Source organism: Tauraco erythrolophus, chromosome 13 (assembly GCF_009769465.1).
Source record: "Tauraco erythrolophus isolate bTauEry1 chromosome 13, bTauEry1.pri, whole genome shotgun sequence".
NCBI classification, from domain to species: domain Eukaryota; kingdom Metazoa; phylum Chordata; class Aves; order Musophagiformes; family Musophagidae; genus Tauraco; species Tauraco erythrolophus.
This window is the reverse complement of record NC_141477.1, coordinates 251193-377831: the sequence shown is the minus strand read 5'-3', so window position 1 is coordinate 377831 and position 126639 is coordinate 251193. Positions and strand designations below refer to the sequence as shown.

The following is a 126639-nucleotide window of genomic DNA, read 5'->3' as shown; positions in this document are numbered from 1 at the left end:
GGAAAACCTCAGGTGGGGTTTGAAGTTGTTTAAATCTCACATCAGCTTTCTCTTTTTTGTTCTCACCTAAGTCCATTTTTCCTCTGAGTTTCACAGAAGGCTGGGCTCTTGGTGCTTTCATCCTCTACTTCAAAACACCCAGTTCTTTTCTGTTGAAACGTAAAGGCAGAGCCATTTAGGAGATCATTTTTTAAGAGCACAGGTAGCTTTCGTCTGCATCTAACCCCAACAATTATCCTAAAGCGATTCAGAACCTGGAATTCACAACAGAAGTCAACATTAGCCTACTGCGTATTTTCTCCTTCAAACAACAACTGAATTCTGCTTCCAGTGCTTCAGTTTCAGTGAGAAAATGGTCTTTCCTGCAAAAGGCCAGGCTTAGGTGTGGAGGCATGTAACTCACCGAGGAGCCGCTTACGCCGGATACAAACAAACCAACGCACAGCGCTGGGTGCACAAGAGCCGTTCCCCAGAGACACAAGTCTCTGCTTCCTCACTTTCACCAATATCCATCTTTAGCCATTTCTGCTGATTTTAGATTGCATTATCGATTGATGTTAGGTGGAACCTATTAACTATGCACCCTGGTGTTTCCAGATACACTCCACAGGGGAGGAGAAAGTCATTTAGAAGCTCTGGTTGGTTTGTTTGGTACGTGCCAAGCCTCGTGGCTGCGAGCACAAATCGATGGACCTCACAGGGTGGGAGGGAATAACGAGCAGAGCTGTCCGAGCTCCCAGAGCCCCCCTGACACCCTGGCACGGAGCAGACCGCAGGCGACCCAGGGTGGCCAGCTAGCTGCACGGCAGGCGGTGGCCCGAAGCAGATGTCCAGCAGACCCCAACCCACACACCGCTCCGTCACGGTGGCCTCGGCTGCGAGCACCACCAGGAGTCAGAGATCAGCTCTTTTCTGACGTGCAGGGAACCGAGTGTGCTTGTACCCACGCGTTCCCACAACACAACCTGCTTTGGCTTGTCTGCTGACACAACACCTCTCAAACGCAGGCGAATGTTAAAGCAACTCGGTGGGTGGAAGGAGGGAGGAATTGTCGGGAGATGGAGAGAAGAACAAATCTCAGGAATAGGCAATGGCTGTTTCCTGGGCAAACTTAGAAGGGAAGGGAGCCTGGGTAGGACAGAGCATGACAAATGCTCATGGATTCTGCTAGAGCAAAGCAGCTGTGACACAGCAGGCAGAAAATCACTGCCTCCACTCCTGGCCCCAGTGTCCTCCATTCCAGCTCCTTGTTGTCCTCCCAGTGCTGACGGGATTGGGAATATCAGGTCCAGCCCTAGATCAGGTCCCAGTCTGACTCTTTCACAAGACAAGAACCTGGGGAGCTGCCATGAAACTGGGGATAGGGATCGTTCACTTTGTTTGAAGGAGATGGTTGTTGGCCCACGGGACTCATTGCAGCAAAACATCTGAGACCAGGAATTCGGCACGAGTCAGGAAGGACTCAGTGCTCACACTGGTAATGAGAGAATCCAGAACTACATCCCTCTGGGCTTCCGGGGTGGGAGAGCAGAGGGGCACTGAGGGCCTTAAGAGACCTGCAAGGTTTACCCCATGCCTGGGTAAGGTGTCGGGACTCCACACCTCCTCACTGTCCACTGTGGCACACGCTGAGGACGTTGTTCTCTATGGTGCACAGCAGCTCTCAGGGCAGTGCCACGCTGAGCTGTAAGGGTAACACAGCACATGTGTAACAAAGAAATACGATTTTAGTCAGCTCCAGCTGAACCACTTCTATCTTTGAAGGAGCACAGCTGGGATATTCATGCTACACTGAGATTGCGAGAGGATGCTGTGGTGTGACAAACGAAACCACCTGTTGCCTTCCCTGCATCGATTTGCATTTGGTTCTCTAGTGGAAACTTGTCTCAGCTGCCCTGAGATGGGGCCGGGCGTCAAGACGCATGGCTCAAATCAGATTAGCAGTCCGTATGCTTCAGAGTGCTGGACACCAAGAAGAAACCTCGTACAGGTTATTCGATTTTAAAACACCAAACAGGTTTTCTCAAGCCCCCATGTGTTTGAGAAGCCCGTTTCTCAAGGACTACTGGTAGGACCTGCACTCTTGAGTAGCTCACAGTGATCGGGGAACCATGGCCTTAAATGTGGATGATGAATGGGAATGTCTCCTTCTTCCTTTCTACATAGAGCCATTCCTCTTGTGCCTACGTCCAGATCCCAGCATGATCAAATCAAAAAGCTGATCCATCTGAAAATTAAATAAACAGTGTTTCCAGCTGGGTCAGCTCAGGAAGCTGAAGGTTGTTCATTCCAGGGAAGGCACCAGGAACAAATCATAGAATGCCTTGAGTTGGAAGGGCCCCGTAAGAACCATCGAGTCCAACTCCCTGCTCCTCACAGGACTAACTAATGCTAAACCATACGACTAAGAGCGTGGCCCAGGTGCTCCTTGACAGCCTTGGTGCCGCGACCGCTTCCCTGTGGAGCTCAAGGAGAATGGAAGAGCTTAAGGTGATGGAGACGTAACTTGACTTTCAACACGGAATTTCTCCTCAGATCTTTCTGTACCCAGTAAAACACCACGTTCGGTACCTGCCAGAGCTCTCGACACTGGCTGCTGCCTTGGACAAAAGGGCTTTCCTGTTTTTCCGAGGAAGGGTGTGTTTAAATGCAGGTTATCCTCAAGTCAAAGTACTGCGGTTTCATGCAATAGAATCCACCTTTCAGGTCTTATAACTCCGTATAATCCAAAGGACCCGAGAGGAACCGTACGACCCCTCCCAGCAATCCCAGCACCTGGCTCCCGCAGGCTGGGAACACTCCTACCTGCTTCAGCAACCCCTTCTTCCTGACGGACAAACGCCAGCCCTCCACTCCGGCAAGTTCAGAGACGTCGCCAACGGCAGCCTGCCGCGCGGCTCGAATTCTCAACAGAAACCGCCGTTCCGCTCACCGAACCGGGCGCAGCCCTGCAGTCCGCCCACCGCAAGCACGAGCCACGCGCCGCTTCCCAACGAAAAACAAGGAAAAGAAACCCCGTCCCTTCGCTCACCGCCCGCCGCCATCCGGCAGCCCGCAGCCCCCGGCTGTCCCGGTCCCGGTCCCGGTCCCGGTCCCGGTCCCGGTCCCGGTCCGCTCGCCCCCCGCCCACGCCGCCGCCCCGCGCCTCCTCCCGCCGCCCTCACCGCCCCGCCGCGCACGTGCAGCCGGGCGGGCGCGGAGCCGCCAATCCGGGCGCGGGGCGGGGCTCGCGCGGGGCGGGGCGGGCGCCACTGCTCCATTCACAAAAAGAGAAAGTGAATTTTTCCCGCGGGAAAGCACCGGGGCAGGGGGGGGGGGGCGGCGGCGGCTGCCGGGCGGGGCCCCGCCCCGGCGGAACACCCCGGGGAGACGCTCCCGCTCGGGGCGCGTGGCCGGGGCCGTCCCGCGCGTGGCGCCCCGTCCCGTCCCCCCGGGGGACCCCGGCCTGGCGCGCGGAGCTCCCGCCGCGGGAGGGGCCCTGGCGCAGCCGCGGGGAGGCGGCGGTGGCGGCTTGGGGCAGGCGGAGCGGCTCCGCGCTCGCCCCGGCGGGCCCGAGGGGCCCTTAAACTCCGTCCGCTCGGTTCCGCGGCTCCTAAAGCTCTGCTGGCCCAGGCAGCGCCCCCCGCCCCCCCCGGCCCGCAGTGCGGGGCTCCCGGATCGATGCGAGCTCCGAGCAACGCGGGTTCCCGCCAGGCGCGTACGCGTGCGGCGTTACTGCTTTTCCCAGTACGGGTATCTGTTTACCACGAAGCAGACAGAGCATCCCAGCGCGCACCGTATCAGTCGGGGGCTTTTTGAGAAACCAGTGAGGATTTTCCCAGTAAATAGGAGAAAAAAGAGAGCCCAGATAGAGACAGGAATTCCTTCTGCAGGAGGAAGGATATGTACATTTGATGTGTGCGTTTCTAGGGAACGAGTTCTTTGCTCAGAATTTTGTATTTATTGCTTCCCGGGGTCTCAGAGCTGCTCCAGTTCAAGGCTGCGGCACAACTCCCGTTGCTTTTAGCTGAAGCAGAATGAAGTCTTGTACTTACTATATGGAGATTCTTCCCTGAGGGCTGCAGAAAGGGCATGCTGTACATTTATTATCATTACAATAAGATGGTCTGGTAGGCTTCTGCTTTTTTTTTTTTTCCCACCTCAAGTCATTCTCATCATGACTGTGTGATTCCCATGAATCTGAAGCATCATTTCATTATCCTCTCATATTTTTCTTGCCTGGCACATATTATTACTGGATTTATAACTGCAAGTATGTTCAAAGAGGCAAGCTATGAGTTTAGTCTAATCGAATTTCCAGCAAAATCCCAAGCATGTTATCTTTCTCCAGGTGCAAATTATTTAATTACGAATACGTGCTAGAACCTCTTGAAGCACGCTAGCACTCACTGGTGGAAAAATTAAGACTTAATTCATTACAATTGCTGCATCTGGCCTTCCTTTGTACAACAATAATCCTTATTAACCCTCCTGACTGGAGAGAAGGACTCTTCCCTGTGCAGTTGGCCAAACGATTTCCCACCTATGCCTTACTGCTTGCTTGGTTTCTAGACTAATGATAGACAAGAAGCTGGATGCCCACTTCTCATCCTGGCTTTTCCTCTTGCCCTGGGTTACTCCCCCTCTGCTTGGTGAAGGGGGAAGAGGAAGGATTGACCAGGAGCCACTCACCTTCTCCACCCGCTCTCCCAGTACAGCTGCCTGGTGGCTGACACTGACCCTCTGTGCTTGGCTGGCTGGCCTACAGCCTCCAGCCCATCCCCGCTCCCAGTCGCTTGTCAAGGTGATTCAGCAGATCATCATCCATGGGCGCCAGTGCCACGGCAGTTTGGTGTTCTGCTGCAGTCGTTGTTCATGCCTGTGCCTAAGCGTCTTGATGGACTGAGCGTCTCAGATAGTTTGCAACCTGAAATCCAAGCAGAGACTAAAATCACTGTCAGCTGTGTTCCCAAAGGCACAGGTCAAAGCACTGGGTTGAAATCAAGCTATTTTAAAGGGACTGATAGCAATGACACGGGTCTTCCTTTGCTTTAAGGCTCCCATGACGTTAATGCTTTGGCTGGCGTTGGCACTGCTCGCTCTTGCCTTTGCTCCACTCCAGCCACCTCGGGTCCCACGGATGCTCGACGGAGCTGCCAGTCCATGGTTTTCCATGTCAGTAGACACGTGTCTAATTGACACTTATCTGCTTTTCTACCTATCAGAAAACATTTTAGGAGCAGAAGCAGCTGTGTTATGGAGTAAAATTGCTTAGAGTTTTCTGCCTGTTTTTCTCGAGCAAAATTCAAATAACCTGCCTGTCTCTGCGGAGACTTTGCAGGCTGGAGATTTTAAAGACATTCAGTATCTTTCCTTCTTGTGTCTTACTGTTAAATGTCAGAAGGTCTTTTTGTCTTGTGGAGGGCCAGATGCCCTCTAGACAAATGAATTAATAATACTGCAGATACACAGGCGCCAGAGTCATTGTCACTCATGAGCTGCAAGAACTCCACTTTTTGCTCTTAAATACTGATGTCTACTCTATTATCACCACCAGATTTTGAGGCATAAAAGGTAGAGCCCCTGAAATATTTATTACCAAGCCTTACAGCTGCGTGCGCTGTTTAATGCGCACAGACGGGCGATGTGCCGGTCGCTCACCCCTTCTCGCTCCCGAGACACACGTTTAAAGCACCAGCTCGGCTTTGCCCACGGTGGCGGCAGCAGAGCCAGGGCTTGAATTAACAACTTCTGAACTGCAGGGCGAGATCTTCCACACCACACCGCTTCCCTTCCTCTTACTGTTCCACCGGAGCTCGGCTCACTGAGCGTGGACTACCAGCCTCCCTCCCCCCGGAGCCGCTGGGCAGCAGCCGCACGGAGCCTTTCCTAACCTGGCATACACACACTAGGTCTCTAAACAATTGACAGTTCACGTTTAGAACAGAAACTACAGCCAAATTTTAAATTAATCTGCTATCCTAGGTCAAATCAAAATTCAGGTGGCAGGAACTGGGAAGAGCAAACTAATGTTCCAGGGATATTCAGGCACAACTTCCCCAGGGTCAGAGTATGATCTGGCATTAGCTGCCCAGTAAATGGGAACAGCACTTTCAAACGTGTTATTTCAGATTAAAGTCTGCCATTAGCATGTATTTTAAATAGCACTTGTATTCATGGCAGGCGAGTGGGTGGAGGGGTAAGTTTTACAAAATGGGCTTCAATAGGAGAAATAAGGAGAGCAACAATGTGATAGCAATTGCATTTGATTTTCTGTGGACAGTTACAATTTAGACTTTGTTATTCAAAATACAAATGGCAAGTATGTAATAGCTAATAATAATGGAACTTCAGAGCAGTTGGGAAAGAAAGGCTTTAAAATGGGTTTGATAGTCCTTGAATTTTCAGCTGAAAGGCTTGGGTGACAGAACAAAGAAAACTAATATGACATTGTAAATCTGCCCTCTCTCTGAGCTGATGGGTATTGTCTAGTGGCTCCACTCAGGTCCGGATCTTCAGCCTGGATTTTTTATCTTTTTTTTCCCTTTTTTTCTCCTTGAAATCATACAGAATGCCACTGGCAGCATGTTCAGTCTCTGCCTGACAGCTGGCCACACGGTTTCCATCGTGGTATGAAAAACCAGGCAATAACACTGGCAGACAGCCAGTTCCTACCTGTGTGTCCGAGTGCTCCAGCCTGGCTCGTCGCACGGCTCAGCAAGCTTCTGGCCTTCAGATCAGAACAGCCCATATGTGTGGGAAGACCAACACCTCCGACGTTCTCTGAAGAACGCATCTTCCTTTGCTGTGGTAGGCTCTTGGCTCCAGAAGCCTCCGAGCCTTTAACACTCCTTAGGAGGTTCTTTTGTTCTTCTCCACCCTGTGTAGGAGTACAGGACAGAAAAACAAACAAACCAACCAACCGACCGTGTTTTCCATAACAGAAAACTCATTGCTAACAGAAGTGGCTTGGCAAGGAGCGGACAGGGTAAATCATTGTTCGTGTGATGTACATGGGGCTGCTACTGCGCATGTTTGTTTCTCCATCCCTGACTGTGGCTCACTCTTTGGTGCACCAGCCAGAGCACATTGCTTTTCGCCTGCCTGTGAAGATACAGCAGAAGTACAGACACTTCTGAGCTCAGGGGAGACTGTGCAAGAAGGACCTTCAGGACCAGCCCTCGCTGAGCTCACGAGGAGCCTCGCTGCCTTTGACGGAAAGCTCAAAACTCGCTCACCTTTCGCAGGCTTGAAAAGAAGCCTGTCTACGAGCACGCTGCTGGTGTGAGGCCAGAGAGCTGAAACGCCGCAGGCAAGAGCTTGCAACAGAAACGCTGCCACTCTGAACCCTTTTGAAAGCGTTTGAGACCGGGAGGCAAGAGTGCTGGCAGGCACCGCGGGGACCCCTCATTTGCACCTCACCTGTCATGAGCTAAGGAGGCAAAGCCTGAGATTTGGATACATTTGACAAGGTGAGGAAAACTTAGGTAGCACCTTAGCACTTGCTGTTCATTTTCTTGGCTTTTAAATAATGGCATCCTGTACTGGCTCATCATCTCTGTTCCTTTTAAAGGCCTGGTTAATTTTAAGGCATGATAGGTTTGCTGAGATGACTCACGTACTGAAGGAAAGGTGCAATGAAGGAAGATGATACTCAAAAAGTAGTGGTAAAATATACATTTACTTCAAAACTCTGTCCCTTTGTGCAGCTCTGACCAAAGCAATAGGCGACAAAGCCAGAAGTTCTGTCAGCAGCCAAGGATGGTCATGCAGAGAAGCTGGCAGATGCTGCAGCGTCCTTCCAAGCTCTAAGTGGGTCCAAGTCACCCCCGGGGCCCCTGATTTGGGTACCTTACGTGGTGGCAAACGTGCCTGTGAGCAGCTGTTAACTGATACGTCAGGTCAGAAAACCTCTGAGCTGTGGACCTCTGGTGAAAGCTCACCCGGTCATCTGGGAAGGATCTCCATGTGTTTTCCCCATCTCCTGGATGGGAGAGAAAAGGTAGCTAAGCACCAGCGACGGATGTCCTCCTGCATGGCCCCTCGGTCTGCCAGCATTTGCCTTCACCCTTTTCCCGTCCCACACGCGCAGAGGCTCGCCCTTGGCCGTGGGCACAGCTCCGGCCATCAGCCTGGGGCACCCGGGCTGGGGCACCAGCAGAGGCAGAGGATGAGGACAGAGGGTGCTGAGGCTCCAGCGGGTTTCTGCACAGCACAATAGCCAAGCGAGTCAGCAGCGTGCCCGTGGGCAGAGCGGGGGGGCAAAGGCTTTTGCAGAGCTGAGATTCAGGGGGTGGTGGGAGGGCTTCGAGCCGTACATCGCTCTGTACTTGCAAACAAACGGCACAGAAGCAAAAACAATCAGGAGAGGAGGGGGCTTTTGACAGTCACTCACTCCAAAGCGTTTAATATTTAGTTTTCAGCTAATTCAGTCAAAAGAGGTTATGAAATAATCGTGACATCTGAAGAGCATACTCCAAATGGCCCTTCCCCAGGAGGTCTAAAGAGCTCAAATACAAAATTACTGATTATAAGTTAAACCTGCCTCACCACCAAGGGAATAGAAAACGGCAAATGTGGCATCTTTTCTAAAATGGGCAATCCTTTACATCCTGCTTCCCTTCCAAGCAGCCTGAAGAACAGGATTCATACACACATGGAGAAACATGATGGACTGGAGGAAAAGCCCAGACACCTTGGTTTCACAGAATCACAGAACAGTCAGGGTTGGAGGGGTTTCAGAGAAAAGGTCTCCTTGCTCAAAGGAGGTGGTGTGGACAAGGATGCCCTGCGCGTGGCCACTGCGGGTCCTCAGGAGAGTTTCAGCAGGGTTTCCCCCCAAAGGCTTTTGGAGAATCTGAGCTGTTGCAGGACCATGGGCACGGGGTGGCCCAACCAGCCCAGGAATGGGCAAACCTGGCAGCGGGCAATTGGCCGCGTGCTGTGCTTGTCCCGGGACAGCGTCAGTCCCCCTGCGTAGGACACACGGACAAGGGCAGCAGGACCGTAGGCTCAGAGAAACTCTTCAGGGGAAACACTGCAGTGAAAGAGGGATGACATAACTGCTCTGAAATGAAGAGGGGCATTTCTCAAGGTTATGCAAAGCCCCGAGTTTGCCCAGCGGTGCCGGGACTTTCCTGAAGGTCTTCAGGTGCTGGAAAAATACCGCAGTTTTAGGCACGTAGTTATGCAGCACCACACTCGCACCTCTGCACCTTCGAGCAAACAAACAGTTCAGGGCTGTAGTGTCTTATCAAAATGCAGCGCTTGAGAAAGCTGGAGCCTTGAATTCTCAGGTCTAAGGAGCTAAATGAGAGCACTGGGAGTGATCTCTGGACCTGGCATCAAACAATACAGAAAGATTTCCAGAGCCGCTTGGAGACGTTTCTGTGATGATTGTGGGCAAGGTAGTAATTTTCCATTTCTCCCATTACTGGTGCAGAATCCTACACAATCCAGGCAAGGAATAAGCGCTCAAGCCACCCAGCTAGCACACAGCTGCAGAGTACAGCCATCCTCTGCGAAGGCTGCTCCTCGCTTCAGTTACTGGGCGAAACGTGTTCCATGTGCAACCTTTGGCTCTCTGATCTGCAACGTTTTGTACAACTTAAGGCAAACGGGAACAGTCGCACGGTGCAAATTTAAGCGCTATCAACATGCATTTCGCTGCTGGGTAAAGTTGGGGCAGATTTTTGTCCTCTACATGATGATATTAGCTCTCCGTGCCATTGCGTTCAAATGGGGCTTCCAAATATTTTTGAAACTCCCGGGATTTAGGGGAGCTGTGTTCAGCTGCTTGGTACCTGCTGGAACAGATGAGTGGCTGTCAGCCCCCTCCGAGGCTCAGGTACCCCCAGTGCAGGGAGAGATTTCAGGAACGCTGATTTCTTGCTCCTGTTCGACTTTCTCGCACAAGGAACTGATCCAAATCCCAGTCCTGTGGGGTTCCTCCCTTTCCAGATGCAAGAGGAAAAAATTACAAAACGCTTTCCTGCTTTTGTCACGTTTTGCTGTCGAGAGGAGGCACCAACTGCCCGACGGGTCCGCTGCTGCTTGCGACACAGCACAGCTGCTCCAGCCAACCACCTGGGACAGGGGCGAAGGGGCAGGTTTTGGGGAGAGGGGGCTCACGGGGGGCTGCCCGACCCCTCCCCAGCACATGCCCAAAACCCTGAAACGTGCAACGCGAAGCGTTCCAGGTCAAAGAGGAGGAGAAACGCCCGTCGCGGGGGTCTCCCACTGAGCGAAGCGCTGCTGCCGAAGGCTTTTCCCAGGAGGAAACGCGGAGAGGGATTTCAAAGCCTTTGGTCAGCTTAAAGCCATCCTCCTCGGCGCCAGGACCTCTGGAGAGCCTGCCCAAATTCCTGCTCATCAGCCTCCCGCTGCTCATGGCAGCGATGCTTAATTACACTGGGTGACGGATTAATTTGTGTATTTGGGCCTTATCCAATCTGGAACTCGGGTCCTATCCATTTTTTCTCCTGTTCTAGCTGATACCTCAGTCAGGAACTTTGAACTGAAAGTGTCCTCTGCTGCTCCCTCCCCAGATAAGCACTTACTGTCAAGTGGCCCTGGGGATCAGGTGGAGAAATCTCTCAAACATTTTTTCTTTTTTCTGTGATTGCAGTGCCCAGGATCTAAATGCACGTTAATGCTCTGTGTTTTCTGTCTCGCTGATTAGCTTGGCAAGCACAACAGCCAAACCTTTCCCAGAGGCAAATGAATGGCTGCAGAGGAGGAATACCAGGAACCTCTGTTAGCTTAAGAATATGAACACTTCAAAGTGAAGAGACAGGCATTTCCTTTTCGTCCAGAGAATCTCTTGCCAAGTGCTGAGCTTGGGGAGCAATTTTCCTCTTTCTATTCAGTTCGTTTGTGCTAATTGACAGGGCATAATCTAAGCGAAAAAAGGCAGTGCAGGTCAGTGAGCTCGGTCACTGCTGCGGCTGCGGGGATGGAGGGATGGCTTCGACCAGCCGACGCGGATTTGTGGACCTGAACCCTGAAATCCTTCAGCGATGAAAAAAGTCATCTGTTGTCAACGTTGGAGACCTCGCATGAGAGCAGAGACATACCGCAGGGCTGGTGCCATCCACTGGTTTTTGCGGTCTAAGCCCTCCCGTTCCGGTTCAGCAAACAGCGGTTCTTCACCCCAGAAGAGGAGCAGAGACAGAAGCGGCTGTTACGGTTGCACGGGAGCTGTGAACGAAGACGGGCCACGCTCTGCTTTGCTGGCAGTTCGAGTGACAACAAACTGACAGCTCCCCCGTCTGTGGGAAGCCCGTTGTCAGAAAGGATTTGCTAAAGGCAGGGGTAGTTCTCGAGGCAGCTGTATCTCCACGTCTCCTAATCACACCAGGCAGCATTTTCTGCTCCAGTCAATCAGGACTGTAGTGACGCGATGGAAGCAACTTGCGGAGCCACCTGAGCACCTTCATTGCCGCAGCGAGGAGGATGAAGGCCTTAAGCAGTGAGATTCCTCTGCCAGGCTGCTCAGCAAGTCATTGTCTCTCTCCCTCCTCTCCTTAGTGTATGATTGGGATCATAAATGCCGACAACGAAATTGAAAGAAAGGTTTCAAAAGGAAAGGAAGAGAGTGTTGTGTGTGTGCGTGTGGAAATAGGAACAGCAAAATAATAGCATCCTATAGCTTGAGCCATGCCACGGATCTTCTGGTGGCTTCTGCTCCGCAGAACCAGCTGTGCTCCAGCAGTGGCTGTTTGTCAGCAGCTGGGTTAGCGGCAGCTTCCTGCAGCAAAGCGCCGCAGCTTCAGAGCACAGCGTCCTCCCCGGGCGCGCCGTTATTTCAGACTCATCTGCAACTGCAGCCACGGGAAGGTGCCCCGGCAGAGCCCCTGCTAAGGCTGCAAAGCCAAAGACGCAGCAATTGGCATCTGCCAGAGTGAAGATTTTCTTGTGCAACACGAATCCTTGCTGGTCACATGTCTGGTTTATGATGGTCTTCGTTTATGCAGCCCAGTACTATTTCTCCATCAGTATGTCTGTTCCTTCTCCACCAGGACTGGATAATGTTTATGTAATGAGTGCTTTATCAATACGCAGTTTGTTACTGGAGATGAGCTGCCAGGGCACGACGGAGCCCTTCTGTTGGATGACATTCAAATTTCTTACATAGGCATTTCCATTCAACAGTGTCTAGTTTTCTAATAAAAGCTTTGAACCAATCTGTAGCTCTCGGTACTGGGTGCCATCCTGGAGACGCTGGGGTGGTCTGGAGATACACAATGAATGTTCAAAACTTCAAATCTAGATTAAACAATGGTTTTTCTCCATGTTAGCTCGTGCCTCCTTTCTAGAAGTCAATGCATTGAAGTGAAAAGGCGTTAACAGTACGTCAAAGAACTTTAAAACCATCAAGAAAATGACAACCCCAGTCCTTGGCAGGCATTCACCAGCCCCCCCATACTGGGGGCTGAGCAGCTCAGGCTCCCTGGTCCGGAGGGGTCCCTCCCTGCCCTCCGTCCTGCCGCTGGAGCTGCCCATGGGCACCCACCGAGCCCGGCGGGGTGAGCTGCGTGGCTCCTGGAGCTCAGGAACGCTCAGTGGTTTTGTATTCTCCTCCAGAAACGTGACTGTCTTGTGACATCTGCTTCCTCTGCCAAATGCTGCACGTTGTGGCAGAAGAATATAAGTTGGCTTTGATGCTGTTATCTGTGTTTGTTTGCCAGTTTCTCAAATGCTTTGAAATGCGCGAGAACTCCTTTTGCAGAGTGAGTCTAAACACTCCCTTTTCTACCTGGCTCAGCAATTAACACTAATCTAAACTCTCTGACAAGTATCCAACATGAAAAGGAACCAGAAGACGCAGGGCAGCTCTTCACAGGCTGTGAAAGTGCTTTGGGAGTTGCTGCAAGTGAAGTCTTCTACCAAAGCTACCTAAGCATCCAGGAAAAGTGATTTCCTGGGAACGTAACCAGATAGCCTGAGGATTTGTTTCACTAAGATGCCACAAAAACACCATCCCTGTTCTTACACTCTCCTGCCTTGAGCTGTATAGAAGGCTGTCCGTTTCCTCCCAAGCCAGGAAACAAACAAACAAGTTTTCTTGAAAAAATTATAAAAACATATGAGAAGTTTGCCATGAACGGGCATTGTTAGTGATGCTGAGCTCCTGAACGGACGGGATGTAGGAAGGGAGGAGGAACCGCCACCGGCGGTGGGGTGTGCTGCTCCTTCGGTCCCTTCCTTCAAGCTCGGCACCATTTGCATTGTGCCCTTTAACACGACCCAGTCCCTGTGTTTTCACTTTCCCATATCTGAGGACACCCTTTGCTTTTAATACTCTCTTAGCATTAAAAACTGCACATAGACATCGATGACCATGACCTCAAAAACCAAAAGTGAACGTAACTGCAGATGAGCTCATCTGTGTATTCATCAAGATGCCCTTTGAGATTGCAGACCATGTATCGTTTCCTTTAAAGGACACTAGAAAGCAGGAAATTTTCTGAGAATTTAATTGTCTTTTAGGGCTGTAGGCAATGGATGGCAACAAATTGTTAAATTTGTACCTCTCTTTCCAGGCTACTTCACTACTGAAGTGAGATCATGGCAGAAACAGGAAAAAAAATACCAACATGGAATCATATTGAATTTTTTTGGAACACAGATTAACACCTTTAATGCTGGATTACTCGATTAGACGGCAGATGTCTTTCATTTTGCTCTTTTCGTGATGTCTACATTCCTCTCCTTTCCAATAGTTCTCTGTGCCCTGCCCTGTGTTATCTCCCATCGTCTGACCGAGCCACGACGTTCTGCTGTCCTCCACTCAAAATAGCACGGTCCTGACATGGGACAGAACAGGAAACGGATGATCTAACAGTGCATCACCGCGCTCCCAGCCACACAGCAGCTCGGGGAAAGAACGACAAGCACAGATAAAGGGAAAAAATATATTTTGGAGCTGTTAAGCAGAGAAGCAAATTAGAATCTCCTTAATTCTCAGAGACAGTAAAATTGTTTGCTCTTTAGAGAACCTTTTGTATTTTCCTCCTGAAGCAAACAGACTTGTCTGGGGTGCTGCTGTTCAAAGCCCAAGGGTTCGGACGCGCCGAGTGGGTGCCAAAGCCAGAGGATCCCTCACCACTCGGGCAGCCGGGGCTGGTTCGGGAAGGGCTGAGTTTTCCCAAGTTCCGAGTCGGCATTTCCAAGCATTGCAAAGTAGCACCTTTCTGGGCTTTGCAGATCGCTTATGTGGGCAACTGGCAAGGCCAGCAGAGGCAAAGGGGGCAGTTTCAGCACCTGCGGGATGATCCAGTGGCACTGAATTCCCCCAGCGCTGCAGCCGCGCTCGGGGATGCGCGTTGTGAAATGGCCTCAGCGACAGCGGGGCAGAGAGGTGTCACGGGAGGGAGAAACCACTCCATGGCTTCCAACAGCAGACAAGAGCAGGCAATTATACTTCTCCAGGGAGCAAACAAGGCTTTTAGTTGCAAAGCAAAGACTAAACTCCTACTGAAACTCTCAAGCGCTTCAAGATGCTGGGATTGAAACTGTGGCTGCGTCTCTGAGCAGAGCAGGGCGGCTGGAAGTGAGGGCACAGGCCTGCAGGAAGCCAGAAACGGGCGTCAAGCACAACCAGACACCCAACAGCTCATGCACGGAGCCCGGCATCGCCGACACGGCAGGGAGACCACAGGGGTCTGCTTCCCTTCGGGTACCATCTCCCAGTGATGTAAATGAGACCCCACTGAGCTCCAGGCTGCTTTATTTGAGCTCCTCCCAGTATGAAAGATTGCTAAAGACGAGCATTAATCTCTTTATTCTGCACCATATCGTGCAGCATAAACCTTCTCACAGATTTTAAGGCTGTGAAGGAATTATCAGACACCCGGGAAATGCTGGATAATCTGTACCTATTCTCATTTTCTACGCCCCTCTGGCAAATGGCCCTGCAGTTTCCTGCTGGTACGGTGCTAAAATAGAAGGGAAATTGTTTCCTCATGAATCAGCACAACCAGTATCTTTTGCTTGTTTTATCTGGCTGAGTAATTTGTTCTTGGGAGGGAGAAAATCGTGCCCACGATCCCATGAAACATCCACAGTCAAACACCCACAGACCCAAGGGAAGGCAAGTGACCCTGAACTTGGGAGCCAAACACAGAGACAAATTTCTAATTGCTCTTTCCATCCACCAGCTTTTGATTAGACCCCGCGGGCGCTGCTGAGGGTTCCCGGCAGCATCTCCCACAGTCTTAGTGGGGAGCAAGGCACGGAGGAACGCCCGACATCACCGTGTCCTGTCCTGCACTGTGGTTCCATATGCTCCCGTGGCTGGAAGGAGCCCTCCGGGTGCTGCCGTGACACAGCCGGACGGCAGCAGAGTTAATTTATTGCAGAGACACCGTTGCTGCGCTGCTCTGCGTGTTTGGAAAGTTCAGAGTTGCTGCGGAGGCATAAAGAGCAGGATGTGACATGACAACTCCTCTCCCTGTGACCTTAGAAAAGAATTATTTTTATAACCAGAGAACAAACGCAGAAAAATATCGCTTTCCTGCGGGCAGCCATCTGTATGGCTTTGCCAGTGTCGCATGCCAGGCTCTGCCCAGCTCCCTGGGAAGCAGGAAGGGAAGGTGATGGACAAACCTCTGCAGGGGTCACAGCTTCATGCCGGGGTAGGAGGCACAAAAGCTCTCACCTCCTTCGCCTGCCAGGGCTGCCTGGAGGCTGAAGGAGCTGCCACGGGCAGGGAGCCCCAAGGGAGACATCTCCTCCGAGGGGCCCAAGTGCCCTCCTGCGTGCCCCGGGGAGTCCTGCTGCAGCAGCTGGGTCTAAGGCACAACTAAGCTTCCCCAAAAAAAGGCATCGGGACAGCGTACGAAGAAGGATCCCATGGATCTCTGCTCAGGGCAAAGGTGGGGCTTTTCCTCTCTGCCTCTGCAGAGGATCTCAGTGACTGGATGAAGGATGCTGTGTGCATTATATTTACGATGGAGTGCCAGTAAGGGCTGTCCTACAGCAGAAGGGATGTGGTCAGCAGCCCAGGTGGTTAACCAGCCAGAGATCTTGTTCCCGGTCTGCCGCAGCCCCAACAGCAGAGCTCAGCGCATGGCTCAGAGCTGCGGGAGCTGCTTCCCACACGGTGCTGGGCAGGGGGCACGGTAAAGCCCCCAGCACACACCACTCCCATCTCCTAGGGTGGTGATAACAGGCATGGAGCAAAACCAAGGGTAAAGGAGAGATACAAGATCGAGATAAATGCAGCCGAGGGTTGAGCTTCGGTTTCATCTTCACCCACCGAGGAGCAGGTAATTCTGCGCTCCCTACAGCCTGAGCCATGCATCACTCTGGTTTGTTCTGACTTCGGTGAAAGTCTGGCTCCTGAGCCAAAATTAGGAAGAAACCCATACTGACAGTGGTAGCACTCCCATCAAGCATGTCTCCTGCCTTGGCTTCTGCTACTTGTTCCTGGACACGGGGACAGCCCGCCTGGCCACAGCCACTTCACCGCGGCGGTGCTGGAGAGGGACGCACCGAGCAGCCGGTGCGAGCGCCCAGCGAGCGGCAGAGCAGTCCCACCCCTGGAGCCGGGGACGAGCGCTCCGAAGTCACAGACCAGCCACACATCACAAACTGCGAAGCTCAGCAGCATGGGATGATCCTTTCCTTTGGGAAGACCCCAGGGGACACAGACCCCTCTGAAGGGCAGTGCTGCTGTTCCCAGCCCCTCGTGCCCCTTAGATGCCAGTGTCCCTGTGGGACATCCCCAGTTTCTCCCCTCTATTAAAAACCAGCCGTGCTGAGCTGCCCTGTTACCCTCACCTGGATCACTGGGATCCCATCCACATGAGCTCAGTCTCTGCTCTGCTTGTTTGAAAGGTCAGGATCTGACTCATGACTCTAGTATGGCGATATTTTTGGCTCTGTTTTAATCATTTTCTCCTGTATGTCTCACGCACCGCCTGCCAGAACTCCTTGTCCTTCCAATTATGGTGAAAATAGATTATTAGTAATAGACTAATTGAGTAACCACTTTGGAATTATTGACGAACACAGAATCTAGTCCAACAACACGAATTCCTCATTTGTCTTCCTCACTGCAGTGCTGGTGCGGGGACACATGTTGGGCCAGGCTTTCCCTGTCAGCTGAAGGGTAAAAAGCAAGGGAGAACACTTTGGTCTGCTGCTACGAATGTTTATCTTAAAATCCTGATGTTTAATGTTAACTTGCCAATGCAAAAAGGAAGACAAAAAACCATCACTAGGATCCTTGCCATTAACTTGGGGTCTCCTTTCCATTTTCAGTGACAGAATTAACACTTTTCTGTACTCTGCAGAAAACCAGTGCTCTGCTCCTCAAACCCCATGATCTCACTGCGTCAGCCATAGGCATTCCAGTCCAGGTCACATGAACTCCCAACTCTTTTTGACGTTAATTCATATTCCTCAGTCTAGACCCATCATGCCCAGCTATTTCACTCCTGAGATCCCAACAATTTTAAAACTGCATTTCCTCTGCAGCAATTTTATTCCACATTAATATCCTTTTACGTCTCAGATTTTTTGGCAAATGTTAATTCATACCCAGCCCTCCTGCGAAGCACAGAAATTGCTATCATTAACCTCATTTTATGGAAAGTAGAGAGTAGAGAAATTAAGTGATTTGCTGAGGGCAAAGAGGTAGAATCAGTGTTACCGCGGGAGTAAGAGCTCAAAGGTCCTGTCTCTGAACCATCCCTCTCCTCAGCATCCCGAGTGCCAGGCGTCCTTTTTTGGATGGCCAACAGAGACCTACATGGCACTTTGCTGACATCTTCTCTCCTATTTTATTCCACGTAACCTTTTTAATAAACACCGGGGCTGCCCAGGCATTAGAACAAGGAACACCTGCCTTCCCTTCCTCTTCCATCCCACAGACTGGCAGCGACGTGCCTTCGAGGTCCCTGCGCTTGGTGCCCCTTTTCTTCAGCCTGAAGACCCCGCCGTGCCCCTTTGCAGCAAGAGCACCCTCCGTCCATCGCCTGGACCAGCTGCAGGTCTTTGCAGCGGGACGGGGGCCGCGCTGCGCTGCCCCAGCGCTGCCACCACGGGCACCGCACAGCTCTGCCTCCGGCGGGGGTTTGCCACATCCATGGGAGCACGCCGGTGCCAACCCCGCGCATCGCGCCCAGGTGAAACGGTAACGTCAGTGCCCAGCGCAGTCACGGCTCCGACACGCGGCGACGGTATCTCTGGTTTCCCAGAGGGCAGAGCTTCCTCAGCCGTTTTTATTTTTGCCGAGTGACACGTCCGACACGCGGGAGCGGCGAGCCGGTCCCCAGCTGTCACAGGGCTGAGCCGCGGCGAACGTGCTGGAACAAAACCAGCGCTCTCCTCCGCGGTCCCGGGCACCCTTCGTCAGTGCTACACGCGCTGGAAACCCCTGTCTCGGCCGACAGAAGCCTGGATTGCCAAAAACTACATCCCAGCTTGGGGAGGTGTCAGGAAAGATATTCTTGAAGTTCTGGACAAGCTCAGTCAGTGAAGTGCAATTACCATGAAAAGCTGTTTGTGCAGAAAACTGATTTTGTCGCACGCACACAGGATGCTGCGCCCCTCACATACAGCCAAAAGCCAGAGCAGAGCAATTCAGGGGACATTTTCCTGGTACTCAAGCCTCGTAGATAGTTCTTCAGACTTGAGAGAGTGGAAAATCGTCACACTGTACAACCAAGACACTCAGTTTTCCTTTTCTGTTCCTCTCTCATTTTATTTTGGAGGGGATTTTATTTCTCTCCTGTATTTTTCCTGATCTTTTGGGTATGTCTTTAGTTTTCCAAGAGACATGTCCATTAGCAGAGCTTTCCTGTAGCCTGAGGTATGACTTTACCACCAAAAGAAACTTCTACCATAAAAATCATGCTGGTTAGTTAAGGGATCGCTGAAGGCTGAGCACAATTAATGAGACTTCTCCACGATTTAGGACACATGCATGACTAGGGCAAGGGGAAGTATTTAAGACATGAAATGCTTTTTCCACATGAAGAGATGAAAGTTAAACCAGCATTAGTAGCAGAGAACTGGGTTGCAGCAGGCTTCCATTCCCAGGCCATCAAGAAACCCAAACGTATAATTCATAGCCACTTGGTGTCATTTTCAAATGATTTACTTTTTTGTTAAGCAATTTGCAGAAAATTGAGTAAGACTCCAAGAAAAAAAAGGCTTTTCTGATCCTTTAACTGCTTTAATACAGTTTGTTCATGTTTGAACAGCGGTGCTCACCTGGACCGCCACCCCCCCAGCTGCCAGTGGTGCCGCGGGGGTCCCAGGGACACAGCCAGCAGCACAGCAGGGTCCCACAGCCGGAACACCAGCGCAGGGCTGTGCCAGCACACAAGGGTCCTGCCTGGAAACCTCCTTCTTTCCATCTGTCTGTCCTGCAGTCGGCTGTGCCCAAAGACATCAAAGACTGGAAGCTGGACGCAGGCAGAGTTCAGGGTCCCATTTTATCAGACAACAGGGATGCTTATCGCTGCTGAACTTGCCAGGTCTCTCCCTTCCTGGATAATTGTTCAGCCACCAAGCTGGGACAACCAGAATGGGGATTCTGGAACTGAGTTTAGAAAAGCAAGCAAGTTTTTGAACAAGTTTTTATCCTTGCCACGGTCCCAGGGATGTGGCACCATGCACACTCCTGTGCAAGATCCTGCGTTTGTCACTGCTCCCTGTGTCCCTCAGGGAGCGGTGATGATGGGCTGCCTCCAACAGGGATGCTCATGGGGCCATCAACCTCTGCTCAGCCCCACCAGCTCACAGCTGATGCACCTCTTCCTGCTTAGGTAATCGTGGTGAAAAAGGAGTTGGTTAGTTCTCTATCAGTCTGCAGAGCAGCTAGGTCTTTTTTTCAATAATTTTCCATTTCCACATGGCTATGAAGTAGAACAGCTTTCCAGAGGAAGGCCCGTGTTTCAAACACAGTCCTTCCATGTGGGCACCTGCTGGAGGCAAAGGTGTTCTCCAGGGAGGGAAGGTACATGGGCCAAGGTCCCCTCCAGCTCAGGGGGAGCTTTTCCCACCAAGGAGGGAGCTTTTCCCCCTTGCTGGGCAACTGATTTAATTGCCCAGTTTTGGTGCAAGTGTAGGTGTTTGGGTCACTCCAGTTCTGCCTGCGAGTAACTGGTGTGCCTTGTAAGAGCTTGCCTGACCAAGCCCCTCACCCCACACTGGTGGAAAGAACCTCTTTTCTGTGTCCTATACAAAGAACCAGCATCCTGAGCATACTGCCTCTTTCTAAAGCACGTGTCTTTCATGGGAAAACAGAGGGAATTGGGGTTATTAGGAGCAACCGGAGAGGCACCTTCGATGGCTGGAGGTTCTGACGGAGCTCCAGCTGCTGCAGCATTCCCTCAAGGCAGATGGTGACACATGCATGAGGGTGTCAGCCAGTTGTGCTCCTGGCCCTTTAAGCCTTGATCCGAAATGTAATACTTCAGGAATATGATGGTTTAAACAATTTTAGTCAGTGAGTCAGTTCCGGATTATCAGCCTACAGTGGGAGGGCAGTGACTCTCCCTCATAAATTAGCAACCAACAAGCTCTTCCCTTTGATGAATGTTATTTTAAAGATTCATCTCACTCGTTAGCTCCAAGTACACTGCCCCTTAATCACTGCAAAGAACGTTGCGCCCTCCTCCCCCGACGGCTTTATTCCTGGGATGACTAGTTCTGAAAAGAGGGAGAAGGAAACAGAAGAGACATGGTCCCATCAGACGCAGGGGGAAGCAGGTGCCATAGGGAAAGGTCACCTCAAGTGATGGGAGGGATGGGAAGTAGCTTGCAAGGCTTCCAGACCTAATATTAGAAACCAGCTAAATCTATGTCTGTCAAAGTTTTGCCTGCCTTGGGAAAAAGAAGCAGGGAAGGTCCCGTGCCAAAAGGTGAGCGGTCAGAGCCTGGGTAGAGCAGGCTCTGGTTCCCTCACCCGACAGCATCTAACCCATTGCCACACACCCTCTGAGTTTTTATAAGAGCTGTGCTTATTTCCATTGACTGTTGCTGTCTCACCAGTATTTAACTCTTTCAGTACTTAAAGGAGCTCCTCAGTTTGGCCAAGAGTCTGTACCTCTGCTGTTCTCCACAAGCTGCGATTCACCGAGGAGGAATATCCATAAACAGATTGTGACAGTAGATGAAGCTGCTGAGAAGCAAATTCCTTACATGTGGCTTGGATTTCTTACCTCAGTTTCTAGAAACTGAAAGAATCTGTGATAGTCCCTGTTGGGGAGGGAGAAGTAAGCTTGGTGATGCCAGTGAAGAGCCCCTGGGTCTGACCAAGCAGAAAAACACGTCCCAGAAGTATCAGTTCAGTGAATATTTATCCTAATTCGCAAGGCATCATGGAAGGGTGGTGACTGCACCCAGTGCCAAGATGTGATCCAATCTCCTAAGATCTCAGACCAATTTTATTTGTGGTCTAATTCCACTAGTTTCTGTGAAGACATAAAAGGTCTGCCCTTCACATTCAGTATCCTCACAGGGGATGAGGATATGTCCAAAGGGGCTGGTACATTTCTGTACACACACACAGGTATGTCTATAGACACACACACTTGAAAGGCGAAGGGAGCCACGCTCTCCGCCGCTGCGGAACCAGAGACTGATGCTGCCTCGTGCTGGGTTCGGAGCAGGGCAAGGGATTCTCCTCGGCACGAAGGGCTCACGGAGCGATGGGTTCTGCCCGGTCTGGCAGGTGCGAGGCCTTTTCAGGACCGACGCTGCCCAGATGCTCCGTGCCCGTTATGATGCGGTGGCAGAGGAATGCTGACGGCGTGTGCTGACTGCGCTCACAGCATCGTTGCTATTTATTCCTCCCAGGCTGTATGCTGCCCTGACGTGGGCTCAGCTCAGACAAGCTAAAGCATATGCTTTTCTGGAACAGTGTTTTAAACTCTTAACTCTTCCAGGTGAAATCCATCTTTCTGGAAACCCCTTTTTCTGCCTTCCCAGGAGTCTCTCCAAATGTCTCGAACCCATTACTCCTCTACAGAGACCCCCTCCTGTGCTGGAATCTTGTTTGAATATTGGTCGTTTGAGGAGCTGGGCAAGATTTAACAGAGTCACAGTCAGTGCTGGTCTCAAACCTGCCCATTCGCTCAGAAGTTTGAGGACCCCATGGGCAGCACTGCTCCTGGTACTGCTTATTGTTGCCTCAAACCATTAGGATATTTCAAGTTGCTGCTGGAAAATATTTTTCACCTAAGATTTTTTTACTTTAAGAGTGATAGTACTAGTTTGTATTTTAAGCTAAAAAAAAAGATTTTTTTTCATGGCAATTGGCAACTCTGTTTACTGGCCAGATCTGCTGTGAAACTGGTCTTTCTCATAAAACATTTTGAAAGTCTTGTGTGGCTGACAGCTGTCACACTGGCTTCACATACTCTTCTATCCCTTTTATTGCCTTCCTTAACTCACTGTGCCTGAATTATCCCAGGGACTTTCGCAAAACTGGCAAAAAGCCTCCAGCAGAGGAGTGGCAGAAGTACACAGAACAAAAATTGAGCTTTTTGCATCTTAAACACCAGATTTTAAACTGCCCAGCAGCTCAGGGTGCGATGTGCCAGCTGGACATCAGCGACAGCCCGGGTGGAAGAGGGAGCGGGAGGATGATCACAGGGGATCAGGACAAGCTCCTCCTGCGACCGGACCTCTGGCAAAGGTACCAGCTGGTCTGGGGGTTCAGATTGCACCCCCCTCATCTCCAGCCCTGGGCAGGGTAAAGCTACGTTTATTTAGCTGCACAACACCAGTAAGAGCAGCCCAGCAGCACAACGGTTTGAGGATTCTGGGCAAGCAGTGCATACAAGGAGCCTGACACGAACGTGACGGGGCTGGACAGGGAAACGGGGCTCTGCTGCTACGCAGAACCGTGGTGGAAAGGCCAGACAGACACCAGGGTGCTTATCACTTCAGGCAGACACAGACATATCATGGTAATGAAGACAAAAAGTGTTTTAATAGACAGATAGTTGTTATCTTAGGAAAGAACAAGATGATGCAGTTCATCTAAAAAGCTCAGACTACAAAGAAAATTGAACTGACATTTTTACTCACTCACACTAATTACCAGGGTCTTTAGCACATGATGTGAGCTTCCTAGACTGAAAACATCACAAACTGCATGTCATTAGGTACGTCGCTTTGGGAGCTGCTGCCTGAAAGCCCAGTCAGCTTCAGCAAATCAAAGAAAGGCAAAATCATGTTTAATCACAGGGGTGACCAAGTTCACAGTCAGGATTCAGAACAGAAAATGCTAAAATATACACTGAAAAAAGTCTTCCAGGAGAGAAGAGACATTCAGGAGCAATACTTTACTGTTTTTTTTCTGCTCAAAACAAAATTACCACATCAACTTTCAGCCTTAGCAGCAAGCCCCAGGGTGGAAGCCAGCTCTTCTTAGCAGAGAGACCAAGAAGCCAAAGCACACCTCTAATGCCAAGAAGAGGTCCCCCAGAACACACCAGAAACTCCATTCTTGGAGACACAGGGGAAGACAAACAGTCTTTGAATTTCTGTTAGTTGTACCTGGACTTAACACTTCACAGTGCCTGGCTCTAAATCAAGGATGTTTCTGCAAAATACCTTTTGGTACATATTGTGACAAAAGAGACACAGAGGAATTTAGCTTAATAGCTATTCTCTTCAGCTTCTTAAGGCAAACTCATTGTTATCTGTCCTGCCGGGCAGGAGACCAACTCAGGAAATTGGAGAAGAGACATGAAAAAAAAAAAAAAAACCAAAACACAGAATAAACCACATTGTAGCAATGAGCTCACCCTTCTCCAGGAGCTGGATGACAACAGATCTGGCCATCTACTGGGAGGCAAGCAGGGTGCTAAGGAACCAGAGCCGAAGGAGCTGTGGGGAGCCGGCTCCTAGAAATACAGCCTGGGTGATACGGTGATGAGCTGCAGCTTGCTCGGGGGATGCACACAGCCGACACCTGGTGGGGATCACCACCACCGCACCTGGCAGGGTCTGGCAGCCTCCCAGCACCAGCCTCCAGCCACCCCAGACCCCAGCAGTGCTCTCCCGAAGGGTGTCTGCCCGGCTGGTGCTGTGCAGCAGGGACAAGGAGGGGAGGGGGACCCTCTGCCACGTGTCCCATGGACCACAGCACGGTCTGATTCCCCCTGGGAGCATCGCACCTCTTGCTGGCATTAGAGATGCCAAAAGGCAATGGCCAGCCTTGGCCTCGCAGCACCAGTGTTTAATTTTCCTCCATTATCCACAGAAGCTGCTCACCCGGTGCCTCCTCTCCACGAAGACCAGTAAAAACAGGCTCTACCGCTGCTGTTTCACACCCCCCAGCACAGAACGGGCCCCCAGCACAGAACGGGCCAGCAGCGCGTTTTGCAGCACGATCATGGTTGTACATCCCCTCTCCCGTGCCCATCAGCATCCCAGCTGTGGGTGCAAAAGCAGCATCACTGCCCCATACCCGCCACACGGGAGGGTGCTGTGCCCCTCACCCGGGCCGCAGCCCGGGGGCTTTGTTCTCGCTGCCGCACGGGTCCGGCTGAGCCCCGGGGGGACCCTCCTCAGCAGCAGCCCAGCACAGCGGCAGAGCTGCAGCGAAGACACTTATGGCTCCTGCGAGGACAGGGAGACGGGCAGTAAATCCAGGGATCTGGCACGGTCCGAGCCGTGGAAGTGTAGGAAAGAAGCGTTTTCCTAAGAGATGATGTGACGATAGCTGCAGCCAGACAGAAGGCTGCTGGACTGCAGCCCAGGACCAGCCACGATACCACGGGCAGAAAGGGTCCGTGACCACTTTCGTTGCTGTTACATCTCCTGTCTCAGCACCATTCATTCACTCCTATGACAAGGAGGAACATTACTCTACTTTTTTATTGCTCCATAGACTTTTTAAGTTGTCACTTTTTAAATTATTCTCACCAGACTAAGCCAACACCTCCTTTTCTGATTCTTTCTGCATAGCACTACGATCTTAACATCCTTCATTCTGTCAGCTGATGGAAACGAACCTTGCATACATCACCCTTTCCATATAAAAAATACCAAGTCTTGTGATTTTGAGACAAATGTAGAGGACCCAGGAGAAGAGCAGACAAAAGACAGGATGCCCACTCATGAAAAGAAATGGAGAAAAAAGATGGCACATTGTTCAAAAAAGCCTTCAGAGTGGTGACCAAACTCTGGAAGACATGTTAACAAACGGAGAAAAATCTGTGGGATTAATCTGTTTGTTCTAACTTCCCCAGGGAAAGTGTTCTCCAGTCGTGGGCTTCTGTGTGTATTTAGGTGCAGTATTATTGCTAACAAATCATAAGCTGGAAAGGACAGAGGTTATGTCAGAAGAGAAAAACTGACACTGTCGACATTTGGTTCAATGTCACCACAAATTTGTCACCTACTTTGTCCTTTTTGGAAGTGCCCAAAGTTTCAAGTTCAGTGTATCAGTGGTACTTGGCGACTCGGCGCTTTGGCTGACTATTGCAATTTAGCCATCAAGACCTATTTTTAGTGGTATGAATAACCGAGAACTTTTGGAGTGGATCCTGAAATGTCCTGAGACTCAACAAGAATGTGCTAGTGGCACTCAGCGGAGCTCACTTGCAAGTGCTTTATTTGTTCATTTGCACAGTGCCTTTTTATCCCAGTGTTTGTAGTGAGTCACATTTCCTCTGCCCACGGCTTCCTTGTAAAAAGTAGTATAATAATGAGGTACTCTTTTGCTAACTTAGTATTCAGCGTAGGTCCAGGAAGTTAAGCTTTTCTATTGATTGTTTTCTATGGTTGTGAGCACAAAAGCCTCTGCCAAAGCCCTCTCTGACGGGCTGGCTGGTTAAGATCTGTCAGTGAAGTGTTTTGAACACAATTGCTCCACTTCCTTTGCCAACCTGTGCTATCGCTTCTGGGAACTCAGGGCTCAGCGCAGTTATCCAGCTGGGCTGCGTTAGGAGCTCGGGGCCGGGCTACCTTATCTTATGTATTTTAATGTGCTCTCCTAGCTTAGATACAGAGCTCCTCAGCCGTGTGTTATGTCTGAGGCCCAAGAGATCTCTGCCAAGGCAGCCGGCAAAGCTTCAGAACTACAGCACTGGCACCAGCAACGAGTGATTTAAACTGAGGCACATCCCTCAAAAAGGATGGTTGTGGGTTTATCAGGACCTTGAGTTTGTTGAATTGCAGGTGGACTTCCAGGAACATGCACCTGCACGCACAAATAATCGTGTATCAATAACCTCATCTCCTGTCATAGATGCCTAAAATGCTCCTAATAGGTGCCCAAGTTCCTATTGCATTTCTCGAGTCTCAAATTAGATTTTGATATGATTTGTCAAGTTCTCCGAGAAATCCCTCTTCGCTGACACCGCTACAGCACTACCGAGACCCGCGGTGTAACGAGGGCCGCCCGTGCGGTGCCCTCCTCGCCCTTCCAGGCGAGAACTCATCCAAGTTGCCCACAGCAGCCCGAGAACTCACCCAGTTGCCCATCTCGGGTCACGAGTGGGCGGACGGGCCCGTTCCCAGCGCCCGGCGGCTGTTTCGGCTTCTGCGAACCTCGCGCCGCCGCTTGGCCCGGCCCGTGTCGGACCGCGCCGCAGCCGCAGCGCCCCCTGGCGCCCCCGGCGGGGCAGCAGCGGGCCGGGCCCGGGGGGGGGCCCGTCCCGCGGGCTGCGGAGCTCTGGGGAGCTTGGGGGGCTTCGTCCGCCGTTCTGCAGCAGCACACCGGCCCCGCAGCAGCAGCACACCGGCCCCGCAGCAGCAGCACACCGGCCCCGCAGCAGCAGCACACCGGCCCTGCAGCCCCAGCACACCGGCCCCTGCAACAGCAGCACACCGGCCCCGCAGCAGCAGCACACCGGCCTGCAGCAGCAGCACACCGGCCCTGCAGCAGCAGCACACCGGCCCCTGCAGCAGCAGCACACCGGCCCCTGCAGCAGCAGCACACCGGCCCCTGCAGCAGCAGCACACCGCCCTGCAGCAGCAGCACACCGGCCCCGCAGCAGCAGCACACCGGCCCTGCAGCCCCAGCACACCGGCCCCTGCAGCAGCAGCACACCGCCCTGCAGCAGCAGCACACCGGCCCCGCAGCAGCAGCACACCGGCCCCTGCAGCAGCAGCACACGGTAAAGTGCAGCTGTAGAAGTAAAATAAGTGCAATTTGGTAATGCTGAACTTACAAAGAATTACAAGACCTTCAGTAACATCAGGACTTTAGTGGGACACATTCCAGCTGAAAAATAGACTCCGATCTTCCAGGGCTTTGGATTTACAGTGGATGAGAGGCGAGGCATAACGTGGCACATGTTGAGGGCCACCCTCTGCTCTCAGACCTTCCAGGAGTTGGCAGCAGCTCCATCCCCTCCGGGCTCTCCGTCCTGCCCCTCCTCGCGGTGTCTCCGGTTTGATGCTTTCGCATCTTTCACTGCGGTGGCACCCCCAGGAACAGCACCTCCTGGTAAGGGCGGCGGGGTTTGAAGCCATCAGTGGGACAGCTCTACACCAGATTTCTATGAGATGAATGTCAACACAAGTCCCGTTTACTCTTGTCCACTTCTTGTCAGGGCAATATTAAAACCGAAAATGAATTAGGGACAAGGGCCAGCACAGATGCCGCAGATGAGGATTTCCCACTTGCTGAAGCTGAGAATTTTGTTCTCCTAAGCAAAAAAAGAATGACTTCTCCTTTTGTCATGTAAAATATCGAGTCCACTCTTCCTCACCTTACCAGGCACCAATCTGTGTGCAAATAATGGCATGGTGAGAGTTAATGCATTTCTTGTAAAGAAAAAATCATTGACAAGGAGCAATTCTTGAATCTGAGTCAGTGACGAAAAATTCAAAAAACGGACAAAGTCCACAGCAGAAGTAAAGTTGCTATTAGTTTTACCAGCTTAATAATTACACAATTAGCTAATAAATGCTCCACTTGAAAGCTTATCTCCTGCACAATGAGCGCTGGATTATTTAGCAATAGCAATAGTCCTAAACTGAGTCTAAATTTAGGTTACCAGTCTGACGTGTATAGTGACGTGTTTGGGAGGTAGAGCGCCTTACAAGCGACCCTTCGGATCGCTTCTTGTCACAGTGAAAGACAAAATGAGAGGGACCCTCTATAGATGGATGTGTTTCCCCATCCCTCTCACTTACATATACCTCTCTCTCTACGTCTCCCTGTTTTCCAAAATAAAGGCGTTTTGCCCTGATCAGGAGAGCACTGCGATGCTTTGTGCTTTAGTGGCACCGTGAAGTGAACCCGATTAACTGGTGCAGAACTGGTAGCTCAGGATGTGGCTGACCCCCCCCAGCCTGTGCCGCTGCGTCCTGCAGAACGCGAGGACGGCCGCTCCGGCGTTCCCGGCGGTGCCGGGGACAAGACACCGAGCAGACGCCCTGGCTGCGGTGCCAGGTGCTCCGTGCAGATCTGCCTGAAACCAGGGAGGGCTTTCCCTTTGAACTGCAGGATCTTCGAGTCAGGTTACGGAGGAAGGAAAATAAACAGGTTTTGCTGCTTTTAGCTTTTGCTAGAGGAGGAAAGAACATCCATGTGAAGCAATGTCATTTTTAGACTTCTGGGTTTTTTTCAAGTATTATATAGCAAAGAAATAAGGTTGTTTCTGCAGCATTGTGTGGTATGGCACAGACTATTTGCACATAAAAAAGTAAGTTCCATGTTAAAATAAGTTACTTAGAGCCAAACTTGCTTTACGTTTGTCGCACAGAATGATGGGTGTTTTTGTTGTGCTGCATTACAGTATCATTCTTTAGAGACTTATGCTCCTAAAAGTGTATCTTTTAGTTCCAAGTGAAAGAAAAATCATTTTCATGGAACCTCTTAATGCTTTGAACACTAACGGGCTATTTTAATGTAGAATCATAGAATCATAGAATGGTTAGGGTTGGAAGGGACCTCAAAGATCATCTGGTTCCAACCCCCCTGTAGATGTAGGGTGCTCTATATTTGGCATGTTGATTTTTGCAGTAGGTGTGGAGCTGGGAATCAGTGTAGCAACTTCAGTAACCAGACTGCCTGCCTGAGACTTTGGTATTGTACATCCAGCTTTGCTCAAAGAGATCAGGTCTTGCACCATCACACTGCGTGTGTTGTTACCACGCAGCTCCTCCCAAGTAAATATGACTTCATTAAACAGTTTCAGAGAAGTGTGACGGAGACGCAGCGCGTCGGGGAGCACATTTCCTACCCTCTTGCTTGGTGGCAGGTGGGGGAGAGAGCGAGGTCCCCACCGAGGGGAAGGGGACCCGTGAGATGGCTGAGGATCCTGGTAGGAGCACTTGGGAGAAACACACAAGAAATCAGGCTCTGCTTCCGCTCATTTATTGAGGAATAAGGGTCAAACTCAGGTTAGATGTGCCCGTGCTCCTGCTCGGATTGAGGCACCCGGGCGAAGAGCAGTGCTGCCCAGACCAAGGGTTGGCCGCATGGAGCTGCAATGAAACGCACGGGAACGAACGGGCGTTTGCAGTCAGCACACGTCCACGGCGGGCTCCTCATCTGGGTAATCACAGCTCTGCTTTTTACAAAGGGCTTTTCACGCCCAAAGATCTCAAAACACACGCAGGCATAAGTTCTGGTCATGGTTTTGAGACTGTCAGGAGCAGCAGTCTATGCTTTCTTGTTAATCCTCTTGTAAGAGGGAACATCTCCGTTTCAAAACCTAAAAGGTACACAAAACCCACAGGAGAGAGAGGGTCCTAAACCAGATATTTTATTTGGCTGCTATCAGCCCCCAAAAAACATTGGTGAATCAAATCTTGTTGTGTTACAACCACACAGAAATTTTAACAGAGCTCATATTAAAGCAGGAGCATCCAGCGGAAGGTTGCATGTAATGATGATGCAGTTTGCCAGACTTTTATGAAAACGTGAGCTTTTGACAATCACCTCAAGGAAACAATATTTTTTTAAGGCAGCTCAACACTGCCAGACTGCAGATCCTTACTGGAGCAAGCGCTGTAGTGCAAGGGCTAGCACGGGATGTGCAGTCAGGAAAAGAACGGCAGTTTTCCATCAGGGAGCAAACTGTCCCTTAGAGGAGCTTTGCCGGGCAAGGGATGTCCCTGCACGGGCAGAGGGGGTCTGACCGCGGTGGGCACCGCGCACCCCTCGGTGCCCAGGCCGAGGGCAGCCAGCCCCAGCTTGCTGTCTGGCTAAAAGGGTGAGTAGTAAGAACAGACCGTTTGTTTTATTTGTTCCAGAGTAACGAGTTCTATCAGTTCTCAGGAGTGTGTTGGGATATACATACAAACTGCGTTGTTCAATTTCGTTGTATTTTTCCAGTGTAAAAAGAACATTTGAATGAGAAGCCCTTTCATTAAATCACTCATCTTAACAATGTTGTGTTTGGGTTTGCGGTTTGTTTGTTTTTTAACAAGAGACATCTTGTTTATAGAAACCCTCCAGACAGTTACATTATGGAAATGCCATTGGCAGTGGCATGAATTCCAAGTTTTCCAGATAGTAAAAAACCCAACTCAGTAGTAGTATCAGGTTTATGCTGTTATTTACTTGTAACATCAAATGAAAGACACGATGTCTGCCTCCACGGTGCTCCGTTTCCCTGGAGCGATAGCGCCGGCAATGCCGGGGGGCTTCGCAGCATCTCCAGCCAGGGGAGGTCCCTGGTCCCTGTCTGGGGGCTCTGCCCTCTCCCCCTCCCACCGCGGTCTCAGGAAGCAGCACGGCTGTGTCACACTTCTCTTTCCACAGCTTCGCTCTTTCTTTCTTAGATGCAAATGCAGTCTCAGGTCACACGTCCACGTTTTTGTACCTATCAAAGCGTCTTGATTCCCAAATTTAAATAGTCTTCCGCTCAGATTTGCAGCTGCAGCAAACTGCCAGCCCTCAGTGGAAACGCCAAGCTATGGAAGGGCAATTAGTGGCATTTTGCATAGGAAGGATGAAACTCATTTTTCTTTCACTGCCTTTGGAGGCTAAATCCTCCGCAGTCACAAAGGCCGAGCCAGCACGGAACGGACACAAGTAAGGAAATGGGTTATTCTTTCTGAGGAGGGGAAAAATGTCACTTTGGTGGATTTTCACAGCTGCTAATTTGAAGCTGGCTGCATGCTCCCTCCCGGTATCTCTCACTGCTGATCCAGACCCAGCTCTGCGATGCCGGGGCTGGCTCCCACCGTGACCCGCCGGAGCAGCAGCTGCCCCGCCGGCTGTCCAGGCACCACGCGCCCACGCGCCCAGGAATCTCAGCTATGTCGTGTGTGCCGTGACGGGTGGGGAGCCGCTGCCCCACACGGGCCCAATGCTGCAGAAAGCGCTCCGTCACCAGCAGCGGGAACACCCGTGTCCGGATTGGAGGCCGTTGCTGGAGTGCGCTGTCAGATGCCCGGTTTTATGGAGCGAGAGAGCGGGCAAAGCTTCACAGATGAGCTCTCTGATCTAGTGCCAGCTTTTCCTTCTCCTGCCTTTTGGCTTTACCGCAGGTCTGTTCCTGGCACTTGGGGTTACCACGCGGGCTCCTCCGCGGGCGACGCGGGGTACCTGGCGCAGCAGCTGCCGGGCAGTTGTCGCTGCTGCCCGGCGGGTGAACCCCAGGACAGACGGACAGACTGACGCGCCGCAAAGGACACAGTTCTTGAGGGCTGGTAAAAAATAAAATATGACTGAAACTGAAAATAATTTAGAGTTTACTCTAAAGAGATGCCAATTAACAATGTCAAAACATGGCAATATACAGTTTTCTTAGGAAACAGAATGATGCGAGACATTCTTGAGCGAAAGCCCAGAGACTATAATGAAGACCTACATATATCAGACTTTCTTGAAAGTCGTTTTACAGCGACTACCGGCAACCCTCACGGAACAAAACAAGCCGCTGAGAAGCACGCTTGCCAAAACGGAGCGAGCTTTGGCCAGGCTGCGTCCGAGCTGCATCCCGCTGTGGCTTTTGAGACGTTTCTCCCTCGGCCGGCGGCGCGGCCGTCTGCGGTGTGGGAACGCGCCCGGGTGGCAGCGAGGCAGTGGGCAGAGCCGCGGGGCTCGAACAGCAGAGCAGGAGGCTGAGATGTGCTGGGTGTGAGCATGAGCGTGGCTAGAAACATTATCCATCTTGGATAAATTACAGATAAATAAAAAGAAGGAATATGTACAGTGTTTCTATATACATAAACGGCATCCACTTCAAAACAGCGCGCATCAGTCGGGGTGCGTGTAAGGAATGCAGGTTCCCTTATTTGTTCAGGCCATGACAAATTTCGTGTGCTCTTAAAGAAATCTCTTAACTTTTGCAGATCGTTCCAATGAAAAATTCCCTCGATGCCCCTCATTCTAGAGCCGACGTGGGCAGTCCATCCCAGGAGATCTGTGAAACTCTGACTGGACAAGGTCCTGAACAACCCAATCCAACGTGAAATTTAGACTGCTTTGGGCAGAAGGCTGGACTAGATGGTCTCCATCAGTCCTTTCCAACTCCATTTTTCCCGTGATTCTGCAATTACAACACGATGCTGCCTGGCCATCCGATGAAGGGTTTAGCTTTCTGCCACGATGGGCTGCACGCCGGATATGTCTGTCTTTGCAGAGTTCCTCTGGGAGGACGCTCTTGCCTTCTGGCAGGCGCTGCCTCTTTTACAGTGGCAGTTCTCAACCCAGGCGTGCCTGAACGGGGGGGAGATGGACTGCAGAGCGTGACCCTGGGCTGCGCTCCGCCGCCGGCACACGCACAGCAAGGACTTCAACTCGGACCTGAAGCTCTCGTTCAGCCAACAGTAGATGAAGGGGTTGTAGCAAGTGCTGCTCATGGCGAACCAGTGAAAAGCAAAGTACAGAGCATTGCTGCTGTGGATGGCCCTGCAGGAGATCAGCACCACGTAGCAGTTCAGGGGGAACCAGCATACTGCAAACACAATCACCACCACCATCAGCATCTTCAATGTCATCTTCTTTTTGCGTTGATGGGCATAGTATTGCTCCATGGTGAGGTCCCCGATGGCGTTTCTCAGCCAGAGCTTCTTGGCCACCATGGTGTACGTGATGGAGATCACAAGCAAGGGCAGGACGTACAAGAGAACAAAAGTAGTCAAGTCCAAATACTTCCAGAAAAGATCAGCAGGAGGAGGGAAGCTGGGGAGGCAGACCATTCGTATTGTTCTGTTCCTGCAGATCACAGAGAGAAAGAACTGTCAGTTCCACTACCAGATGCACACAACACCTGGAGGACATCTCAGACGTCCTTACAAGTTTTGCTGAAGTTACAAATAGCAGAACTCATTCAGTAATGTGGGCAAGTGCCACTTTCAATGGAAAATTTTGCTTTAAGTTTGACCTTTGGCCCCAGTGAAGGTATTTTAAACACATCTCCAGGAAAAGAAATAAATAATCCGTATTGACAACTGTCCCTCTAATGACAAAGAGCACTTCTCTTCTGTGCCTGCCTCAAATTACAGGGCTGAAAATCTGAGCCAGAATCAACTAACAAACAAGCCTGAAAGCAATTCCATTGATTTGCGTTGTCCTTCCGCGAGAAACACACTGCCTAGTCAAAGAGAAGGAAGACTTGTCTGCTTTGCCATACTTTCTTTTCTAATAACACAGACGGAGAGATGTGTGCCTTAGAATCTAGGGGCTTTGGTTAAGGTGCATATGTCATATAAAAAAAAGACTGTGTAAACGTCTTACCCGATATAAAATCTTGTCAAGGTCTGATAAATGGCGTGAGGCAGTGAGAAGCAGCTGGCCATAACCCAGATGATAATGACGCAAATCCCTCCTTTCACCATGGACATGCGTGGCTTGAGAGGGTGCATGATAACCTGCAGAGAACAACCGTTCCTGAGAATTTACAGCATCTCCGATGGATAAAAACAAGCTGCAAGCTTTAGGAAAAAAGAATGCATCTTTGCTTTATCCATGTCCAGCAGCAAGCGTTGCACGCTGGTCACTGAGCGAGAAGCAAACAGCGCGCGTGCTTTCCGGGACAGCAAGGAATGCCCAGCATGGACATTGAGCGTGGCACAAGTTAAAGGCCAAGAGGCTGTTCTGGCTTCTACTACAGGGAGTGCAAAAAGTCTCCTAATTACTACAGACAAGGCCTCCAATACAGACGGCAGCCACGGTGCTCACAACCTGCGGCATTTGGTGGACTTGCCAGACCGAGTGACAAGATGCTTGAGAACCACAGCTGAATGCCATCTGTGGCCAACGTAGCCCTAACGAGCTGGAAGGCTGGTCTCTGTTGTATTCACAGCCTGCCCCTTGCAGTCCTGGCTGCAGCACGGTGTAGCCCAGGTGTGTTTGCTGCTAAGGAGGGCTACTTCATCCGACAACATCTCGGTCACTCTTTGAGCCTCACGTTGCGGTTCAAAGCCCTGCCGCAGCTCTGCATCTCCCCAGTGTTAAATGGCAGAAAGGAGAGGCTCCTTTTACAGCACTTCGGAGAGTGTAAGGGCTGGAAAAGGCAAGTTGTGCAAGCATTAAATGTCACTGCTGGCCCAGCACCCTGAGCAGAGAAGCGTGCTCAGTGTCACCCATCAGCTTGACTGCAGAGACCGCGATGGGTACGTATCTGCCGAGCTACATGCCCGGTGGATGATTATATTAGGCAATGAAACAATAATTAAAAATAGACCTGTCATGTCATCCAAACGATCTCTTGGCTGATGAAGTCTTTGGTATTTTATGCATGTCTTTTCTAGTCTCATTATAAATACCTACTTAATCAAGCTTCTGCAACTCCCCTGGAGCATCTGTCTGCTCTGGTACCTCTCGGACTAGCAATATTTTTAGAGGCAAGCTTGCTCAGTGACACCTCCTTACTTCTATCTTTATCTCCTTGGGCCATGCTGGCTAATTCCAGCTCTGAGGAACCTACTCCACTGAATTTAAAGGCAGGTATTATGTTTGCCCTTAATTAGACAAACACTTCTTGATACCTAGCCATGCCTTGCAATCAGCCCAGAATCTGCCGATTAAAAGGATTCATTAGCAAAACACTTTGCTTTCAGGAGCTGCAACGCTGCACAGAGAACGGGCAGGCTACCAAACTTTTTGTGTGAAACAGACAGAAACGGATGATCTGTACTCTGGCAGTCACTGTAATTTTCTGACACCAGATGGAGCACATCCCAGATGATCCGAGTGGAATCTGTTATCTTTTTGAGCTTCATCTAGCCGTGTCATTTATCAGGCGAAATTGCTTTTCAGTAACAACTGCTCCTGTGGCTCCAGCATGGCGAGAAGGTCTGCCTGGGAGCACACCTGCCCCGATCTGCTCTCCGGTGCACAGCATTTATCAGCTTAAGCAAAAATTGCAAACTGCATTACAGTTCAAGGAAACCCTTTGGTCTGCACTCTTTGCTTCACCTGTCAGGCTTTCCTGGTTGATATTCGCCAAAAAAGCACCAGGGTGGAGGGAGGAGAGGAGAATTTCTCACCTTGAACTGAACGTGCCAAGACATTTCGCACTACTTCCAGTCTTAGGCATCCCCCCAAAAAATAGGGCCAGCCTGAAAACGGTAAGACTCTTCGTAAGTACGTGCTGAGAGAACACATTGGCTTGCTGGTGTTTGAACTGCAGAATGCATCCCTGCCGTGCTTTAGGGCTGTGCTGCGCAGAACGGCTGAGGTGGGCAGGGACCCCCCGAGACCCTCTGCTCCAGCTCCCCGTGCACAGCAGGGCTGGCTCCAGCGGGCTGCCCCGGGCCGTTCCTGGTTGGGTTTTGAATATCTCCAAGGACAGAGACTCAGCAACCTGTTCCAGTGTTCCATCACCCTCACTGTAAAAAAAAAAACGTGTTTTTTTTTTTTTCCACTGCCACGAAAGCTGGAGTTCTCCCTTCTACTCCTTGATTCCCAAGATGATGCAGTTTCCAGCTACTGGGATTTGAAGGGGGAAAAGCCAGCTATTTAGCACCTTATTTTCTAGCGAGCATAGGGGTGGTGTATATGGCATACCTGGTGCCGATCCAGAGCGATGGCAGCGAGGGTCAGCACGGACACGTGAACGGAGCAGTACTGAACAAACCGGCTTACGTGACACATCAGCTTCCCGAAAACCCACGTGCTGCTGACAAACCGCACCTGAAGAACAGACAAAATTGGACTAAAACAGTGTGCATTATCCAAAGGGTCGCAAATAGGGCTTCCCAGGAATATGGTAATGAAGAAATGCTTTAATATAATTTCCTTATGCTTTGTAGGTGCATTATGCCCAGTTTTTCTGGGGAATCAGTACTATGCAAGAGGCTCTGAAACAAGTGACAGTTATTATACTGTGCAAACAAATCCTCTTGCGTACTGCTCCACGTACGCGCGTCCGCGTGTGCACACGTAACACGGTCCTTCTGGAAAACATAGCGCAATCTTAGCTCAACTCCTTGAGGCTCTGCAGGGAAAAAACAGTAGTTTCCCTCCTTAAAGAGAGTTACATGTTTTGAGTTTGTGGATGCTGAAAGTTGCATGGGTTCAAAACTTAGTGAGATAAATTAATGGAAGAAAAAAATCATTGAGGGCATTGAAGTAGGGAAACAAGACCTGTGAGTCAGGGTCTGCCTGTCTGTGGAGCATCCCTGCCTGCCTGCCCTGCGTCCGTGCTCCTCCTGGGCTCTGCAGCCACCAGCCACGCTCAGAAACCGGACAGGGAGCTGATGGCAGGGTCTTGCAGGGGCATTTACTGCCTCCTTGGGACGGCAGTGCCACAGCAGCATGGCATTCCTTACGAGTTCCCGGAGAGGTGTTGCTTGTTGCAGCTTTTCTGCAGCAGAGGTTATTGCGAGTAACAGCTGCCGTCCCCCTCCCTCGTTATTCCTGACGGCGCAATATTTGTTTCAAATTAATGTAACTCACTCTGGGAGCAGATTAAGCTCATTTGAAATAAAGCACATTTACTACAACACATCTGTCCACGCAGAGAATTAGTCAAGACTAGCTAATCAGTTTTCAATTAATCTAATTAATTGCCCTATAGAGACAACTCGAGCACTAACGAGACTGTCAACAAAAGCGTAGCAATGTGCTGTTTCTTTGAAGTTGATGTAAAGCTGTTTCCTAAGAGGGATTAGTTATTTAATTACTCGTGCCTAACACGTGACTGCAGTCGTGCAAACACACGAGCGGGCACTATCCTTCCCCTGAACAGATGATGGGGTGCAAACCCCACCAGCTCGAGGCAGAGAAATCCCACCACAGAAACAGAATTTAAGAAAAGATAAATTCAAACTGGCAATTCGGGAACTGCTTTTGGAAGGCAGAAGAACGCTTTGGACAGTGCACGGCTGCAGCGCGTCCAGGAGGCAAAAGCAGAGCGGGGAGAGCCGAAAAGAAGCGCTGGCCCGTTCGGTACACGCGTACCCGGCTCTGACAGGCACACGCAGGCACTGGCAAACCCAGACAAGGCAGATGCTCACCAGCGTGAAGGGAGTGTTGAGAATGGTGATCATCACGTCGGCAACGGCCAGGTTGACGATGAAGAGGCTGGTGGCTGAGTGCATCCTCTTGTTCTTGATCACCACGTGGCACACCAGGGTGTTGCCAAAGAGCGAGATGCAGATGATCACGGAGTAGGCTACTATCAGCAGCGCCTTCACCGTCCGGCTCTGCGACTCGCCCTCGTACTTGGTCCCACTGTCAAAGTCCCCCAGGTCCTCCAGATCCAAATCGCTGTGGAAGAAGGATTGGTTCGGGAAGCCGTACAGCGCAGAGAAGAAGTTAGTCGTGTTGTGATTCTCTACTCTCCAGAAGGGCTTGGAGATGTACTGCAAAGGGAACCAGGCGTGCCTGCGCATGGCTCGGGGAGCGCAGCTCCCGCGCTGCCGTGTCCCGGGGCAGGCTGCGCGTCCCTCCCGGCAGGTCAGGTGCTGCCTGCGGCGGCTGCAGGAGGGAACATGCACATTTGCATTTTAAAAATCTGCCCCGTGGTCACAAACTACATAAAAGAGTTGATAAACGGGTCCTTCCTCCCATGCTGATCACGCGTGAGCTTTGCTCCAGGGACTCTCCAGCTGCTGTTCCATTTCAGTCCCGTACATCCCATACACAGAAGCTGATTCAGGCGCTGAAATACCAGAGATCCCCAAACGCTGCCTCTCTGCACCCAGGAAGAAATCGTAATGAATATTTCCTTTTGGGCACTGTTCTACTTCTCTCCCATTTTCTCCTCGGAAACATGCTTTACTGGTTTTCCACACGGTCCCTCATTCGTCAGGTCTCTGATTCCCAAGAGTTTTCAGAGCCTGTCAGCATCAAAAAAGCAAGGGCTGCCTCCCCCTTCTCCTCCCATCCTCAAAGCCTCTCCGAGCCGCCCGCCAGAGCAGCTGTGCTCGGAGGCTGAGCGGTCTCTGCCTTCCCCGCTGCATCCCGCCTGCGGACGACACGCCGCCCGCGCAGCAGCCAATAGTCTGGCTCTGCCGACTCCATCCCGAGGGGTACCGCGAGCCCACGCGCAGGCAGTGGGAGAGTCTGACGCGCAGATGGAGCAGAGAGAGAGTAGATGTGCCCTGGCGTTCCCTGCTGCCCTCGTCTCCTCCTCCTCTCGGTACTTGGCACAACGGCCACCTGGGGGGAAGCATCTCTCCCAGTCTGTAGCATCCTTCTTTCTCCCTCGTGGAGTTTGTGCAGGCAGAGAACAGCTGAGCATCTCTGCCTCCAGCGAGCTCCTGGCTTTGTGCCTGGACCCATCCCCTTCCCGCTCTGCCGTGGTGCGGATAACAGTGTCAAAAGTGAAACGCAACCTGAAAAGGAGAGCAGAAGTTTGAGGGTGCTGCTGGGCGCCCAGGGACACCGCTGCCGCAGCTCAGCCCTCCATGCACTGAGCAGAAGGTGGGGGAGAGCAGGAGCGAAGGGCAACACGGGGGGAAATCCCTTCTCTTCCTCTCCCCTTCCTTTGCGGACACGGCCATTTGCAGAGCACCTGGCTCCAAGCTCGGAACCCCCCAGGCAGGAGCCTTCCAGACCCGCCTGCCCGCAGTGGTGCGCACCCGTGGTGGGGTGGGGGGCAGCAGGGGCTGGTGGGGGGCAGCGGGGAACGAATCGACTCGGTCAGGATTTGTTACGGAGACCGGTAAATCATGGACACATCGCTTACAGCCGCCCAGGTGTCGGGCCGTGGCGCACACAGGAGCAAAAGCAAAGCCCTCGCTGCCGAAGGAGGAACGGCAGCCGTTCCCTGCACGCATCCTCTGGAGACACAGGCTATGAGGAATCGCTGCTGATGACGGCTCGGTGGTGGATGTCACCATATGTACGTATATCTGTATATACGTACACACGTAGGCGCGCACCGTCTGACACGTGTGGCGGGTGCCGGTGCGGCGGAGAGCCCACGCTGACCATCCCCGGGGTGGGCGAGGACCCACGAGTGTGCCAGCAGTGGCGTCGCAGAGGCGGCGGAGACGCGCAGGGCTCCATCCCGCAGCTCCCGCGCCGCGCGGCGGCGACGGACACGCTCGTTTGCCGGCGTTCCCTCGCGCTGCGTCGGGCGGTGAAGGACGACGGCAGAAGCGCTGAGCCGCTCACGCACAAACGCGATGGCAGCGAGACGCCCCGTGTGCCTGAGGCACCTCTTCTCGTGCCACCGTGTTCTTTGCAGAGCCAATTTATTCTGCCAGAGGTTCGCACACTTCAGCGATCACACGCTGTTTTTCTGCGGTTATTATCCACTTACAAACACTCCGAGCTCGGCGAGCAGAATTCAGTGCTCGTCGCGCATCATACCTGCACGTTCGCACCGGCTTCCCTGAGTCAGGCGGAGAACGGGAGGGAGAAATGGGCTTTTCAAACGCATCCGTTCGAATTGCACAGAGCCAACCTTGGCCTCTGTAGAAGATTTTTGGCTTTCTTGTTTTGATACTACTTGAGTCACAAATTTTTGGAACTATTCATGAGATTACTTAGCATTTTCATTTTTGGTGCTTTAAATGTCAAATTGCTGAAATTTTGACTGAGGTGAAAATTCATTTTCTGAGTAGGTTTAATGTAGAATAAGTGTTGCTGAGGGCCACAGAAATCAGCGCTGTACCATAAAAATTCAGATCCTTTTTGGTCAGTAGTCTAGCCAATCTAAATACCAAAGCATCAAAGCACTTTGAAATATCAAAGACATACACTTGATTGGAGTTTGACAGGTAAAATAAGGAAAGGTCTGCCCTTCTCAGTTAAATTTTCCCAGCACGATCACCAGACACTGGTCGCACGACTCACATCGTGAGCACGTGGAACCTGACTCAATTCTTATCCCTGAATTGTAAATCCACCTGGGAGTTGACATGAGCTTTTTTTTTAATACAAACTCACCTCTCACCAGCACAGCAGACTGGTCTGGCGGGAGAGCCGCTGGGTCTGGATCTGTCAGCTCTGAGCGATCTCCTCCCGCTTGGGAACACTAAATCACCAGATCCCGAACATCCTCAGGTCATTGCTGCGGTGCGTTTTCAGGCAGCGTTCCTCTTGCTCTTCACCTGTCCCACTCGGGGGAGTCTCTCACGACCTGAGACACGGGACAGCGCGATTCATCGGACAGAAGCACGGACTCGTGGCCTTTGCTCAGGGAGGCCGAGGCGGCTGGTCGGGATGAGCGGCTGGACTTTGTGGCTTCACGGTGCCCACTCGTCTGCAGGGACTTTTTCCTGTCTGACAAAGATAAGGCAGATAATTCAGCAGTCAGCTTCATCGTACAGTGTGTAAAAGTGTCCGGGGCCAAGGCTGCTCACTCTTGCACATTAATTTAAGCTACTTTTAAAGAAATGACTTCTAAAGACATGATTCAAATTCATCACTGGACAGTACTTAACGATGAGCCCAATCGTAATAGTAATGGAGTCTTTCTTCCCAGGCTGTTACTAATCTTCGTAGGAATACATATGAAAATGCTCGTCCCTGCCTGCTCCTGTGAAGACGGGAAGAAAATGCTTTCATTACTGGAGCATTCAGCTTGCAAAGCCGAATAAAATTGTCCCTGCAGATTATTATATTTCATATTTATGAGGTATGTAAAGACCTCAGAAGAGGGCATAAGAGAAATACTGAGAATACGAGGCCATTACATTAAACATTTTCCTAATGCAAAAGTTCCCATCACGCTCCGAAGGTGCATTTTTTGGCTTCTTGTCTGCGTCTCTGTCCGTCCTCCCCCGAGCCCCATTGCTGGTGCCGGGCGCAGGGCTTCCGCGCCAGCGGGGAAAGGTCACCAGAGCTGCTCGAGAACCAGTGCTGCTCTGAAGCTGCTCCCACCTTTGAGCCTTTTCTGCGTCAGAACACGCGAAGGAGACAAGGGAGCAGCAAAACGGTGGTGCCCCTGCCAGCATCCTCTCTCCTCCCGGCCAGGACCGGGGCACTGTGCCACGGGAAGGAGGGAGGGAGCACACAGACTATGGCAAAACACAAAACGAGGTCTTCTGGTGCAGTAATGAGATTTCTGGCTTGAAAAAGAAAATGTCTTTGCTTTGCCATTCAGAACTGAAAGCAGCTGGAGTAGATGGGAAGTTTCAGTGTTTGAGCCGTGTCCAGAGGGAGGAAATTCAACAGCTAAAATTCCCAAGTCTAAATGAGAAAAAATTAATTCAATGCGCCTGTTGCATCAGGCAGCTTTTTGAAAGATTCCTTTTCACCAGAGAGGCTAACAGTTCACACTGTTCTGTTTTAAATACAGTCTTGCTAAATAAGAGGAACAATGAGAGCTACATATCAACCCCGAGATCTTTCCCTTTCACTCCAAGGGTGAGTCACAAGTGAGAGTTTGGACAGGCCTTGAAAATGATGATCTGGGAACTTTTTCTTTTTTTAGCTTTGCTGTAATGCCCTGAGGACACCGTGTTCCTCTCCACGTGCGATGGCCGGTGCTGCTTTTCTGACTTGGAAAACGTGGGACCAACAGGCACAGAAGTCTCACGGAACGTTCCATGGAGTTGGCAGTAAGACTCCATCGACAAGCCATGTTTAGCCATAACGGAGGGAACACCCAGTAATGAATTACATAAAGCGGCTCTAATTCAAGCAGATGCCAACAGCTCAAAGTCATGGATACATCCAATCCTGGGGCTGTTTGCTGCGCCGAACAGCGCAACGTCCCCACAACAGCACAGCCCGGGGCAGACTGCGTTGGCAGACGGGGAACGGCAGGTGAGAGCAGCCAAGTCGCGGCGTCCCCGGGCAGTGCCCGGTGTCCCACCGAGAGCCGCACCGTCTCACCTGCCCTTGCCCGGAGCAGCCCCGCCAGCGTGGCAGCAACCACAACTTTTCCATGCAGTACAGCACGGTTTGGCTGCCGGGAGGAAAAGATCCGCTCAGCACGTGGCACCACCAGCGTTACCAGAGCGTTCCTTCACCCCCACCATTCCCCTCTCAGTATGTGAGAGTCACTGCGGGTATAATGCAGCTTTTACAAAATGTTTTAATTTACTGACACCAGGCTTTTAGGTAAAATCATAAAATTTGCCACTCTGAAATAATAACAGCTGCTGACATTTGCATTAGAAACATTCCCTGACAACTAATTCCTTCTATATCTGCTTGATGGCAATAAAACTGATGGGTGTTTGTACAGATGCAGGTTTAGGGAGTCTAGTAAGTCCACAGCTTGATCGTTGCATTGCGCACACTTAAATGATTCGGTGCAGCCCAAAAACGGGAGCCCCTTCTACTAAACACAGCATCTCTCTTGTCAAAGTGATTCATTCCAGACCCAAACAGGATCCCTCCAGGTCTGACCTGCAAATGATTGCACGTCCTACCTGACATCTGCCCATCTGTCTCAGTGTCCAATTAATGCCGCGTTTAACGATGCGGACACTGAGCTAAAGCTCTTCAATCATTTTGCATCAGCCCAGGGAGCTGCTGGCAGCGTCTCTGGCTGTCAGGGCTGCCCGGGGCGGTCTGGAGCGGGATGCTGTGCAGGAGATGGGCTCCAACCCGCAGAGCCCACCCTTGCCAGGAAAAGGAACCCGCTCGGACAAGGGCAGCCTAAGTAGTAACGTCAGAAAACCTGCGGAGAGGGGCTCTCAAGGAGGGGAAGGGAGCTGAGAGAGAGTTGGAGCTTCGGGGCTGCAGTTGCCGGTGGTAACGTACCGTCACCCGCTGCAGCATCACAGCCGACACCGCCGAGCATCAAACAAGTGTCGCAGAGCGAGCGGCTTTGCTCCGCGACCTCAGCAACCCGCAGGAAATAACCCCCCACGCACCGGGACGGCAGCGCCTGACAGTATTTCTTCTCTGTTTCAGATCCTTTCGGCCCCCACTCTCAGAGCAAAAGGTGTAAGTCGTTTTTACTAATTCTCCCTTAATTACACTGAAATAAACGACTGTGGTTCTGTCCTCCCACTTCCCTTCCTGTGTGCTCAGGGTCACTCCGCCACCTCCAGCACAACCTGGCACAACACGAGGAGCTCAGACGCAGGGACAGTCCTTGGGCATTGGCACAACTCAAGGTTTGGGTCTCTGCAAAATCAAGGAAAATTATTTAAAACTGTTGAGCCGTTTGAGCCTCCGTGCACTTAGTCATTCCAGAGAAAACCACACTAATTACTTTCAGGTCCTCCTTGAAGTGCAGTGATTTCTTTTTGGTGGAATGGATTGCCCTGAGGAAAACAGGCACTATATAGTTTCAATAGCTTTTTCTTTTTTCTCTCCACAGATAAAAAAATTCCTCTTTGTGCAGAAAAACATGAAAGAAAGGTGCTGGGCAGCCTGTCTATCTGCCAAGGTACTTAATTAAATCTCCCTGAAATAGTACTTTTATTCTCACAGCTTTCCTGGGAGGCAGTGAAATACAATTCCCATTTTGCAGACAGAGGAAAGGGACGGATGATGAGACAACTTGGGCGACATCACCCAGGACGCTGACGCTCAAGTTAGGAGCTGAAAACGACAGCTCTGGGCACGCTGGACTGGCCTTCCCATGGCGAACACTGACACGTGAGCATCCTGTGAAAACACTCACGGTGAGTGGCGAGGAACTACGTGACCTCGTGATCCAAATGCCGTGTTATTGTGGGCCAGGTTTTGCAAACGTAACTAAAAGGAGCCACGCACAGCACCCTGTGTGTTTGTCCTGAAACATCCAGTTCCACAGCCTGGAACTGGTGCAAATCTTTCTAACATTTTGTGCTGAGAGCATTTGAGTACGTTTGCTGCTTTCTTTTTGCAACAGCAATTCAATTCAGCACAATCCTTCATCTTTTAAGAGGAGCATGACCCTTTGCCACCCAAGCCTCTCTGCGAGCGGGTTCCCTGCGGGCCATCGGAGCTGGACCACGGCTGCTCTCCCTCCTCCAAGCGAGACAGGACCCACCAGCCACCGTCCATCTCGGCTGCTTCCAGCCTTCCTCATCTCAGCAGGACTGTACGTGACAAAGTCTCTCCGTTGTTCACACCAGCTCACTCATTCCAGGGTCTCCGGAGAAGGCGATGTGTCTAAGTTATCACGTTTTATTGCCAAAGCAGCACTTCTGCACCAGATGTGCAGCACCATTTCTGAGAGGGGACTCGGCTCCGAGGGAGCCCCTTCTGCTCCTTTCCTAGAGAGCGACCTCGATCGGACGCAGGGCCCTTGCCAGGAGAGGGACAACTTCCCAAATTAAGAGCAGGAGTCAGCTCCGGCCAGTCACCTTTAGAAAGCTTGGTACAAATGTACCTGACAGCTTTTCCGTGACTTCTCCAACGTATCTGCAATTATTTCTAATTCGGTGTGCCTGACACACAGCAGAGACCCGCTGTAGCACATCCAGGTCATCCACAGCAACACGCTCAAGTGGATTGTAGTCACATAATTCTAAGCAGTGAGAAAGTACAAAATCACACTCTAAAATTTCATGTTATTTCCCCTTCCCTGTGACTATCAAATGGCTGTAAAGTAAAAACAAGGCAGAGTAACCAGGATATGCTATCAGTTCAGGATACGAAATTTGACTTACCCTAACCCCGAAGATTTGCTCTTGACAAGGAAGATTTGACCAATATAGTGGAGACGAGACATCCTGAGGAGGCAATCATCAGCAATGCTGATTGTAGTCCATCAGGAGGTGGAAATGAGCACTGCCAGGTTCAGGTAATGTGTTTTTTTTCCCTTTGCAGAGGATTCAATACCAGGAGAAAAAGCCAGTGGGGCTGTTTTGGAGCCAAGTCCCATTGGCAGACGTGGGGGAGTTGCTGTGGAAGCTTCTGTTGTGCCTTTTTTTTTTTTCCTCTCCTTAGTTTGAAAAAAAACCCAAAAAACTCCTCTGGGAGGATGGGAAGATGCACTAGTCCAAAAACTGCTCTGAAGTTTCTGAAATATAACAAAAAACCACGCTAGTCTGATTTTACTAGCAGCTACAAATGTTCAAAAGAGAACCGAGAGCCCTGTTCCTTTCATAAGTGATGCAGAAGATGAAATATTATTTGAAAGGAAAAGTGAAATAAGAAGCCTTGAAACATTTCTGAAGACTCCCTGGAGGCAGGAACGACATGAGCCTTGAAATATACAGTTGCAAAACCCATCTGTGAAAAACAGCTTTCTTTTTCAGAAAGTGTCTGGAGAATAGGTGGTGTTCTGCGGGTTACATCTGCATTCTGAAAGTGCTGGTTTTCCACTGAAAGCCTGAATGGAAAGCCAGGACAAATATAATCAATGCCAACCTGAAATTTTAGCTATGGACAATAAATTTTACCCCATTCAGCTGAAGAGATAATTAAAAAAAATAAATCTTGTTTTCTTTAGGAAGCCAACGTTTCTCTACAAACCCACAATTTTCAACTTCAGTCTCTCAAGCCAGAACACAGTAACGGAGCTTGGCTGCTGCTGACACACAAGGATCTTGCTGAGGAACTGGAGGAGGCAAACGACTTTGGAGGACACAGCCCTGCGCAGGGAGCGCGTCTGGCGGGGAGGAAAGTCGTGGCATAGCAGTGAGAAGCAGAGAACAGCCTCGTCTGAGGGATGTGAGTGGGCTCTGGAAGATGCTCCCCCTGAGATGCACCCACCTACTCCACAACCTCCTTTTACATCCCTTTCCAGCCCAGGCATCTCCCACTGCATCCATTTTTTTTTTTTTTAACATTCCTCCAAACATCTCCGTGTTTTAGGGGCTACGCTTTTGAAACACTGATGACTATCCCAGCTTGGGTTAGCTTTCACTGCTATTATGAAAAACATTTCTTGCATTCAGTTCCTTCTCTCTTTTCAACTACAGTTCATTCAACTCGACTCCAAGAAAAGTGGAATTAGCCAAGGCTTTATTTTCTCTCCTTAACATGATTGCCACATCCCCAGCTGCGCTCACAAAAATTCCTGGCTTTCAAGAAAAAAAATTCCACATCTACTATTTCCTTTAAAGGCTAGATGCTGCATTCACGTTCCTGAGTGATCTACGGACCCCCGCATCTCTTTTCAACATCCGAAAATTCAGGGACAGACACACCACGCACTGCAGCATGCAAAACTCTTTTGCAAACTGACATAGGGGCACAAGGGCACTGGTGGTGGGAAGAGCCCTTTCCCAAGAGCCATCTCCAACTCCCCGTGCTTCAAAGAGCCCGTTGATGAGCCGCAGGCTTTATGTCAGTGGTTTTAGTGGTTTTGGCTTTGGTGCTCAAAAACTGAGCACCAAAAAAGGGCCTGTCAGCTGCAGAAAGAGTTGGCAGGATGTCTCCACAACCACCCTCCTGCCCCTGCAGGGGCTGCCAGGGGGGGCAGATGGTTTTAAGGGGTTGTTGACCATCTCCCAGCTCAATTTTATCACCTTATCCCTGTGCCTAGACATCTCCTTACGGAGATGTAAACCAACTGCAGGATTCAGAATGAGACCCACAGCTTCATTTCCGCACCTGATTTATGGTTTACACCCATTTATGGTTTTTAACAACCCATTTCTCACACTGACCCATTTCAGAGGGCAGCCCAACCCCAGCCACATCAGCTGTGCAAAAAAAAGATGTTACTATGGTACAAGAATGAGCTGAAACCTTCCAAAACTGCTTTGTTATGTAAAAGTACACAGCTGCTACCTTCTCTCTGCAATATCCGAGCTTTCCTCTTCACTGCTCCCAGAGTTTGCTGCCTCTTTTTCACCACTCTGGGCTGAAGCCAGGCAGGTTGCATTAGCTCAGAGAAACAAAAGAGTTTGGAAAAGATAAAACGCAGAGCCTAAAATGCATTTACTTGGTTTTGGCCTTCAGTAGCGTGGTAGGGTGCGTTTTCAGAGCAGCTCTCCCCGGGTGAGAGCAGGGAGGGGGTCCCTCCCCATGTCTCGGCAGACAGGAGCCTGCAGCCCCCCTGCCCGGGCACAAGGCTGGTCCCACAGCTCCATCCTGAACGGCCCGGGCATCCCTGCAGTGATGACCCAGCCTGGGAGCTGCTGCCGGCTCCTCGCCACGTGCGGCACAGCGTGGGGGGCTCCAGGTGAAATGCAGATTTGAAAGAAAATTGGGGAAAAAGCAGCAGAGAGCACGTCCAGGAAAGAATGTTTGACTTAGCTAGTCCTAAAGATCAAAAAGTGTTAGAAAAACCACAAAACCTCTCAAAGTATAGTTTTTTTGTTCTCAGTCTTCAGGTCAGCCCCGCTGGCACCCCCACCCTGCCCACCGGGGCACGGGAAGGCAGAGCCGGAGTCGAGCGGGTGTCGGGGCGGTGCTGAGCCGAGGCAGCACTTACAACCAGGAATGTTTCCGGAGCACACAGAGAGCAGCGCAGCCTTTCGCCCGAGCCCCGGTCCCCTGCGCCCAGTTCCTTCCGCAGAAGTGACCTCCGCCAGCATCTCTCCCGACGGAGACTTTCTCAGCTGCGTTCCCTGCTCTGTAACGGGCAAGGGATTCCAGCAGCCTTCCTCGCTCCCTCATCCCCAGAGTCAGCTCACAGGGGGGACAAACCAGACCCTGTGCTGGTCCTCTCCGGTCCACCGTCCCCTCTCCCCGTGCCGGGGGACACACCATCCCCAGAAAGCGGAAACAGCGTTACCCTCATGGCACAATGAGCCACACCAGGGGAATCTTCATTTGGGTCCAGAAGCCGCAGGGGCACATGGAGGATCCCAAAGCATGGCTGGGAGGAGGAGGGGGGTCTCTGGAGGGAGCCAGCACAGGGCTCAGCTGTGCCCGCTGCAATGCACACAGCCCTGTGCCCGCCACAGCCCCAGGCAGCTCCAAGCATCTGGGGGAGCTCAGGACACCCCGGGCAGAATTCTCCACCCACCGCCCGGTGCGTTCAATGGACTGTAGGCACCAAGATTCCTTCAAGGAATGGGGCTTACCTGACCCATCCTGTAGCACAGGGGAAGCCTGACCACAAAAATCAGTGCCCTGTCCCCGTGCTGCTCCTCCCAAGCATCGCTCCCACCTTCAGCACTGCCCTGCCTTTGGTTTCCGGCCCTAGGTCAGTGGCAGCACCAGGCACTTCTGCAGACCCTCCACCACCGCCTCCATCTATCTCAAACTTTTCCCCAGAAAATCACTTTTCCCTTTAACGCTTCTCTTGAACCTCTTTTTTAATTCCAAGTAACTGGGATTTTAAAGTTCTTGGCAATACTGTAAATTACCAGTGATCAGCAGAACAAAAATGATTCAGCCTTGTTTTTCTCCCCAGCAGGCAAGTATTCAAGATGAGTTACTTGGAAGCGAGTGAAGGAGTAGCAGGTAAGCCTCTGTGCTGAGCTATTTCTGTGCAATGTGATCTACACGAGCGAGTGAAAAATAGTCGAATCAAAGAGGCTTCCTTGTACCTTGTCCAGCTAAAATAAGTAAGGGATGAGAAGAACATTTTCATGTTCTGTTCCCTATGAACCAGAAGGAAGACAGCTCAGCAAGACCTGTTAGCAAGCTCTGAACTATTCACTGTCCTGGAAGTAACTATTGTAATGATAAAGGGAAAAGTGTTCTGAAAAGCAGATAAAGTCATTCTTTTTCTTTATTGGGCTGTTTTAAAAGAGTAAGGATTGAGTCACTGAAAATGAGTCCATTGGTGCAGGGAAGCACACATTAGGGAAAGAAAAAAAGGACTGAGTCGAACTATCCTAAAGGTTTTGCTTTATGATGCAGTCTGACAAGACCTCATCTGCCTCCAGAAAACATTTTTTAAGAAAGTGTCATTCATTTCTTTAATACTGGTGAATTTCAAACAGGAGTGATGCCACCAGAGCAGCAGCCATCATCATAACTAATTTCCTAGCAAGACTACAATTGTGTCTAGGAATTTAGGAGGCTCTCAGCTTGGAAGAAATGCTTGAAAGGAGGGAACTGCAGAAGAGAAAGAAATAAAGTTTGAGATAGTATTCCCTCCTTCCTTACAGTCAGAATTTGAAAAGAAATACAAAAAACTATGGGACAGTTCCTATGTGGAAAGTTTCCAACGCAGACTACAACTTCCTACATTTTTTCTTTCCTGCTGCTGGTTACCCAAATTACAGAGCTTCTCTTCAGGCATTAAACAAACACAGGCAGCTTCTCTGATGCTTTAGGTTTCCTTTGTTCATCAATAGATCACACAGCAATTGCAGCCACCCTGAAGTCAGCGATGGGGGCAGGTTGGGGGAGCCAAACAACCTAAATTGGAGATGCTTCTCCCCATTTAGTTATTTGGTTTAACTCACTACAACTTTTCAGGTCTGTAGTGACCTCAGAATCAGTATATGAGGGGAGTAAAGGAGGAAGAAGTGCAGAGCTGACCAAAGCCATGAGCCACTCACCTTCTAGAGAATCTCCCAGGCTCCAAGCTCACAGAAGAGAGAAGAATTTGCTTTCAAACAAACAGGAACCATGTGATTTTTACCCTGAAAGAGCCCTCCTGCAGCCTGAGCACTTGAGGAACCACTTGCCATCAAGCAAGGCTTCTTTTATAAAATTGAGAGTTAATTATTCATCTCCATAAAATGAGCACCTGGGACTCTGTTTAACGTCTTAAACCAAGAACAGCTGTGCCTACTTTAGCGATAGCACAAGTGGCAGCCCTGGCAACAAGAAGGTGGGCTTTGAAAAGCACCATACTCTGCCCTCAGCTTTAGAGCTGCTTGTCTGACTGGCAACTGCGCTGTTGGGGTGTGTGGGGCTGTTGGGGTGTGCTGCTTCAATGCTCCACTGTCCCTGGCACCAAGGAGATGGTGAATAGAAGCAGGAGGATCAGCTGGAGGAAGGTCATTTATGTATTTGCTGTCCTGTATTGCTTTCTTTTAGCTCAGCTGAGTTGAAGACATTGTTTGGAAGCACAACTCTGTCCCAGCAGCTCAGAAGGTGCTGACCAAAGATTAAGCCAAAATACAGAGAGATACACCTAATTTCACAACAGTAGCTTAGAGGTGAAAACTGCTATTCTTGTCTTTAGTGCTAATCCTGATCCCTCCAAAATGAATGACGTTCTTATTGTCTGTGTTTTCCTAAAATTTCCCAGAATTTAGTCCCATGAAAGACTAAAACTAATAAACTGGTTGGGAACAGGATGTCTCGTTTCATACGCTCAAAACAACAGCACCTCTAACACTGGCCGAAAAAGGTTTTATGTGGCTGGCCACCAGGCTGCAACTGATTTGCACATCAATCTTACCTCCAGAAGGTATTATGAATTTTTAATTATACAGGATCTGAAGCAAAGCACCCCTGGCTTACATCCAAACTTCTCCCAGGCTGGGCAGAGGGTTCTGCACCTGACTGGTTTTTTAAACCCCTTCAGCCAACTTAATAGGATAATGCTCAAACAACCTTGAGAGTCTTGAATGGAAATGGCTCTTAGTGCAAAGTTATTATTATCAGCAACAGCATCTTAAGTTGCTGAACCTCAGATGCTGGTACAGAATGTCTCTGTAATTAAATATCGGCTCTTTCTGAGTCATGTTGGAACATTTGCTGTGAGTCAACCCGAAGCAAAACAACAAGCCCTGCAAACAAAGGACGCCTTTTCATCCCATGATCCGTGGTTGTGCCTCGACGTGTTGGGCAGTGTGCTTCTGGAGCAAATTCTGAGCAGCGAGAACTGCTGAAAGGTAAAGCAGCAAAAATCATAAGCAGCTGGCCAGATTTTCAAGAACACTGAAAAGATCCCTATGCATGTGGAAAAAAAAAAAAGAGAGTTCTTCTGCATAAACATTTGGTTAAGGATTTTTTATTTGTTCTAGTGCCTTTTTGCTATCGAAAGAGCAAGCCAAGTGAAGACAAAACCAGCCCTGAATTTCTAGTCTCCACCTTGGTCAGTCTGTTGCTAATTAGCATCTCGGACAATAACGAGGGGTTTTTTTCTGTTTTCTATGCAGTCAGCTTCTCAGTGCTGAGACACAGGACTCGGGAAGCGTGCTGGTGTCTGGGCCAGATGCTTTGACAGTGATGAAAAACATGTCTGGGAGGGTTAGTGAGGAATATCAGTGCAAACACAGATGTTTTGACAGGGCATTGGAAATGCCCAGAGAAGGGTTACCCAGGGCTGGTACCCACAGCACCAGACTGACCTGATCTGCCACAAACTTCAGACAAACAGTGAGGGGGTTACTGCTTCCAGGCCAGCAGATGTGGGCGCAGGATGCAGAAAGCCAGGAGTGAGAAGCCTTGGGAGAGCTTCTGTGGCGAAGCTGTGCCAGGGCGGTGGCTCTGCCAGGTCAGAACAGATTCTACCTGCCAGAGCTGCGACACGGACCAGAGGCACCGTGACAGTGCCTTTGGATGGCTGTCCTTAAGTGTCATTGGGAGGGTTAGTGATGACTTGTGCTCTCCAGCTGAAGGTCTGGGGTGAACTGCAACCTGCTTCTCCCTTCTGGCTGCTTGAGCAAAACAATGGATATGATATTTATGTACTTAGGAAGCAAAACCTGCATTAAAAGAAAACTGCATAGCTCTTAGCAAAAGGAATTATTTTTGACGTGCTCGTTTGCAGAGTCACCCGTGGGCTGAAACGGCTGAAAACAAACCGCCAGCTCCCAGGCTTCTCCCAACGTTTATAAATGACACCGGTTCCTGCATAAAGTGAAAGTAATCTAAAAGCAAGTGTCAGAATAAATATGTGTGGCTTCCAGGTGAGCCAACGAACTCGCATTGTGTTTGTAAAGCAGTGAGGAACACGTAAGAAAAACACCTGATTATTCATGCCGTGCTGTGGGACAGAGATAAAAAATGGGTAAGTGAATGAACCTGGGGCTTCATCAGTCCAATCTAGATTTAAAACTTTCAGTTTGAGTGACAGCTAGATAAGGTCTGAGAGCTCGGCCATCAAGAGGCAACAAATTGCCTCCTTTTCAGACACGGGAGAGAGAATCCGTATCACCAGTTGTTTCAGAGCTGTTAGTCATGCAGGCAGAAAGTGGTTCTTTTTTACAGAATTTACTTGGTTCCTCAAGAGCTGGGCAATATTCACGGCATAAATCACTAACCCTGGTTTCTCTGAACACGTGCTTTAATAACTCACTGGACACGGGCAATGCCCTGTTCCACCAGAATCATCATCCGCTCCACTGACTCCAGACCCTCCGTTACAGGACGGTTACCAACAGGCACCTAACGTGTAATTGGGGGGATTCTCATTTTCCCCTGATTAACAATAAACACTTCCTAAATAGTTACAAGATCCAGATGTGGCATTGTCATGGCAACACACTTTTAAAATAAATACACTCTTTTTCTAAGATTCACAATTTAAAGAGAAGGGGCAGGAAAGGCTGAGGTTACAAACGACCCAAAGAGCCAGTTCGACGGGAGCATGCGGAGCATCGGCAGACCCTGGGACGGATTGTGGTGGGCACGCAGGGATGGAGCCCATAAAGCTGTCACTGTCACGATGTGGAACGGAGGCAGGGAGGTTACAGAGTCAGTTAAATAAAGCAGCAGAAAGCAGCCAAGGAGAAGAGGGTTAACAGGAAAGGGGTAACGGACCACGTATCACAGACCAACCGCAGCGGTTGCGGGGTAGGCAGGTATTGGATGCTTACTGAATTGTTGTTTGCAAGACTGATTGAATATAGGCAAAATCTGGAAAGGTGTTTGGTTTGATCAGGTTTTATTTGGGCAAAATGAACAAGAATTTTAAATCTTGGTTTCATTTCACCTGACTGTTCAAAATCCACCAAATTACAACACGGTTTTTCTAATCAGCAATACCGATATACCCCTGGGTGAGAATGAAATTGCTGTGTGTAACACAGCGTGAAATGCCAACATCGCCTATTCCTATTTAAATTCTTCGAAAATAAAGCAGCTAGTGGCAATTTATTCCTGAAGCCTCGTGTAAACTCTCAAGATGCCAGCTGCTTCCTTACAGTCCCTTAGGTTATAGCATGTAGGCATTAACCATTATTTTAACTTAACTGGTGTCCCTGGGCATTTCCACCTGCTGCTTTATCACGGCTGAGCTGAATGATTGAAGATTCCTTTCCCAACAACCCCTCCGCTCCTCTCGCGAGCCTTATGACCAGTCCTCAGGCTTTTAACACAACTGAACACGGTGCCTTACCCTGACGGTGATTTATCTGAGTTTCTCAAAGAGGTAAAAGATGTGGCCTTGTCTCACATCCCGAGTCGCTGCTGACAGTGATTGGATGCTATGACGGATGATCAGCCTTTTGGGAATTTGCTGGCTAATGAAACACTGCAATCAGCCCCATCAAACCTTTGTACAGCTTCACCCAAGGGAAATCACATAACTCAGCCATTGACACCAGCAGCAGATTTCCCAGAAGGTTCCTTATAAAGCAACAGTAAAACCTGGTATTTATTGCATCTACAATTTGCAGTTGCACAGTGAACCCTCCAGCCTGTGGGTCCCGTTCATTCCGGGAAGAGAACAGCAACCATGAGGCGGCCGTTTCCGAGCGATGCGTCTGGAACATCAACAGAGGCAAAGAGTCGTGACAACGATACCCAGAGGTGGTTCATCACACGTTGGGCTTCTCAAGCTGCCCATTAGCAACGCCAAGGGATCCTGGCTGGTTCTTCCAGCCTTATTCATGGAACACCTCCAAGCTGAGGATCTCTAAAGGCTGCAGAGAACAAAACCAAGAGCCACGAGCTGTTCTGACACAGGACTTGCAGCCAAACCTTTAGACGGAGCGTAGATGGGCAGGGAGGTGGTGGGGGAGCGTGGGCTCGCGAAGAGGGGGCAGCCGCTGTGCTCGGATGCGGCTTCACTTCCAGCTGTTCCCTGGCACTTCCCAGCAGGTGCCATGGTTGTGTGCCCGCGGCTGCAGAAAGGGACAAACTCAAAATCAAGTCACCGTAGGCTGTAGTCTCAGCCTAAGTGGTGTACTACCTCCTCTTTGACCTTGAGCAAGTCAGGGACCTGTTCCTTAGGCAACGTTCAGGTACGGAAACAGACAACTATTTCTTCTGCCTCGCGGTTGAGTAGCCAGCCAGCATTTGCACTAGCAGGTACGCTCACTCGCTAACATTCAGATGACAGGAGGGATCGGGTGAAACTCCTGAAAAGCAAAACAGTAAGACCCAGTGGGAAGAACTTGTGTCAAGACTTTATTGATATCTCCTTTTTTGAACAGCTTCAGTTTCAGTCATACCTTGTAAAGAAATCAAACGAAACATTCCCGTAGCATCAAAACAGCTTTATAAACTGAAGGGATAATTTCCATTTTCCATTGTGAACACCTTTTGGAAGAGAGTTCCTAGTTTTGACATAAATCTCCCTCAGATTTTTAGAAATCAGAGCTGGAATGCCTGTTTCAATTTTATTGAACCTGAACCTTTCAGTCAGGAAAGTTGCATTGGCTTTTTTGTGAAACAAAAAGAGATTACAACTGAAACACACGACATGCCGTGAGGAACGGAAACGGGTCACGGCTGCTCCGCTCCACACGGAGCTGCACGGCGAGACCTTCGCGCAGGACAGGAGATTCCCCAGCGGCCCCGGGGCTGGCAGAGGACGACACGGACCCCCCTGGGTGGCCACGCAACCGTTCTAATACGATGTTGTGCATTGGGAGAGCACAAAAACGTGCATGTGACCATCAGCATCTGCACACAGATCTACCGATGTGATGTTGAACATCTCGGCCGAAGTGCAGATTAAATGAAACAGCTCCCTGCCTGAGAACAATGATTTCTTTTGCACTGAAAAAAGGAAGCAGAAAGGAAGTTTTCTGGGGCCACGTGCCAGCTGTAACCTACTGAATTGTATATTCTCAAGGTATTGACAACAGAAGGTTGAAGAATATTCCAGCTCAACGCGCCAGTAACGAGTGCCTCCAGATGAGCCAGAGCACTCCAGTGCTTCTCGGGAAACGCAATCCGGCTGACGAGCCACCTGCTTTAAAACCCACGTTGCTGTTACCCTTGGGGGTCTTTGATGTTTACCAAACTGAGAGTCTGTCATTGGACCAGTCACAATCCTTACGCCCTGTCGTTCAACAGGTCAGGTTTGCAGAGCCCACCCAACCCTCACGCAGCCCACTGCCTCCCGCCACAGTGCCCGCGGAACCCGCAGAACGGCTGGCAAACCCAGAGCAGCTGCAGCTCTGGGAAGGGCACACACCAGCAGCCTCTTCCGCGGGTTAGGTTTGACTTAAGGACCTTTCTGTATTTCACACTGACAAGTGGCAAGAAACTTCCCCACCGACGCTGTGAAGCTCCTTCCCATGTCATGGCACACACCACTGCGGACACAGCCGCCGGCAAGAGCAGCCCGCGGGCAGGCAGGGACGTGCCATGCTCTCCTGGCACCCTGAGCTTTGTCGTCTGCTTGTTTGTCTCTCACCAAGCAAGTCAGCCCGACCGAAAGCAGACGGCTGTTCTTTGCTTACCTCCAAAGTGAAAGCTTTCATTGGAAGAAAACAACCCCCAAATATGAAAAACAAGGGTCTGATAGGAACGTCCTACGGGCAGGGTTTTCTGTAAGCTCCTTACAGGGACAGATTCCAAAGCTTCCCACTACATCAACATCCTTCTGTGCACAGATAAGACATAATTTCTGTATTATTCTTGATGACACTGAACAACAGAGAGCTTTTCTCTCCTGCACCCATCAGACACGCTGCCGCAGCAGATTTCTGCCCGTGCCTTCTCCCAACGGAATGAACCACCCCCTTACTCTTCCTCTAGGTCTCACTGGGGATAGGTGACTATTCTACCTCTCCCGTCCTTCCCGTGGTTTAAGAACACAGAACGAAACCTGTCTCTCAAGAACACCAAAGGGCACGAGGTTTATAATGAACACCTGCTAAGTAATAGATTTACTTTCCCCAAAATAGGAGCAAATTAACAAACAAATTGATTTCCAGGACAGACTTTGAGTTTTAACATCAAAAATACTAATTTGCAGTAATAGCTGTTTCATCCATCGCATGCCCAGTCCTGCTGTTCTCACATCACCAGAATAGTCTGTGACAAAATTAATCCATTGTTTCTGAGACTAAGGCTTTGGCGAGCTCGGTACCTCGTGGACACATAATGCCTTACTCCTGTGTTCCATATAGCAATGAGCTGCAGAGCAGCTTTTACTTCTGCTCAGATCCGTCCTCTGACTGTGACCTGGCAGATCACCTTGCTTTGGCAGCCGCCGTGCTCGAATTCCTCTCCCCAGGCAGTACGTATGCACGTAGCTCCAGACTTACAATCACTCCCATATTTTGCTGTGCCAACAAAATTCTAACTGCTGTAAACAGTCCACAGGGTGATGATGCATCACAAAGCAAGCTGCACGTTAAGCCACACATTGAATTCAGACCAAAGACTGCATTACACCTGAAAGACTCTCAAATCCTTTTGCTGCCAATTACCACTGTTAGTCTTTTCTACGGTGTGCTTCAGGTTAATTTGACATTTACTTTGGTGTTTTGAGAAAAAAAAAAAATCAAGATAGCTTTTTATACTTCCACAGGCACACCCAAAAGGCACCCTGCTTTTGACTCGTGCATCTCACACCCGTAGCACACATGGGATTATCCAGGAACGCCAGCTGAACGCTGGCACTGCCATGGGGCAAGGACACGACTGTGTGCTGGCTAAAGTAACATCGTGGTGACTGTGCCCATGACCGAGCAAGAGGACAGCACTAATAAAGGGATTTTCATCTCAGCCCTGCTGCAAACACCCAGCTGCCACCATGTAAATGAGTAACTCAGTTTTGCAGCCACCTAAGACAGCCTGCAAGAGTGCGGGGAGCGATCATCTAGGGAAACTTCTCACCAGATTATCACATCTCACTGGGGCCCAGGAAGGGCAATATTAGAACTGCAGACAAAAAGCCCCACCTAAAGTGAACACAGGAGGAAATATTAGCTGCTGCTTATGTTTATCCCATAAAAACCCTGAGAGACCATATCTTCCATGAAGGCTAATCTATTTTGGACTCTTACTGGCAGCATGGATTAAAGTGGGGCTGGGATTTTTTGTTGTGGTTTTTTTGATTGGTTGGGTTGGGTTTTTTAAAGTTTCCTACAGTATTTAACTGTTTAAAAGCACGTATACATGTATTTCTATCCTTCTGTCCCTATGAGCTGAGCCATGCTAATGGATTATGCGAGTACTTCTCAACCTTTCAGTGTGTATTACTGCAAACCATTATCTCGAACCACTGCAGAACAGGGTTTTACCTTGGCTGGTTTATTTTGCACTGGCAAGAGAGGTGAGAGCACAAGCACCATCCTCAGCTGCCATCCCAGTGTCTCCCTGTGGAGCAGCAGTGCCGAGACCCAAATGCTGCCCACCGTGCTGCCTCCTGGAGCAGGTGACTCCTCCGCAGCCACACGTGCCTCAGGGGTGCCCCCAAACAGGACCCTGCAGGATGCTCCCACAGAAGGTTTGCTGTCAAAGCAAACACGTCTGTTTGCAGGCTCCAGCTCGGAGTCACCAGAACTGGGAAACATCTCTCCTCCTCCCCGTACGCCCACCACCCAGGAGAGCCGACTCCTGATCAGAGGCAGTTGCCCATAAACTGTTCTTCATGACAGTTTGCTGCAACAGACAGTTTTAGCAGAACGATCTGTTTTGTGCACAGCTTTCCCTTGAGTTTTCTCAGCCTGGGGTGGGATCGCTGATCAGACGACACAGTCCTCTCCGAAACGCCGCTCAGCTGAGGCTCCTCCAGGGCCTGGGCTCCAGAGTGTGCTAATGACCAACGCTGGGGAGACGACCTCTGCCACCAATGCTCCATTCAGCCCAAAAAACATTACATGGGAGGAATTTTGGCAGCCTGCTGTTTAAGGAATGCATGCAAATCTGGAGAGCCAGCTCCAGCCCTGTGCTGCCCTGCTTCCGAACCAGCGCGGACACCCAGGCCCGCTGTCATCCAGCTTCGTCCTCAAGGACTGAAGAAAGGGCGACTTCCCTCCTTCTGCTTTCTTCAAGAAAGTAAACACATTTACAGTAACTCCTTTGTCCCAGTCTGGGCTGAGAACATCTTTTCATCTATTTTTTTCACAAGCCAAGAGGGAAAAAAAATACAAATAAAAGTTTCCTGCTAGGTTCTTACTTGTGATGACATCGTTTCTAAAATTCACCCAGGACTGTTGGGTGTGTAAACCTCTGGTTTGCAACAGCAGCTGAACCAGGGTTGACAAGCAAAGAGTACCCATGTTCAGAGCATTCAACAGCCCTCCAGCTCCTCACCAGGCTTAATGAAGTGTAATGAAAGGAAATTAATGAGCTTTGTCCCCACTGCCAAAGGAAAGGCCAGCTGGAAATATGCAGGGACCCAATATGAATTGAGCATGATTAAGTATGTTATAACTATTGTTCTGAATAAAATGGTGCTGTTATACGTAAATAGCCGACAGCAGTCCCTTGTCATTACAGCCATTTAGCTGGCTCTGCTTTAATTGCCTCTGAAAGCCACCTAGAAAGGATTTCTTTTACGCCCTTTCCAATTTAAAACCAGGGACAGAAATATGTAAGCACTAACCTGCACCCATTTAGATAATGGGGATTCAGCGGGTGAGCCAGGGAGATGGGTATTTCATAGAGAACCGCTTGGCACTTGATACACAGGGCGATGTGGCGGTGATGTGTGGGCATGGCTGCCGCGGGAGGACAGTGGCCACGGCTCATGGGGTGGGCACCGAGCTCGGGTTAGCCACGGGCTGCACCACCTGCCCCCAGTCTGGCTCCTGGCTGGCAGCCAGAGCAGAGAGAGCAAGCACCAACTCCGGGCACCACTGGGGAGGCACCATGTCCTCATCCCCTTCTGGCTCCTGGCAGGGTCCCCCAGCACCCAGCAAAGCTCCATGAGCATTTATTTACCAGGAGAGGCCTCTCCATCTCCAACGCCTGCGGTTCCCTGCTATCTCAAAGACGAGGGCCCCCTCAGTACCACCTCTCGTTACCGCAGCGATCCTTTATCTCGTGCTGCACCACCTCACGGGATGCGGCGTATTTGCTCCACGCTGCCAGGTTCCACCAGCACTTCAGCTTTCTGCTTCTTCGCTGTCGCCACGTTTGCCTGGACAAAACTGCCGTTGCACCACGATGGGGGAAGCACTCCCTGACTCTTTCTGCCCCAAGCATAAACTCCAGCTCGCCCAGGACAGAGCCTTTGGTTTGGCTCACAGCAGTCACGCGGCAGCAGCTCAACTTGGGAGGTAACTTCAACAAAATGTATTCGAAAGAAAGAGCAAACCCCAGCACAGAACATCACGGCACCCTCGGCCCCGTCGCACAAGGAGCCGTGCAGGTGCCGAGTACAGCCCTTCACGCACACAGACGGACAGAACTGTGATGCACGGGATTCACCAGGACACGGCAGCACTTGGAAAAGCTTCTCCCAGCATGAGACGGCCAACACTGAAGCACACTGCCCCGGGCACTGGGAGCAGAAGGACGTGTCGCAGCAAGGCTGACGGTGAGCCATAGCTGTTGTCACGGTCCTTGATGGAGCTCTCAGAGCTGTGACATGAACTGCCCCAAATTTGCATCTGGCAATTACTCATCAAAAACCAGCAACCCAAATCTCAATTAACATTTTCTCTTTTGTATTCTTATTTGAATCACAAAAATGCAAAGATTACCTTCCTCCTTCAGATTAACTACTTTAAAGGCTCACAGTTTCTTGGGAGACAATTCCCAGCTCAGCTCTAGCAATCGAGCAAGACTGGAATCTGGCCTAAGTTTGTCTGCTGGGAAAGACCTGGTGGACTTGTTCTGGAGAGAAGAAAACAGAGGAAACTCCTTGGGGAAGAGAAGTATTTTAGAAGGACCTTTTTACTCTTGTTACCTGTCTTCAGTCAGTTGAAAGGGTCCTCAGATCTCTCCCGGACGGACTTTTTCTTTACAGAGTGCGGAGGAGGATATATGAAGAGGTCACAGCTCCAGCTTTCCCTCCTTAGCTTCTAGAAGTCTAGTGTATGATTGAAATGATGCCCCAAAATCTTTGCTGTGAACAAACATCCAACCTCTGCTCCAAGCACACAGCCGGAAGTTCATATGTGGCTTTTATAGCCCTGAATTCTTTTTAGACATGAGTTTGAATCCGTCATCCAGGATGGACCTCCGATTGCGTCTTAACCTCTTTTGTCTCTCCAGATAGATGACCACTCCCACGAGGAAGCAGGCGACCAGGAAGAGCACTGTTCCTACAATGGCCAGAGTGATGACTGTGGCCTCTATCTGCCCTTGAGCCAACTTAGCTCCAAAAAGCATGATTTTCTGGGACTCATCCTCATCCTCAGGTGGCGGCTCTGAGAGACAAACAAAAAGATGGTTCCAATGAGAGCCAGAAATACCACAACTGAAAGGTTCCGAGAAACATAAAAAAAGGAGTAAAAGAAAGACCCAACGCAATCAAAGCAAGTCAAAGGAGACCCAGTCACCATCCATCTAACAGACCCTGAGGTCACACAGAAATTTGAGAATGAATGGTTCTTTCCCTAATCCACTCCATTCCAGCACCTCACTGTGTCTCACAGCTATTCAGCCCCATCAGCTAACCATCACTGTCCTCATGAGGGAGGTGATCTGAGGTTGCGTGGGGACTCAGCAGCTGGGCTAGGAACAGACGAACGGAGACGAGAACGTGCGTCCGTATCGGGTCTGCCGTGAGTTCCCCACCGGCTCCACGCTCCCCCTGCACACGGCTGTGTCCCCACCACCACTCTGCAGAGTGCACTTGCTCAGTCGTGCCAGTGGCGAGTCACTTACGATCCGAGCTCTCCTGTGCTTCCAAGGCAGAGGCAGCAGAAGCCTTTTGAGAAAAGTGGCTGTTTGCACAGGTAACAACTGTTGATAAGGCTTTTGCCTGGTGAGCATACACTGGCTGATAGCTGATTACAGTATCAAACTGAAATATTTCACATTGTCACTACTGCTCAGACACATTTCCTACTCCACTTTTTTACACCCATTTTGAGTGAGGAAAACATTGTTGGGAAGGAAACGACTGAAAGATCAGTAGAGGAAGAGTTGTAGGTAGGTGGCTGTATTCTCAGCTGGTCTGAGTTGACTCTGAAATCAGCTCAGCTGGATTTATACACAGCAGTTGAAAAATGGAGTTGTGGAGAAAGATGAAAAATCAGAGAAAGAAATCACCACCAATTCAGACATTTACCCCAGAAAATTTCAAAGGCTTCTTATCTATTACTCCCCTTCTCCCTGGTGCTGCTCAACCAAATGTCTTCTCACATCTGTTCTTTAAAATACCTGAAAGACCCAGGGCACGTGCTTGGGTGCTTTTCTTGGGGAAGAACAGACTAGAAGGCAGATGTGCTTGTCTGCATGCTGACTCAGTCCTTTCAGCTAGCGATGGCAAACGTGCAAATTCCCTAAATCACATTGTCATGTCCAGGAGGACAGCTAATCTAAGGCACCCCTTGGCGTTTGACTGAAAGGGATAAGAAAAATCACCTCCTTTGCAACATCCTCCTTTAAAACCCTTTGAGCCTCTGCCCGTGGCTAAGCTCACACTCTCCCCTGAAGATGCATCCACACGTCGCAGGTACAACAGCACGTGGGGCCACTGGATCCTTTCACTTAACACAGCCAGCCGAGCCGACGAGCCCAACGGCCTTATCGCCACCGCGCAGGCGGCCGGGGGCAGACAAACACACCCGCCCGGAGCCCCCTCTGCCACCCGCCCCAGGGCAGCGCGCTGCCCAGCTGTGCGCGGCGCCTGTGCCCCTCCCTTCTGCCCCTGCGGACCTATGTCCCTACTGATCAGAGATTTCCCTTCCTCCTCCTCCTCCTCCTCCTCACACAGACAGCATTTAGCAGTGCAACGCACACCGTACCTGCACTGTAGTTCACAGCTTCAAGCGCTGGCTCTGAAAGGAAACAGAAAGAGGGTGAGGAGGTGTCAGGCTGAAGAGGCAGAGTCCAGAACATGGCCCGTTCGGCACGGATCGCATCCAGAGGCAGCACGGTTCTCAGGCTTGCAGATTTTCTTTTCCTCTCCGGATCACGCCGAGAGCGTTTTTGTGTTACCTGCTTCAAACGCAGCCGCGCTCCCACCACGCAGCCCTGTTGGCCCGTGGAAAAGCAGCACAACCCGTGTCTCTGAGCGCGGTGGGCCAGCCCCGCGGGCAGGGCTGCTCGCTCACCCCAGGGCGACATCAGGAAGGGAATCAGAAGGACAAAAGCCAGGAAAAAACTTGTGGGTTGAGACAAAGCCAATTTAGTAAGCGAAGGAGGTGGGGCAGGGGGGGAAACAACAAAAAAAAACCCAAACGATGTAAAAGCAATCGCTCGCCACCAGCAGAGTGGTGCCCAGCCACTCCCTGAGCAAGGGCTACTCTGGAAAAACTGCCCCGTTTCTATTGCTGAGCACGACGTTACACGGCGTGGAACATCCCTCCGTCAGCTCGGGTCAGCTGTCCGAGCCGTGTCCCTTCCCTGCCCCTGGCACACCCCGACCTACCGAGGCAGAAACAGAGAAGACCTTGACACTGTGCGAGCACTGTTCAGCGACAGCTAGAGCATGGCTGCTTATCAGCTGTTTTGGTAACAAACCTAAACCACAGCACCACATCGGCTGCTACGAAGAAAATTAACTCCATGGCAGCCAAACCCAGCACAGAGTGTCGCTCACCTCGGAGCACCTTCCCGTGTTTGCTAGTGAAACGAGAAGCCCTGGGATGTGCCTTTAGATTACAGGGAATGCTCTCAGTAAGAACAACTACTAGCTGACGGCTGAACACCGCTGCTCAGACACAAGCTGAAATAAAACTCATAATAACGTAGGCAATGTAAACCCCAGAAAACAATTTGTCATTAATTCCAGCTGCAGTTACTACCATATTCAAAGGGAATATCTTAAATTAATAGTACTTAAGTAATTATCTGCTCAATTAACTGGCTGTTTACGGTATGTAAAAGAGTTGTAAGTGTGATGCAAACCCTCAGAATTTAACAGCAGTAGTAGAAAGTGCTGTTAGATGCTTTATGGTAACTATCAGTGATAACTCCTTACCTGGTCCGGGCAAGACTTGGAAGACTATCTCCATACCAGCGTGAATATGATCAGACACATGACAGTGAAGCAGCCAGGTCCCAGGGTTCCCAACCAACATCTCCACCATTTCAAAGGTCCCAGGGAACAGATCCACCACATCTGCTCTGTAGCTCTTGCCGTTCTGTCAAAGGGAAGGGAGGCTGTCAGCGTGCGCTGCTCTGTACATCTTTCAGAAAGAAAATTTGGTTGGTGTCACTGGACACCACTTCAGTGCTACGGCAGTTTTTAAAAGCTCAAAACAAGATTTCAAAGAGCAGCTCCAGGGCTGTAGCTGGGAAAGCAAACACAACCTGGTAATGCCTAATTCTGAGGGGTTTGCTAGACACATCAGTGCAATACAGAGGCTCAGTGAGTCAGATTTGATGTGTAAAATCACACCCCTTTCCTAGTTGAGTGAAGTTGCTGTGAAGCCATTCAAGAAGTTCAAGTCCATCAGAGTCAAGCAGAGGTGATGACATCAGTGATCAGTCTCTGCTTTATCATCAGCAGGATATTCTTACCTTGTATATGAAGGTCTCAGCATGAAAATGGACTGTGTGGATATCAATCTCCTGACCCATTCCCAGCAGGTACCAGTTCACCCACTCTCCCTGGAACATGGTCAGCCCAGGCAAGTTTGCATAGAGCCTCCCATTGATGGCTGCACAGTAAATGACACAGAGAGAGAGCAGAAAAGGGCGTTACTGAAATAGGAAAGATGCTGAATCAGCTCAGGCAGGGCAAGTTAGATGGGACAAAGCTCACACAGCAACCAGCGCATCAGCAGTTAGTGTCTTCCACATGACAGTCCCCTAAAAGTTCGGGAGTCTCTCTCCAGCTCAACTACCTCTCCATGCTGTTAACAGACAGGAAAGGTAAAGTGACTTGCATCCAAGGCCATGCTGCAGCTCAGCTCAAACAAATCTAAAAAACTACCTCTTGCTGAAAACCTGCAGCCAGCAGAGGTGGTTGTTTCTAGAAGTCAAGATGTGTAAAACTGGCCTCCTTACCCCAATGATAGGGAAATATGTATATATCCATATAGACATAAATCTCTGAACAATTTACCTGCTGAATAACGAAAACAGGTAAATCCTGCCAACAGGCAACCCTGTCACTCTGTCTCTTGCTGGCTGCATGCATCACGTGCTGATCGACCACTTGTAAAATCACTACATGGCAGGACTTTATTTCATAATTAGCACAGCAAGAAGGAATACTGCTTTGACTGCAAATGCAGGAAAGGGACCAAAACAGCGAGCGAGCTGAATGCCATGAAACACACATGGAAACTTTCATGCTCAGATGACAACGGAGGGAGTAAGACAAAGAGACTCGATCTGAGGGGAGGAACACTGGGGGTTTACTCCCAGATCTGCCATTGGCACTTTCTGTAGCCCAAAGCAGGCATTCAGCTCCAGTGTGTCGGCTTTGCTAGCAACAATATCGCGTTGACAATTATAATAATGGACATGTATATTTGGGGATTCTTTATATCACCTGTACCAAACCAGTAGTAATGACAGCACACATAGGGCAAGTCTTATTCCCACAACTGCCAAGGCACTTGTTTTGCTGAGAATGCTTTAGATAGACCCAAAAATAACATGTTGATTTAGAAAAATGTGTGCATCCTACTATGGTAGAAGTAGCTTTTTTGTAATCAGCTAAAACAACAGAACCACGTACTGCAGCCACATAGCTTGGTCAATTAATTCGAAATCTAACATATTCTAATAGTCCTGAGACAAACAGAATGAAATTAGTCTGACGAGTTAATTTCACGTTTGATTTTATTTCCTGCCCCGAGTCACCCAGTGACATCAGAGATTAACCTATCTGGCCCTTATCTTGCTGCAGCCATAACGCTTCGCCTTCAGTGTGATCAATCAGTCATATATGTGCTACGATATTGAGAACAACAGTTGGTTTCATTCTGTTTGTGACACTAACAACAGAGGAGGACAGGGGCATTCACCAAGAGTCAGGCTCTTGGTTTTTGGGTGGCTGACTACTTATAGAGGTCACAGAATCAACATCAACTTTGCATAGACAGTAGCGGGTGCTCAGGTGCCCAACAGGCATTACCATGCATTTTGTTGCTTTCCACAAATCTGTCATCCAGCAGGTTCATCTCCTCGTGATTTCCCTTATGGTAACGTTTCACATTCTCCTCCAAGTACCAGGACTGGTTTTCATCAAAAACCAGGAACAGCAGAGCAAACTCCCTCTTTACATCCTTCCTCATCCCATCAGACTGCAGTGTTCCTCTCCGGCAGATCTTCAGGGGTCCAATCAGACCGCTGTACATATCCTAATCAGAACAAGGAGACAGCCTGAGCCAAGGATTTTCTCACCCTCTCTTTTGTACACAGTTCTTTCCCTTTCAGCAACCACATTTTCTGTTCCCTGCATCACCCCACTTAAAACAAATGGTGGTACCGTGCAAGTACTCTCATTAGTGAACATCAGCTACCAAAGCACAAGAACAGAGACTATCCAAGCTCTTATGAATGCAAATCCAAAAGTCATTAATATGAATGGTATCAAAATATTCTCCACTCTCTGACTGCAAAAGCATCTGCAACTTGAGATAAAAAGGCAATAATCTCTGGGTGGAATACAACGGCTTATTGCAGAATCCTCCAGCTTGTTTTCCTGTGAAATCAGTGCTATGACAATTGATCCGAGCAATGCTCAAATCTTCCTGCTTTACCCACAGGGCCTAATCTTGGACAATTTATAGATTGCCTTTCTAGATTAGCCCTATGGCTCTCACCACTCGAAATGACTGACTGGGAGGTGTTCTCATATCCTGCAAATAACTGAAGAAAGGTTAGTGTCAAGGAGACAGTGGAATAGTTTTATGAAGGTTCGTGTTAGACAAAGCTGGAGAATTTCCTCTCCCAGGGGAACACTGGGCATGTCACCAGGTGCTTTTTCTACTTCTCCGCTGGGCCAATCTCTGTTGTATCCAGCTCACATTGTTTTCTAGAGCAGGTGAAAAATTGGTCTAACTCAGCTTTTCTGGTTCTAAGTTTTATTTTACCTTTACTGGGTCCACCATGGAGTAGTAGATCCAAGGAACACAGGCTGAATCATTTGGCCCTGGACCAGATCTCTCAGGAACTTCCCATCGGTACGTCACAATGTCACCTGAGTGACAGAGAAGCACCATCAGTGAGACGCCCACCTGCCAGCTTGCTGGGCGGCATGCAAAGCAAAGCAAAACAAGATCCTGTCTCAAAAGTGAAAATTCAATTCTGATTTTGTTGGACACAGCATCTTCCTTCCCCACACACTGCAAAGCAGGACAGCAGCTCCCCTTGCACAAGCAAAGCAGGGGGGTCACAGGATGCACCCACCGTTGGGTATCAGCACAACTGTTTTATCAGCCACCTTTGAGACTGGACCTGACCAAGGAAATTCGACCTGTCTCCAGTACAGACCGAGCTTGACATGATCTTTCCTCTCTTCAAAGTATGTTTATGACAGTCATTCAAATTAGTTTTTTAAAATACTATTTTTTATATTAGCAATACATTTCAGAAAGACGCTAAAACTGCAGTGAACCTGAAAGACCAGTTATTGCTCAGTTCCAGTTCTCTGCCATAAGAAAACAAGGACATCTCAGCCTACTCGAGGAAACCAGTCTAGCTGCAGGCTAAAATTAGCCTCGTAAGCCCATACGGGAACATGGCTGGAGACCACAGCGACTCACCAGGGTTTGCTACTTGCGGCTGTCCTGCCTCCCTTTCCAGCACCCCGTGGGCATGAATGGAGTAGGGTCGTGTGGCGTTGTTCTTAAACACAATGTTGAGAATATCTCCCACTTCCGCCCACAGAAAAGGACCTTGAGATAGGAAGAACATACTCTGAGACCAGCAAAAACTGTCAATCTATCTTCTGAGGATATTCCCACCTCTCTCCCACCATCTTCTCCCCAGAGATATTCCCTTATAATATTTATGATGTTCCTCTCCCTCTTCTCTACCTTCTCTCTATCTCCCAAAAAGAGAACTGGAGGTCAGTCCCAATTCATGTAAGTCTCAAAACCAGACCGTGAGTTTCACAGCGAGGGAAATGAAGGTTGTTACGTGTTTTAACTGTGCCAAGTAGAGCTAAGGCTTGATTTCTGAATACTGCTATGCTGAATTTCACAACGTCTTCATCATGCCTTGCTGCTGGTTTCAAAAAATGTGGTAATACTCGATTTGGCCTGACAGTGTCACGAATCATAGCTGCAGCCTACTTGGAATGGCACAATGGCACATACTGCCTCAGCCGTGCTGGCTCTGGCACCACTGGTAGTCCCACGGTCATAACAGAGCTGTGTCTCCACAGACTCCCACCGGTCACTGTAACGTGCTCCTCCACTTCCCAAGGTCCCCCCACCCCCCACTTTTCCCCCAAAAGCATTTGTCTCAGCTACAGATCTTCACCTGCATCCCTCAGACTGGTCTCTAGAAATCAGCAGGTGTTTCTGTTCTACAGTCGGGGAAACGCAGGTGTGAGAAATGCTTTGCCTGAGAGATGAAAGAACGTTGGTGCAAAGGCACCAGAACCTCATCTCTACTACGAGCTGCACTCAGGGCCCTCTTCACTGCTGTCTCCAGAGCTGGCCGACTTCAACAGGAGACAGTCTGCATTTCTCCTCGCTTGCACGCACAGCAGATGCCTAGATATCTAGGAGGCCTTCAGATTACAGCCTCAGCCACTAAGCTCTAGATCCAAGTCTCATCGTCATGCCAGTGGAAGATGTACCCTCTGCACATATCCTTACCTAGTATCCCCAGGTGCTCGTCACCATTCGTCCTGGCCTTGGGGGTCTGGAAAGTCCCGTCGGTGTACTCCCTGTAAACTGCCTTCTTGTACCTGGAGCCGAGCAGTCCGTTCTCGTTGCTCAAAAACACATCGGCGTAGCTGAGAAATGCAGAACGAGCGCTGAGATATCCAAAAGCTCACAGGGAATAAACAGCTCACTTGTGGCAGGGGGTTCACTAGTTCAGTGGGTTTCCCAGGGACCCAGGTTCGCTGCAAAGGTGGGTGCAGTGACACGGGGGCTGCGGCGCCCATCAGCACCACCACCAGCACTGGCACACGCGCCGTGTCGCAAGATGGCCAAGATACCCAGCAGGCCTCACCGAGGTCTACTGAGAAATTTTGCCAAAGGCTTCCCCAGAAGGGCTCTACCTCTCCGCAGAATGGTTGTGCCGTTCCCTCTCCCAGCGTCGGTCAGGCGCGTAGTCCCACTCCACCTCCTCTGCCACGATGTAGTACGTCCGCACCCCCTTGTACCGAAGGGCAGGAGCAGGATCCCTTTTTCCACACTTGGAAACGGAGTAGCGTTCCCTCATCCCAGCCTGGTAGTGATTGCTCGTCTGGCAGTAGATCTCAAAAGTCCCTGATGGAGGCAGCATGGACAAGGAAATCAGGTGCTTTCCAAGATCCCAGGAAACAGCTGCTTCCCATGCAGCGCGTGTGACATCGGCACGCGTGCTGTGTGTATCTGGGTGTTTGTTTAGGAAGCTTGGTTGCCACAGGCCGAGATTAAAAGAGGTTGTTAGGGAAACCAAGCAGGAATGGCACAACAAAGTCCTACACAAAAATCATCTCAGGAGGCTTCCCTACACAATCACCAGCTTATTAGATGTGAAGAAACCAAGAAATTGACACAACTGTGCTACCACTGCTGAGACGCTGGTTAAGCAAAAGATCCAGCCTGTGCAGGCGGAGGGGGAGGAGAGCGCTGGTGGCTGAGGCCATCATATCGTGTGAACGAGACACGGCGCTGTGCCCGTCCTGCGAACTGGGGAGACTGGGATGCGTCACAAACATGAACCCCCACAAGCCATGGACAGGGGAGTTCAGCTCTGGCAACTCTGCTACTTTATTCTGAACGACATGTTTGCGTGTTTCTATGGGTCACGGGCAGCAACGCCCATTGGGGCTGACGCTACAAACATCTAACGGCAAGGGGCAGTCTAGGTAATCAGTCTGGGACACAGTGTGGGACAAGATCCTGTATCTCCTGTTCTTCTCCAGGATCAGATGCAAAGACAGGAGCTGTGGCCTTGTAAACGGGGCCAGACAGGATCCAAAGCACAGCTCAGCCTGTAAGAGTTTACACTGTGCTAAAGAATCAGCCACAGGAGCAAATACTACAACGGGAGACAACTGCTGCTAAGTTAGATGTGCAGGCACTCACCCTCGTTATCGGGTTGCATGAAGGCAGTAGCAAACGTGTGGGGGAATAGATTGGCTGAATCTCTCCGCATCCCATTCATCTGCAGGGTGTTTCCCTGAAACACAGCTCCATGTACATCTGCTTCACTGCCCAAGCCCAGAAGGTGCCAGGACACATTGTCTCCTTTACACACATTCAGCCCAGGCAAGTTGCCAAACATAAGTCCATTGATGGCTGCAAAGGAGAAAACAATTAACTCTCTGCAGGTAGGTACCAGCCAAGAGATTCATTTTGTGCACACACATTGACAGGGCAGGCCTGCCAGTGGAAGTGCAGCTTGCTTGTAATTCACCCTGAATATGCTCAGGACACGCTTCCTGAGACAGCTGTGCTTCTTGCCCTGTGTCCCACCCGCTGCCTCCAGCCTCACTTGATCTCAGGCCAACACAACACAGCCACTCCACCTCCCAGCTCTGTCTTTGGGTGAACACCACCCCACGTTTCGCAGGTTCGTGCCCGCTGCACACAGAACAGCATCAGGCCATACCATGCATCCTGTTGGATTCCTCGAAGCCATCGTCCTTTCTCACAGAAGACTCGTCCATTGTCAAATAGTACTTTGTGTTTGCATTTAAATACCAGCTGAGGTTCTCATCAAACACACTGAAGAGAAGGTAAAATTCTTTGTCGATCCCTTTCTAAGATACAATTATAACAATGGCTGTTAATTTTTAAAACACACCAATTAACTGTCCTTACAGTTAAAGCTGTTTTGCCTGGCTCTCTAGTTCCCCCTTATCTTCAAATTTGGCTCACTGAGGGCCAGAGCTCTGTCCTTTTACTCGTGTTGAGAGTTCCTCTTTTGTTCCCTAAGATGCACCATTTGTGGATTTTCCGTATTTCACATGAGGAAAGCGATCAAAATTCAGCCAAGCGTATGAAGTCATTGCCTCCTTGCCCCATCATCCTCACGTTTGGGTGTAGGTTTCACTGCCTGTCCAAATCAGAGCTGAGATCAGAGCCCTGCCCACAAGTCAGGCTGATGACTACGTTCTACCTCACCTTTCTCCTACCACAGCCCTGGATTGGGGATTATTTTTTGTTACCCTAAATACTTGAACACATTAATTCTCCTTAGAAATGCATTCCAAAGCACGGTGCGTTTCCCCACTGAAAGTACATCCCCGGTGTTGTCCAGATTCTCATTCTGGTACCAGGTTCCTCAGCTGTACCCAGAAGACACCCCAGAGAGGGCTCAGCAGTTCCCCCGTCTGCAGCACACGGATGCAGGAGGAGTGGAGTTCCCAATGAGGCGCTCATTACAGGGCTGCCTAAGGCTGTGGGGCCAGAATTGCTGCCCCAGCTGATTCTTCCCTGCCCTACCTTTCCCAGTAAGCCTGTCTCTGTTTTGTTTACACCCTTTCAATACCTGCAAACATTTTATCCCTATCGCAGCTCCTTCACGTAGCAGGCTGTGCACAGTCACCATCCTCTCTGCTCAGAAGATTCACATTTCCACCCTGCGTAACACACTGACCCCTTCTCTGCTCCCGGTTTAGCCGCACCGTGCCAGCACTGAAGGCGGGCAGAAGCAAACCCCTCCGGGGAGCTCCCCGGCAGCGGTTTCCAGGCTCGTCGGCCACCCCCTGGCCCACACCACCAGCCGGTGGGATGGCACCAGCTGGTTTTTCTGCCGCCTCCTGTTTTCACAATAAGGCTCTGCTGATCTATCTCGAACTTCCCCAGCACATTCATTTACTGCCATCCCTAGACTTACTGCTGAGTGACCATCCCTGAGCAAAATTCCAAGAGGAAGCTCTGGCTGCCCCTTGGACTTCACCTCTTTCATCAAATGCAAAAAGACTGACACGGATTTTCACTCGCTGTTTTGTAGTCAGCTCTGCCTGAAAATGAACTGATCTTGCCAAAGAAGTGAGGATCACCGAGACCTCAAAGCATTACATCGCTCAAGCAAACCACCTGTAAGAAAGTGAAAATGTCTGCTCAACGTTTCTGAGACTGCAATGAATGTTCCACATACCTCTGGAAGCAGCCTGCTACGCAAGCCTCGGGACAGAAGTGACCTATAAAGTCACATCTGAGGTACTGTTCAGCCAAGTTTGTGTGAGTTCTCAAGCAGAGCCCAGAAACTGTCCCAAGGGCAGCGCCGGGAGCCCAATGCCAGCCCAATGGTTCCCACCCAACTAGGCACCACCTGCCCCACTGCCAGCCCGCCTCCAGGGCCTTGATTCCACTCTCCTGGACTCACACTATCGTATGTTGGTTTTCTTTACGTTCCTTAGCATTTTGCCGATCCCTCCCTTCCCTACAAGACAGCAACGTGGTAAGAGCGCGGCAGGAGCTCCCTCCCACCTGTTTGTTGTTGCCATCCAAAGCGCCCGCCTTGCAGACGAGCAGGGGCCCCACCAGGCCGGCGCTGGGGTCTCTGACGGGGTCGGCAGCGGAGCTGTACAGCCGGGCCAGGCAGGGCGGGTCGTCAGGCGCCGGCCCCGCGTGCTTCGGCACGGTCCAGCGGTACGTGAAGTTGTGCAGCGGTGCAACAGAAATCCCATTCCAGGACAGACCTTTAAACCAGAGATTGCACGGTTATTGCCAAGGTCCCAGCACAAACTCGATTACATCTCCTCACCAGCTACATTCACACTGGGCTTTACTTCATCCACCTCACCGAAACACTCAGCATCTCTGAGGTGAGTGGGTGCGATTAAGGCACATGGGAGCTACTCTCAGTACCCTGTAAATTCCCCCTGGTGCCATGGCAGAGACGGGCATGGTGACAGGAAACAATGACGCAGATCCAGCGGCACCTGGGGAGGTGAACGCTGCAAGCGGTGGTTATCTAAGCTGGAACGCACTGGGCAGGTTCCTCTGCTCACAGGGTCTCAAACAGCTGAAATGGTCTGAGCTTTGGTTTACTATTTTCATCCAAAAAATAGCACCTCCAGAACTATATTCCCTGTGGCACGCTCCCTGGGAAGCCTCCTTCAACGAGGCCTCTGGGGACCAGGCTGCCCATCCTGCCCAGCAGCAGCAGCCCCCCGGCACAGCGCAGGTACAGCGGTGCAGCCCCACCAGCACTGACACCGAATTACTGAGAAAAGGGGCTACAAACCGTCGTGGTACCGCATCCCTTCCCACGCCTTCCCATAGGACACTCCGTGCGGCTGGATGCTGAACGGCCAGGAGGCTTTGTTAGCAAACGTCACCAGGATGGTGTCTCCAACTTCGGCTTTGATCACAGGACCTACACAGGCAGCAGAGAGAGCGTGTCAGCACCGGAGCGGCTCCGGACATGCGGGCAGTGCAGCCATCCAGCGTCTCCTTCCCCCAGGCCGGCGGGCAGCAGCTGGCCCAGGCGGGAGGCGGACGCCTCCTGTGCGCGCCTCGGGCAGGCGTGTAGAGGGGTGCGAGACGCGCTAAGCCCACTGCTGCCTCATGGAACCGCGGACCCACCAGCCAGGAAGGAACCGGAGTCTGTAACGCACCTATCGGTGCCCACCAGCCGCAGAGCCCTGGCTCTGCAGCCCACTCCCTACAGCTGCCAGAGGGCACGGGGAGAGCCAGGCTGCCTGGGAGACCGGCAGTGACCCACGCCCCGACGTGTGCATCTCCATGTGCCACCGTGCCCCCGGGTCCCCCAGCAGAGAATGGCCGGAAGCTGCAGGCAGCCATGGCTCCCCAAGCCCTGCTACGGGCCCAGTACCTGCTGCCTCAGGGCTCAACCCATCCTTTGGGCGGCACCTCGATTCCTTGCAGGAACCCCATGCCATCTCCTTGTTACATGACTGCCCTTAGGCAGTTACAGCTGATCGCTACTCCCAGCATCAGCATCGTTCTCACTGACACTGAAAGAGGATTTGTGTTGCTGGATCATTCCTACCAAGTATCCCAAGGTGTTCCTCTTCTTCCGATCGCTGCTTTTCCTCACGGAAGCTCTCATCAGTATATTCCACATACTTTGCCTTCCAATAGACTCCCCCAATTCGGGAGGGGCTACGCTTGAAAAACTGCTCTGCAGGGCTAAATACAAAAAGCAAATGTCAGGTCCTTTCTCCGACAACCAGTTCTGTTCTTCTGCCCCCTCCCCGCACCCTTCCGGCAATGCCAGCAGCATCTCCAAACCAAGCAGCTTTCCAGACAAGGGCAGCATCTCTGGTTTGGAACGAGCACAGCATGCCTCTGTGAGGCTTTCTCGCCCTGCAGACTCCCCTACCCGCTGTGTCAGGGAGCACGTCTGGCACACAGCCCAGTCCCAGCCAAAACACCTGGGCTCAAGGGCACAGGTCTGAGCAGCATCTCCAAACAAGATGTGCAAAAGAGGGTGGTGAACAAAACTGCAGTACAGTAACTGGAGAGGCCAAACCCACCAAGTTCTTCAGGGGCCAGGAGACAACTGCAATTGTAACTGAAGAAAACCCACACAACAGCTGTAAAGAGAGATTCATTTCCTCCGCCACCACACCCTCTCCAAACACACAAACAGACGTAACATGACACGCAGGAGAGGCAGCTTAGGCCAGCGCACACGTCTAAGGAGCTTCCAGTTCTAAGGTCTGTAAAAGAGCTGCTGCGTGGCTTTGGGTAAATCATTAACCACACTGCATTTCTACTTCTCCATCGGAAAGAGGTATATCCTCTCCCACAGCTTCCCAGGGAAGGGAATGAAGGGGGAGGAATATCTCTGTTTCAGTGAGCCAAAGTCTAAACAGGAAGCCACTCACCAGCTGCTATCACAGCCTGCCGACACATGGGATGGAAGGCTGTCATCGAGGGCACTGCATTTGATTTCCTAGAAATGCCTGCTGCAGCCAGGCCACGCTGAAGCGTATCTGCAGGACAGCTCTGCCACCCTGTGTCTGCTGCAGATGCACTTCCTTGATATCATCAAACACAGGGTCTGTTCCGAGGTAAGGCACAGCAAGCAGAAACGAAGCCCAGAGACTAAGCTGGGGCTCCTGGTGTCTGTGGGTCAGGCTATGAAACACAGCACACCTCCACGTGAAGTCCTGCGAGGTACCTCGTGCTGCTCTCGGCACAGTCGAGCTACAGCAGCCTACACTTGCAGATGGGGTGATCTGTCTTCCCAGGAAATGCACTCCACATGAATTTCAGGTGTGTATTTTGATAAGAAATACATTCCACGCTTTCCTTAGCAGCCTCCCCAACACACATCAGAGACCCCAAACACTGCCCTGGCCCAACAGCCTCTTGCTTACCTGCCTGCCTCGCTCAGCCGTTTCCCACTGCTCTGGTCAAGCCCTGAAGGTCCATAGTCCCACTGCAGTTCCTTTGCAGCTATGTAGTATTTCCGAACTTTCCCTTCCAGGGTGGATGCTGGAGCTTGCCGAGAACAAGGCCGGACTTCATAGAGTGCTCCCATCCCAGCTGTCCAAGACATGGTGGAGGAAACACATCTCAGCCAGTTTGATCGGTCAATGAACACAGTCCCACCTTCCCATCACACAATGGCCATTCCTCCTCTATGTCCCAAAAGGTACGTGGCTGGGAGGTGATCAGGTGGTTCTCACAGCAAGGAGTTTTTTGTGTTAGTGAGCAGAGCTTCTTACCTTAGATATTGGACACTACAGAAGTATATAGAGATAAAATAGAGCTTTCTGCTTCCTCAAATGCACCAGGACACTGCCTCTGATGGGGACTAGAGCTCTTAAGGCACTGCCTCATCTTAGCTCTCAGCTCTACCAAATTCACCATCTTCACCACTGATCAATGTGGAACATCACATATTGGTACAAGCCATCCCCAGCAGGTCTGCCCTGCACATTAGTAATCAACCCACCACAATTTATACAAGACAAGGAATCGCCCCATTCATCTAGGGACGGTTTTAGTGGGAATGCTGCCCAAGGCACTGTCCCCTACCACACTGTACATCATGGGACCGCACTGGGGGGAAAAAAGGGAGGCTGCAGAGTGCAGGACACATTCCAACCTCTGCCTTACCTTGTATGTGATCATTGACCTGACAGCTCAGTAGCCATCTCCCAGGGTTACTGGGGATCATGTCTGCTGTAACAAAAGTGGCTGGGAACAGGCTGGCCACATCTGTCCTATGGCCTCGAATATTGAGTGTCTCTCCATGGAAGTAGGCTGTGTGAACATCAATTTCATTGCCCATCCCGAAGAGGTGCCATGAAACGTAATCCCCAGCACACATCGTCACCTCAGGGAGGTTCCCAAACACGTAACCATTAATAGCTGCAAAATCAAGCAAGTCAAATGAGAGATTAGAAAAGTGGCCTTCAGAGCTTCTGCCAGATCACAGTACAGGCATGTTTGGAGGATGGACCTAACCAGAACTCATCTTCCTCTTTTCCTTCTGGAGGGCCCAGCTCCACATCTCACTCCTAAAACAAAGCGTATTCAAAACCTCTGAACAACCAACAAAGGCTCACTCCAGTCAAAGATTAAATCAAAATAACACTTCTTTTTTCTGGAGCTGTTGCACTGTTACTGTCCTATTGTTCGCTTAGCACATGACCTCAGAGCTCGCTGTCTCCCTGGCACACTACAGCAGAAAGCGCATTTCAAGATACCAGAGCACCGGCACCCTGGTGTGTCCGGGCAGAGTCAGTGGTTTCACAGGTGACACTGACCATGCATTTTGTTGCTCTCTTGGAACTCCTCATCATCTTTGTCTACGGAGCCTGGATCTGTGCAGAATGACGCTATGTTCTCATCCAGGTACCAGCTTAGGTTCTCATCCACCACACTGAACATAAGAAAGAAATCAATGTCCACATCCCGACGTCTTTGAGAACTGCCAGTCAGTATTCCTGGGGTGAAAGAAAAGATAAATGAACATTCACCCTGCAGAAAGGCAGGCACTGGTCACAGGATTAAACACCAATAGTAGAGCAACTCTTATCACACAAATCACAGACATGCTTTCCCCACCATCCTGGCACAGCTCCCTGCAGAGCTCCAGCAAGCTCACTCCTTTCTAACATATCCCTGCCAATATGTTTCCCAAGCAGCTCTGCCACTACATGGCTAAACCACACCACCTTCAGTGTTCTTACTCCTGCTGAAATCAAACAGGCCCCTAGTTTGTGTATTTAAAAAAGGTCTTGGACAAGATTCCTGCTTTTAGCATGGATTCAATCAGCGCTCTCGGATCAAGAGGCCCACAAGCTCACCTGCACGGACACTAAGGGATAAAGACAACGTACTGGCCAGCACCCAGCTAGAACATGGGTACTGTCTGTACAGTCATGCTGCACTTTCCCATGAAGCTGGGAGCTGCCCACAGGAGTATCTTCTCATCCTATCCTTGTTCAAGTCACCACAAAATTTTCACAGTATGAAACTGCAGCCCTCAGCTGCTTTCTCTTGGGAGTTTTTACCTTTTTTGCATGTAAGTAATGGCCCAATTAATCCAGATGCAATGTCCCTTGGTGCATCAATATGAGAGTGGTAGATCCAAGTCAAGCAGTTTGGGTCATCAGCAGTGGGGCTGTGATCTTCAGGGACAGTCCAAGTATAGGTGTAATTCCCTCCTGGGAAAACAGCGTCATCCTTCTTCTGATCCTGGGGGGACATATCGGGATACAGGGATCCTAGAACAATTGAGCAATCACAGTATCCATTCAAGAAGAGCAGAAATGTCCACACATGTAAACTTACACTGAGCCGCTCTCACTCAGAGTAGCACGTATATAGTTGGGTAGCAGGTTTCAAAACAAGACTCACCATCCCAAGCCTGACATAGTGTTTAATCATCATTCTCTCAAAGAGAAACTGAGGCACAGGGCCATTGTAAGGCAGCTTGCTCAGTAAACTGGTCAGCACAGAGTCACAAAGATGATTTCCACTCTACCTATTGCTACTTTGCCTCCAACTCTGCACAACAAGTGCCACAGTCTACAATCTCTAGGGTTCTTCAAATAGCAGTTCTTTGGTCTCACACTTCACCATTCTTATGAACATCCTGAATCTCACACTCATGACTCTCATACTACACCCCCATCCCTGGAAGTGTTCAAGGCCAGGCTGGATGAGGCTTTGAGCAACCTGGTGTAGTGGAAGATGTCCCTGCCCATGGCAGGGGGATTGGAACTGGATGATCTTTAAGGTCCCTTCCAGCCCAAACCATTCTATGATTCTATGAAATAGCGAATATAACTCTTTTCCTTCTGCACCAATCTGCTACTAGCAACCTTTGGAAGTTCTGCTAAAATCAAGAAATCTGGGCTGTGTACTGTAATGCCCAGGTCAGGAAACGACTCTCAGACCCATGAACCCGCTAACCCAACATCAGGTGACTTCACTAAACACCTAAGTGCAGCTGCTTCCCAGCAATACAGCCTTGGGCTAACCGCATCTCTCCTCAGTGCATACTCCTAAGTTTCCAGCAAGAAAAATCTATCTCCTTTATGGCTGTGGCTCATTTACCTTCAGAGTCCTTTTCGTAGAAAACACCATGAGGATGGATTGTGTATGGCCGACTAGCAAAATTTTTTAGGTGTACTTTAATGGTATCTCCCACTTCTGCTCGCATGATGGGCCCAAGGAAGCCCAACCAGCCAGGTTTGGGAATCTCAGTGGTGTACGTGGAGTCTGTGTATTGCTTATAGACAGATTTCTTGTACGTGCTTCCCACCCTGTCTTTGCCAGGCTGGAGGAACGTTGAGGCTTTGCTGTGAAATTGAGAAAGGAGAAAGGCACCATGAGTCAGGCGTTACATAAACCAGCTGGTCGATAACACAGTAGCGCGACGGTGACACGCAGCTTCCCCGGGCCAGCCCGAAAGCTTAAGCTTTGGCATTACAGAGGACCACCTGTGCTCCACCATAGCACGCTTTGAGCCATCCATGAACCTCCTCCTCCCACACCCGTCTGCAGTGACACAGAGAACAGCCTGCTTGAGACACAGGCAGCACGGGCCGTGGGACCGGTCCGCTCCCCGAGCACATGAAACATCGGGGCACATCACCCCATTAACAGCTCGGTGAGCCTGGGACAGACACAAGCGTGGTCACATCTGCCGCCACGCACGGCCACATTCCCAGTTCCTCACAAACGGACACGAGGCACAGCCCCGACACGTGCAGTGAAACGGGGAAGGGTGGTGCTTCTCCGACAACCACCTGGGTGACACAGGGAAGACCAAACAAAGCCCTTCTCATGCCTGCTCCAGCCTCCACTGGGCTTTTAGAAACTCACTTCAATGCCTTCGTGGCATTTGCAGCTCAATCACAAGGGGATGGAAAAGAAAAATCTCCTGAGCTCTCTGGTCAAAATTCACAGCCTAAAAGATGATTTTCTACTTAACAGATTCTGATCTGAAGTCAGGCAAGTACGTACTCAGCACGTAACCAGCTTCCAGAGTTAAAACCTCACACAGGTACTAAAGTTCACCTCATGAGTATATTTGCTTTTTATGGCTACTTCTTAGTAGATAAGAGATGAATCATGGCCCAGGTATTAGTGGGACCAGCCTAAATGGGAGCTGAGGTTACTCCTCCCCGTCCCCCTCCGTATCAATCACCCTGCAGTGACACCAGCAGCCCTGAAACAGGCAAACTCCAACCTGTGACCCCAGAAGATGAATGGTTGAGACCAAAACATTAAGCATCACCTTCATCATTCAAAATCGGGCAGGGCTGGGCTCTAGCTATACAATCCAGAGCTCATCCCTTTGCCAGGTCATCCCTATAACCACTACTAGCAAAGAGTTTACAGCCAATTCATACTTCATTTTGCAGATCTGCCTCTTTTTTCCTCCCACATAGTCAGTTTCTTCACAAGAGAAAACAATTCTTCAAGCATTTTACCACCTCTGTCATTCATACTGCTATCACATCCTTTTCTCACAGCTAGCAATTTGGTTGCTGCAATCATTGTACAAATAAGTCTCATTAGCTAACTGTTTGCAGTGACAGAACAGTTTTTAAATTGCTTTTAAGTTTAATGGCCTTGAATTTCATTTCCTTCTCTTCATGTATTATGAGAGAAACCAAACAAAAAACCACTGCATTCATTATCACTGCAATAACATCTTTACTAATCTTAAGTTTTGGAGGGGTTTCTTTTCTGTGAACTAATTTAAGTCTATTCAGCAACTTCAGAAAGACTTTTCCACCCCAAACTGACAGACATTGATGTTTTTCTGTGAACCCCTCCTATTTTTGCTGTACTGTTTCTGAAAGATATGTATAAACTCAAGTGTTATTGATTACAGAGGGGTAAATGACTGAGACCAGGTCAAGAAATACAGGTTATTTTCCAAAGAAAATGGGTGGTGGTGGGGAAAGCACAAATGCCTTTAAAAAGCTGTGGAAAGCTATGCAAAAAACACACAAAAAAACCAACAAAAAAACCACTGAAGAAAAAAGGTTTGTTATTTTGAAAACTAAAACCAAAACCAGTTTTTGTAGTGACTCAAAGTAATTATTGCAGTTTCCAGATTTACTTTTGAAAAAAAACCCCACATTTTTCAAACAACCTCTAAAATGTCACACAGGAAGTTCCATTAAGACTGAGGCTTGCAATTCCATTTAAACAAAAACAAGCCAGCTCTGAAGTCATTTACATCGAGGCAAAAAGTCATCATGCCTCAGGATACACAGGCAGATCACCAGCTGGAACTAAGGAAAATGAAACCCCGGGGCAGAGTATTGCACAATCTGTCCCATTATAGCGTGTTCGTACTTCCTTCTGGCTTACAGGCACTGGGCACTGGGTGCTCCATTAAACTGACCATTCGTTTCCCACTGATACCGTTTCTATGTTCCTACGATAAAACAAGTTAAACATTAAGCTCATAAAGATCAGACATCTATCAGATCGCGTCTCTTGCTTGCTTAGATGCCCCAGAATACTCTCATGAAATTACTCATAAAATCACTATTTTAAGCCAGCAGCAGTTCCTATAGAACTAAACATACATGTTCCGTGCAACGCTTTGGTTAGCGAATACGTTCTTCCCTGTCGGAGCGTAGTTCCAGTCCACCTCGCGGATCCCCAGGTAATAGACTCGGGTGACACCTCCCGCAAACGTGGGCGATAGCACATGGATGTAAAGCAGCAACAACCGAAACAATCCCATCATAGCCCAACGTGAAGGCTCTTTTGGAGGTTACTCCTGTTTGGGAGAAAAGAAACACACAGGTAATGAAACAGTAGTAGAACATGGCCACATGGTTTGAAGGTACTGGATATTCTGAGAGGGTATGAAGAAATCAGGCAGAAGTCCTATCGGAATCATTATTCGAATATCCACAGGTTCTGAGACAAGAAGGAAATAACTCCCACAACAAAATTAATGCACAAGGTGGATGACAGTTATGCCTTGTTAATCAGTCTCCAATATCAAACGTGCTCTTGTAACAGTTCTATTAACTTTCTCAGGGTTTTTTTTGTCTATAGTGCTCTTCCAAACACTTTGTTCCATAGCATTGAGAAAATACTGCTAATTCAATAAAGCTTTCACGCAGCAGATGATGAGGTGAACAGATTCAAAGCAAGCGCTATGTTAGTGGAAAAAGACACCTGTAAATCCATAGGTCCTGAGCAGAAAGTGCCACACACACTGGAATTTCAAGTGACTGGTTTTTCACTACCTCTGATATCCCAAATCATCTTACAGGACTACATACAAAGCTCAGGGAAATAATCCTGAGCGAGTACCTTTGTATATTAAATTGTTGCCAAGATCTCTCTGTTCTACTAAGCCACCCGAGGAAGTGTGATTTAGTCACTATGAAGTAATTCTACATTTTAACTTATTTAAAGATTGCTCTTAAAGAACAGTTCCCTAATCCAGGGAGTACATCTCAAATGGGCTGCACAAGGCTTTTTGCTTCATCTAATTCTATTAAATATTTTCCCCATGATTTAGATCACAAAATAAGGAGCTTACTCATAAAACTTCCAATCAGCACCAAGCTTGGCGTGAATAAGCACCAGCAATACTCTGAAGAGAGATCCAGGGCAAGTTGCAGAAATTGTCTGAAATCATCAGAATACAAGTTCAAAGAACTACCTGTATGAAGGAGAAACTGATGCAATATGAGGCAGCAGAGTTATTCCAAAGGATAAGAAAATAGCTTAGGGTTCAAGTGCATGACAAACTAAATAAAAACCCACATGAAAATGCTCATCCAGTGATATAACTAACAAAGCCGGATGTAACCAATAATCAAACCATCATCTAAAGGAGACATCCAGCTCTTGAGACATGTAACAGCCATTTAGAACAAGTTCAGCAGAGAGAAACAGAAAACAAGAGAATTAGAAAAACATGAACTAGCACTTAAAGGAATCAGTTTTCTTAAACTTCAAGAAGAAGGGGACGGCAACATAACATCATGTCAAACATTGAAAGTTTTTTTATAAAGAGTTTATTTATTCTCGCCTCTCTTTGGTAACAGCAACATGAATACATTTGGTTTATTTGGATATTCTGTAAGCTTTCAGCTATCACAGCATCACACTAGAACAGCTCTCCCAGAGACGCTGCGAAAGCTCTTACTACAGCCGATACCCAATGTAGGAGATTCAACCCCAGCACGTGGCAATGGACTAGATACCTATTCACATCACTGCCAAACCTTTATTTCCCATTTCCAAACACGCTAGACTATCCTCAGCAGCTAATGATAATCAAGTGCTGTGGATTCCAAAGTCATTAAATTGAGAAGTTGAGAGAAAGCAAGTCTCAACTTGGAAGAATCTTCTTTCCCTCCTTTCTCTAAAGGGGACTGTAGGGATCTCTCTAAATCTGAGATGGTTTTGATCCATCCACAAAGTATAGCTCTGCTCCAGCAGCAGCAGGCCCTTCAGAAGGTCAGTGCCACGCTCCCGGTCACATACCTGAAGAAACTCTGGTACAGATCAGCCCCTTCCCCGTGGCGCTGGCAGAGCACACACTGCCCACTGACCGCTACTGCTGCTCACCGCGGGGCGAAACACCCGCGCCGGCCCCCTCAGTCGGTGCCCATAAAGAGGTTTCAAAGCAAGGAGTTCGGAAAGCTGTACCCGTGCTGCGTCACACACACCTGCCGTAACGGCAAAAGGCAACGGTGACAACAGGGCAAGACAGAGCCAGTGGGGCCAGCCCACCGCCCGAAGCCTCCCGCCCTGTCTGCGCACACCCTGCCGGGGAAGGGCCACGGGATGCTTTTGACTCTGCCGAAGCGGCCTCCTTGTCGTTGCGGATCAAAGTACATCGGAGCAGCTTTCCAGGGAAAGTGCCCAGTGCATGGGGTGCCGTCCTCGAGGACTGGAAGCTGCTGAGCCCTGGCAGTCCATGTGGGCTAATCTTTATGTCCTCTTACATTAATGGTCTTTGCAAGCAGCATCAAATCCTAGGAGAGGGCAAAGCTTAGACTTCGTACCAAGGGCGAACAGCGACTCTTAAAGCTGGTTGTGGAAGCTGCCTGCTGAGGCAAGTCCCCGCCGTGTCAGCCTATTTCTATGTGGCAGAGTCCCTGCGTACCACACGAAGGCATCACACAGCACCATCCCTAAACTTACCAGATAAATCAGACTCGACCAGAAGTCACGGCGATCTAAACGCCTTGTGAATGTGCTCCAGCATTGAAACAAATCCAGGACAAAGCCTTTGGGACAGCCTGAGGCTTTACAAAAGTCCTGTCGGAGCCTCAGGCTGCCATTTCAACACAGCGTTTCGCGCACCTCTGTGGCAATTTTCAGAAACAGCAAAACAACAGGACTCAATGCAGACTGAGCCGGCTAGACCGAGTCTGTTCTCACATTCTCCTTGCAGAGACTAATTACCAATCAGTCTCTCTACTAGTGCAACGTGAAGGAAACCAACAAGCTTACATTCTTTTCAAATAAGTTACTTTTCCTTGAAATACATGCCTTAAGAAAAAAAGCAACAAACAAAATTTATATTATGTTTATCCTCAAACATTGATAACTTTATAGCAGAATTCTTACTCCCAGGACTTGCCTTCACTGATTCATTAATAGCACAGGAACCACAAATGAACAGAAAATTAGATTTCAGTCTCTTTGGTAGGCAACCAACTCCCATTTTATCAGGCGGACAGGCTGACCGCAGGGTTCTTCCCTGACACCCGACTGAAGAGAAACCATTACCCGAGAAAGACGGGGAAAAAAAAAAAAAAAAAAAAAAGTGTTAAATGAACAAAGGAAACCGTTTCATCCCTTACTTGCGGAGCGGGGCCGGCCGCGGGCGCTGCGGGAAGGGCGGCAGCGGGGACTCGCCTCCCGCGGCGGGACGCTGCGGAGCGAGGATGCACAGGCGCCCGCGGGGCCAAAGTCTGCGCTGGAACGGGCCGCCGCCTCGCCCCGGGCTGGCCGAGCCCCGGCCCGACGGCGGCACCGCCCGCTCCCGCGGGCACGCCCCGCAGGGCGCTGGCCGCCCCGGGCCGCGCCGCCGGACCCCGCACCCCCCGCCCCCGACCCTACGGCGGCTTCCCCGCGGAGGCCGGGCTGCTCCGCCCGCGCACACGGAGCCCGGGTCGCGGACACCCCCCTCCCCGCCCCGCCACGGCCGCCCACCGGGCGCACCTGCCCGACCTGCCCGCCGCCGGTTCGATGCCCCACGGCCTGGCGGGGCCCCGGCCGGGCCAGGCGGGTGCTCGGCCCCCCGGAGCGGCGAGTGGCGAGCCCCGGGCACGCGGGGGCCACGGGACAGGGCTGCAGCACGTGGGCACCGGCACCTACCTGCCGCGTGGGGCGGGAGGCGGCGGGGCGCGGCCCCCCCAGCGGGCCCTCCCCGGGGACGCACCGGGCGCGCCGCGGCGGGGCGGGGCGGGGCGGAGCGGCCCCTTTAAAGGCACCCGGTGATGTCACGGGGCCGCGCGCCGCGCTCCCGCGGGAGCACAACAAGAGTCACGCTCGCAGCCGCCGGGGCGGGCGGGCGAGGGGCGGGGCCCGCTGGCGCGCACCAATGAGTGGGCTCTCCGCGTCAGAGGCCCCGCCCCGCGCAGCGTCACGGCCGCCGTTGCGCCCCCCGGCCCGTTGCACGGGAGCGGCCCGGCCCGAGGATGCGGGAAGGGTCGGCGCTGCCCGGCGCGCCCGGCGCCGCCCCGGTGCCCGGCTTCCTGGCCAAGCTCTGGGCGCTGGTGGAGGACCCGCAGAGCGACGACGTCATCTGCTGGAGCAGGGTGAGCGCGGCCCGCGAGGCCCGGCCCGGCCCGGCCCCGCCGGCGGGCAGCCGCGGCGGCAGGAAGCGGGTGGCGGGCGGGCGGACTCGCGCAGAGGACGCTGCGCGGCCCGCGGGGGCGGCGGCCCCGCTACCGGGAACGGGTCCTGCGGGGGGGGGCGGCGGGGCCTGGCGGGTCGCTGCAGGCGGCGGCCGGGGAGGGCCCCTCGAGGAGGAGGCGGGTCGGGGCGCCCCGAGACCCCCGCCCGGCCCTGGGCAGCGGCCGTCCCCGAGGCGGGTGCGAGGGGTAACGGTGAGGCCCCGGCGCCTTGCCGGGGAGAGCCCCGCGGTGCGGGGGGGGCGGCACGGGCACGCGGGGAAGCGCGTCTGCTGGCGGGCGGTGCCCGGCGGTGCGGGGGGTGCCGGTGCGGCCAGCAGCGAGCGGGCTGGCTTCGGGCAGCGCAGCACAGCCGAGCACTGAAATCCCAAATCACGCGTGGTTGGCGCAAAGCGGTGACTCGGGAGAAAAAGCACTTTAAGAAGCGGTTAACGGCTAATTTCTTCCTCCCGGGGCCAGGGAGCCCGGCCGTGCTGCTGCCCCGTGCCGTCAGGCACAGCCCGCCACACGCACACGGACTGGTCGGGCATCTGGTGCAAACGCGGGGTTCGTTTTGTTCCCGGTCACTTTTAAATCCGTAGGTGTTTCTCCGCTTTTTTTTTTTTTCAGAGATTGAGTCTTTACAAAGACGAAAAGAAAATATTTTTGTTCGCTTTGTGAACAGCATAAAAATGATCCAACGACATTCCCAGTTTCAGGAAGTTTGGACTTGAGAATATGATAAATCTGAAGCTGCTAGTGTCACAGTTACCCTTTTTCACTGCTGGGTTGTGTTGTCTGAACTTTTAGTAACTCTGCAACGTTGCTTGGTTATTTTTAGTGGTGACATAGTGCATACAGTGGAAGAATCTCGTCAGGAGAGGGGCAGCTCTGATCAAGGGAGATAAAAGCCCTCTAGTGGCATGAATTCCATTGTGCTGGAGCAATATTTATGTTTCCTGTGGATGAAGAGAGCAGCAGATACGTGGGGTTTTTAAATTATTTTTCTTTGGATTTAGACCAAAACTTCAGGGCTTTAGAAAAGTCTGCCGTTCATTAGGAATGTTCTGTGTAACTATCTTTTTGGATTCAAACTCTTTAGTACACTCCCAAGTACTCAGAAGTGCTCGTACAGACAACCCCTTTTGCTACATGTTTTGTTGTAGGAGCTGTCTCTGTTGATTTATGGTGTTGACTTATGAGCAACACCTTAGAAAAATTGTGCTTGTTCTCTAACTGCTGCTTTTGCTTATTTTCTAGAATGGTGAGAACTTCTGCATTCTGGACGAGCAGAGGTTTGCCAAGGAGCTACTCCCCAAGTACTTCAAACACAACAATATCTCCAGCTTCATACGACAGCTTAACATGTGTAAGCATCAGCTGCCCTTGTGTATTCTTTCTGCCAAGATCTTTGCTACTTGGCATCGATTTGAATTTCTTTAAGCAAACCAAGTGACTTGGCAGGTCTTTCACTGCTGAAAACCTGAATTCTGGTCTTGAGTTTGCTTTGCAAAAGAAAAGAATAACACTAGAGCTTGGCTTAGTCTTTGTTTTCTGTGATTCAGCTCTGAGTCCTCTTGAGCAACGACCGTAAAAAATATTGTTAAAAATATTGTTCCGTGGGCTGGTACCTAAAGTTATTATTTCGTGTGCTGGTACCTAAAGCTTGGGTAGAGGTCTCTTGACTCCAGTGGTAGTGTTAATGGTAATGGCAACAGCAAACTAATGTGTACCTAGAGGACCAAAGGCTGTATCTACACCCGTGCATCTAGTATAGGCAAAAAATTTGCCAGGGTCATGCTGTTACCTGCATTGCTGTGTTGAAACAAGATTAGTCACGCTGATGGATTGAGGTGGACTAAGTTTTTCTCTCTGTGCTAGACTTGTGAGCGTCATGTAGCATCTGTTATATAACGTGTAACTTGTACAGGCAAAGAAGCTGGAGTGAGGTGGTAATTCAAAGATAGAGCACAAAGTGCAGGGCTGCAACACACAGCAGAAATAGTTGCTCTGCGGTAGATAGCTTATGGGCTTAGTGAAGGTACAAACTGCATAGAAGATGGATGCCTTAGTTGGAATTTCCATTTGGAGTAAGGGGGAGCAACTCTCTGTCCTTGCCTGGTAGGTTTGCCTGGTGTCTCTAGCTGATGGCTATTTAGATTTTGTCAGACCTGAGAGAGAAAGCGTACATTTAGCTTCTTGACACAGGGTGGATGCTGCTGTTTGTGTCAAGTGTTGAGACTCCATCACTTGAGAGTCAAAGGATAATGCAAACAAGCAATTATAAGTTGCCTTGTAGCAAGGATAAAGGCTAAAATGCAAATATTCCTATGAAGACATGCAGTGTGACGGTAGCCTCCTTTTCCTGCTGGACCTATCCTAGCGTTGAGTAAAGTTTTCTAATGATCGCGGTGTTGGGACGCAGTGAAACTGGAATCCGTTAACTATGTTAAAATCTTGAATGAGGAGGGATGTAGATTGGTCTGTCAACTGTGTTTTGCACCTACCCCGTGGTACCTGAAGCAGTGATGGAAATAGTGCTGGCAATGTCTTATTTCATGCAGGCAGTCTGGTGTGGAGAAAGCACTGTGCGTGCATGCGTTTGCATAGGCTGAGAACTAATTTCCTTAACTTTATTCTGTAGACCCTGGTGGTACAGGATGGCATTTGTTTTGATATGTAGTTGTCTGGGATTACAGGCATGAAAGGGAAGATGCACTCTTCTGCTGCTTTCGCTGGGATAAGGTTTTATTCAAGATGTCCTAATAAATCTCATTTTGCGCTAACTTCTGTGATTATTTGGACATCACTATCTTGCCTGCGGACACTAGCTGGCCTCTGCCATGCGTGCTGTTTGTACAGCCTGCAAGGTCATTTGATGGTATTGTGGACCTGTTCTCTAGCTGCGAAGGTCAGAGCAGTCAAATCATTGAGCACCAAAGAAAAGCTGCTTTTACTAGGCTGTTTTGCATAGTTTCTGCTCCTAGTAACTGTAGTGCTGTAGGTGTTTCAGTAGCCCTGGGTTTTTCTTTAGCTATGTGTTGTAACAGTCAGCCTTGCACTTACAGAAATGACTTTGTTAATCCCTTTCCACAGATGGTTTCAGGAAGGTGATTGCCCTGGAGAATGGTATGATTACAGCAGATAAAAGCTCAGTCATTGAGTTCCAGCATACTTTCTTCAAGCAAGGGAAGGCACATTTGCTGGAAAACATCAAGCGAAAGGTACAGTCTAAGCATGTATTTACATTGTAAAAGTAGCTAATCAAGAGCAAGTCTGGAGATTTCAAACACTTTATAGCCAACAAATTCCTTGTTAACCAAGGCTGTGCATCAGCAAGCCTTTGTAGCTCCCTCCCAAATGCCAGACTAATGCTTGGCTTGGCTTTCTCATGCCAGCTCTTAGACAAAACACACCCTGCTGTTGTTTAGCAATGCGCTGGAATAGGACCACAGTCTTCATAGCTGTCAAACTAGAGCCCTTTTTCCATAGAGGGTTCATATACACGATTACAGATTACCGTGGTCTTCAATTCTGCCAGCATAGCAGAGTTGGAAAGAGTCACGAAGTGAAAGAAGTAAAAGAAAGTGCATTTCCATTTGGTACTAATTGGAAATTAGCAGGGACATCAGTAATCAGTTCATTTGTGTGAGTTAGTATAAATTACATTGTTCCTCCAAAACTATGTTGTCACTTCTACATCTTTAGTAGCACTTTGCAGTTTTCTTTTGTGCATTCAGGCCTTGTCTGACCTGTTTCTGCGAAGATATTTATCCTCTATTGGCACATTACAGCCCATAATATCCTGGCTGCCAGAGAAAGAGTATCATGATACATCATCTTGACATTTGAACTGCATAATCTTTTCTTTAGAATGTCATAATGTGGTAGCTGCATTGCCCAAGTTAATAAAAGCACAGGGTAGGCTTGAGAGTCACAATTGTGTTTTGATTGATTCTTCACTGAGCTGTCTCTGCTCAAAATCACAATTGATTAAATATAGTTGTGCAGTTGCTTCTCTGACTCAGGCCTGCGCTCTTCCCAGGTGCCGTAATCGCTAACTTGCCTTGGATGGCACACCTTGCTTGCTGGTGTGTTGGGGCAGTCAGCTGGTGACGTTGTGCGTGGCACCATGCATCTCGGGGGTGTTGCGCTGGGTGGAGTGTTCTAGATGGAAAGACAAAAGCTCTAGTTCATGCCAAGGACGTTCATAGGAAGCTATCGAATAGGTTGGTGAAACATATTCTTTGTTGCACAGGAAACGTCAGTGACTTTTTTGCAAAATGTCTGTTAGTTTTTCTTGCTCTTCTACTGCCCGGAACGGAGCCGTATTTCACTACTTGCTGTAAACTGTATATCGAGCCCCTGCCAGGAGCACAAGCTGGAACGCAGGACTTGCTTTACTTACGCCCTCTGAGTGTTAGCTCTGCTGGTGTGCTTCAGTGGTGGCATCCTTATTACCTAGTCAGAGATTCTGAAGGGAGCAGTTCCTTGCAGTTGGGCAGAATGTTTTAGTTTGGCCCTTTTTTTCGAGGAAGGCTGACTGCATCTGAGATATCCACCTTCTGTCTGCGTCTTTTGGGTGTCTTCTCCATGGAGAGGTGGTATCCTGAAGAGAAAGCAGGCAGCCATGAATTTCATTTGGGATACAACTCGTGTGCCTTAGTGTAAGATACTAGCTGCAATGAATAGTGAAGCATCTAAAAATGTAGACAGAGAGGAGAACTGTCAGGCTGTTCAGTCCATCCTTTGTAACCCTGGATCATGTTAAAGTGGTTACTTATTTCTGTGGAGTGATTAATTACATAACAGTCTGCGAGCCAGCCTGCGTGGAAGTTCCCTAGCACTTCAGTGGGCTGATTCCGGATGCTTTCACTTCCCTCTTGGAATTGAGTAGAATAGTAAGAAAGATGATAGCGTGCGGTAGGTTGGAAGGGACTCGGGTGGTTTTCTCGTGCAACTCCGTTCGGTTCGATCATCCTCAGTATTTGGCTAAATGACTTTTCAAACTATGCCCACAAAACCTGGACATGTCATTCAGACACGTGATGCACCAGACCTATCTTTTTCAAAATCCTGAATTCTGTGTTAGCCACCAGTGCCACTACTGCAGAGGGAGTTGCTGTAGGAATTGGAAAATTTTGACTGTGGAAGTGTGGGGAGGAGGGAGTGAGCTTTTGGCTTTCTGATGACACTTCCACCATCATTTTAAGAGGTGGCACGCACGGATTCTGCTGTAGGCAGAAAAACAGCTTGGGCATACTTTCTGGAGACAAGTCTCCATAATTTTGGAATGTCACTGAGTGGAAAGGTAATCAATGAAACACCAGTATAGGAATCTACAATTCGAGTGGCGTGGGACAAATTTTCAAATCGAGTAGGATGCATCTAATTAGACTCCTCTCCCCACCCCACGCCTGTAATTTAATGGAAGTTTGTTACTCTTGTGCTGGCAGATTTACCCACGTGGAAAAAGGAACATTATCATCCCGTTCATACCCCACTGTCAGTTCTGTTTTCATTTTGGCTGGTGTCTTACTCTGACACTAGAGGGCAAGCTGTCAGCAGAGATGTCAGAGAACCCCCCAGGGAAGGCCCTTTTCAATCAGTGGTAGGTTTTTGTCATGAATTACAGTGGTGAATCTATGGTCTACTTGAACAAAGTGCTCATCTCGTTTTCATCGACCTCTTGTCTTTTTCATACGGTGTAGACTGACCCAAGGGCTGTCGTGAACAGCGATTGCAGTCTGTTGTGATACGTAAGAATTACAGCGTTACCTGATGTTTTAGTGGAGTTTGTACCTGTTCTTCTACAGAATAACTACACTGTTCCCATAGAAAGGAGTGTGCAAGGCACTGTTTGTAGTAAAGCATGTGTAACCTGGTCCTATCTTAGGTATCTGCAGTAAGAACTGAGGATCTCAAGGTCTGTACGGAGGACTTGCACAAAGTACTCTCTGAAGTCCAGGAGATGAGGGAGCAGCAGAACAACATGGATGTCAGACTGGCGAACATGAAGAGGTAGACTCCGTCTGTTTCAGAGGCACTTACATGTTGAATGTGGCTTATGTCTGATGGAGCTTGACTCTGAATGTGGGTTTCATTTAAACTGGAAACAGGTGAAACTATTTTTTTTTCCTAAGAATCCCCATTCCACCCCACACAACATTCTAAATCTTGCTGGTTTTGTGATTCAGTAACAGACCAGAGATTAAGACTGGGAGTTCGTTGACTATCTTGAGGTTTCATTTTGGTTGCCATCACCTGTTGTAGCTTGTTAGGGTGATAAAAGCATTTCTTTTTCTAAACACAAAACACAGTTAGATGCAATGAAGGAGAGAGAATGTGTTTGGTTTTCTTATTAAATGGAAGTGGACTTTGCATGTCCTTATCTCTGTTCCCTCAGATCCTTGTTGCATAGGCACTGGTAATTCATTCAGATCATTGGCAAGCAGGTATCAACCAGAGTTTGGGAGACACCTTCACTCCACTCCCTGTGTTCCTTTAAAAACAAACAAACAAAAATTCCAAACACAAACTTCGAAACTGTTCTGAAGTGGTCTGTGTTACACTCAGCCCGTTTGCAAACCCCAAGTCTTTATTCTAAGGCTTTGAGGCTTTGAAGGAATACCTCAGATCAAGATTATTGGTGGAGCAGCAGCGGATAAGAATGTCCTTATTAGTGAGTGTTTGGTCCTGCCTGATGGAAAATGGAGTTAATTTAACCCAGGGTTTATACTAGTGGATCAGATTAACCAATTGTTAGCTATCTACAGAAGGAATGTTGCCATTGGTCCTGCAAGGTACTGTGAAAGTCTGAAAGCGGTAAAACTAGAGCGTATAAAGTAAACTCTGTTCATCCTCTGTCTTCTGATTTATTCTGCATTGCAGAGAAAATAAGGCCCTGTGGAAAGAAGTGGCAGTTCTAAGGCAGAAGCACAGTCAACAACAGAAGCTGCTGTCTAAGGTACCATTGCAGCATCTTCAGTGCTACCATCCTTACTCCTGCCTCTGTGCTAGCTGACGGCATTCTTTGCTGATGTAGAATGACAAATGACACAGAGCTGAACAGGCTGTATTAGTACAGCGTAAAGAACGTTCACAGTTCCTGAGCGTCCCAGAAGTAGCGCAGCAAAGAACCACGAGCAAAATGCTAAGGAAAAGTAGTAAAAAGGATTTCAATGTGTTTGAAATCTCAGTGAATCTTACTTGGAGAGAAATCAAGCTGACCTGGGGTAAATGTGGGCTGGAGGCAGTGCATGGTAACAGGAGCCTAAAACAAGAGATTGCAGGCACATGGAATGGAGTCTGGGAAAGATCTTGGACCAAGGTAGACTCAGATCGCTCAAGAAGTCAACTTGGAACCCAGAAACTATAGGAGCTTCTGCACTGGAACAAATTTTCTCTGGTTTATCCCTCAGCTGTTTCTGATCTGGAATCCTCTAGTGACTTGTGGTGTTATATTACATTTAAAAAAAAAAAAGAGAAAAACCAACTGTGTCCAAGTGAGATAATTTTTCAATGCCATTTGTAACTATCGTTTTGGTTTTTAAGACATGAACACAAATGGATATTTAATTTACCTATTAATTTCAATCACATAACTACATAATTTTGTAGTAAAATCTGAGTTAATAACTTAATATTATGATTGCTATGCTGACCACTTGTTTTTGATTTTTTGTTTTTCCTTTTTAGATTCTCCAATTTATACTAAGCTTGATGCGAGGAAATTATATTGTTGGGGTCAAAAGAAAAAGGTAATTACTGGGTAGGTCACAAATCAGTGTTAGATAGGAATTATAGGGATAAATCAGCTTTTAGAAGCAAGATATTTTTCTTAATGTGCATAAAGAATATTTTTATCACTTGTATTTTTTAGTCAAAGCTGACGGAAGTTGAATAAAGCATGAAATAGAGATTTCCTCATCCATGTTTTTTAGTGATAAAGAAGAGAATATACTGTACATCTTAAATTTCGAAGAGCACAGTTATCAGAAGTGGTAACTTTTAATATGTGCAAATGTGGCTGACTTACTGCAAAACCAAAAGCACGCGTAGAGTGCAGCCTGTCTGCAGTGCACTGAGAACAGCAATTTCCAAAAGCTGGTGTTCTTGAAGAGGAAGAATGGCAGTTGTTACTGCACTTATTTGGCATTGCTCCAGCTTTTCACTGTGGAACTACGTACTAAAGCTGTATGTTGTCTCAGGTCTCTAACAGATGCTGCAGGTGCTTCACCTTCCAAATACAGTCGTCAGTATGTTCGCATTCCTGTGGAGAGTGGCCAAGCCGTAAGTCTTCCCGGGGAAGGAGACAATGGGCTGGACAGGATGATATACAGTGATCTCAAAGTCTTCCTTAAAGCTGTTAATACCTTAATCTTATCAAGAAGTGCATTCCCTTTTGAAATGGGCAGCTTTAAAGCATTGCTCTGTCTGTAAAATCGTGCAAATCAGTACAACTAGTCACAGATGAAATCTGAACAGGAAATAGAAGCTGCAAGAAGAATGGAGCTTCGACATGAAAAAAGTGAGACCTTTCAGTTTACTCATGCAATTTGCTGTGTCTTGCAGATGGCTTTTTCTGAACATAATGCAGATGACGAGGATGGAAATGGTACGGGCCTCATCATTCGAGATATCACTGATACCTTGGAAAATGCCACCGACGGTCTCCTTGCTGTGGCACACACAAGTGGCAGAGCCAGGTATGTTTAAAGGACGTGGAAGTGTTAATGCTTAGGTTGTTGACTAGGCAGTTGTGTTAGTGTAAGTGATCCATATGCATTCTGGGAAACAGCCCCTCTGAATTTTTACTCGATTTGAGCATGATAGACCTGTTTGTAGGTTGACTTTTTTTACAGCATGTAGCATTGGTCATGGTCAGCAAAGCTTCTTAAGAGTTCATGTCTCTTCAGGAATGCCTGAAGGCCTATCAAGCTGGTTGGTGCTTGAAGTTTAATTTTCTGAGGCTTTTCTGTATTCAACAAATAGGCACGTACTTAACTTTTTGACTGAACAAAGACCTGAATGCATATATAGTTTACTAATAAACAACCCAAAATGTGTGTAGGTTGCTTTCCCTAATGTTACAGTAAGTGTAACGGAAGGGAACACAGTATTTTCTGTGGCCTCAGGTTCTTGTGAAAACCATTTAGTTGGTAACATCCAGAGTGAAACACAGACCCATTTGGAATCTTTTATTTCCTGAGACACTATGTTGTGAGTTTCCTTCCTGCCTAAGTCCATGTGCTGTCCTAGGGCTTTGGTCTGGCAAAATGGGGTGTTTTGCTCTGATACATGCTCTCTGTATAAGCTGTAATAAGAGATTTTTCATCAGTCTTTAGGTAAAGGCACTTTCCTTTTTTCCCTAAAGACCAACTAGTTTTTTTGAACCCTTGACTGGCTTAACTTTATTAAGTGTTAAGATTTGAGATACTAAACTTGCAGTGAGTAGTGATGAATTCTCCTGTGTGTTCTTTGGGTTCTTTGTTTCTCTTTGGGTCACATTTTAGAGAGACACAGACAGCTCTGGATCCTGGCTTACCTATTTGTCAAGTATCGCAGCCAAATGAGTTAAATTACGCAGAACCTATCCCACCAGTTCATATAAATGATGTCCACAAATCCAGTGAAATGGGAAATGTTGCTGTGGAGCTCCATACTGCACAGCCTAACGCTCCAGAAGACCCAGTGTCAGTGATTGACTCCATCTTGAACGAGAACAGCTCTGGAAACCAAAATGATCCTTTACTGGACAGGTATTAGCTTGCTTCTGGAAACTGTTATGCTGTCGTCATCTTGTGGGATCTTGTCAAAGTTTTAGAGGATGTGTTAAACAGAACATAGTGAGTTAGCTTTTTAAATGTCGTTGATGAACTGAGTTTTCTGCCCCTTTGTTAGTAGGTCTTGAAAAAGCCAAGGGTTATTAGCATCAGGCACTAAAAGCAGGGCAAGCTCCTCTGTCACGTCTCTGGTGAGGAGCGTGCCAGCCTGCTGATGGGTCAGTCTGAGGGCTGGTGAGGTCAGTCTGTGTTACGTCAGCCCCTGTGCCACCAACGACTGGCACTGCCGAGTGCTGGCAAACGGCAGATGAAGGTTAGCAACTTCAGGAGGGCACCGTGTGCTGCTTTGTTTCCAAGAACTGGATGTGGATTTGTATCCGTGGTAGTCTGATGTCATTTTGCTGTTTCTTCCTTTCTTTGCCCCTCATTTGTGCAAAGGTTCGTTTCCCTTGTGTGCTGTCAGTCAGACTCACTTCTGGGTCGAAATGCTGTGGGTTGTGGTTTCCCACTCAGCAGCACCACTGCAGAAGTGGTTCCCAGCTCTGCACTGACCCTGAGCATTACCAGTAGCATGGTTTCTGTGGCTGCAGGGTGTGCTGGAGCAAGGAGCAAGCTTTAGGTCTTTCTCCTGGCAGCTCTTCTGCTGTGGTGAACTTCAGGTGGGAAGTTCTGGGGAGGTGTCACAGCTGAAGGCCCTGTGATGTCTGGCCTCCTGGGCACTGCCGCCCGTGGGGCAGTGCCTTGGAACTGTCTGTTGCTCCTGGCTGAGTGTTCCGGGACAGGAGGTGGCCTCAGCGCCGCGAGAAGTTCAGTACTGGCGCCGTGTGTGCAGCTTCCTTTCCGCTTCGTTCACTGTCCCTTCTGTCCTGCCCACTGTCCTTGGAAACGGTACAATTTGAAATAATCTGATGTCTCAAAACAGACAGTGTTCCTTCAGGTCCGGATTATTTCCAGCCTTTACTTATCGTTTATTGTCCCCAAGTGAAAGCCATCGGGCGTGAGTTTAACCAGTTATTGGTATATAGTCTGGGATCTGAGAACAGTCGAAAGATATTGTACTGAGAGAGGAAGTGGGTGTGGAAGGAGGAACTGTTTCTTGATATGATAGCTGTTGCTGTACTTGCTGTTCACATAGTCTTGCTTGTACCTGTCCTTCAAAGAGGTGGACCGTGGAAAGTGATACAGGAATGTGATTTCATTCATTTGGCAATAAGCTGTTCTGGATTGTGACCAGCCTGCCTTGTGATGCAAAAGGAGGTCCTAACTGCTGACTGTTTCTTGCAGTAATATATAATTTTGTCTTTTTAGAGAAGAAATTCAAGATTTTCTTAATTGCATTGATGCCAGCCTTGAAGAGCTTCAAGCCATGTTATCTGGGAAGCAGTATAATTTTGGTTCTGAAGCTTTCAGCGATGTGAGTGTCTTGACTGTTTCTGATTTCTGGAAAGTACTGATGAGGTTGCATCATTCCATGCTGCAATGGGCAAGAGGAGGGGGAAAAGCAAATAGTTATGGATAGAATAGTCATTCTAGGAGTCTAACCATGTACAAGGTAACACTGAGAGCCTTTTTCAGTTCATGTAGTGTTTCTATTATGTATAACTCAAGGGGAAAAAGGAAAAAGACTGGACTCACTTCTTCTCAAGCCTTTGTCACGTATCATCACATCCTGATTATCTGTTTGCTTATGCACTATGATATGGAATGAAACTCAGCTATATACCTGAAATCACTGGGAAATGCGGTGTCCTTTTCTCCTGTGACCTCAGCTTACTGCCAGAGGTTGAAAATATGTTGCTGTAGGCTGTTAAAAGGAGAGGCTGTTGCCTGAGCATTCACATACCATTCAGGGAGTTGCACTGGCACCCCCCGAGACTAATGGCGAGGACCAGAGTCACTTCGCAAGCAGGCAGGCTGTCAGCTGCTCTTATCTTGCAGCTTCTGCTGACGGTTGTAGCCTCCCTATCTTCTGGTATGTGCTTCCTGTGTACCTAGTGCCAGCAGAATATGGGAAACACTGAAAAAGTCCTAAACTTAGGATAAACATGACTTAGCAACAGCCAAAACATCAGTGTGTTATCAACATTATTCCCACACTAAATCCAGAACACAGCACTGTACCAGCTGTGAAGAAGAAAGCTAACTCTATCCCAGCTAAAAGCATATCAAAGTTCACAGCTTGCAGCCAAAGGCTGCAGCAGTTCTAAGTTAGTAGTGCTAAACACACGGTAGATACTGTAACCCCTGCATCCTAGTGCTAAATGATTGACTCTGAGCCACTCATTCTATTTAAAACTCACTGATTTAAGCCAAACAACTAGTATTTCTTAACATAGGCCGGTGGAGGAGCCACCTTCCCTGTGCTTCAGTGGGTGGAGTGGTGTGCTGGATCCTGCTGTCCTTTCAGGAGCTCTCTGAAATTTTGTTTTAAGCACCTTATTATATGACGTATGGTCTGGGTTTATTTTCAGACGTTTAATCCTGAGCTGCCGGCCCTGGATATGAACTTGACGGAAACTTCCCCTGGTATGGAAAATGTAAGAGTAAGATTTGCTTTTATGATGAGGAGGGTTAATACGATCTTCAGAGCTAAATTTTGGCTGATGCAGTATGAGGGTAGGGACTGGATTGGTAGCACAGGATGAAACTGCCATTTTACCGAGTCCTGCTGACCCCGTGTTTTCAGTTATCGCTACTGGCATATATGAATTTAAGAGGGTTCTCAAGATAATTCCAAGTGTTTTTGTTCCTAGCTGCAGTAATACACTCAGTGGGCTGATTTAAACTGCCACTTTGCTTCGAATAACATGTTCTTTGCTCTCCGGATACACCTGAGAACATAAGGAATAGGGAAGCACACTGGTGTCTGTTGAATCAGCTGTTTGTATTGAGGAATTTTTTTATCCCTATCTGGTACTTCCGTATCTTCTGTTTAGAACAAGGAGGCTAGCAGATCTTGTCTGTTTTGGGGCTAAGTATGTGAGAACAGCTTCTTGGCTTGTTTCTCCTAGCCTCAGGGATTCCCATGATGTCTTTTAGCCAAGTAATAACTAGGTCTGGGGTTATAGTTCAGATGAGATTGTGTCTCTTCAGTCTGTCCGAGGACTGAAGGAAAAGTACTAAATGAAAAAAACAGTGCAATATGCTGTATTTATTCTGAACGTGGCTGTATGGAGGACATTACAAAAGTTCAGTGCAAATTTACTTGTCTTGGTCCAGTTCCTTAAACTGACTCGTGTTAAAAACCTGTGCAAGTGTTGTTTATTTTGCAGTCCTGAAAGAATATTTGAACTAAGACTTCCCAGCCATAAGAGCTTAGATTGCATCTGAGGTAAAATGCAGCTGTGTTCAAGCAGTGCTTGCAAAATTTAATTATATTGATGAAATCAGGTTTAGCAGTGTTATTCCAACAAGAGAGACTATCATAAAGCTTCTGGTTTGGAAAGTAAAATAAATATTTGCTACTCAGAAGCTTGTTTGGCTTTAAGTTCAGTTTGTAGTTCACTGTGTCTTCTTCTGAGAGCTCCCGTTTGCTGGCCCTGGTGTGCAACGATGGGCTCGTTGTCAACTGTTTCATGTCTCTTCCCTCCTTCTTTCATCTTTAATTTTGTTAACCAGTCAGTGAAGACTTGGATTTTGTTCTTGTTTAAGTGTTGTGTCTTACTCCCTGTCTGTTTTGCTTCAGATTCCAAACTTGGCAGAGAGCACTGAAGATCCGGGAGCAAGTGAGAGGGAAACGACGGGAAGCAAAGGTGGGCAGAAAGGAACGCTGAGAGCTGTGACAGCTCCAGACTCTTCCAAAACTGTATATTGAAATGGAATTTTTGTAGCCTGTAATAGGGTTTATCTCCTCTTTTGGTCCGGGTTTAAAATTTTTGTGAAGACTGGGATGTTTGACTGATCTTGATGAAGCTGTGCCTCAACCTTGAGAGGCCCCATCCTATTCCCCATGTTGGTGTTAACCATTTCCTTTTTCTTGTACATGACAGAGTGCCACAATAGGGAGCAGAACTGCAAATGTCCTTGTGGCAGTATCTCCTACGGGGACTGTGACCCCCACAAACTCAGTGCTGCCGCTGTGTGCCACACGTATGGGGGGCTTGGAGTGCACCTCAGATAATCGATCCTAAGGGACACAGGAGCCTTAGCTCCAGCCCTGCAGCTGTGGCTGTAGCCTCTCAGAGCTCAGCTGTATGGTTTGCTTTAGTGAACCAGGGTTTGAAGCAGCCTCTCCAGTTTCCCTTGTCTTGAATAAGCGCCCTCGCTTACGTGACGCAGGAGCCTGGAGTTTAAACCGTTTGTTTTCCCTCAGATATGCAGCTGATACAGTACAGGGCCAATCCCCTGCTTTCGCTGTTTGAAGAACTCCCTTCAAGTGAAGCTGCAGGGAAGACAGAGGATCTGAAAGACTTCCTGCTGCCCGCCCCAGAGGAGAAACCTCCTCTTCATCCTCCGTCGGGTAGCGGGGCTGCCTTGCCACTAGCAGCTCCAGCAAGCCAGGCTGAGTCTCTGGATGCTCTGGGAATGGGTGATCCGCCTCTCCTCCCGGAGGATGGGAATGGCGAGTATAAACTGTTTCCACTCTTGCTCCTCAGTCCTGTTGCTAACTTCATAGAAGAGGCCTCTGAGATAGAAACTTCTTGAACTCACATAACATCTGTAACTGGTGTAGAGATGGGAAATAGACAGCAAAGAAATAGTTCAGCGAGAAGTTTGACCTCTCTTCTCACCTGCTTCTTGGGTGTCGTGTTCTGTATAGACAAAAGAAAGTTCTATTTCTACAAGCAATGAGCACATCTGGAAAAACTGAAAACAAGCTCAAAAAGCTGGTGGGAGTGAAGGCACTGGGCAGAGGGGAAGAGCAACCTCCCTGTAAACACACAGCAGTGTATCCTGTAACTTTTTATCCAGTATCCTTATTGCAAGAGGAAATCTGTTTGTATCCTATTTGTAAAGTTTGGCTGTTTTTTTTCTTTGTTGGAGTGGTTGTTTTTGTTTGGTTTTTTTAATTAGCTGGATAGTAATGTGGTGTGTAATATTTTAAAATGGATTTTACTCTTTCTGAGAGCCTGCTTCAGTAGGTGGCTTGTCTACTGTTTAGAATTAAGATTTTTTTTAAACTTTGTTTTTAATTTGAGATTTCTCTTTGATAGTTTGTGGCTACAGTTGTTTGCATCTGCTTAGATCACTTTCGTACTCCTGGATTTGCTCCTAGGTACAGGGAACATTTTTCCTATGGAAAATTAAATTTTAACTGCGGAATATTACTTTTTAACACGCTAACACACATCCATTGCCACGGATTGTAGGTGTTGTGGTAGGAAGTGCTTGCCACCCTGTGTAATGCTGATTTCTCATGCACATTGCATGGCAGTTCTAGGGTAACTTGCACCTAGCTCACAGGTCATCTGTCCTCAGAAGTCTTGAGTAGAACTGATTCACGTCTAGCAGAGTCCAGCAGCTGCCCTGAAAATGGGGGGGTGGGGAGGGGGAGTTGTGGGGTAACTGGCATTGACACAGGATGTTACATTAAGATTTCTCTTCTGCTTGCAGTAGGTAGTAGTGTACCTGACCCTATGTGACCACTGGACTTGCTGCGTTTTCTGCTTATGGAATCTTACAGCTAAAGTAACCAGATGCATTTGAGTCTTTTGACAGTGAATTACAAAAACTAATGTCTGCTTAATCAAAAAACCTTTCCTCAGAATTCCTTTCTACACTGTTTTCCTAACTTCTTTGAGGAGCTGTAATTTAGACATCAGCACCTGGTGTCAGTGGAACAGTAAGTTCTTCTTCACTGAGACCATGTTTGTAGCAGTCTGCCACTGGCCCCACACAAACCTGAGATCTGCTGTAGCAATACAAGACTGGTGGGGCTGGAAGAGGCCTGGAGACAGGTAGAAAACCAGTTGTACAATATCATGTGACATTTCCTACCAGCACAATTACTTGAACATTTTTTCGGTTTTAGGAATTCAGCCTACCTACAGGCTTTGTTCTCTCGGAAGTTTCTGAACTAAAAAGTTTTGGGTTCCTGTAATATTCAAGAATCCAAAGTACTTTGATATTCTGAAGCCTACTAGATAGTGCATGTTACCTATGCTGGCCTTACTTAATTGGATTTGTGCTTCATTTTCAAGTCTTTGAGTTGCAAAGGAGGATCTTGCTACTGAGTGTATGTGTAATGCCTTCAGTGTCATTTTATTCCCATGCTTCTGTAACTGTTCTTTACCTCGTGACCCTTCATGTTTGTATCTTTTGAATTGCCTTTTGTCAAGTACGTCTTATTCTAGCCTTTCCTAGTCTTTCTTTTGCTTACTTCTTCAGACAGAAGGCTGAATAGTTTCCAGGTTTTGTGAGCTAAAGAGAGGGGGAAATGAGTGAACTGTGTATCTGTCTTGGCCTCTGGTTTAGTTTTTTTTTATATTATTTCTTCCCAAAGGCCTCAATTTTGCCAAGAGTGAAACAGTAAAAAACAGATTTTTTTCTGTGCTGTTTTGTCAGCACAGTGCAGACAACACAGTTCTTTGAGAGGCTGATCTTCTGTAACTCTGACTTCCTGAACAGGTTAGACTGACGTGTGGTTCCTGTTACAGATTACTGTCATGTTCTTCCATCATGGAGTCCTCTGATCTCAGTGCATCTCACCATCAGATGTTTGATCTGGTTGCATAATAGTTTTCTAATACACTTTCTCTCTTAAGTTAAGAAACCAAGACTTAAGAAAGCTGCAAATAAAAGCTTGTTCATCTGTGTGTGGTTTATGTACTGGTCTCGGAAAAGTGTTTATGCAAGTTTCCCAAAAAAGACTGCAATGGAAAGGGGACGGCTGAAGAGCAAAAAAACATGCTGAAGTAATTAAACTCAAGAATTGCAAAACCATTACTGTGTTTCTTGTACTTTGTTTTTGTACATGTTCCTGTGTGTGCCAATACTTCCTGAACCTGTTTACTGAATTTTCTAGAAGGGACTCTGGGGGGTACCTCACTGTGCCACTGCTACTGGTTCAAAAATAACTGAAACACTCAGGTTAGCAGCATCTGTTTTCAGAGCTGTCAGTGTGAGAAAGAAGGGAGTTGTAACTCTGCCCACCCAAAACTCTCAGCACTCTTTGAAAAGTGTGTTAGTAACAACCAACTACAATGTAAATTCTGCTGTTTGGGGTTTTTTTTTCTACCACCTTTTCCTTTCCTTAACTTTTTGGAGACAAGGTTTCAGCTGGGATGGGATGCCCAGATGACTCTTTCTCTGTTGGCCAACTCACAGGGTGGTCATTCAGCCCAACCACTGTGCAAGTGCCCCTGCACTGTGTGCAGGGCAGCCGGGTACCAGCCCTGCCCAGCCTCGTTACCTTTTTCCCAAAAAGCCCTTTCTCCCTGGGGCTCTGCCTGCTGCGCTAGATGTAGTGCACCAGTGCGAGTGTTCTTTACAGATCCCAGTAAGAAGGGCCCTCAGCTCCATAATGTATTGATTAAAATACCAGTTAGTGGAGGTAACATGAGAAGGAAACAGGGAATGGCACAGACAACCTCAGCATCAGGCAGAGCTCTGCTCTGGGCATGGCACACTGTGCAGAGCCCATGCCAAGGTGAACTGGCACCGTGGGCTTTACAGTTTTTGTAGGATTTTCCTAGCGGTAAAGAACTCTCTTCACCATTTCCACTGCCAAGAAAAAGGATGTTTGTATGAAAACGTGCTGCTCGGCTTCAAGATAAGGGCAAGGAGCCGGCAAGGTGCCATCGCCGGGAGCCGAGGACAGGCTCCTCTGTCGGGATTAGCCGGGTGAGGCTGTCCGCAGCTGAGCGATCCCCGCGGCACGGCGGGCCTGGCGGCAGCGGGTCGCCCACCCCCGCGTGCAACAGCCGCCCGTTCGCACGCTGCGCCACGACTCGGAGCGGGGTTTGTGTCACCCGCGACCGCGGTTGCTTCACTGCAACGCGAGTTTCCTTCCTCCTCCCGCGCCAACGGGGGCGGCTGCTGCTCGTGCTTCGTGATCATCGTGCCCGTCTCTGGGGAAGGAAAGGCCGCTTTGCCGTGGCTTCCATGCGATGAGGATGGACAGAACACACCCAGGCGCAGCAAACAGTGTGAGGAAGGGAAAAGTGCCCCTCGCGCTCCTTTCGTAATGATTTTTCCGGGCTGGCCCTCCCCGTGACCGCCCCAGCCTGGCCATCAGTTTTTAATCTCATATGGCGGTGTGCTTGATAACACTGACCTTCCCAGAATAGGAGAAAAACTTACTTTGATCTGTGTCTCCTGAACTGTGATGCCATTGTGCTGTTGCCTCCTAACAAGACTGCCCTTCTGAAAAGCAGTACCTGCGTGTCACAGCTCGCCAAGGCAGGAGCACGAGGTTCTACCGAGGGTCATCTTAACCTACAGGTGTCTGTGCTTGCATCCTGTAAAGGACAAAAGATTTCTCCTCCCACTGTCCTCCCAACCAAAAACGTAAATGTAAATATGAATATATAAATAGATATACATCTTTTTTTTTTTTTTGTCAAGCAGTTTGAGATTCAGCTTCCTGATTAGCACATACCTTGCTGGGGTATTTTCAGAGGCATTTAGACCTTAAGCTGGTTAGATGTCCTCTTTAATTACAGGTGTAACTGCAAATACAGGAGGTGGTAACAAATTAACTGAACAGACGATTCTCTAGGCCATGCCTGATAAACAACCACAAGGATATAAAGATTTTTCTAATCAAATACAGGAATGAAAACTGTGTGTAGTAAAATCACCAGCTTGAGGGGAACTGAGATCAGAATGTTATAACCTGAAAAGAACCAAATTCAAACTCATACCAATAACATTGTAATAATTAGATCAATGTTAATAACAAATAGTAAAAAAAAATCACACTTCTATATATGTATATGCTTTTAAGTGCCATTGTTTTGCAGAATGAACTATCACTTACTCTAAGGCAATACATGTAAAAGCAAGCAACCACAATGAAAGCAAACACCTTGAAAGAAAAGGAACAAGATAGTGCCAGAGCTCCCAGGCTCCTATACACAAATCTCCTGGTTTTAATGTTAAATTACATGACAACCGAATGAAGCCACCCACAAATGACAATGTAAGTGGAGCCGTCTTTAAGCCATATATAAGACTACAAGAAATATTTTTTCCCCCACATCGACACTGCTGCAGAACCAGGTATGCAGCATTGACTGCTCTGGTATCCTGCCCTGTGCTTCTACAGATGCAAACATTGTCTCAGTGTCATCAAAGGAGAGTTGCTCTCTAGAACGTGGCCTGGGGTTTTGTTGATGCTTTTAACTACTCTGGTTACTCATATTTGAGGACTGGATGTTGAATCTGGATATAGCAATAGCGAAGTGCTTATATTGACTCAGCTGAATATAATGAAGCTGAAGAGCTTTCTGTCATTAGAGCGTAAGAAAAGTTAAGAGCTGCAGAAGACAGAAAAAGGCATGTAAAATCTCTTGAAGGTAATGTTTCAGTAGAGAACAGATACTTCTCCTACATGGGTCTAGAGTTTAACTGCTTAACAATACAGATTCACTATCACTAATATTATCTTTAATTAACAACACGTCTCATTACAGTCACAATTTTCTACTTTGAGAAGTTTCTTTTTTTTCTCTCTAGGTACATAATTGTTTACCTGTTCCCAAAGTAGTTTAGAGGGAAATGCAGGTGCATATGGCCCTAATCCATGTTTTTAATTGAATGTAATTAATCAATTGAAGCAAGCAGCTAAATTGCCGTGTGAGAAAGGAGGGTCAATCTGTGACATAGAGGGGGATGGTCAAACCAGGTGTGTGCAGCTCTTGGAAAGGATGTGTTTTCAGCTTTGTGTACCTAAATACCCCACCTCTGAAGTGGGATATAATGATATAGAATAGAATGTTTCAGTTGGGAGGGACCTGATCATCTGTCTCACACTGGTAATGTAAAGATTTAGGATGTTTCCTGAATCTTAATTTAAAACACAGTGCTGAGCTTCACAGAAAAGCTGGTAAGAAGATGAATAGTCAGGGCCTTGCTTGTTTAGCTCCTTAAGAGTACTCTCTCAGACCTTCTCGTATGTAACATGCGTGTGAAAACTTACCTTGTAGAAAGCAATGCAGGGAGGAAAAGAGGAAGAAACAGGTGCTTAGGAATAAAAAGAAACACTTTTTTTTTAAGTTTGGCTTTTCTAAAAAAAAAAAAAAATTGGGGAAAAAGCATGCTTAGCAGGAAATATGAAGTAGAGAAGAAGTAATTCTTATACTTTCCTCTTTTCGCCCTCCCTTAGGACTTCTGTTCTGCACACACCTCTGACAGTCATCACCGAGACACTTTTTTCTGAAAAAGAGGAAGGAAAAACCATCAGCAGCTGTCCTGGGTTCTCGATGACAAAGTGAGTGGACAAAAGGGAAGTGCTCCTGATTCACTCCCTGACTTAGAAACAGCAAGTCTGTTCTACTTGAGAGGGAGAAGCTGCAGTCCCGGGAAGGATGGGAATGCTGGTGAGAGCATCTGTGCTCATGAGTGCTCTTCTCTTCTGCAACGGTGAGTCTACGGACAGGCCTCCTGCTCGGGGCAGTCCATTCCCTGGCACCGGTGTGTCTGCGTGTGTCTGCGCAGGAGCGGTTCTGTTTTGGGAATAGAAATGTGGCAAAAAGGCCAACGTCTGCCTGCTGCTGGCACGGTGTTCAGTGCTTTCAAATCCAGCGGCTGCAGAGAGCAAAGGCTGCGGAAACGCTGCCCGCCGGCTCGGGGTACGCAGAGCCCACACACGTTGTGACAGTTATTTCACGGAGCGCAGCGGAGCCGAGTTCTTTTGCTCCCAGGAAAGGAGAGGTTTGTAAACCAGGAGAAAAGGGTAAAGAAGTGTCTATGGAAGTATGGGGTCAGCCCTAAGAGTGACAAAAATGTGCTGGGCAAAGGCAACGGAGCTCATCTTCACAGGAAAATTTAAAGAGTTTTTGGACTTCCTTGACCCATTGCTTAAGTCGCTTAAATTCAGCTCAGCCTGAAAAACCAGTGTCTGTCAGAGGGGCAAACTGGCAGCAGAGGAGACAGTTTGCTGTCGATGTGCAGTGCTTTCTAGGAAAGCCCTGGAAGTGATGCCAGGAGGCAGGTGCCAGCTGTGCCCGGGCAGCTGTGCAGCTTGGGCTTCAGACAAACTCCTTCCCTCAGGTTGAAGTCATCCGCTAATTCTGACCCCACGCTCTGCCAGGTGCTCACTTGCCCACAGGTGAGCACCTGGCAGAGCACGGCAGCCAAACGGCACGTGGCACGCGTCGGTGCCCCTGGCAATCGGCTACCTCCCATCTGTCTTCCTCGTGCCACCTTGATTTTTCTGTTAGCCCATCCCCGAACACACCGTCCCTCAGTCTGCATGGACTGCCCGTGGTGGGTTTGGTGGGTTCCACTTACTGATGCTCTCACCGGTGCTTCATCACCCAGGAGCTGCCTTCACCACCACTGCTTTTATTTTAATTTTCTTTCTCCATTCTTCCTGCAGCATTTCCGGACCTGACTGGTCCCAGTGAGATCAAAGGCGTTTGGAAGCAGTCCACCACGCTGCCATGTGCCTACAGGCCTGTGAAGGACTTCGTGCAGGAAACGCTCACGTGGGCTGTGGCACACGACGACAGCTCTGGCACTGTCTTTCGGAGAGACAGCACCGGTGACCACGTCCTCCTGTCCGAGTACAGGGACAGGGTCAGTGTCCCAAAGGACACCCCGGGGGACGTGTCTCTTCACATCCTGACCCTGGAGGTCTCTGACAGAGGAACCTACACTTGCCAAGTCACCTGGAGAGCCAGTAACAGCAGCCTGGCAGCAAAGGCAATCACCACTAAAGTGGAGGTGGTTAAAGGTAAGCCCAAGAAGAAAGCTGCATGGGAGTGGAAGGTTTGGCTTGGGAAAGCTTTTAGGAATTGAACAGACCTGGTCTGCGGTGACCACCTGCTCCCGACGCAGAAGCGTATTGCTGAGCGATGTCAGACTGCGACAAGAAGCAGCAAATAGGTCAGAGAGAGGAATTCTGCCCATGATACTGTGCCCCGTGGTTCGGGGACTGGGGGGGATTCGTGGCCTCTCGCTTACCAGTTTATCCCTGGCTTTGCCCATATCCAATGGCTCAGTGTTTCCAAGGGACACGCACCAGAGGGGAAGTCCCTGGGATATGGCATTGCTCCGCTTTGCCAAGCGCCATCAGCACAGGCTCGATCTCCCTTGGCCGGGGCGGTGCCGTTCCATAGCAGAATGGAGATGGCACCAGCAGAGCCTTCATGCGGGAGGTGCAGTGGGTGGCACAGCTGGTGCCAGCACAGGTGAGCTGAGCTTAACCCGAGCGTAGTGGTGAGGAGAGAGCGGTGCCTGGGAAAGCACTGAAATCCAGGGCAAGAACTGCTGTGGAGGGGAGGACCTTCCCCACCACAACCCGGGCCAGTGTGACCCGGGCCCCATCTGCTTTGTCTTCCAGTCGCGGCCACCAAGCCCATCATCAGGGCGGGCGAGCTGGGGCTGACGGCACCAGCAGGAGCCAGGACCAGCCTGACCTGTGTGGCCAGCGGGTCGCCCCCCATCAGCTACCGCTGGTTCCGGAGCACCCCGGGAGGGAAAGCCCTGCTCCTGAGCCGCCAGGCTGAGCTGGCGTGGGACAGCCTGCAGCCCTCCGACGCCGGGATGTACTACTGCGAGGCAGAGAACAGGGTTGGGGCTGCGCAGCAGAGCGACCCTGTTGAGCTGAGGGTGAGAGGTGAGTCGCCGGAGCCACGGCTGGATGGAAAACATCTGGGGTCCTTCCGTACGGGAACGGAACAACCTTCCCGCTTCCTCTCCCTTCCCTGAAAGAAGGAAACACAAAAAAGCTTTGGCCTTCTGCACTCTGAAGCACTTCCCACCCCCTGTTCTTTCTGTCTTTTTTTATTTCTCGTATTTGATATCTCTCCTGTTCTTTAGAGAGGAACTGCTCCTTTCTGATGCAAAAGAGGTTTTGTATTTAAAACATATTTATTCCTCTTTGGCTTTTTTTGAGATTCTTGCTGGCTGTGTAATGCTGCCTGTGGCAGTTGAGCACGTGTAGGCAAGGAATCAGGGCTTCGTTCCGAGCACAACAGCGTGACAGTTGGCAATTCAGTAGGGGAGAGAACGATGCTGGCCTCTGCCCTGGCGGTGGGTGCGTGTGTCGGGAGAACACGCTGTGCTCTGACGGATCCGGGCTCCGCGAGGTGGCACGTGCCGGATGCCTGATGGAAGACTTGCTGCTTTCCTTGGCTGGCAACTCAGCCGTTGGAGCTGTGAAGCCCGTGACTGCAGGGCCAAGCACAGGTGCCACGCGGTGGCTTTTGAAAGAGGCAGAGCCTGCTGAGCTCCCCGCGGAACAAACGCTATGGCTGAAACCACGTGTTGTTCTCTACAGCAATTGCACCTAAGAGTGTACAGAAAGGGAACAGGAATTAACGATGGCCACGCTCGTTAACTCTGCTAGCGTGCAGTCCCCTGCCTGTCTTCTAGGTGGTGGCTGGTTCCTCGTGGCCTCATCCCGCCGGTGCAGAAGTTCTGTATTGCAGCAGCACCACAAACGTGGTGGAACTCCAGTGCGAGCCGCTCTCTCCTTCCTCTTGCAGATCTGCCCACGACAACAGAGGCCTCTTGGAGGGACAGGGGAACCCCGGGGAGTCACCACCCAACCTCAGGTCTGGGACCGGCCGCTGTGGCTGACAGTGAGGACGAGGTGTCGGGGAGGGTTCAACACCAGCACTTAGCAGTGGGTTCTGTTGCTGGGGAATACAGTCTTGACAGCATTGTATTTCAGTCCATACACCTCAGTTTTTAATTTAGATGTTTCCGACCTTAGAAGGTCCTCCTTTCCCAGTGTCCAGCCCACAGAAGGCTTTTAGCTTGCTCTTTGTGTCTTGGAATGAGAGACTCTGCATGTGTCTTAGGGCTGCCAGAAATACCATTTCCTAACTTGTACACCATGTAGGATGTTCTGAGTTCTGTTCTTTTTTTAAAGGGGTTTTTTGCTTGTTTTCTGGTTTTGAACGAAAGCCACTGCCGTGGGAGGCAGGACTGGTACCTCCAGTGGCACACACAGGAGATGCAAAAGCTGCTTCAGGCCTTACCAATGACAGTGGTTTTGAGGGATGGCGTGTGATTTCCTGTTTGGTTATGTGGGAATTCAGACCTGGGCTAGAGTGGGTCTGCTTGTGGAAACTTCGTATTTTTGGGTTAAGTTGAATTCAAGTTAACTTGAATTTTTGGGTTAAGTTGAATTAAGTTGGGGGTTGGACTAGATGACCTTTGAAGGTCCCTTCCAGCCCTAACCATTCTATGATTCTATGATTCTGTTTGTTTTGCAGATCTGCCCGTAACAGTAGTGACTTCTGAGAATGGTGTGGAATATCCAGAAAAGAATAATACAACTCAGAGTAAGTGGAGAGTAGAGCAAAGCTAGGAACCAGATTAAGGACCCAAATCAGCCACTCAGCAGTCAGTACCTTCAGCCTCAAAATTATCATTCTGCCTTTCAGCTGCAAATTGTGTTAATGGCTGTTCTCAAGGGACCAAGATGGTTCATGGTGACTCTTTTTAAAAGACTTTACATGTATTCATGGGGGGAAAACAAAAGCTTTCACATCTGGAGCACACAGAGTTGTTGCTGTGCTCCGGAACAGCAGTCCGTTTTGATCCGTTCTTTGAGCATCAAAGCTGGAAGAGCAGAAAAGCCTCAGTGCACGACTCAAGAAGATCTTCTACACCTCCTCTAGCTTTGCCACGCCGTGGTAGGTGTAAACATGTTCCAAATTGAGCTGAATGGTACCCTGGCATGAAAAGCTGAGGCTAATTCACAATGTGCAGTGCAACTACGCCGCCCAGCTCCCAGCTCAGGGAGCCCCAGCAGTGTGCGGCTCTGCCCGTCGGCTGTACGGCCGCAGTCCCTCGGCGAGACGTATGGATCGCATGCCCGGCCGCCTGGCACAGCCGTGCTGCTTGGAGCGTGGGCACATGGGGTGGGTAGGACGGGGACATGCAGGGACAGGCACGTGCCGTACGGCCACGTGTGCCCACACCGGGGCTGGATGCTGCTGCTGCCCTCAGGGAGGTGGTCAGCACCATGTAACTGCTGTGGCTGCTGTCACCCGGGAGGGCTTCTCTGTTTGAAAGTCTGCTGCTGTGTTGCTCTAGGTTTCCAGAGGACTCACCTGTCCCTGTACCTGGTCATCCTGATCGCTGTGGTTTGCGGTGCTGTGGTTTTCCTCGTCATCTTTCTTATCATTTGCATCAGAAAGCCCAAAGATGGTGAGTAGAATATTCTGGAAAACTTGAATGTGTTGCGCATGCCCAGCTTGGCTTTACCTTTGAGAGTTTTTTGGGATGGGGCTGGTACTGTGCTCACAGCTACCCCGGCAGCAGCTCCGGCACCTGTGTGAAACAGGCAGCTGATCAATAAGTGTGAGGATCAAAAAACAGGTGGTGGAAGATCTAAAGGGGTAGAGAAGCCCCTTTTCCTCAGGGAAAATCAGTTGCAGCAGTTGGGGAGGGTCTGCCGGGCGCTGGCCGGAGAGGATGCCCAGTGGGCACCAGCCGCCCCAGCGCTCCCAAGGTGGGCAGCCCCAGCCCGTGGCCGGCACATTGGCAAAGCGGCACCTGCAGCACTGACCCCGGGCTGGTCCCAGGGGACATGCCCGGCCATCCTGGCGGAGGTCAGTTTCTCCGCTGTGCTGTCCTCCACTTGGGCATGGTTCCCTAGGGACAGCTGTTTGCCTCTGGTCCTCACAGCATCCCCTGGCTCCCAAACCGACCTGCTGGACCGAGTTTGTTGACCAGATCTTTTCAGGTATCTGGTAGCACGTTAGTCTTGTCCTGCTACTGTAAAATGTCTTTTTGCACCGGCTGCTGCTCAATATTCCCCTTAGTTCATACCTGGAGGAAACGAGGTCATCATTAATTGCCCCTATTTAATACGAACTCGTTTCCTCTCCGGGCTGCAGACGTAGGATACGCCTACTGTCTGCTGCTGTCTTTTCTGCACTAATTCCAGAAAACTCTTGACCAAACACTTTAATCTTAGAGTCGCCTTTCTCACAAATAGCACTCAGCAGTGTTCAGAGAACACACTGCGGTGTAGGTTTGGGTTTTTTAATACTGATGACCATAGCTTTCACCTTGACCCTTTGCTTCTTTAACTACCTTTCTACAACTCTGTGCTACCAATTAATAATAATTATTATCAAATACTTTTTTTTTTAAGAATCCAGAATAACCTCTTTCTAAATTGTTATTTATAGAACTTCTGATGAATAGGAAAATCGTGGGAACTGGAAACTTCTAGTTTTTAAACTCAACTTTACCTTTGACCTTGGGCCAGTTATTTTGACCCAGTTGTGCTACAGCTGGGATATGGGTTGTTTTCATTTTCTTGGACTGAATCCTGGGAGCAGGCGTCATCACCCACCTAACATGATCGCTAAGGTTCCTATTTTTATTCTGTCTTCAGAGGTTACTTTCTTACATCAAGAAGAAACATAGCAGAAATATTTTTTTTGATAATATAAATGCAAATTATTGACACATATTTCTGTTTGGTTTTTTTTTCAGCTCAAGTTTATGAAGTAAAATTGTGAGTATAACCCTTTGTCTAACATATTGATGAGTCTTTGGGGACTGTATTGGAGCAGAAAAAAAAACCACGGTGCTACTTAGCTGTCAAGACAAAAAGCCTCTTGAGCAGTATGGATAAAGATCTTTTCCTTTGCAATATTAGAATCATAAAAATGAGCAAGAGCTGTTCATTAACTCCTCAGCCCAATGAGATGTGTTGAAGATCATCGCCAGGGATAAATTCTCTGTGTTTTTTTCAAATGCAAGGAACAGGAATTCCACTTCTAGAGAGCTAAGGCTCCTGATGCACAGGTTATATTCTGATTTCTCCCTGAAATATCCCTGGTTGAACTTGCCTCTTTTAATTGTAGCTGTGGCAGGAAGTTATACCTATTTCTAAACTCAGGTTTCAGCATTCTGATCTACTATTAACCTATGAAAGCTATCTTGAAAAGTCTAATGATCCAGTCAAAACATACAAGGAGAACCACTTATCTAGGTAGAAATTAAAGTGCTGATGACTTGAGTGCCATGGAAAAACATGCCAGCAGCATTTGCCCAGGTGCTGTGCTTCCCAAGCAGTTTATAAAGCAGCATTTAAAGTTACATTTAAAGTAACAGCGGAACCCTGCGCAACTGAACAATGGTGTGGTGGCATTTCTTCTCAGAGGATTTGCCTTCATTTCAGAGATACCTAGTATCAGAAGCCCCATGGTGGATGTGGGCTGCGTTCAGTTCATCATTTACCATTCCTCCATCACTTTTTTTATTTATCAGTATCTATATATCTTGCAAAGAGCAGTTGCTTGGTTGTGCCATTCCAAGAAATAGTGGTAATCCTTGTGTTGCTTACACACCCCTTGCTGCCTCTGAAACTCTCCCTGGGCTGGAGGCAATCCTGCTATGATGTCCAAGGTTCTCTTGCCACCTAGAAGCAAAGGACAAGATTCTCTCTTTCGGAATACTGTCATAATCCAATGGTGCAGGTTTACAAGGGTTTGAATCAGACCACAATCTTGCTCAAAATCTTGATGGTTGGGAGATTGTCTACTCTGGTTGCAAATCTTCTTTCATATTGTATTTTTATTTCAGCCACAACTCAAAAGCAGCAGCTTCTTCAAGGTGTGAAAGTACGGGTCATTATGAGGAACCCATCTCCTCCACTGAAAACAACTATGTGATGGAGCTCACGGAAAACAAAAGATCTGAAGAAGTAAATATGAAAAAGAATGAATATGACCGGGTTGGAAACACCCAAGAATCTGAATATGAAGTAGGGGACACTGCATGAGAATCAACAGTGCTCTACAGGTAGCAGTGCTGATGAGTACCTTTGTCCAGGCAAAATTTATCTTCCTATTCACCTTTGCCTCTGAAAAATAGTTTGGACAAGCAGTTTTTGCTCCTCCATGATTTGTGGAGCTTTAACAATCTCTGCAGTGGAAATGCAAACCTTTTTAGGAATGTCAGGTGCATACTGCTGTATAGATCTTCTGATTTTGCTTTTCCTGGCTCCCTTTCACCACCTCTGTAGCAGAAAGCCCTCTGAAAGCCAGGGTGTGCAGATCCCTGGCCAAGAGGGCTGCACTGAACTTACTGCTGTGTGTGACCAAAAGGATCTGGTTCACAGCCTTTGCACGGTGGGAGCAGAGCCAGCACCACGGGCTGCTCAGCATCCCCATCATCATCTTTGGGTAAGAGGCACAGAACGGGGCTGGGCTGGGCTGGGCGTTTCTGCTCCCACCTGCCCCAAGTGCTGCAGAGGTGGCAGAGTGTCCTTTCCAATGTAAGACAGCCCTCAAAGAAACGCTGAAAGGCAGATGAAAGCCGGGATAAACCTAGCACCGTACCTCACTAGGAGCAGCAGTACAAAAGAAGGGATGTCCTGTGTGCTGTACTCCGCGAGCCTTTCTGCAGCACTTGCAGTAAGGTGCTTTCTGTGCTTTCGCTTTCTACAGTTTTGGCGCTGGACTTGGGCGGTTCTGATCCTGCAACAAGGCACATTCTTTCTGAGTTCACTCTCTGTACTCTCTCTTTTAATGCGTGTTTAATATTTGAGAGAAATTAGATACTTTTCCATAAGCTTGTGGATAGGATTGTTTACATATGCCTAAATTATTTTGATACGAGTATTTTTGCCCAACCGTCTCACCTTTAAAATGCCAGCAAGGTCTCACAATTACAGCTCCTCAGTGGATACTCATAAAGTACTTTCCTCCTGGATTATAAGGCCTGAAGGGTAAGTAGGGAGCTGAAAAGCTTTATTTATAATTTCTACTACCCTGAGTAAGTCTACAAATCGATACTGCAGAGCTACGGAAGAACCGTTCCATAATGAATGACAGGGCAATACCGTGTCCAGTGAAAAGCCATGCGGACAGATGGGAAACAAAACGAGGGATCTGAGGGGCGAGGGGCACATGGGTGACACACATACAGGATTAGTGGCCCCCCCAGCTTTGCTGTTCACGCTCAGGAGAGATCTGCATCTGCAGTTCTTTGCAAGCATCAGCTCAAAATTCACCAGCGTTGAGAACAATTTTTAGATGTTATTAGGAAAGGCATTACAATGCAATAGGAAACAGGAGTGTGACACCGTAAAAACCCACGGAACGCTCCAACCTTATGTATGCATGAAAGGGTTTAACAGAGCTAGAAAAGTTACTGAGAACGATAGTAAAGGATGAAACTGCTTCTCCAAATGCATTATACTTTCTCAGCTTGGAAAAAAGAGAAGAATGAGGCAAAATGAGCAAAGTGTACTCATCATGACCAGTGTGGAGAAGATGAATAAGGACTATTTGTTTACAGTCTCTCCAAAGAGGAAAGGAAGCAGACCTTAGCTAAAATTATCTGGTAACACTTTTAAGGGGAGAGGAAAAGTACTTCTTTTAGGCAATACAGAAATAAGCGTGGAATGCAATGCTACTTATCCAGTGCTATGGAAACCTGAAGTACACAGAGGGCCAATGAGAAATTAGAGGAATGAATGATACAAAAGTTCATCAAAATTCACAAACTGTCAGGCACACTTTACAGGTACTTATCAGTGACTTTATACTTTCTCCCTGAATTTCTTGTGCCACAAGTTTTATCTCTCTTTGTTAAGAATGTACTTAAAAATCAAGGGCTGGGAAACCTTGATTTCAAAATGGAAAGGGAACAAACAGCAGCTTTTGTTGGTGATGATGTCTTGGAAAAAATTGTCAACATATATGTGCAGCTTATTGCAAATGTGGAGAAGCAAATGAAAAACATTAAACTTCAGGACTTCAAAGTTAGTAATTTTGTTACACTTCTCTTCACTTTCCTTGTAAAATTGAGGGTGTGTGAGTGCGTGTGCCCGGGAATTACACTCCTAGCAGCATATTGTGCTACTCGTCTTGTGTCTGCACGTGCTCTTGGGCAGCTGGGCCATGCAAGACAGGGATCGCATCCCAGCTCAGTGGGGGATAGCTCTGGGAAGAAGGGCAGTTGCTGTGCATCTTGTGCAGCACAGCCCTGGCACACAGCGGCATGCCAGGGAGACAAGCTGAGGTTAAGGCAGATCTTCCCACACCAGCGCCTGTGTTTACCAAAACCAGAGCTGAAACAGCCTTCGTGGGACCACTAAAGCAGGAACTGGGAAGCTTGCAAAGAGCAAGCGTTGTCGTAGCAGTGAGGCTACCAGAAGCATCAGTAGCCAGTGTGTGTGTTTGCTGCGGGTAAAGGTGAAATCTGTAGTGCTCCAACAGCTGAATTTGTGGAGCCCATCTGTGGCACCCAGTAGGAAATGCATACTCAGATGACGAAATATAATGGGTCACTTTCTTAGTGCTGGGAAGTATTTACAAGGATTTGGCAGAGCTGATGTCATTGACCTGGGAATTTCTGGGAAGGGAAGTTAATTTTCAGAAAGAGTGCTCGTATATCACGTTTCTGTCGCATGGGCCTTGAAGGAGATGCTCGTTTACACTACGTTTCTGTTTCTTTAGGTGGAACACAGGTCGTGCTCTCGTGACTGTCTGTATGATTGTCTGGTGTATGTGAGAGAATCGTGGTGTGCATGACTGTGGAGGCTCATACAGTTAGCTCCTGTGAGACATCCAAAGAATACTTAGTAAGCCACAGCCAGTTTAGTCAGATCTATGAGTTGGCCACAGCTGGACCAAATAAGAACATCTCAATTCTTGCAGCAAAAATTGTGGGGTTTTTTTCTGAGTGCAGATGGTTCAAAAATAACCCCTCCTACTTTGAGACCTTCAGTTACCTAATTTTTGGTGGTTTGCTCGAAGCTCAGTACTGAATTTCACCCCTTGCAGGCTAAAAATCTTGTTTCATCACCAGAAAAACTGTGGCAAACTTCTCTAGCCTCTGGCAGATGATGTTAAAACATGAGCGTAAGATGCAGACTCTGCAGAGCTGGTCCCTATGAGTGGGGTCTGAGGTGCCACCTGCACTTGTTTGTGGGGAAACGGGGACTTTACTGTGCCGCCTCTAATTAGCCTGAGATGTAGTTCTGCAGAAATTGCAGAACAAAGAGTCACACCAGTCGTTTTGCCTGAGCTGTGATACTTGAAGAAATGATGCTTGAAAGTGTGTGTGTCCAGGATGTGGAAGGAAGGTGGGTGCCTGTGGTGGGAAAGGGCTGCAGGGTGCCTCACCTGCCTGGCACTGCAAGGGGGAAAGCAACGGATTCAATCCAAAGCTGAGACACTGAAATGAATATATTTCATTATAATAAACTAGGTAACTAGCTGTAATGTCTGAGACATTAAAGGCTTTTTCTTCATGCGTTCAGATGCAAAACTATGAGCAGTTCCTCTGGTAAGAAAGAAATGGGCTCACTGTGTGACTCAGGGAGGAGAAAACTGCAGCTACATCTCTGTCCCAGGGAAAGAAAGACATCATGTACATCACGTTTGAGGAACTACAGTTCTTTGTGTTTGTTAACTAATAGCTAAATAGCTATAGTCTTTTTTTATCCTCTATAATTACAGCTTCAGGAAGTCTTGCGTGTCTGGCTCAGAAAGTAGTCATATCAGCAGTTTTAGCTTGGGTCTGCAGCTTTTTCCAGGGCATGTTCCCCAAAGTCCAGCTTCTTTTAAAGTCTTTTGCATAGGACAGAGTTAGTTGGGACAAGTTTCTATCGCCAGTGTGTGGCAAAAGGTTGGTTTTAGATCATCTCTCTGAAAATGGACTCATTCACTCTTTCAGCGACATGGCTCGATTTTTAACAAGTGGGTTTTTTTGTTTGTTTGTTTGCTTTAAGCAGGACTCAAACATAGCTCATGGCTTCTTGGTAGCAGAACGGGCAGATGTGGTACAGGCAGTTGGTACCACACTGGCAGCTCCAGCAAAGAAGTCAAGAAGAAAAGGCAGCAAACCCCACGTTTCCACCGCACCAGCAAGGATATGCTCTGCAAGATCGGGCGGTGCTGCTGCCTCTGTTTTCTTCCTCAGCAGGATGACAGCTGGTGGTAGCTCTTAGCCTGGAATCTTGTATGAATTTGTTGCTTGAGCTTTTTGCTCCAGGCTGCCCATGCTTGCCACTGGCAAGTTGCACTGCAGCAATAAGCAGAGCTCAGTGGTATCACATGCAGCAATCCATCCAAGCGTGGACATGCCTCCACCAAAGACTGAAATAAGACCTGCACAGTTCTCACCAGTTTACTGACTTTGGGAAAATGAGGACAGTCTCCAGTTTTCACTGCCCGGTGCAGAGAAGGAACAAGCCACCGCTGACAAACGGCAGCACTGCCAGAGGACGATCTGAGCTCAGCTGCAACACAAACACTTCAGCTAAAGCAAACAGGAATCTGTCGTGATGGGACGTAGCTGTGGCAAAACTACACCAACTACCTTTCCCTTGCAGCTCCCACAGAAAATGGCTCCCTGTATTTCAGACACGTCTACCTCCTGCTCAAAGATACTATTCTCCTGGTGCAGTTGTTAAAACTATATGCTAAGGCATGTCTATTGAATAAATGCCAAAAAGTTGCTTTAGTGAATGATTAAAAGCATATAACAGAATTCACTAGGTCAGTAGATTTGCTTTTATGCATGTTTCTCATCTGTAATTCCTTCTCCTTTTGGTAATAATTAGCAGGCACATATTAATCCTGTGCATAACACCCACTGATAACTTTCGGCTGTATTTTTAAAGGTACCCATACAGAGCATACCCAGAATGTCTCCTGGAGTAAAGTCTCTCTGATGCCAGGCATAAGTCACCTCCTTAGAAAACACTTTGTGCGCTTGCAGAGCATGAAACATGATGACTTCTGCCCATGAACTGGACTATTGCAGCAGAAATGTGTACCAAGATAGTCTGTGATGCTGTGAAAACGAGAGCACCAGGCTCTGACCATCTGATCACCAGTAGATGGTAAAAGCTTGTGTAATGGTAAGCGGGTGACTCTGGCTTGTTAACCTGTCGTTCCCTCATGCACCTTCTCCATGGCCCTGGTAGGTGATACCTGGTAGGTGCAGCCCCGTAGCTGCACTGAAATAGAGCACAGCTTCTGGGCAGGTGGTAGAAAACAGAGCTGACTGTGTAGTCATTGTAAAGCTCTTTCACTGTGAAGTGAATGCAAATGTGGAAGAAGAGAAAGAAAAAAAAAAAGGAAAAAAGAAAGGAAAAAGAAACACAATTATGGAGAATAATAAAAAAGAGCAGTAGTTCGAAAAGTCAAGAGAATGGTTAGAGAAGTGAGTAGGGACAGGGGAATATGAAATGGAACTGGAAAGATTCTTATAGTCTTTGTCCATCCTTTACCCTTCACCTAAGTCAGCAGTGAAATGGACTCGTGATACTTCAGAAAGAGGATCCTAGATGACAAAGGACAGAAGAAAGGGAAGTGTTCTTCACTTGCGTTTTGGTCCCAGGAGCGTGGGGGTCTCCCACAAAGTGCAGGGAAAGGAGGACGGACCTGCAGTTCTGGGAGAATGGGAGAAGTGGTGCGGGTCGTGGTGTTCATGATGGCTTTCATCAACTGCAACGGTGAGTAAATGCTTTGATGTATGAGAACAAAAATCAGAGTACTGAGAGGGTAGGGAAAATCTTTTGAGTTATAGTGTCTTAATTTTAAAAAATTGTCAAGTGTGGCAAATCTTTAGTTTCTTGTATGAAAAAATAGAGCCTGAGGGTTCACAAGAGTCTCCTTTGGTATCAGATACAACAAGTTGCTTTTCAGAGTTGGGCAAATGGGGCAGCATCGGGCAGAAGGTAAGCTCTCATGCCGCAAAGCAAGAACAACACAGGACTGTTCAGGACCCTTGGAGAGGAGCTGCTCCAGTGTGTTAGCTTCCACAACAGTCCTTGTGAAGCTGGAATATGCGCTCTTCTAGAATTTAATAATGCATCACCGTTGTTCAGCTAGTATGGTCCTGGGAAGAAGAGGAACTGTAATTGTGAGACTAGGTGCGGGCACACGTATAATTCCCCTCGGTCTCTCCTGATCTGCTGACTCTCTAGGTGCATTAGGAGAGGTGGTACTGGAATCTTTGATTCACATGCCCATGAGGCATATGTGCCGCTCTCGGGGCACATACGGCACTGACATCGGCAAAGAAAGGTTTTGGGAAACAGGAGAAAGGTGCTTTAACAAGTTGTATACAGAAGCACAGAATTGCTCCTGACATTTAGAAAGATGGGTTGATGATCCTCATTTCATTATAAAAAAGCAGCTTTGCAGATTTCTGGGATCTGCCTCTCAATCGACTTACTGTGATTTAATGCAGCTGAACACAACCAGTGCCTTTCTGGGGAGAAGGGGAAAGGGAGAGCAGTATAAGGGGGTATGGGTAGAGGTAAGCCAAGTCCAGCTAAATTCTGGTAACTTGCTACTTACAAGAGGCACTTCCCAGAGGAGCTGTGGTCTCAGAGGTCAGACAGCTGGAAAGACTGGGAGAATGAGCTGGCTACCACAAAATCCGCCCTCTCTTCTCCGGTGTCCACTTGAGTGCTCGGCAGGGTGCTTATCTGGTCAGAGCAGGTATGGTCCAAGATATCTAGATCAGATCTCAAGTCCTCTAAGGCTAAAGCAAAAAGATTGGGTTCTTGTTCCAGGTCCAGTACTTCAGAACAGAGCCCTAAAGGCTCCAGCCCGCACAGCGCTTCCATGCCACCGGGACAGCTGGTGCTGGCAGACTGGGAAGGAAAATGCTCAACTGTTTTAGAAAATGGGCCAGAATATGAGTTCAACTTTTTTTTCCATTATCATGTGTTATAGATAATACAAAGCCCTCTGATCAGTCTTCTAATCTCTAACATAGAACTTCAGATTTTTGCTGGGTCCAGTTCTATTTCCCTCTGGTGGGAGAATATTTGTCTGAAAGACTACATCCCAGACTGGGAGGAAATACTGCTCTTAAAAATGCTGTCTCAGGGACTTCTATTTTGCCCAGTTTGTCCCGTTCCTTCCTATCAGCTCTCCGTTGGAGTCATCCCTCTGGTGTTGGGGATGGTCAGATGAAGAGTGCAGCCGCTCTGCAGGAAACCGGCAGATGCTCGCAGCTATTTCATGGCACACAGCGATGCAAAACAATATGCAGTCACCTGGTAAAGGAAAACCAAAGCTCTACATCAGGAACAAGCTTCCACCATGCTCAGCCCCAGCAGTCCCCTTGGCTGTCCCCGTGGACACGGGTCCACAGCTGCTCGCCCACTGGCACCTCCTGTTAGCTCTGGGACGGGCTGCTGCCCAGAGAGAAGTGCTTATCCCCACAGGCCACGCTGCTGGGTCCTGCGAGCACCAGGGAAGTTGCACTAAAAAATAGTGACGTTAATGAACGCAAGCGTTGGGCCTAACAAGCATGTTTAATTGCAGTGAAACAATAAACTTGCTTTGTTCATCCTTCCTCCCATATAGAAGGTAGAAGTCAACACTGACCGTGGTGTTGTCAGAGCATCCCGTGTCAGTGGGGGAAGCTCTTGCTGTTTGACTCATCGCGTGCAAGCGTAAGCAGAAAGCCAAGCAGCAGAAGTACGGTGTAAAGGCTGGGGCTAGAGGGCAGGAATAAGAGATGCTCCTTGAGGTCTTGTGAAGACTGTGGCTGTGATGCCACCATCAGGAGCAGGATTTGTGCCTCTCTGTACTGAGAAGGAATTGACAACTGGCGAGTGTCCAGAAACAATAAAAATAGCCATGAGGTCAAAGCAACTGTTCACTTCTCTGTGCTCAGAGCGGTGAGGACAGGCCCTTGTTTAGGTGGCTGTGGTCTACAGCACATCTAAGACGCAGCCACATGCTGGCTTCCACTGCCTGGTGATTCCCATCTGTCGTAAGGATGTTCTCCTCTTCTGCTGCGTTCTTATTTCTTTCCTTCAATTCTTGTTCCCTGCAGCCCTCCTGGATCTGTCTGGTGTCCACCAGGTCAATGGCACATGGATGGGATCCACCATTTTACCATGTACCTACGTGCCCTCAGAAGGCTTCACACAGCAAACACTCAGCTGGAGCGTGGAGAGAGACTATAGCACCTCTACCATCTTTCGGAGGGACGATTCTGGTGACCACATCTTGTTGTCTCGGTTCCGAGACCGGGTCAGCGTCCCAAAGCACAGCCCAGGGAATGCCTCGCTCCTAATCGAGAACCTTGAAATCCCTGACAGTGGACACTACACCTGTCAAGTCATCTGGAGGTCTAAAACTAACAACTTCATAACAAAGGAGGTGTCCACTACGGTTAAAGTTGTCAAAGGTAAATCCATCAGTAAAGCTCTGCTCTTGTGCAGCCAGTTTAATCTATGGAGCACCTAGGAGAAGCAGCAGCTGTTGGGAACAGTCTTTCACACCAGACTGTCTACCCACATCCAGGCTGGGTATGGAGGCATCTTGATGAGAAGAATCTCTCCTCCTCCCTTGCTGTGTTAGCCCTTCTTCTCCACTCGTGGAGATGTAGGGATGGACTGGGGAAGGAGGATCAGTTAGCACACACCCCAACCTGGATCTACGAATGGGCCACTTGAACCCATGGTGCTTGAGATAACATCCAGACCCAGTTTTGGTTCTGTGCAGGTCGTCAGCATCTCTCTGGTTCTTGTAGCAAGTGGGACAGTGAGTGGGTGTTGTACTAACCAAATCTGCCTTCTCACCTTCCCGAGCACCCTCAGCATGTGTGTGCCAAAAAAAACCGTCTTTCTGCACTCGCTCAACAGAGCAGGACTTGTGCGATATGGCAATAGCAATGGTGGCATGATTGGTGCAAACCTGGCTTTAGGCACAGGTGAGCTGAGCTTAACCCGTGTGTAGTGGTGAGGAGAGAGCAGTGCCCCAGTTCCTCCCGGGAAAGCACTGAAATCCAGAGCAAGAACTGCTGTGGAGGGGAGGACCTTCCCCACCACAACCTGGGCCAGTGTGACCCGGGCCCCATCTGCTTTGTCTTCCAGTCGCGGCCACCAAGCCCATCATCAGGGCGGGCGAGCTGGGGCTGACGGCGCCAGCAGGAGCCAGGACCAGCCTGACCTGTGTGGCCAGCGGGTCGCCCCCCATCAGCTACCGCTGGTTCCGGAGCACCCCGGGAGGGAAAGCCCTGCTCCTGAGCCACCAGGCCGAGCTGGCGTGGGACAGCCTGCAGCCCTCCGACGCCGGGATGTACTACTGCGAGGCAGAGAACAGGGTTGGGGCTGCGCAGCAGAGCGACCCTGTTGAGCTGAGGGTGAGAGGTGAGTCGCCGGCCGGAGCTCCTCATCCCCACTGCCGGAGAAGGCTGAGGCAGGGCGTTTCCTCTTCCATAGCAGGATCAGACACCTAACACTGAATATGAATTGTGTCTTGATTGCCACCCAGAGGAAACCACAGGGGCTGGCATCCTCCCCGCTTCAGAGTGTGCCTCATCACAGCAGGGGTCAGGAAAATGTCCCCTGTGTCCCTCTGGGACCAGGACTGTGTGGGATGGGAGCCTGGCTCCTGCCCTTGGCACATCTGGCTCTTACTTGGCTTGTACCACAGACGAGGAGTTGGGAAAATGACCGGACGACCAGTGTCTCCCGCCGGGTCCCTGGTCACACAGCAGCCCAGCACTGAGATGGGCAGCCAGCGGGCTCATGGGCGCACAGAGATCGCTTTCCGCCCCACTGCTGCTTTGCAGAGCAAACCCCGCTGTGCCCACAGGGCAGAGCAGCTCTGGGCAGGGTTACAGTGCGTTCACCCTTATGCTTTGCAGCTCTGCCCGCGGCAACGCCGGTCTCCAGGAGGGATGCCGTGTCGGAGGGGCCTCCCGTTGCCACAGGTGAGTGGAGTTTTGTGCTGGAAAACGCAAGATTTGCACTGCCAAGGGCAGCATGATGAATGCTGTCCGTAGACCAAACACCAAATCCAGCTGCTGCAGGGAACGCACCCCGGGGCTGTCAAACTGGGTTTTCTCTCGGCAGGAGCTGCCCTCCCGGCTGCCCATCCACCCGGCTGCCCATCCACCCGCCTGCCCATCCACCCGCCTGCCCGGGGTCGTTTCTGGCCCGCATGTGGCTTTGTGCTTCAGCCTGGAAGGGCCGAAAGCGCAAACCGCTGCCCTCGGCCCCGGCCTTCGCGCTCTGCCGGGGGCTCGGCGGCAGCGCCGGGCTTCGTTCGGCCCAAAGCGCCTCGAAGCGCCTTTCGGGCGCTCCCCCGCTCCGGGGCTCTGCTGGCGGCGGGTGGGCAGGCGCGGGGCTCGCCTGGGCGCAGCCCGGGCCTCGTCTCCGCCGCCCGCCGCCGCCACCGCGCTCTCCCCTCCCGCAGGTGCCCCGCGGGCCGCGCAGACCCCGCTCCTCCCGGCGCTGGCGGCCGCGCTGGGCGGCGGCGCGCTCGGGGCGCTCGGGGCGCTCCTGGCCGCGCTGCTGCGCCGGCGGCGGAACAAGGCGGGTGAGCGGCGGGCACGGGGCGGGCGGCGGGCACGGGGCGGGCGGCGGGGCGGCGTGGGGGCGCGGACGGGGCGGGCGGCGGCACGGAGCGCGGCCCGCGGGCGGCAGGTGGCAGCGCCGGTCCGAGGGGACGGGGCGGGCGGGACGGCGCGGCGCTCGCCACGGCTCCATCCCCGTCCCCGACATTCCCGTCCCCCTCACCCCCATCCCCATCATCCTCATCATTCCCAGCCCCCGCTGGTCCCTTCTAGGGAGAGGCAGGGTGGGAGGGCTGTTCCTGACGGTGGGAATACCAGGAAGCAGCTGGGTTAATTTCTGATTTTTTTCCAAAACGTGTTGATGCACATCTTCGATTCTTCTTCTTCTTTTTTTTTTTTTTTTTTTTTTCCCCAGAACCTCTCTATGAAGTTGCTTTGTGAGTACCGTTTTTCATCTGGGACGTTAAGAAGACTTTAGGGGCATCGTACTGATGTCTGTTTCCAAAAAGCCTCTTTGCTCAGTGAAAGGCCAAAGGTTTCTCTGAATTGCTGGGAGAGGATCTAAGTACCTTGACAGTCTATTTAGTCAGCAGCATCAGGACATCGGCATTTTAGTGCAGCAGGTAGCAAGAGAGAGTCTGTTATTTAGAATGAAAGAAAGATATTCTGGGTCCTTCATCCTGCCTTGCAGACGCCATGGGAAAACTGTTGCCTGTAGTAAATTCCCACCATTATTTCACAACACAAACGACAGGAATTCTCAGCTCTTCCCCCAGGATGAGTTCATTCTGTGCTTGCCTTTCTCTTTAAGAAACATCCTAGTGCTTCTCCAAGTATTATTTTGTGCAATTCCTATTTGCTTACAATTAGTCGAACATATCTCCTTCTCTGTTCTAATCTCAACCTTTAATCCCTTCATAATAATTTCCTATTCAGAGACATACCTTAGCCATCTGTAGCCTCACACATTGCTATTTGCACTAATTATTACTGGTAGTTACTTTCTGAAGGCTGGATTATCTACTGGTAACTCTTTTGGAATAATATGATGATGCCATGAGAGTTTATGGTACCAATGTTAACTGTTTATTGCTTCCTTTCGTGTGTATAATTCTTCTAATGCTACTTTCTAGTGTCTTTCAGAGCCTCCCAGGCCCTCATGAGGTTACTATAAACTTTGCTTTTGCTGTTCCACAGATTATGTGGTAGATCTTGTCTTTGACTAAGATGTAAATCAAATGGCTTCTGATGTAGTCGTCCGCCTCAATAATGTCTCTCTGTTGTTTCAGCCATAGCACTGCAGATGTCACAAGGCTGGAGACTGATGTGGAAGGCCCTGTTAAGTGTCTACTCAAGGAGACAAATTCTAAGACTGAAACATTCAATGACACTTTCACCGTGGAAGACAACAGCTGTGACAGAATATGCATCAGAAAAAATCCTGAGTATGAGAACCTTGTGAATGCAATGGAATCAGAATATGAAATAGAAAAAAATTAGTAGAGTACCAGCTTTTCCACATGAGCAGCCATGCAGGGTTGCAGATATTGAGTGGTAAACTTCACCAGAGGAAACTCTTCTTCCTGTCTGCCTTCTGCTCTGATAAATATACCAGTCTCACAGCTTTCTTTAACCCAGGGGAAATGCATAGCCTTCTTGGGCTTTGGCAACTGAGGCTCTGCCCGTTGGTGCAGAAACCCTCAGCCGAGTGGTTATCTACCTCCTTTTGTAGAGCGAATAATTTCTGAGCAGCCTGAAGGACCGGGACAAGGAAGAGAGAATCTGAAGGAGTGGAAACACAAATGTCTTTAGCCTGCAAATGAAGATGTGGCCGGGAGCAATGCTGCTAGCCAACACCACCAGTGAGGTGTACTCTCAAGTGCGTGTTCCCCTGTTAGGACATCCCGGACTGCAGGGAGCCAGGGATTGTGCTGGAAATGGACGTCCTCTGGCTTTTACAGCTCTGCAAATACTGGTTGTACACCCTGCTTGTCCTTTAGGCTTTTTTTGTTAAAGGTAAGCACGGTAAAGGGACCACAGAGGGGGTTTGATGTCCCAGGAATGTTATTTTTGCTATCAGACTGGAGCTCATTGATAGAGGAAGAGGGAATGGCCCTGTAGGTGATGAGCCTCCTAACTGCTACTCTCTGGTTTTCTCCTGGAAAAGCCGAATTGGTGTTGAAGGAAATGCTAGCATTTTATTGTTACAATGTGGGGGCCAGAGGCATAATAAAATAGAGAGAAATTTGAGGCATTTAGAATAATGATTGAGCAAGGGACCTCGCTGGACACAACAGACTGACACTGATTCATTCTGTGGGACACAAGTCAATCTGTCTGATTACAACAGAGATGTTGATGCTGACCTATGGTATAAGGATGCTGTGAGTGCTCATGTTTGCAAAATGCCTTGAAAGTGCTTGATAGTGCAACATATTTTCTTTCCCAGGGCAAATACAAAAGGCTTTAAAGGATTTTGTTGTGTATGAATTCTGATTTCCTTAGTGTTTCACCATCCAGCACCACCATTTTTCTGTTGCCTGCAAATTTATGCTTTTTCTCGGTCTTCTGGTTTAATTCTGCAGAACAGGCAGAGGTACAGTCATGGCCGTGGTTTGACTTGGAAGTTTGTCTTGTGTTTCTCTTTTAAAGGGGAGAGGACAGGAGAGTCAGCCCACACCAGCACATTTAGGGCTGAAGGTTTGCCATTAGCACCGTTCTTCCAGGTGCTTCAGCTCGTTCCAGTTTTATTAGGACTTTATCACTCACAGCTGGGTGTAAACTGTTATGCTACTGAATCACTGTCAGAGGTTGGAGGGACTCTGGGGATGCTTAATACTGAATCTTCCTTCACTGCCAGTGGAAGGCTAAAGTATGCTTGAGAGCCTGAGAAGAGAGGTGTCCAAACAATACTACAAACCTGCCTGTGGTTTTGCTCATGAGTTAAAATCCTTGACTTTAATTTCATGCCATCGCTCAATGTGTTGGTTTGCTCTAAAAAGCAATTTGTCTTAAAAAATCTTCTGCAGCTCCCTATATATTGGCTCTCAGAGATTCAAATCAAATATTCCCTTCCAAATGGAAAATAGCTCCGTAGCCAGCTTGGGAGATGGCTGAGTGCTCAGCTGAAATGCATCAGGGCACAGAGACGAGGACCCCCAGGGAGAGCCCTCAGTAAGGCAGGAGAAGTGAGGAAGCCCTGCAGATGTGTGCTCAAGAGCTTGGGGAGGGGGGACAGTATCTTCCTCCTCTTCTGGTGCTTGCAGGCTTTGGAACTGTTTTGCCAGTGTCTCTTCTAGATCAGCCGTACTTCTGCTGCTGACTGCTCTAAAATCATGAGATCAGCTTAGAAATAAGAAGCCCACATACCCTACATGAGGTTTAAGACTCTTCTTGGAATGTGCATGTTGGCTTCTCCTTTTTTATCCAGGTGGTTTCTGAGCTACAAGGCCACCACTTTCATTAACCATGGATTTGGTACAGTCCTGACAAGGAGCCCCCAGACCGTGAGCCCAGTGCCACAGGCTTTGCTGTGGGGTGTGCGGTCTGTCACCGCTGCTTAAACCCACCCCAGGGCGTTCCTGGATCTCTGGCAAAGATAAAAAAGAAGAAAAGTTCCTTTTTAAAAAAGCAGCAGGGCTGCATGCTCAGCTGTCCCTGCCTTCAGCTGCAGCGCGTTTCCCGCAATACGCTGTGACTCAACAGCCTGGTTTGCTTCCTCTTTGTTCATCTTTGCATCCGAGCCGTGCTGGGATGCTGGGGTGCTCAGCCCTCCCTGTCCGGCAGCGCCCGTCTGTCCTGCAGGCTTGGCAGGCAGACGAGGCGGGGGGCGAGGGGGAATGCCACCTCGCTTTGGCAAAGCACAT

General features: G+C 49.2%; 5 protein-coding genes across 10 annotated transcripts; 3 read left to right on the top strand and 2 right to left on the bottom strand.

Annotated features, from left to right (window-relative positions):
- Positions 1-32454: 32454 nt before the first annotated feature.
- Positions 32455-37704, bottom strand: LOC104372889 (G protein-coupled receptor 83). The gene is made up of 4 exons (XM_009978675.2): positions 37327-37704; positions 35876-36001; positions 33602-33735; positions 32455-33079 (listed from the first exon to the last, which is right to left on the bottom strand). Exons 1-4 carry the CDS (start codon positions 37702-37704, stop codon positions 32455-32457), a joined length of 1263 nt encoding a protein of 420 aa, XP_009976977.1.
- Positions 37705-59742: 22038 nt separating this feature from the next.
- Positions 59743-80499, bottom strand: HEPH (hephaestin). Of its 3 annotated transcripts, none has more exons than XM_086619874.1 (20): positions 80328-80499; positions 77833-78077; positions 76785-76997; positions 76035-76214; positions 75382-75636; positions 74637-74805; positions 73301-73440; positions 72533-72664; positions 71773-71984; positions 69947-70097; positions 69421-69633; positions 68406-68616; positions 67996-68135; positions 66934-67065; positions 66262-66368; positions 65301-65526; positions 63734-63873; positions 63192-63354; positions 62009-62046; positions 59743-60466 (listed from the first exon to the last, which is right to left on the bottom strand). In XM_086619874.1, the coding sequence occupies exons 1-20, from the start codon at positions 80489-80491 to the stop codon at positions 60224-60226; spliced, it is 3474 nt and encodes a 1157-aa protein (XP_086476000.1). In that variant the 5' UTR covers positions 80492-80499; the 3' UTR covers positions 59743-60223. The 3 variants fall into 3 exon arrangements, with proteins under 3 accessions (XP_086476000.1, XP_086475999.1, XP_086476001.1); XM_086619873.1 differs by having other exon boundaries at positions 59743-60468; positions 62014-62046; XM_086619875.1 differs by lacking the exon at positions 62009-62046 and having other exon boundaries at positions 63172-63354.
- A 3923-nt stretch (positions 80500-84422) lies between these two features.
- On the top strand, positions 84423-101166 carry LOC104381432 (heat shock factor protein 3). 2 transcript variants are annotated; one of them, XM_086619479.1, is made up of 13 exons: positions 84423-84542; positions 85878-85986; positions 87714-87841; positions 90514-90638; positions 91509-91584; positions 92316-92377; positions 92828-92909; positions 93192-93325; positions 94133-94378; positions 95711-95816; positions 96874-96939; positions 98088-98154; positions 98715-101166. In XM_086619479.1, exons 1-13 carry the CDS (start codon positions 84423-84425, stop codon positions 99044-99046), a joined length of 1653 nt encoding a protein of 550 aa, XP_086475605.1. In that variant the 3' UTR covers positions 99047-101166. The 2 variants fall into 2 exon arrangements, with proteins under 2 accessions (XP_086475605.1, XP_086475606.1); XM_086619480.1 differs by having other exon boundaries at positions 96874-96945.
- Positions 101167-104826: 3660 nt separating this feature from the next.
- LOC104381441 (V-set and immunoglobulin domain-containing protein 4) lies at positions 104827-112711 on the top strand. 3 transcript variants are annotated; one of them, XM_086619593.1, is made up of 8 exons: positions 104827-104926; positions 105885-106241; positions 106851-107126; positions 107998-108066; positions 108733-108801; positions 109559-109672; positions 110972-110993; positions 112067-112711. In XM_086619593.1, the coding sequence occupies exons 1-8, from the start codon at positions 104872-104874 to the stop codon at positions 112263-112265; spliced, it is 1161 nt and encodes a 386-aa protein (XP_086475719.1). In that variant the 5' UTR covers positions 104827-104871; the 3' UTR covers positions 112266-112711. The 3 variants fall into 3 exon arrangements, with proteins under 3 accessions (XP_086475719.1, XP_086475718.1, XP_086475720.1); XM_086619592.1 differs by having other exon boundaries at positions 105861-106241; XM_086619594.1 differs by lacking the exon at positions 107998-108066.
- A 5190-nt stretch (positions 112712-117901) lies between these two features.
- LOC104381451 (V-set and immunoglobulin domain-containing protein 4) lies at positions 117902-124273 on the top strand. Its single transcript, XM_086619896.1, has 6 exons — positions 117902-117956; positions 120302-120658; positions 121347-121622; positions 121941-121994; positions 122629-122792; positions 124028-124273. Exons 1-6 carry the CDS (start codon positions 117902-117904, stop codon positions 124271-124273), a joined length of 1152 nt encoding a protein of 383 aa, XP_086476022.1.
- Positions 124274-126639: the final 2366 nt, after the last annotated feature.

Excerpts from the sequence above, each read along its gene's own strand:
- LOC104381432 (XM_086619480.1), top strand. The coding sequence starts at position 84,423 with ATGCGGGAAGGGTCGGCGCTGCCCGGCGCGCCCGGCGCCGCCCCGGTG. Across the intron at positions 85,987-87,713 it reads CATACGACAGCTTAACATGT|ATGGTTTCAGGAAGGTGATT; the intron begins GTAAGCATCAGC and ends CCCTTTCCACAG. Across the intron at positions 90,639-91,508 it reads AGACTGGCGAACATGAAGAG|AGAAAATAAGGCCCTGTGGA; the intron begins GTAGACTCCGTC and ends TCTGCATTGCAG.
- LOC104381441 (XM_086619592.1), top strand. The coding sequence starts at position 104,872 with ATGGGAATGCTGGTGAGAGCATCTGTGCTCATGAGTGCTCTTCTCTTC. Across the intron at positions 107,127-107,997 it reads TGTTGAGCTGAGGGTGAGAG|ATCTGCCCACGACAACAGAG; the intron begins GTGAGTCGCCGG and ends TTCCTCTTGCAG. Across the intron at positions 109,673-110,971 it reads CATCAGAAAGCCCAAAGATG|CTCAAGTTTATGAAGTAAAA; the intron begins GTGAGTAGAATA and ends TTTTTTTTTCAG.
- LOC104381451 (XM_086619896.1), top strand. The coding sequence starts at position 117,902 with ATGGGAGAAGTGGTGCGGGTCGTGGTGTTCATGATGGCTTTCATCAAC. Across the intron at positions 121,995-122,628 it reads CAGCACTGAGATGGGCAGCC|CGTCTCCGCCGCCCGCCGCC; the intron begins AGCGGGCTCATG and ends CAGCCCGGGCCT. Across the intron at positions 122,793-124,027 it reads TGCGCCGGCGGCGGAACAAG|TCGTCCGCCTCAATAATGTC; the intron begins GCGGGTGAGCGG and ends CTTCTGATGTAG.
- HEPH (XM_086619874.1), bottom strand. The coding sequence starts at position 80,491 with ATGATGGGATTGTTTCGGTTGTTGCTGCTTTACATCCATGTGCTATCG. Across the intron at positions 66,369-66,933 it reads GCCGCAAGTAGCAAACCCTG|GTGACATTGTGACGTACCGA; the intron begins GTGAGTCGCTGT and ends TCTGTCACTCAG. Across the intron at positions 60,467-62,008 it reads TGAACTACAGTGCAGGTACG|CCGCCACCTGAGGATGAGGA; the intron begins GTGTGCGTTGCA and ends TGTCTCTCAGAG.
- LOC104372889 (XM_009978675.2), bottom strand. The coding sequence starts at position 37,704 with ATGCGCAGGCACGCCTGGTTCCCTTTGCAGTACATCTCCAAGCCCTTC. Across the intron at positions 33,736-35,875 it reads TCGCTCTGGATCGGCACCAG|GTTATCATGCACCCTCTCAA; the intron begins GTATGCCATATA and ends TGTTCTCTGCAG. Across the intron at positions 33,080-33,601 it reads TTGACAAGATTTTATATCGG|GAACAGAACAATACGAATGG; the intron begins GTAAGACGTTTA and ends TGTGATCTGCAG.